The sequence below is a fragment of the Takifugu flavidus genome, chromosome 10 (genome assembly GCF_003711565.1).
Source record: "Takifugu flavidus isolate HTHZ2018 chromosome 10, ASM371156v2, whole genome shotgun sequence".
In the NCBI taxonomy this organism is placed as follows: domain Eukaryota; kingdom Metazoa; phylum Chordata; class Actinopteri; order Tetraodontiformes; family Tetraodontidae; genus Takifugu; species Takifugu flavidus.
Window position 1 is genome coordinate 304,651 of NC_079529.1, and position 143,184 is coordinate 447,834.

General features: G+C 47.8%; 5 protein-coding genes and 1 long non-coding RNA gene across 19 annotated transcripts in view; 2 read left to right on the plus strand and 4 right to left on the minus strand.

Moving 5' to 3' along the window:
• Positions 1 to 7,488: 7,488 nt before the first annotated feature.
• On the minus strand, positions 7,489 to 44,417 carry pou2f2a (POU class 2 homeobox 2a). 11 transcript variants are annotated; one of them, XM_057045911.1, is made up of 16 exons: positions 43,058 to 44,417; positions 19,385 to 19,450; positions 19,231 to 19,265; positions 18,901 to 18,960; positions 18,080 to 18,199; positions 17,597 to 17,935; positions 17,256 to 17,361; positions 17,080 to 17,171; positions 16,814 to 16,963; positions 16,588 to 16,729; positions 16,349 to 16,497; positions 16,065 to 16,265; positions 15,754 to 15,959; positions 15,234 to 15,302; positions 14,841 to 14,914; positions 7,489 to 13,740 (listed from the first exon to the last, which is right to left on the minus strand). In XM_057045911.1, exons 1-16 carry the CDS (start codon positions 43,155 to 43,157, stop codon positions 13,412 to 13,414), a joined length of 2,238 nt encoding a protein of 745 aa, XP_056901891.1. In that variant the 5' UTR covers positions 43,158 to 44,417; the 3' UTR covers positions 7,489 to 13,411. The 11 variants fall into 11 exon arrangements, with proteins under 11 accessions (XP_056901891.1, XP_056901892.1, XP_056901893.1 ...); XM_057045912.1 differs by having other exon boundaries at positions 16,065 to 16,262; positions 43,058 to 44,414; XM_057045913.1 differs by lacking the exon at positions 43,058 to 44,417 and adding an exon at positions 22,949 to 23,123.
• A 19,481-nt stretch (positions 44,418 to 63,898) lies between these two features.
• Positions 63,899 to 67,155, plus strand: LOC130533070 (uncharacterized). Its single transcript, XR_008952474.1, has 2 exons — positions 63,899 to 65,329; positions 65,470 to 67,155. It is a non-coding gene; the product is annotated as an uncharacterized LOC130533070 (long non-coding RNA).
• Positions 66,341 to 74,993, minus strand: dedd1 (death effector domain-containing 1). Of its 3 annotated transcripts, none has more exons than XM_057046083.1 (6): positions 74,810 to 74,993; positions 74,496 to 74,648; positions 73,603 to 74,114; positions 73,401 to 73,529; positions 73,021 to 73,164; positions 66,341 to 68,119 (listed from the first exon to the last, which is right to left on the minus strand). In XM_057046083.1, the coding sequence occupies exons 3-6, from the start codon at positions 74,075 to 74,077 to the stop codon at positions 67,701 to 67,703; spliced, it is 1,167 nt and encodes a 388-aa protein (XP_056902063.1). In that variant the 5' UTR covers positions 74,078 to 74,114; positions 74,496 to 74,648; positions 74,810 to 74,993; the 3' UTR covers positions 66,341 to 67,700. The 3 variants fall into 3 exon arrangements, with proteins under 3 accessions (XP_056902063.1, XP_056902061.1, XP_056902062.1); XM_057046081.1 differs by having other exon boundaries at positions 73,603 to 74,116; positions 74,791 to 74,992; XM_057046082.1 differs by having other exon boundaries at positions 73,603 to 74,116; positions 74,748 to 74,992.
• Positions 74,994 to 75,039: 46 nt separating this feature from the next.
• On the plus strand, positions 75,040 to 78,306 carry rabac1 (Rab acceptor 1 (prenylated)). Its single transcript, XM_057046179.1, has 6 exons — positions 75,040 to 75,335; positions 76,093 to 76,243; positions 76,432 to 76,644; positions 76,828 to 76,925; positions 77,101 to 77,202; positions 77,590 to 78,306. Exons 2-6 carry the CDS (start codon positions 76,122 to 76,124, stop codon positions 77,676 to 77,678), a joined length of 624 nt encoding a protein of 207 aa, XP_056902159.1. The 5' UTR covers positions 75,040 to 75,335; positions 76,093 to 76,121; the 3' UTR covers positions 77,679 to 78,306.
• A 982-nt stretch (positions 78,307 to 79,288) lies between these two features.
• On the minus strand, positions 79,289 to 93,997 carry atp1a3b (ATPase Na+/K+ transporting subunit alpha 3b). The gene is made up of 23 exons (XM_057045859.1): positions 93,753 to 93,997; positions 93,513 to 93,602; positions 87,022 to 87,135; positions 86,553 to 86,612; positions 86,183 to 86,386; positions 85,930 to 86,043; positions 85,645 to 85,779; positions 85,404 to 85,521; positions 84,747 to 85,015; positions 84,358 to 84,556; positions 84,031 to 84,275; positions 83,760 to 83,952; positions 83,312 to 83,487; positions 83,092 to 83,228; positions 82,855 to 83,005; positions 82,402 to 82,570; positions 82,145 to 82,299; positions 81,892 to 82,015; positions 81,631 to 81,776; positions 81,409 to 81,539; positions 81,124 to 81,225; positions 80,940 to 81,031; positions 79,289 to 80,695 (listed from the first exon to the last, which is right to left on the minus strand). Exons 2-23 carry the CDS (start codon positions 93,516 to 93,518, stop codon positions 80,667 to 80,669), a joined length of 3,069 nt encoding a protein of 1,022 aa, XP_056901839.1. The 5' UTR covers positions 93,519 to 93,602; positions 93,753 to 93,997; the 3' UTR covers positions 79,289 to 80,666.
• Positions 93,998 to 106,300: 12,303 nt separating this feature from the next.
• The window catches only part of si:ch73-22o12.1 (nectin-2), a 60,004-nt gene continuing 23,120 nt past the window's right edge, over positions 106,301 to 143,184 (minus strand). Inside the window, exons 3-10 of one of the 2 annotated variants that reach the window (XM_057046013.1) lie at positions 143,010 to 143,184; positions 141,797 to 142,090; positions 141,487 to 141,604; positions 141,194 to 141,342; positions 109,245 to 109,380; positions 109,082 to 109,145; positions 108,416 to 108,502; positions 106,301 to 107,402 (exon numbers count right to left, since the gene is read on the minus strand). The exon at positions 143,010 to 143,184 is cut by the window's right edge and continues 75 nt beyond it. In XM_057046013.1, coding sequence (XP_056901993.1) covers positions 107,199 to 107,402; positions 108,416 to 108,502; positions 109,082 to 109,145; positions 109,245 to 109,380; positions 141,194 to 141,342; positions 141,487 to 141,604; positions 141,797 to 142,090; positions 143,010 to 143,184 — 1,227 coding nt within the window. In that variant the 3' untranslated portion in view covers positions 106,301 to 107,198. Of the gene's footprint in view, positions 107,403 to 108,415; positions 108,503 to 109,081; positions 109,146 to 109,244; positions 109,381 to 130,638; positions 135,258 to 141,193; positions 141,343 to 141,486; positions 141,605 to 141,796; positions 142,091 to 143,009 lie in introns of those variants that run through there. The other variant, XM_057046012.1, reaches the window with a different exon arrangement.

The following is a 143,184-nucleotide window of genomic DNA, read 5'->3' on the forward strand; positions in this document are numbered from 1 at the left end:
ACGGGTGGAGCTGTTTGTTCCGGTCCGACCAGGAAGAACCGTGATGTTCATGTGAACTAAAGGTTTACGTGATCTTCAGCGTGTCCCTTAAAGGGATCTGGAAGATGCAATAATTTCAACATTTGATCTCCAAATATTAGCAGCATTACTACTAAAAGTTCTTGAGAAGGATCATCGTGACAGGGCCCCTGGGTTCTACGTGGAAATATGTCGCCAATGGGCAAAAACAAGACGTCATGTTTACAAATGAATACACGCTTTCTTGGTAAATGCTCAGGTTGGGGGTTTTTGGCCTAAAATAGCCCAAAAGTTCCAGAAGGTCCTCATCTTAAAGGTGAAATGACAGATAATTCAGGTCAGAAGTACAAAGATTGGTCATCAGCTGAAATGTGGGTGGAGCTTAACAGCATATAAATATTTCACATCACTTTTATGGTATTTTCTTATCTACAATCAGAGTCTGTGCGTGTGCATGTGCGTGTGCACGTGTGGCAGTGTTTTTGTGTGAAAGAGGCCGGATCCAGTACCAGCGTCCCCTCTCTGTCCCAGTCCACACTGGTCTAGTCTAAGTCTGTCTCACTCACCCAAAGGTCCATCAGATCAAATGGTGCTTGGCTGCCCCCCCCCCCCCCCCACCCACAAATACCACATGCTCCTCACATAAGAGGAATAGCACCCAGCCCTGGGCAGATGCCCCCTGCAGCCACGCAACACCCGGGGGGTGGTGGCAACCATGACTTCACGTGATGAGCCGGGGGCGGCGTGCAACAACAGATGACTTTCATCGACGTGCTCATGTGCTCCGCTCCAACTGACATTTAGGGATCTATTTAAATTTGGAAGCTGACATTCTTATCAAAACAAGCAGTTCTCACACCCTCTCGCACACGCAGAGCAGCTTGGGAGTGTTCGCACGACTCATTCTTGCAGGACAAAGTGGCAGCTCCCTGGTTTGTACCCCCAGTTGCCCCCCCAAACCCTGCTCATCAGTTGGGCGCGGAGACAGCAGGCCTGTAGGTGGCTCCGCTATGTGTCATGCATTACATGCCAGTGCAGGGGAGGACTGACACAGAGCATGTGTTACACTTGCTCAGTTTGATGTGCTCTGCCCTCGCACAGGCACCACTGTGGGTGGCTTAGCTATGTGTCATAATCACCATCATCCTTTGCTTTGTCGGATCTCTCCTCACATGTGCCGGTGTGTGTGTGTGTGTGTGTGTGTGTGTTTGCATTGCTTTGCTGTAGGTCCCATTGTGGAGGTGCTACGCAGTGGGCTCTCATTCACAGTGTGGGTGCTGCCTCTAAAACGTGGCATTGATTCATTTTTTTGACCCGCGTTCATTGTGCGCTCGTCTGCATCACACGCGTCCTCGGCTAATTATCGTTGCCTGCTAACAGGATTTGCTGGGGACAGATTATGTTCCAAACAGCTCATATCAGCCCATAAATGTACATTTCAAAAGGTCTTGAATGAAAAAGAAAAGCTGGATGTTATTGTCAAACAATGCGAGAAAAGAAAGGGAGAGAAATGACAAAATACACGTGCACGTGCTCCAAATATTGTGATTGAGACTGCGCATGTACATCTTTACCATAGAGAAGCACTGGGACAGAGAGACTAACTGGACTGGTTATAGTGGGACAGAGACACTAACTGGACTGGTTATAATGGGACAGGGAGACTAACTGGACTGGTTATAGTGGGACAGAGACTAACTGGACTGGTTATAATGGGACAGAGACTAACTGGACTGGTTATAATGGGACAGAGAGACTAACTGGACTGGTTATAGTGGGACAGAGACACTAACTGGACTGGTTATAGTGGGACAGGGAGACTAACTGGACTGGTTATAATGGGACAGAGACTAACTGGACTGGTTATAATGGGACAGAGAGACTAACTGGACTGGTTATAGTGGGACAGGGAGACTAACTGGACTGGTTATAGTGGGACAGGGAGACTAACTGGACTGGTTATAGTGGGACAGGGAGACTAACTGGACTGGTTATAAGGGACAGAGAGACTAACTGGACTGGTTATAGTGGGACAGAGACACTAACTGGACTGGTTATAGTGGGACAGGGAGACTAACTGGACTGGTTATAGTGGGACAGAGAAACTAACTGGACTGGTTATAGTGGGACAGAGAGACTAACTGGACTGGTTATAGTGGGACAGGGAGACTAACTGGACTGGTTATAGTGGGACAGAGAGACTAACTGGACTGGTTATAGTGGGACAGGGAGACTAACTGGACTGGTTATAGTGGGACAGAGAGACTGGACTGGTTATAGTGGGACAGAGAAACTAACTGGACTGGTTATAGTGGGACAGGGAGACTAACTGGACTGGTTATAGTGGGACAGACAGACTAACTGGACTGGTTATAGTGGGACAGAGAGACTAACTGGACTGGTTATAGTGGGACAGAGAGACTAACTGGACTGGTTTAATGGGACAGAGACTAACTGGACTGGTTATAGTGGGACAGGGAGACTAACTGGACTGGTTATAATGGGACAGAGACTAACTGGACTGGTTATAATGGGACAGAGACTAACTGGACTGGTTATAATGGGACAGAGAGACTAACTGGACTGGTTATAGTGGGACAGAGACACTAACTGGACTGGTTATAGTGGGACAGGGAGACTAACTGGACTGGTTATAATGGGACAGAGACTAACTGGACTGGTTATAATGGGACAGAGAGACTAACTGGACTGGTTATAGTGGGACAGGGAGACTAACTGGACTGGTTAATGGGACAGAGACTAACTGGACTGGTTATAATGGGACAGAGAGACTAACTGGACTGGTTATAGTGGGACAGGGAGACTAACTGGACTGGTTATAGTGGGACAGGGAGACTAACTGGACTGGTTATAAGGGACAGAGAGACTAACTGGACTGGTTATAGTGGGACAGAGAGACTAACTGGACTGGTTATAGTGGGACAGGAGACTAACTGGACTGGTTATAGTGGGACAGAGAGACTGGACTGGTTATAGTGGGACAGAGAAAAACTGGACTGGTTATAGTGGGACAGGGAGACTAACTGGACTGGTTATAGTGGGACAGAGAAACTAACTGGACTGGTTATAGTGGGACAGGGAGACTAACTGGACTGGTTATAGTGGGACAGACAGACTAACTGGACTGGTTATAGTGGGACAGAGAGACTAACTGGACTGGTTATAGTGGGACAGGAGAATAACTGAACTGGTTATAGTGGGACAGGGACTAACTGGACTGGTTATAGTGGGACAGGGAGACTAACTGGACTGGTTATAGTGGGACAGAGAGAATAACTGGACTGGTTATAGTGGGACAGGGAGACTACTGGACTGGTTATAGTGGGACAGGGAGACTAACTGGACTGGTTATAGTGGGACAGGGAGACTACTGGACTGGTTATAGTGGGACAGAGAAACTAACTGGACTGGTTATAGTGGACAGGACTAACTGGACTGGTTATAGTGGGACAGAGACTAACTGGACTGGTTATAGTGGGACAGAGAGACTAACTGGACTGGTTATAGTGGGACAGAGAGACTAACTGGACTGGTTAGTGGGACAGAGACAATAACTGGACTGGTTATAGTGGACAGAGACTAACTGGACTGGTTATAGTGGGACAGGGAGACTAACTGGACTGGTTATAGTGGGACAGAGAGAATAACTGACTGGTTATAGTGGGACAGAGACTAACTGGACTGGTTATAGTGGGACAGGGAGACTAACTGGACTGGTTATAGTGGGACAGAGAAATAACTGGACTGGTTATAGTGGGACAGAGAGACTAACTGGACTGGTTATAGTGGGACAGGAGAAAACTGGACTGGTTATAGTGGGACAGAGACTAACTGGACTGGTTATAGTGGGACAGGGACAATAACTGGACTGGTTATAGTGGGACAGAGACTAACTGGACTGGTTATAGTGGGACAGAGAGACTAACTGGACTGGTTATAGTGGGACAGGGACAATACTGGACTGGTTATAGTGGGACAGAGACTAACTGGACTGGTTATAATGGGACAGAGACTAACTGGACTGGTTATAGTGGGACAGAGAGACTAACTGGACTGGTTATAATGGGACAGAGAGACTAACTGGACTGGTTATAGTGGGACAGAGAGACTAACTGGACTGGTTATAGTGGGACAGAGAGACTAACTGGACTGGTTATAGTGGGACAGAGAGACTAACTGGACTGGTTATAATGGGACAGAGAATAACTGGATTGGTTATAGTGGGACAGAGAATAACTGGACTGGTTTTAGTGGGACAGAGAGACTAACTGGACTGGTTATAGTGGGACAGACTAACTGGACTGGTTATAGTGGGACAGAGACTAACTGGACTGGTTATATGGACAGAGACTAACTGGACTGGTTATAGTGGGACAGGGACTAACTGACTGGTTATAATGGGACAGAGAGAACTAACTGGACTGGTTATAGTGGGACAGAGAGAATAACTGGACTGGTTATAGTGGGACAGGAGACTAACTGGACTGGTTATAGTGGGACAGAGAGACTAACTGGACTGGTTATAGTGGGACAGAGACTAACTGACTGGTTATAGTGGGACAGAGAGACTAACTGGACTGGTTTTAGTGGGACAGAGAGAATAACTGGACTGGTTATATGGGACAGAGAGACTAACTGGACTGGTTATAGTGGGACAGAGAGACTACCTGGACTGGTTATAGTGGGACAGAGACTAACTGACTGGTTATAGTGGGACAGAGACTAACTGGACTGGTTATAATGGGACAGAGACTAACTGGACTGGTTATAATGGGACAGAGAGAATAACTGGACTGGTTATAGTGGGACAGGAAGACTAACTGGACTGGTTATAGTGGGACAGAGAGACTAACTGGACTGTTATAGTGGGACAGAGAGAATAACTGGACTGGTTATAGTGGGACAGAGACTAACTGGACTGGTTATAGTGGGACAGAGAGAATAACTGGACTGGTTATAGTGGGACAGAGACTAACTGGACTGGTTATAATGGGACAGGGAGACTAACTGGACTGGTTATAGTGGGACAGAGAGACTAACTGGACTGGTTATAGTGGGACAGAGAGACTAACTGGACTGGTTATAGTGGGACAGAGAAGACTACCTGGACTGGTTATAGTACAGGGAGACTAACTGGACTGTTATAGGGACAGGAGACTAACTGGACTGGTTATAGTGGGACAGAGAGAGACTACCTGGACTGGTTATAGTGGGACAGAGAGACTAACTGGACTAGTTATAGTGGGACAGAGAAACTAACTGGACTGGTTATAATGGGACAGAGAAACTAACTGGACTGGTTATAGTGGGACAGAGAGGCTAACTGGACTGGTTATAATGGGACAGAGACACTAACTGGACTGGTTATAGTGGGACAGGAAGACTAACTGGACTGGTTATAGTGGGACAGAGACACTAACAGGACAGTTTTAGGGTTTTCTTTTCCCAGTTTGTCTGTCACTGATAACATGACTGCACTTTATTGCACTTGGATATTTAGTTATGTGAAATCCTGCCTCTCACAGGGAGTGTGTGTGTGTGTGTGTGTGTGTCTGTGTCTGTGTGTGTGTGTGTGTGTGTGTGTGTTTACTCATCCAGAGGACTGAATGTTCAGTGTGAACATACTTTAACAGAAAGGTGTGTTGTACTTTCACCTGATTGTTACTGATGCAGTTGTAAAATAAAATAAAAGATAAATACTAAAGGAAGATTGTTGCTATTCTTAATAAATTTAAAGACTGTCCACATGAATGAAGTGTTTTCAACCCTCAAACACCTTTAACGTTGTGAGGACACACACACACACACACACACCACACACACACACACACACCACACACACACACACACCACACACACACACACACACCACACTCTACTACCACAGAAAGAAACAGGATCCGTCTAGTAGCAGTTCATGACTGGCACCACAAATATACATAATACACACACACACACACACACGCACACACACACACACACACACACACACACACACACACACACACACACACACTGCTTGATCTGACAGCTGGCACTCTGTGTTCAGGTGCAGGAGCAGGCTCAGGTCTTGTGGGGATGCACCTCGCTGGGGTTCTCCTGAGGTCAGTAGCTACTGACTCCTCATCGAACCAGATATCTGCTTCTCCAGTTACGGACCCGGTTGGTCGGTGGTGTGGAGACACACGCGGTGACCAGCACCAGAGCGATGATGGTGGCCAGCTGTGTCCGCTTCCTGTGGCCCAACCACGTTTGAATTCACGGCTGTTTCATAGCAACAACTCTTCATCTATCGAAGGTGTTTGAGGCGACGTCTCTGCAATTAAAAAACTGTTTGTTCAAAGGGTGAAAGAACGTTTAAATAGGCGGCAGTTTAGGCAGCGCACGTGATAGTTTAGCACATTACAGATAGGTGCAGAATATAAATATCTTTATCATACACATATTGTTGTCACAAATGTGTTATTACATGTTGATAAGGGTTTGTGGGGACTGCAGATTATTCATTAAACCTCTGTTTATCGTGTAGCATTGTAGCGGTTGGCCTGATATCAGGCGATAAACTGAACATACGGATTTATCCCTTAAAATGGCTCCAGGTTGAAAACGAATAAACGTTGTCGCGATGCAACAACGTGGCTACACAGATCTTCCCAAGTCACCCTGGTGATAAGATCACATGCTCACCGCCGCCATCCATGACTCAGCGCAGAGGTGGGTGTCTGAAAGCTGTCACACTTACACTCTCCAGCATCCTACCTAATCATCCACCTACTGGGCCACCCAGCGGGGGGGCGCAAGAAAGAGGGAGACAGGCTGACAGTGAGGTGGTTAAAAGGAGTGGAGGAGGAGGAGGAGGAGGAGGAAGAGGAGGAGGAGAGAGACGACAAACAAGTCAGACACGCACCCGTTGTGGTTGGAAGGCCAAAGTTTCTACAGTGCTGCTCGTTATTTAGCAGATGTCCTGTGACTCAGCCGGGAAAAAGGAGACAGATGAAGATTATCTCTCTTTTTTTTGCCCCAAGTCTGCTGGGTGGGACCACACACACACACACACACACACACACACACACAACACACACACACACACACACACACACAGTTTTGTGGGGATCACGAATCATGTTTACACGATTCATATGTGAGCAAATATTCTCGAGGCTGTGAAAGTTTTGCGTCCTAGTTTTACAATTTGAGGCTGATTAAACACAAAGAACCAAGAGGATTTTAGTATAAAGACAAACTGCACACAAACATCGAAATGACTATCGTTTTTAAATAAATAAATGCACGAGAGAGCTCTTTTGTTAATTTTCAAAGCAGCAAAAGCCGTTTATAGCTCCTGTTTTATGGCTCAGACGGGATCATCTTTGGTCCAGTCGCGCCCCCTAGCGTCGGTGGACCGAAATAAGACCGAAAAACCCCAAGATACAGAAGGAGAATAAAGTGTAAAGTTTTGTTTCCTGTTTTATTTGGATGAATGAAACACTTTCAGTTACAAAAATGACTTAAAATGAACAACACTGTACAATGAACAAGTAGAATTATTTTTCTTCCTTTTTTGGTTTTCAAGATAAGTACACTAAAAGGCTAACTTGCTACCACAAGGGAGAAGAAGGGTGACAGAAAAAGGCAAATAGAGGCCTGGAAAGGTGGAGGTGTGGGGAACAGGTTTGATGGATGGAAGACACACTGAGAGAAACACACACACACACACACACACACACACACACACACACACACACACACTTATGAATAGAAGCTGACCGTTGTAACAGGAGGAATTAAAGCTTTGTATATTAGGAAGTTTGGCAAACAGTTTGTCCAACAATGCTGGGACAAACAGCAAAGGAGCGACGGCAGAGAACCAGGTTCTGTCACACAGTCATGCACACACAGGTCTACACACACACGCGGGGGGGGGGGGGGTAAAGGTCAGACAGGTAGACGTTAGTAGACAAATGAAAGGGTTTGGGGGGGTAAAGCAGTACTCTGGCAGCACGAGCAGAAAAGACAAGAACTTAAGAAGGATCAGAACAGCTACAAAGATACCAAGAGAATCATCATCATTATCATCACCATCGCTGTCATCATCATGAGCATCATAATTATGAGAAGCTAAAGTTGTTGTTTTTTTTTCCAATGACAAATACTTAAAAATATACATTTCATCATCATTTGAATTATCACCATTATTATTATTCCCCTTTGGATAGCTGAGGTCAATGCTTCACAGACCGGCTCGCTAGGTGACGGAGGGGTTGTGGGAGATCAGATGGGAAAGGATGGAGGGGGCGGGGGTGGGGGGGGGGTGTCGTGGAGGCGTTGTGTTGAAGAGAAAAGTCATGTTAGAGATCTTTGGTTTTAGTCTTTAACGTCTGACTCGCGTTGTTGTGTTGCTGGAGAAACCTTTGGACTAAAGCTGTATTGCAGAGAGAGAAGAAAAGGGGTGAAGGAGAGAGAGAGAGAGTGTGTGTGTGTGTGTGTGTGTGTGTGTGTGTGTGTGTGTGTGTGGTGGGACGAGAGGAGGAGCAGGAGCAGGAAGCAGCCCTGCGTCTGGTGTCTTGCTCACTGTGTTTCTCCAACCTTCACATCTCTTTTAACTGGGCTGCGATTCATTTTTCCGGGTGTTGCTGAGCAGCAGAGGGTGTGAGAGCACCTTTAGAGAGGCGTGATCCCGGCGTCTCCGCATCCCTCGTGGCACTTACACTTCACTTCATACTTTTCTGTCATTTTAGGTGGCTTTTAAAAAAAAAAAAGTCATACTTTGCGTGATTAAAAGTGAAACAGGAACTCCAACTGACGGCTCTACGTTGCCCTTTCTGGCTCCACGCTAACAGCGACGCCTCGTCCGTCTTTAGGTGAAGAAGCACATTTAGTCAAATAGTGAAAAAGAGCCTTAAAAACTCTGGTTTTGTCTTGTCAAACCAACAAATAAAATCTGCTAATTAAACTCTTTATATTCTGTATTTTTCATAGTCACTGACTACATTAAAATAGATTCCTAACCAAAAATAATCACAATTTACGAGTCGTAAAACGAGTTGTAACTTTCAGAAGTGAAACATAATTTTTGGCTGAGAGGTTCGAGAAGATGGTTTCTGAAAGAGGACACCGCGGTCGCCAACGATGGGCCAAACCTGATAAAAAGATTTAAACGACGGTTAGTTTCCAAATTGCTCTGTTCTGATCTGGAGTTGTGCCGTAAAGGTGCAGAGAAACACAGAGACACAGACGTGAAAAGTGGCGTTTCTCACGACCACTCAGCTGCACCTCAGTCTTAAAGGGCTCCCTGGTCCCATGGGAGGGTTTGACTTTGGTATCATTCACTTAGGGGGTATCCCCCCCCACGGGAGCTGAAGCCCTTCCCCCCCTGAGGTCACCGCTGAGCGGGTAGCGCCACGCTATCCTCCATCTTCCAGCGTGTCCTCACACACACACGAGATGGGTGAAAGATGTGTGCGTGTGACATCTAGCAGCCCCGGTCTCAGCCAGTCACTGCCCCCTCCCTGATAACAGAGCGTGGACACCAACCGGACAATAGCCCCCCCCCATCACAACAACAGCGAGGGTGCTCGGTGACCCTGGTGACCAAAGGTGCCGGGAGGCGCGCCGCCTGGACGTGTGTGGAAGAGGCCGTGAAGGGCAGATGCGAAGGAGGGCCGCGGCTAAAGCTCGACACAGGCAGCAGGGGGCGTTTTCAAGGGGGGCGGGATGTGTGTGCACGTGCACGTGCGCCGGAGCATGAACCAGTATGGCCAGTTTAATCTTCTCGATCCCTGCAATCTTCTCCACGATCTGAATCTCTTCTTTAGCTCCATTAGCTTGATTAGCTTTAAACTAGCTTTGCCGCGCCCGCTCCGAGCCGTGCACGCACCATCCACGCGCGCGCGCACGCACACACACACGCCCGCCCAGCTCCCTGGTCCTCGCTCGAACCCCAGATTCAAAGTCTTCATCTATTTGGTTTATCATCAAAGAACATGAGGTATATGATGAACTATCTCTCTTTTACATCCTTCAGCGGACGATGAAAAAGTCTAAACGGAGAAAGCGGGAAACCAAAAGAGATACAGGTGAACCTGAAAAGAGACGGCAGGACGTCCGGAGGTGATTCACAGGTTGGAGCCCAAAATGGGCCCCCTTCCGTCCTTCCCCCTTCAGCTAACTTGAGCCTGTTGCTTCCGTGGAGTTCTTTTTTTGGTTGTGTAGCTGTAAAGCTTTCAGCGAGTCGCAGCGCTGGGCTCAGACGACACCTCGCTCAGGAATTGCTTGGTTAGAGGAACCTACTGTCGCTTCACACCTCGTTAGAAGGATCTGCATGTCTGTAGGTGCGACACCTCGAGGGAGGAGGTGTTTGTCCGCACAGCGCCGCCACTCATTCTGTGCCGGCGAGGACAAGAAAATGGGAATATTCTCTTATGGAATCCTGACCGGACAGGTGGTTGCATTTCCTGTATTATTTGGTTTAAAGACGTTCGAACTTAAGCAGGAGGCAGAAAGCAAAGCAAACAAACATCAAAAATACATCCCAGAATATGAAAAAAGCACCCCAAGAAATAAATTACCCAATAAATAGCGAGAAATAATAATAAAAAAAGGCGCAGATTAATCAACCGTACCCTGAATAAATAGTACAATCAAAAGTCTAAATCCTCTTAATCAGGAGAAATAAAGCAAAAGTCCAGAGAGAGATAGTAGATAATTTTTGGTCTAAACTCAAGTTATTATCATCATTTTTTTAGGATGTTTTTCTTGTTCCTCAAAGTATTTTTTTGTACGTTTTTTTTTCCTCTTTTTCATACATTAGCGATAAGTAAGCAGTAGAACATAGACTTTTTTTGGTTTCTACAAAATCTATAGAAGCACTAATAGATACATTCCGTCTACGAGTCAGTGTGGAGATAAAGTCTCACCGTCCTGCTGCCCATCCCACAGCGACGGGTGGTTGGTGGCGGGATTCTCGACCCTTTCGGGATCAAACCAAATATTCTTGGGAAGTGTCGGCGCTCGTGCGCGCTCACGCACGCTGCGGCCCAGGCGGGCGGCGGCTCCTCTTCCTCTCGGTTTGGTTTGCTTCCCTATTTGGTTTGGGGTGTTTTTCTCATTTTGGGTTTCTTTTCACCTCTTGGTTTTTGGCTTTTCGAGTGTCTTTTGTTCGGGTTCTTCTCTAATAATAAAAATCTGGAAGCTAAATTTTCACAGTATTTTTTCCAACCACCTGATAAAAATCTCTAGCACGACTACGAAAAAAATAAGGAGCTCTTGTAATAAGTAAGCGAGTACGTTATTCCAAATGAGTAGTAAGCACTAAAGTACAGTACAGAAAACGGCACAGCAGAGATAAAACAATCAGAACCAACCAACAGAAATATAAAAACAGATCTTTTAGAAGATTTAAGTTCAGTGAGGTCATTTGCGTTTCGCTCCATCCAGGACCAGAGCTGGAGGGGGGGGGGGGGGGGGGGGGGGGGGGGAGGCGCCCCTGCTCGTCCATCCATCCCTCCATCCATGCTACAGTTTCAGAGTGGGGGGGCCACGTTACAGGCCTAAAGCTAAAAGACGGATGGAGAGATGCAACAGCTTTCCTTCTTCTCTCACGCCCCCCCCCTCCCTCCTCCCTCCAGCCACATTTGGTTTTTTTGGTTTGGTTGTTTCTTGTGTTGGGTTTTTTGGTTTGGTTTATTTTTGGTATCCTTTTGGAGAACGTGTGATGCCTGCTGTCGTCTCTCGTCCCTCGTTTGCCCGTCCGGCTGCACCCGTCTTCCTCGGGGTGTGGGTGTAAGGAGCGGTCCCATAAATAAAGCTTCCCCGGGGGGCTTTCTTGGACGGGCCAGGTGAAGGCGGTTCCGCCCAGAGGCTCGTGGCGACAGAATCTGCTCCTTCTGTCTCCATCTGTGTCTTTATTGTGTCGGAACGTCTCGGCCGAAGCTCTTGAACCCGAGCCGGAGTCGGCCCGGAGAATGCTTTGGTTTCCATTTGAGCTTTAATGTCCGTCTGAGGTGGAAAATGATGGTGAAAACGATGGCAGAAACAAAGAACACACACGTGTGAAGAGGCCCGGAGCGTCCGGAACCAGCTGCGACTAACTTTGGCTTTATTGTCCTTCAGTTCTTAGCACACAAATTCGACCAGTGGCCTCTTTCATATCTACCCAACACCATCGACTCCTTCCTACAGGACACTTTAAGGGCTTCGTTAATGAATCCACACACCGCTCACGCGTGCTGGGATCTGTGGCACTTGAAGAGGCCGGAAACGCTCCTGTTCCGCCCTCGTCCTCCCCGTTTCTGGATAAAGCCACATTTTTGGCAACAAGCACGCACGGGCGACAAAACGGCAACATAAGAATGACCAAGATGGCGATAATGATGATGACGCTGAGGAGACGGTCACAATAAATAAGAGGTGGCCGCGAAAGGAGGCTAATAAATAACGTGTAAAAAAGCGACGGCTGTGAAGACGGCAGAGTGTCGGGAAGAGGGAAGCTCTTCTAAACTCGAAGCAGAGGTAGGTAAAGAGCCCAGAGATGACCATCATCCAGCAACATTCTCCACCAAAACATCGGCCGCGAGACACTCGGACAAGATGGCAACACAGGATGGATGGATGGATGGATGGCGTGTGTGTGTGTGTGTGTGTGTGTGTGTGTGTGTGTGTGTGTGGGTGTGTGGGTGTGTGAGAGAGAGAGGGTCCTGGTCCTGGATAGCTTCAGTATATACACGTCCTTTGAATAAAGCTTTTCTCTCCGTATTTTTGGTATTTGGGATTTTGGTATGTTGTCTTTTTTTGTCATTGTGTATTCCTCCTCTGCCTCGTCCTCAGGTACATTTTTGGTTTAAACTTTTCCTTCTTTTCCTTCAGACCCGCAGCTTCTCGAGAAAAGAGTCAAAGAAAAAAAAAAAGCTCCGTCCTCCGCCGTCTTTGAGCCGCCATTCCTTTAGTCAGAGTTTAAAGTCACATTTGATCATTTTTGGTTTATGCTCGGCGACATGCACCTCTTCCATCTCCCCTCTCTGGGTTTGCTTTGCTTCAGACTGGAGAGAAACCGTGTCGACGTCACACAGGACAAAAAAAAGTTCCACGCTGCCTCCTCCAGGTCTGAGAGATAAAGATTTTTGGTTTCAGTCTTCCTCTTTCTGGCCTTCTCCTCTTTTTTCCCACATCTTTCCCTCCCTCTCTCCTCTTTCATTCTGTGTATTTTTGGCATCGAAAGAGCGGGAGAGAAAGAGAGAGAGAGCATCTGTGGAAAAAACCAACCAACAAGCAGAAGAAGAGCGCAGGACAGAGTAAGAGATAGCTTTGGTGTGAAAGGTGAGGTTGACCGTTTGCTCCATCTCCCTCCTCTTTGATTGGCCTGTGGTGGGTGTGGTCACTCGATCTTAGCTCCGCCCAGGGACGGCGGGCTGTGTGCCATTTCGCTGGAGGAGCAGGAAGAGGCGGGACTTGAGCAAGGGGAGGGGGAGCAAAGAGTGGGGCTGATGCTGCTGGCCGAGGGGAAAGGTGACGACTGGGAGGCTTTGGCAACGGCGGCGCTGATCAGTCCGGCACCGGGGTTCTGGCCCATGTGGAGGAGGGCTGGGTGGTTGAGGAAGAGGGAGGAAGGGAGACCCCCTCCCTGGCCTCCAGAGGCCCCCAGCATGACCTTACTGCCACCTTCAAGACTGGAAAGAGGCAGCTGGCCACCACTGGCTGCTAGGGCTGAGAGGAAAAAACAAGATATTTCAATGTTCAGCTTCAGAAAAACATCAAAGTGCAGAAAAGGAAACAGTCAGGAGCTCTTTGTCATCCCCGAACACGCACGGAGGAGCGTGCACGTGATGTGTGACGAGAGAAAAGGACTAAAATTAAATCCCATCTCACACGAGGCACCGCAACAGGTAGCGCGAGTGGTTTGTTGTCACGGAAACATGCTGATGACTGCCCTGGCTCGCGCTTCACGTGGGGCTTCTTTTGTGCCCATGGGGGGGGGGGGGGGGGGGTGACGCACGAGCGCCATTTAATGATATTTGTGATCACTTGGGAACAGAATTTCTATCATTGAAAACAAACCAAAACATTAAGAGCCCCAAACGCCCGAGGCGGCGATGGATTATGTGGTCGGCCGAGGCTACATTTGATGAGGTTATTTCAGGCTCCTTGGAGATCGATGTGTGTGTGTGTGTGTGTGTGTGTGTGTGTGTGTGTGTGTGTGTGTGTGCAGCTCTTGTGACTCTTGTGTATTTTGCTGCATATCTGCTCCACATAAATTTCAGATCCCAGAAAGTGTTAGAGGCAAGAATTGCAAAGACATTTTAGTCAGTTTTGGAATTAACGATGTTAAGAGATGAACTGAGACACCACACACACACACGCACACACACACACACACACACTTCCCATGACCACCTCTACAGATATGTATGATCAGTCACACACACTTGATGGGATGGATTAATAGATGGAAACAAATGAGTAGTAACCCAGACCCCTAAATGTGACTCATCATCATCAGCATCATCGTCGGTGTCGTCGTCTTCATCGTCATCTCACACCTCCCTCTCACACCCCCGCCCACACAGGTTCAAAAACAGCTCTGACGGTCTCTTGAGGGTCACTCGCTGTCTGAAAAAGTCTCGTGGAGGTGGGAGGGCTCATGTTTTATGCATTATTGTGACCCTCGTTAAAGGTGTCAGACTCAACAAAAGCTCAAAATCCACCTCAGAACGGCCGCTAATTATCCTCCCCTCGTCAGTGGTTTTATCTTTGTTCTCTCCTGAAATAAATAAACCGATTACGCTGCGTCTTTCTCTCTCACACACCTTGGATGGTGGCCAGGGGATTGTTACCGAGGAGGGCTTGGCTCATCCCTGTGTTAACTCCCATCACAGTGTTCCTGTTGTTTCACACACACGCACGCACACACACACACACACAGGCCACACCATACATGTGCAAGCACACATAGGAACACAGACATGCGGAGGGGAAAAGGTGAGAAAAAAGCAGGTTTAGCAGCAAGGACAAGCAGAGGACAAATTCAGCTCTGGACACACAGCATCTAGAGGAGCAGTTGGCTGCAGACGTGGAGACAAGAGAGAGGGCGTCATGAACGCCACAGGCAACATTAATTACACATTTACTGCGTGATCAAATCCAGCAGAGAATCAGTGTGGTGCTTTCTGCAGTAACAGGCGTGTCGCTGTCGTATTCACCTCAAGTTTGCAGCAAAATCGGTGATGTAGTTAGACACGTCACCGTTCTTTTTACCCATGCGCCATAAGCTGTGAACACAAAAACCACACACACAGACACACACAGGGTTATAGAGCACCGCTGCACAGTGGAAGCTGTGGTTCCCGTTTGCATGTTGGCGCGACAGTGTGTGTGCGTGCGAGCACAAGCGGTCGACGCGTGCGTGCGTATCAGCCGTTTACTCCAAACTGCAGGTGAAACGAGCACTGTGCACGTGCGCTGAAAAGCTTCGCCTTAACGCGTCACTTGAATCTGACCAGTGGCTAACGTGAAACATGACATTAGAATAATGCACGAAATGCAGCGTTCCCTTCATTAACTTAAACGATGCCTTAGTTTTTTCCTTTGATTTCTTTTGTTTTGCATGTGTGCATCATCATCATCATCATCATCATCATCATCATCATCATCATCATCATCAGGAACACCTGCGGAGCTTTAGAGGAGGCTCTAGAGGAGCGCCGTGGCGCCCTGTCTTACCCCGTGTTGAGGCTGAGCGCGCTGTGGCTGGGGGTGGCTGGGCTGGCCGTGCTGCGGGGAGGAGGGGGGGGAGTCACCGGGGACGGGGCAGAGCTGAGGGAGGGGTGGGTGGAGGCCAGGCTGGAAGTCAGGGGGCAGACGGAGGACATGGTGGTGGCTGTTGTGCTGCTCAGACTGGTCACGGCCTGCGGCAGCTGACTGGACATCTGCCAGAGGAGGAGTTTTGATTGTCAGTTAAACGGAAATCAGGCGCTGCCCAGAAATCTGTTAATCATTCATTGTTTTACACACTCGTGCCAATAGACATTTACCATGTGGGGGCTGTAGCAGGGGGGCTTGTGCGTTGCCGGGGCAGACGGGGGCTGGCTGGGAAGGGGAGGGGTGGCACTGCTGGGATTGATGCGTTTCTCTTTCTGCCGGCGGTTGCAGAACCAGACCCGGATCACCTCCTTCTCCATGTTGAGCTGCTCGGCGATCAGCATGATCTCCTCTGAGGTAGGCTTCTGGTTCTGCTGGACAGGACGGGAACTCAGGTCTCCCAGCAGCCTCGCGCTTCGGGCGCGGATGCGGCGAAGAGTGAAGGTGACCCGCTTACCGTCATGAAAGCGCGTTCCAGGGCCACACGTACATTCGTTTCAATGCTGGTTCTCTTCTTTCTGCGGCGACCGGGAATCCCATCGAAGCCTAAAGTGGGCGAGGACAGAGAGCTGGGGCTTGGCAGGGTGCTGTCTATAGACATGGTCTCTGCAGGAGGAGAGCATCCACCGTTAATCATTCCAGCAGACGTTTCTTAACATCGCTGGATCTACAGCTGTGATGCTGATGAGCGCCGACCTGCATCGTTGAGCCACTTCTCCAGCAGTGGCTTTAACTTGCACATGTTCTTAAAGCTCAGGTTGAGGGCTTCAAAACGGGAGATTGTAGTCTGACTGAAATCGTTGCCGTACAGCTTTCCCATAGCCAAGCCTACGTCTCCCTGGTGGAGAAGTACAGATTTAGCAAAGGCGGCGCGCCAAAGACTCAGTGCAAATGCCACAAGCTCATGGGAGCCTCTGCCCACCTGCGTGAAGCCCAGTTTGATGCGTCTCTGTTTGAAAGTGCGGGCAAACTGTTCCAGCTCCTCCAGGTCACTGGGTTCCTCCGGGTGCGAAGTCACCGTGGACACCGTCGTCATGCCGCCACCGCTGCTCACCTCCGCGCTCTTGTCTCGCTGCCGCACGCACGACAGTGCGGAAATGAAAGCGAGAAGGCAGCGGAAAACAGAGATGAAAGGGCGGCAGAGAGTTTCTCGTTTTCCACTCAGCGAATAATAAGTTTCCTCCATACCTGTGATTGGAGTCCCATTCTGCCAGGAGCCGACAGCAGGCTCCCCTGGTTTTGCTGAGGTAGCGGAATAAGATTTGGTGTTGAGAGGAGTCCTGAAAAACCAAACCAAAATTGTCTGAATGAAATCAGCCACATCCTGAACGTTCGGGAAAGGTCTGTGGCGGGAATGGCCCCACCTTGCTGGCCCTGCTGTGCCTGTGGGAGGAGGAACTGGGCAGGAGATGGTAGCGGGTGACCAGGCACCAGCACCAGCTGCTGGAGCTGCAGCAACTGTTGAATGTCCTGTTCCGATAAAAGAAGACAGGCAGAGCAGAATAAGGCCGAACTCAACCACCGACACGGGGCTCAGGAGGGAGGAGAGGATTTGAAAGTAGGAGGCAAAACTCATTCAAACTGTACTCATGCAAGGTGGAAACTCTGAATCACGAAACCTGTTGACATGCAAGAAGAACTGTTCCATGGCTGTTCTCTCAATGAAGTTACTCATCAGGAAATGGATCTGATTGGTTCTCAGTACCTGGGCAGTGAGCTGAATCGGCTGCGAGAGCGTAAGCTGCGGCGGCGGCGGCGGGACAGGGACACTTTGGGTCTTCTGTTCCTGCGCGTTGTGTCCCTGTCCTTGGGCCTGCGACTGGGCCTGCTGCCCTGTCTGCCCCCCCTGCTGCTGCTGCTGCTGCTGCTGCTGGGCGTGATGGTTTGTTGCTGCAGCGGCCTGAGCTTGCTGATTGGCTTGGGCAGCTGCATGGGCGGCGTGAGCGGCGTGGGCTGCGTTCGACTGCTGCACGGCCGCAGCCAGGAGCTGCGCCTGAGCCTGCTGCAGCAGCAGCTGCTGCTGCGCCGGCAACAAAGCCGTCAACTGACAAAAAAAACAAGTCGGAGGAGACAGCAGAGGGGAAGAGGTAGAAAGGAGAGAAAGAAAGGCATGAAACGCAGGAGCCGCGAGCAGATAAAAGCCAAGCGAAACGGTGTGATCGTTGCACATAACAGGAGTCTGTCATACCCCTGCTAGCTGGGAGCTGGTTAGCATGAGCTGTGTGTGCTGCAGCGCTGTCTGTGAAGGGGTCGGTCCGTGAGACAGAGGAAGGGATGGGGACATCTCACCACATTCCTCCATCTTATTCTGTCCAAAACAGTAGGAATTTAAAAAAAGAGAGAAAGAAATGGGCATGTGTGTGTGTGTGTGTGTGTGTGTGTCTAAAGAACACACCCTTCAAACAGAACTGTGCCAGAAAGATTGAGAAAAGCTAAAGCACTAAGAGACGGAGGGGAGGAGCGTGGAGAGGTCAGCACTAGCGTGGAAGCTTACCTGGACGCTTAAGACCATGATCGGAACCGTTGGACATTCAAATTTGATCGTAATTTCAATTTATAACCGCTCGCACAAAATGCCGTCGTGTGTGTGCCGAGGACGCTGCTCAAAAGGATGCTCATCTTCCCAGGACCCGGCGGGTTTATACCGCCTCACTCCTTTGCATAGCTTGTGCGGTATGCAAATAAAGAGTTTATGTTTTGGGGGATGTGTAACGGCATTATGGCCTCTTTCAGCAGGCTTTGTGGTGGGAGAGTGCCACCATCCTCTCAGCAGGTCTGTTTACATTCGAGTCCGGGCGGAGAGTCGACACACGGTGGACCTCAACTTTGAGCGCCACAAAAGAGCGACTGAATGAACAGAATTGAATGCAAAGCTGAGGCAGCTATACTGTCAATAAACCTATTGTGTTATGTTTTTGACACAAAAGCCCAGACATATGCAGAGACATGCACGGGCAGTTCAGTAACACACACACACACAGACACACACAATAATGATCACATGTTCACCTTGTTGCTGCTGTTCAGGTTTGGTGACAGAGGAAAGGGGCTGAGTTTCATTGCCTGAACCTACAGCAGAGGAAAAACATTTTAATTAAAGATTAAACTGAAAACACACTTTACACGATGTCGTCTGCCAACTGTGCACAGTTCAACACAAACGTTGGATAAAATCATCAAACGCTACCAAGATCCTGCGGACCATAAAGTCCGTCCGATATATTTGGTCCCACACTTTTAACCACCATGTGTGAAAGGGAACCAGCAAATTAGCAGCTAACGGAGAAGCGGCATCTGATCCGCCAGGGAGGGTAAAGCTGTTGTGTTCAGCAGACCCACCTGGTGATTTGATTCAGGTCCATTCCGCTCTGAATCTGCGTAGGAGGAAGAGGAAAAAGTGAGAAACTGATCCGACTTGAATAAACACATGAGCTTATGTGTCACGTGCGATCTGATGTCTTAAAAATGAGACCCCGGCTCGTGCACGTCTTACCTGCGCCCTCCAACGGGGAGTTCGCCCCTGTTTTCTCCATCTCTGCTGACTTTGACATCCTGATATCTGCAAAAGGAAAAACACAAAAACACGTCAGCTCAAGTGTGTGTCAGAGGCAAGGTGCAGAGAGTCTAGAGAGTGGCGCTGATCACAATCTTGATGACGAGCGGGGAAAGAGTGCGGCCGGGGTGTTGATCTAACACAAGTCGGGCTGGAGCGTTTTCAGGTTGCTGACTGGGCCAACATGGTGGAATCATTCATGAGCTGCATCCAGCACATCTTCGTTCATTCTTTCCAACCGGTGGTTGAGCAGAAGAGTGGGCTGACCAAAGGCATTGACTTCTAAATTTAACTTGTGGCCACGTGGGAGTCATTGAGCATGAAAATGTCTCGTGTCATGTGTCATTCATTTAAAGACCGCAGTGCTTCCTGGTTGATACTGGGACAGTCCCACAGCCAGTCAGGGCGAAGGAAGCGTTCCAAGAGATGAAAGGATCAGGTATTTTGGCACACGTGCATGTGTGTGTGTGTGTGTGTGTGCGTGTGTGTGTGTGTGTGTGTGTGTGTGTGTGTGTGTGTGTGTGTGTGTGTTACAGAGAGAGAAAGAGAGAGAGAGGGAGAAATTAAGTCAGTCTGGATTTGGGAGTGTGTTTTTTCTGCATTGTGATGTGAAAGAAGAGTAAAGATGCGTGCTTATGTGCGTCTGTGTGTGTGTGTGTGTGTGTGTGTGCTTTTCTGTATGCACGTGTGTGTTTTATCCATCTGAAACCACAAACTGTGCAGGACTTTTTGTTGTGTTCTTCTAAAACTTTCTTTTTCATATTGTGGGGTTAGGGTTAATCACACACATACACACGCACACACACACGCACGCACACACACGCACGCACGCACACACACACGCACGCACGCACGCAGGCACGCAGGCATGCATGCATAGCTACTTCCCTTTTGTGAAAACATGCAAATCCGCCCAACGACCAACTAATTATATCTGCCACCTGCATAATCAACTCCCTCCTTTTCTCTCTGTCCTCCAGCTCTCCGCTCGAGCAGCACCATCCGCCCTTTGTCCAGTATTTTCAGAAGAGAACACAGACACTGAACCCGACTCCCTCCTTCCTCTCTCACTGTCTTTTTATTGTGCCACAAAAACACTGAATTGAAGTTTTGGCCAAACCTGGGTGCTCCTGGTTGGGGCTGCCTCCCACCATCAGGGGGCAGCAGAGACACACAGACCTGCTCACTGACGCCTTAAATAACCCAATTGTCAGCTCAGAGGGGTCATTATTGAGACAAGGAGGCGTAAATAGCCACACCCTATCTGAATGCACATGTGTTTCATATATACAGATGTGTGGACAGATGCTCAGAGGATAGTGGTGATCAGATAGAGAAGCTGCGCTGCTGCGACAATCTGAGGTCCCGGAGGCAGCAGAGTGACCACAGATCGTCCCCGAAAAAGCCTAAGCGTCTGGTTGATCTATTTGTGGCCTCGGCTTGTGTTTGTCCAGCATAAACTCTGCCTGTTTTGGCACCCTACAGCGAGGCTCGAACTTCCACTCTTGCTCAATGTGTGGCGAAAAGTGTCAAATCGGCACGCCAGCGTCCTCCTGCTCTCACTCCGCTCACGTTCTGAACTGGCAGACGTCGTTATCTGTACGAGCATCGGCCCAAGTCAAAGAGGATCATAAAGCTGCTGTCGTGTGCAGATCAGTGAGGTGCAGCCTCTGGCGCTGCGTGTGGGACAGCAGAGGAAGGTGTGTATTGATTCATGGGTTAAAATGGCCTGCAGACAGTAGCGTGGAGGCTAATGTGGTCAGTAATACAGTGGTGGGACAGTATATCAAGATGCTGTGCCTTTTCTCACTTCCCCTCCCGACTTCCCCTTGTACTCAGTTGAACACGGAGTGCTAAACCCAACACTTACTGTCAGTATGGCTATTAATATTAGGCTGTTCTCTCTCTCACTCCCCCTCTCCCTCTTTTACTGTACTGAAACCTTTGCAGAGCCCTGCTGCACACAGGCAGCCCATCAGACACGGACGCATTTGAAATGGACTTTTGGGGAATTTAATAGGATCCGTCGGAATTCAGAATATAACACGTAATGTTACAACACCTGTGGTTTGTGTTCAACCTTGTGGGACGTCACCCCCCCCCCCCCCCCAGTTTAACGCTGAGTAATCCTCATGAATAAATGATGCAATAAAAAACTGTTTGTGTTGTTGTCCTTTTAGCTGAGATGAAACTATCGTACAACCATCTGACACACACACACACACACACACACACACACACACACACACACACTGCAGAGCTGCTATTTTTAAAACTCGAACTTTTTAAAATGTTGATCGCCCAAAATAAAGAAATGAATAAATGTGGTCAGGTCCTGAAAATGAGGATGAGAATTTGTAACCGTGGCAGGTGGCTGATTAGCTGATTATCAGCGTATTAATCATTACTTACACAACGTGCACTCAATATTTCCATGCCAAATGAGATCGACAGATATCTTCTGGATATCAGAAAACGTCTCAGAACATTTCATAACGGAATCTCTCTGCACTTAATCAGACAATCAAGGTGCTAAAATTAAGACGGCGATTATTGGTCTATTTTCACTTCTTTATTTACTCATTTTATGCAACCAACTCATTTCAATTTAGATGATGTTGGTGGGTAAATGAACAGATTTCTGCTGACCAACGCCAAGTCTTGCATTAATCCTATGAAAACAAAATCAAAGCGGCCGAGTCTCATTTGCGTTCTTGTTTATTCCCAAACGGCGCCGTCTGGTCCCAGTAATGACGGAAGGTCACAGCTGGGGTCACAACAGGTTTGGAGATGATTCAGCGACCCGAGAACCAGCAATCAGGTCTTAACAAAAACATGGTTATAAAAGATGCTATGAAATTCGATTAATGGACAGGCGGCCAGGAAATATGAGCAAAGTGACATGTGATAATTATTTTGCTAACGAGAGTCAGTCAGTGCTGCTTCACGCGCGCTCGCGGTCCAAGAAGTTGACACGTTTCTCAGCCACACCTGACCGCTCAAATCAGACCTTCGGTCCCTTTTTCTTGTGTGCTGAATTGAGATTGATGATTACCCCCCACACACACACACACACACACACACACACACACACACACGGCTCTCAGGATACCTTTGATTGGTTTGAGATCAATTTGAATTATTAGCACTTTTAAATTTTTGTAAAAACAAAACAAAACAAAACCTTTTGAGCACATAAACACACACACACACACACACACACACACACACACACACACTTTAGCCATACGATAGTTTGACCTTTCCCTGAGCGTGAAGCATCCATCCGTCATCCATCCATCCATCCATCCATCCATCATCCATGCTCTTTGATATCCTCTAATTAACTGAGCCAATTAGACCCCATGACATTAATGACCACACACAGACACATACACAGACACATACACAGACACACACACACAGACACGCACACACACTCACGCTCACAGCTTATTTAGTGATGGTAAGTTTAGGCCACAGACGGGACAGTCAAACGCTCACCTGACAACCACATACTGGAGAAGTCCTGCGCTGCTATCGCTGCCGTCTTGGTCATGTCTGTGTCTGTCAGAGTGTTCACGCTACGTTAAAGAAAAACTCTCCTTCCCTCTCTAACCAAAAGGAGGACTGTATAAATCATATGGTTTCGAGAATCAGTCTCTCCCACCCTCTCGTTCTCTCTATTGCACATGTCCACACCCCCAAGCTCCACCTCCTCCCCACATCCTGCAAGAGAACAGGAAGTAAGCCTCAAAAGAGTAGGAACTCGTCACAGAGGAGAGAAAAATAAGAGACACAAAAAAGAAAGAAAGGGGACATGTGAGAGGTTTGAGAGTGGGAGAGAGAGGCGGTGAGGAAGGAGATAAAAAGGAGGGTGCTGATGATGGGTGTGCGTGGATGGAAAGTGATGGCGCGGCTGGAAACAGCTCGTGCACAAACACAGACACGCACACACATTCACTTCTGCTGGAGAACGACAACAGGCTCGATATTCTGAATGAACAGCAAATGATACGGACAGAAAACCTTTGGCCGAGAAATGATCTGAACATGAGGGAAAAGTGATCTCGACGCACATCTCTTGTCCGCATCCTCTTCTGTGTCATGGGTTAGACTGTGGGGTTGGTGCACGTGAGTGGGCGTGTGGTGGTCTTTAGGCGTAGGAGAGCTACAGAAGCGAAGACGTGGGTCCTCTTTAGCAATGTTTACCAGCCACAGCGGAACCCCAGTGGAGGGGAAGACTCAGTCACGGTGCCTCTGACCACAGCACAGAGCAAAAAGCAGAGAAACAAAAGGCTAACGGCGTGTGTGCACGTGAGACCAAGAAGATGCTAAACGAGCCGACATGTGAGGTGCGGTAACAATCTTGACAGAGCAGAGCAGCTTTCTCTATCGGCAGAAATGCTGTGTAGGCTGTGACAGTGGACAGGTGTGGCCACTAGGTGGCACTCTTGGTTTTCTGAGCTAATGAACAAACAGGCTCTATAACCTGGGTGCAGCCCACAGACCACCTTCCCTTTCCTTTCCCCCTGGTCCGAGTTCACTAATTCAAACGCTAACTGCAGCAGAGTTCCCAAGTTTAACCTTATAAATTCTTTATTTGGAGATTTACAGCAGCCCAATTTACTGCTGCATAGATACAGCGCTGCACCACAGGAGCAGGTAAACATCAAATACACGTGAAACGAGTCAAGGGGGAAATCTTTCCATGCATATTTATATTTTAGATTTCTTTCTTTTTTTCTTACAAACCCATAAACAAAGATGTATTTAAGGTAAACGGCATTACGTAGAAGGGAAACTTTTGTTGTAGTTCACCAAAAAAGAATTCACTAAATCCTGAATTAAAGTAGCAGAGAATATTAACAACTGCATGTCTGGACATTCAAGTTACTTTAGGCACTAATCTCCTTTTAATTGTTTTTATTTATTTATTCTGCTTAATCTTTCGGCCTTCATCTGAAAGAGTTGTTTGTCTACCTGCAGAAATCGGTTGACAACATGCATCCGTGGAGTGTCGGAGCATTTCTGGCCCTTCCGACAACAGTGACAGACTGCCCATTCGGGTGGGGGAAGTGCTTCTCGGGGTCAGAGGTCGTCTTGGCAGCGCGGCTTTGGCCGTGACCTTTGTTCAAACGCCAATCTAACCATATAACGACCGCGGCGTGCGTCTTTGTGTGCGTGTGTCCATGCATGAATACTTCTCTGAGTAGCCACGAAAGAGTGGTGCGTCTGTGTTGTACATTTCGTGTCAACGGGGGGGTCGTCTGGACCACGAGAGGTCAAAGGCTTTCAGTAACGCTCGGATATCAGCAAACGACCCAAACACGTTAACACACAAGGTAACAAATGTAAAACAGAATAAACAAGTAATGCTGTTAATGCAATGCTGCTGTGTGTGTGTGAGAGTGTGAGTGTGTGAGTGAGTGTGTGTGTGAGAGAGAGAGAGGAGAGAGAGCTGGACCCCAGGGAGGAGGATGGGAAGAGACTGAGGCCTCTAGAGTCCCATCAATCACTCCACTGTCAGAGAGAGCGAGCGAGAGAGAGGAAGGACTGGGGGGGTCTACTAAAACCGTAAATGGGAGAAAAAAGAAGGAGCAGGAATGGGAGGAATGCAGGTAAGCATAAAGAGATGGGAAGGAGACCAGAGCAAGGCTGTTTGCTGATGGCGAGGCAGGTGGGAGGAGCCTGAATATAATGGCTCATTGAGAGGAGAATTCCGAGGTCTCCAATCCAGCTCAATACGCTTCCCCGGCTCCTATATACAGCCTGGGGCCTGCAGCACACACCAGCACTAATTCACATAATCCATCATATTCCTCTTCTTATAAAGGGGACAAAGCGCACGCTCAGCGACGCACCAGCAGCAAGGCTCTTTTCCAGCAAGAGAGAGATTTCAAACCTAATGCAGTGTGTAGGTGTGCGAGTGTGTCCCCATGAGATCTTACACCATTCTAAATAGAAGCTCCAGCAGTGTGGAGACCACAGAGGTGGAGGTTCTGTAAGCAGGAGGGGTTAAAACACACTCACTGTTGGCTGCCATGGGACCTGTGCCATCTTACACACGGACACGTCACCTCCTACACCGTTACAACACCTATTCCTCTCTTGTCCTAACACCTCTCAACCGCTCATTTTTTCCATCCTCCTCCATCTTTCTCTTATGTTTCATATTATATCGCCTGCCCATAGGGAGCGGGGCTCGTCTAGGCAGACATTGACGCTCCCATGGCGCTATCAAGGTTGAAGCCGGGATCTTTATCTTCACTCCGATCACCTCCTCGTCTCCTTCTGCGCTCAGGAGAAGAAGGACGGACGGGGAACGGGCGGCCCTCAGGAGTGATGAGGAGAACCGACCCAGGTAAAAACGAGTGTTTCACTCCCAATCTGCCAACTTCACACTCTCTTGTGCATTTCTGTGCACTCTTTGGCTCATCCTTCATCCCCTCTATTCCTTTTCTTTCACGGCATTTTGTCATCATTCACAAACCCCCCCCCCCCAACCTTCCATGTTCCTTCCTTTTCCAGCAATTTAAACTTTCCTCTGTCCTTCTCTGTCTCTCCTTCCCTCTCAGACCCGTTGGTCAGCAGCAGCTGTGACATCACTGGCCACTGTTCTCCGCTCGGATTGGACACTCGGCCACGTTGCCAGGCAACAGCAGTGAAAGGTCTCAGTGTGAGCGTGTGTGTACGTGGCGCACTCATGCCCGTGTGTGTTTATGTCTGTTTATAGCTACGTGAGTGAAAGGTGTGTGAGCTATTTTCCTCACATTGCCCTTTATCTGTGCATGAGGAATGATCAGAAAAGATCTACTTCAGGGCTTTATATCAGATCAAAGCTTATAGATGATTGGGCTGTCTGGCCACTCTGCTCCACCACAGAAGAAGAAGAGGGGTGCGTGCACGTTGGGTTAATGAAAAAGAAATATTGTACCATGTGTATACATGTCTGAGGCTGCGTTAAACCAAATGTGTATGTTTGTGTCAAATATGAGTGTGTGTGTGTGTGTGTGTGTGTGTGTGTGTGTGTGTGTGCACGCACACGTGTGTGTGTGTGTGTGTGTGCGCGCGGGTGTGTGTAAGCCCCCGGGAGCGGGTGGTTATTGTATCTGACACAGCGGCTCTTTCTCGCGCCTCATATTTCTGGGCCGATCGATTCCTCTGACTCCCGACAAGACAATAATCGCACCTCCCTCTCTCACTCCATCACTACCATTATTACTGACCTCCCCAGGGAATGAGCAGGAGGAGGGAGGGAGGGAGGGAGGAAGGAAGGAAGGAAGGTAGGAAGGGAGGGAGGAAGGGAGGGAAGGAGGGAGGAAGGGAGGGAGGGAGGATGTGAAGTTAATGCAATGAGGAGGAAGCTAAGAAGGTAAAAGAGAGACTGGAAGAATTGATGGAGGGAGGAAAAGACGGAATCGAAGAACCTGAGATAAGGTGATGGAGGGAGCTGAGCTGATAGGGTGAAAGAAAGAAAGGATGAGGGACAAAGCAAGAGAAGGAAAGACCCAAACACATCAGACAGTCAGAATGGGAGGACAGGAGTAGAGACAGGGAGGCCTGAGCAGCGGGACAATAACGGAGAGAATTAACAGAGGAGAGATGAAGGATTCGCACTATCTTCTTCTAATAAAGGAGAGAGTGAGGGACAGGAGAATGGAGGGGTGGGGGGGTTAGACTGAGGTGAAAGAGGGAAAGACAGAGAAATATAGAGAAACGCACTTACATGCGGAGAATGACGGCTATAGTGGTGTGGAGGTCAGCGCTCAGAAATATTATTAAATTGACACGTGAACAATAGTTGATTGGCAGCTTGAATCCTGCGTCGTTTCCCAGAGAAGAACGGCCGACACACACACACACACACGCGCACACACACACCACACACACACAACACACACACACACACACACACACACCACACACACACACACAGGACAGACAAAAGACGTGGCTGTGTGTCTACAACTCTACATGTGCTCGTGAAGGTTTACAGCCATCGTGTGTGTGTGTGTGTGTGTGCGTGCGTGTGTGTGTGTGTGCGTGCGTGTGTGTGTGTGTGTGTGTGTGTGTGTGTGCAGCTTCTCTGCGTGAGCCTGTCACTGCTGCATCTCTATGCTTTGAATCCAGATTACAATTACAGTAATTGGCTCTCAATTCTAGGGATTGCTGTTTGACCCGCTCACCTCTCTCTCCTCGCTCTCCCTCATCCTCACCCGTCTCCACTCATCCCGTCTCCACCCCCCCGTCTTCTTCTCTCATCATTATTCCTACATCTCCCCTCTACCTGTTTAGATTCATCCATCTTTTTTCTGTGTGAAAACTCCTTTCCTCTGTCCCTCTCTCACCCCCCCAAGCACTCCCATAGACTCCTATCCTCCCCCAGGGCTGATTTACTCTCCATCACAGCACCATTTTGGGGAGTTTTTTCCTGCCTCATCCCTTTCTCTCCGTTATTAGGTGAGTCTGGTATATACTTCTTTTATTTATGCTGTCTTCATTATGGGGAGACATGCGCTCAGCCGTGGGGGCTGATACTGACCGTTTGGGGTAAATGTGAAAGAGTGATAGATAAAAAGAAGTAGGTAAGTAAAGGAGGTGATGGAGGTGGTGGGGATGGTGAGTAGGGGGAACACAGGGGAGGTGTGGTGTGTGTGGGGGGGGGGTCGGAAATTGGTCTGGCTAGCGGAACAGCTTTTCACCTCTCTCTCTTTCTCTCTCCCTCTCTTTCTCGCTCCCTCTCTCTATTCTGCTTTGTATTCTGCAGAGATGACAGGGGGAAAGCTTTATTGCTCCGAGTTTGTATCGATCGGGGCCCCTCTAAGGGGGGAGGCCGGGGGACGCGCAGAGAGGGCCCTTTCTCAACGACTGCAGCTACACGCGCCCCTCCCCCGCCATCCTTTCCACCTACCCCCTCACCCCCTTCTCCTGCTCCTTCCAAACCCTTCTCCTGCTTGCTCACTCTGAAATTCAAATTCAAGGTTCTTATTCTCAAAGGTTAGGAGAGGGAGAGCATGAGAAAGGCAAGAGAGAGATGGAGAGATTGAATGAAAGAGAGATGGAGGCGCCTGGCTTCTTCCCCTGATGGAGGCCCTGAATGGGGCTGCGATCTGATAAGTAGAGCCCACAAATACAAACAAGAGAAGGAATAGAGAAATAATGGAGAGCAAAAACTGGATGAGGGGAGCATGTCAACCCCAGTAGTCCTCCCTTCTCCCTTAACTTACTAATGGGCCGCGATCCCCCAGTTTTATGTGCATTTTCCTCAAACTGCACAATGAAACAACCCCGTGTTAAAATCAGGATTTGATCATGTTGAAGCTGTTTCAGTCCGTCCCAATATTCAATCTGCAATATAAAAGTGTTTAAAAAAATAAAAAAAAATCTAAGAAATCGAGATGCGAGATCAGGATTATGTGACGTGAGATGGGGGCTAGACCCTTAAAATAAAGACAACTGACCAAACACCCAATTATACAGGGCACACACACACGCACGCACACACACCCCCGGCCCCATTTATCCGTCAGAAGCATGCACGGTGCTGCATTGATGCCGAGGAGGCGAACAGATTGTCCATCAAAGGGTTACAGGGTTCAAGTCCATGACCAGAGGGCTCGAGGAGGGTTTGGGGGTTGTAGGTTCAACTCTCAGGGGACGGAGAGGATCCCTGCTGTCTCCGTCCAACCCTCCTGCCCTCCACCAGCGCCATCACTCTGTCCTTTGTCTCGTCTCCTCTCGGCCTTTTCAGGCCCTCGATGGTCACCCCTCCGCTCTCTCCCTTCAGGTCCCCGGCGTGCACGGCGAGGCCAGATCACAGACAAACACGGATTCGCCGTGAAATCCCACAGATAACTCGCCGATGCGCAAATATGCTCGTATTAATCCAGCACACTCTTCCAATTCAAATGCTGCCGATTTGCCGGCGCTATCTGCGGCGCTCCCACCGCCGCAGCAGATCATTTCATGTTCCACCTGCATCCTGATTGAAACGCTTTTTTCCCCCGTCTCACCTACTCCTCTCGTGGTAAAGAAACAGAAACACGGCACTGCCTGAGCTATCAGCTCCTGCAGATGGGAGTGGATATGAGCTATTTGTGTAAACAGCAGATACATATACTGTATATATATTGTCATTGATATTGCCTGTGTGGTTTATGTGCACCTGCTGATGTATTTCAGTGATAGACTATACATCAGAGACTTCTGCCGTTTGATTTATAATAGAACACCCCCACATGCAAGCATGCATGTGTTCAAATGTGCACGCACGCGCCCCCGTGCTACAGTAACCCGCAGGTCTGTATAACCCTGGATGCTCCAACGTGGGGATCCATTATTAATCATGCAGGATTTTCCCAAGCAGAGAATATTATTGTTGGGCCTCAATGTGCAACTTTAAGTCTTTGGTGTTTTTTTTTACGAGTTTCCTAATTCATCAAACCCACTTTCAAGACGATTCTTTTCTCGTTTTCTGCCTGATCTCTGGAAAGTTATTTATTGCTTTGTTTTTTTCCATTGCCGATCGGTGGAGACCTGAGGTGTGTTAACCTGCCGTGTGTTAACCTGCCGTGTGTGAGACTAACAATGGCTGGAATCAGAGCGCACAATGATGGTGATGTGAGCGATGGCCGGCCCAACGTCTGGCGTCCATGTTGGCGCGGTCACAGACCACAATCAGGAGCCCACAAGAAACCACTGATTAACCAAAAGCCCCCCCATGAAGAGAGGTCGAACGGTGACTAAACCACAACACGACCGCTGTGTGTGTTTACATCTGTAGGGCGAGCGGGCCGGGCCCTGGCTCTCACGGTAATCGATGAACGAGGGAGGAAAGGGAGGCAGCGGGTGAGGCAGGGATGTGTGCAAGGGAGGGCGGGTGAGGGGGGGGAAATCGGTAAAGAAAACAGGTTATCTCCCGTCATTAGGGGAGGGGGAATCCCCGTCCGGAGGGGGGGTAAAGGCGGGGTGGGTGAGAAGGGGTGAGAGAAGAGTGAAGTTCATTGATAAAAAGGGAAGGAGGGAGAGAGCGAGGAGAGGGAGAGACCATGTTTGGCATCAAGAGAGAGCAGACAATTATCTGTATTGATTAGAGCAGCCCAGTACTGTGAAGACTGAGAAAACTATGACTGGATCAATAGAGAGAGACGGAGGGGGTGAGAGAGGGGGGGGAGTTCGAGGATAGTCAGACCAATAGAGAAACAAAACTATAGAGACAAATGATATAAAGATGCAATGACAAACATCATAAATTGTTGCATTGTTGATGGCGCAAAGTCAAAGATCTAAGGTGTTATAAATGGCCGGAGGGGAGCCGGGGGGGGGGGGGGGGGGTGAGTAGGAGGAGATCCATTATGTTGTTGATGTCATTACTCTTTATCACTGATTTGTCAGCACTGAGTGCATCCAGCAGGGCGCTTTCATCATTACAGCTGCGAGCAGAGGGGAAATGACTGACAAGCACCCACCTCAGACCCATCTGCAAGCCCAGAACCACCCACCTCAGACCCATCTGCAAGCCCAGAACCACCCACCTCAGACCCATCTGCAAGCCCAGAACCACCCACCTCAGACCCATCTGCAAACCCAGAACCACCTCCTGCCGACACCCAGCGCCACCAGGGCGAGCGGGGAACAGCATAAAGCAGGTAGCTCCTACACAATTCAATTCAGTTGTTCACTGACTGTACAAGGCCCGTTTATGTCCAGACACTCTCGTTGGTCTGTGTCGCACGCCGGAACCGAGAATGTCGCCGCTTCTTCAGAAAAGGATCTCAGAGTGACAGTGGGGGTGCATTTGTTAAACGAGTCCATGTTCCAGGTCTAAAATGGTGGAAACAGAGACGAAATGTCCAGCTCTCTCTCACGCACACACACACACACACACACGTCTAACTGCCACGCAGTCAAGGCCAAATATGTACAAGACAAACACATACATGTAAATGCCATGATTTGCACACATAAACACACACACACACACACACACACACACCACACACACACACACACACACACACACACACAGATTAATGTATAATCAAACCCACTTAGGAAGTGTGCAAGTAACGACTCACCACACATCCAGTAGCAACTTACATTTCACTGAATCCTTGAGCCCATTACCCAGGCAACCCCCCACCCACCCCCAAACACACACACACACACACACACACACACACACACACACACAGGGGACCTCATCTGTCATGCCTTAGTTTATTGAACATTACTGATAGAATCCCTCCTTCTGATTCCTCCTGACACTAAAGGGGAACGCATTGTCAGAAAAGGTTTATACAAAGGCAAACAAATAGATGAAAAACCATAAACTCTGAATGGGAACGCGGGGCTGGATATTGAGGAAACCTTTGGTAAGGGCAGAAAATGTCAGCTTTGACAAATGACCTTTTAAGCAAGGAGCAAATGTAGAGAGTCGTGTCCTGTGTGGACAGAAGGCAGCTCAACTGTCTCCATCCCAACGGCGAGTGAAGAGATCGGCGCCGCTCTTCCCAGCGTTTGAAGGGAAACACTCGCTATCACAGCTTTAAATCCTGTCCTGCATCAAACCAAATTCATCCCTACATCAGAAGTGAATTGAGGAAGAGGATTTGAATCACTGGTGTTCTGTATGACATCACCAGGAGAAGGAGAGAGAGAACATTGTAATAAACTAGTGCTAAACACCAACCAAAATCATCTTTCCACAACTCTTTTAACCACTTTTTAGTCACGCGTGTGAAAGGTGAACGTCGGAGCTCCATCACCAAAGCGCCGTCCCTTCCCTCTTGCATACTGTGACCCGACCAGATTTAGAGCCGCACCCGTGCAGGTGAAGCATGCGGGTTTCTAAAAGAGCCGCTGGCGATAGAGGGCGAGGATGGCCTCGGGTCTCCGCTGCTGCACGTGGTCGACAGCTGATGGAAAAACACGCCGATGGACAAAGAGAAGGTGAAATGGCGAAACGCTGCCTGCTAATCTATGTGGGTGTTTGGAGGTCATTTCCACCAAGAAGCTGGAAGCCCGGTAAGTGGATTGAGAAATGGAAGTTAGCACACACCCCCACTTCAGTCGTCGGAGGTGTCGGAGTAACGAAGTCGAAGCCCATAGGAAGGAACCGTTCTGACCTTGGCAAACTCTCCTCATCCCAGCAGACAATGCACTGGCCACACACACGTGTACACACACAGCAGCTGAATGGATGCTCTTTACTTCCCCTCACCCTCTCTTTAGCAACAACAATGAGTCATTTGCAGAGCTGAACTTCAGCACCTGACCGACATCACTGCACACAGACGCTCCATTAAATAACTGCAGCCGCTCCACAAAGCCCGGCACTGTGGGCACATAAACACACCCCACACACAGCAGATTTGCTATGTCATATCCATATGAAAGTGTATGATTCGGTATGCAATATAGATTTGGAATATATGCATGTGATCAATATCTGTTGCTGAATAAAACATGCTGCCGGCTTTTGACAGGCCGATTTGAAATGGAGATGCTATTTGGAATACAAAAGGCTTCAGTGGGATCAGCCCTGAACTCTCCACATAGCAGCAGTTCGCATTTAGACACTCTCACCTGCACTCTCCATAATGCATGAGCTGTCTGAATATATATCATTGCCTGCATAACTCACACACGCTCACGTGCACGCTCACACGCTTGTGCAGGCCAACGAGAACTGCGCGCACAACAGCCCAACGATGTCACGGTGATGAATTGTTTCTTACATGTAAAACAGGGAGAACTAAATAAAGGGCTGGTCTTGTACTCCATCTAAGGTGGACAGGTTCCGACGGACACTTTTTCAATTTACTTCCAGAAAATCGCAACCTCTGGATGCAGCAACATCCGACCAAAGCTGAAAGGAAATAAAGATTTACAAAAAACGCTGCTTTTCTTCTTTGATCAAGCGGTGTGAGACGCACAGGCTGGAGCTAATCAAAACACTGGTACGCCATCGTGAACTTCTAGGCTTTCAGCAGCGGGAATCAGGGTCACGGCTGCAGAACAACTCAGTGTGAACCGGTGTGTGTGTGTGTGTGTGTGTGTGTGTGTGTGTGTGTGTGTGTGTTAATGTGTTGGATGCCTTAGTTTTGTATGTCTGCTCTTTGTGAGAGACCATGTCAGTTCTGTTGGTAGACTGCCAATTAACCAACAAACACACACACACACACACACACACACACACAAGCACATACAGTTTTTGAAAGGTAGAGTCAGCTGAAGCAAGGAATGGAAAGTTAAAGAAGTAAAGACATTTGATCGGTTGCTATTACAGCACGGGGCATTACAGCATGGCAGATGATGATTTATATTATATTACCTTCTTACAATGGCCAATAGTAAATATGCATTTACAGGGTAGTATATCTGTTTTAGAAGACAACTGAATTTACTTAGTGCTTCTATCTCTCTCTGCCTCTCTGCCCCTACTGGTCTTTAACCTTGGCCTCTGGTGCTTCTCCCAATTGCAATAAAGTCACCCCTCCTCCTCTCTTCCACCCCCTCCCTCTCCCCTTTCTTACTGCTCCTTTTCCTCCTCCTTTCTGTCTCTCTCTGTCCCCCGGCACCACTGTTGTCCACTGTTCCACTCATTCATAGTAAACACTATTGATTTTCAGGAGGGAAAATAAAAAAAGCCATGAATTTTAATAACCCTATCTGTCCCCTTCTCCATCTCTTCCTATCCCCCCCCACCCCCACCTCTCCCTCCACCTCCAACCCTTCTTTCCTGAGGGGAGGATAAGGAGATGGGGATCATGTGTGTGTGTGTGTGTAAGGTGGCAGTATATGGGGAGGGGGGTTGCATTTCTCATTTCCCAGCTGTGCCTCTCTCACACAACTGCTCCTTCCTTCTCAAGCCATGCACCTCTTCTTCTCCTCCTCTCTTGCTCAGGCTCCTCAGTCCCTTTTGCTCAGGCTTTGACTCTGGGGAGTGGAAGCAAAGAAAGAAAGAAAAAAGGACGGGGCTGCCCCTTTGTGAGGACGTCTAAACAATCACATGCACACGTCTAACTGCCACGCAGTCAAGGCCAAATGTGTACAAGACAAACACATCCAAATAAATGCCATGATTTGCACACATAAACACACACACACACACACACACACACACACACACACACACACACACACACACACACACACACACACACACACACACACACACACACGGCAGCTGATACTAGCTATTCACTATATTCTAGGAGCATAAAAGGAAATTATTTAATTTTCCTCTCCACCTCACCCTTCTTTCTTTTTTGTGTACTTCCTGTCTCATCTTTACTCCTCTCTTGTTGCATTCATCTACCCCACAACACCCCATCCGCCCCCTCCTCCCTCCCTCATCTTTCTTTCCTGCGTCTCCCTCGCCAGGACGCTCGCTCTCCACCTCTCCGTGTATTGATTTTGCTATAAGCAACGTCCCGTTTGCGACAGGTTAGCACAGACAGACAAAGGCAGACTTCATCAAGCGGCGTTAAACACAGAAGCCACGTCCTCAATAATCACTCCATGACACAAAAGACGAGAGAGGGGGGAGAGAGGGAGGGAGGGAGAATATTGACAAATAGCAAAGCAAAGAAGTAGGGGAAATGGGTGTTGGACGACTCTCCACGATGTCTTTTGTTTGTTGGATGTGCAGACAAATTTTCGGTTTCTTAAAGGGAGGAAAAATGCAGAGTGAAAGTAGCGCGTTACTGCCTGAGAGCTTTCTTAAATGAGCACAAGCATAACAAAGGAAGATATAAAGGATATACCAGCCCATTAGTATTCTATGTTTTATTTTCTAACATCATTATAACAGGGAGTGAGTGAAAAGTGCTGATCTTTTATAAACACAGTATATGCATGCGCTTGTGTGTGTGTGTGTGTGTCTGTGTGTGTGTGTGTCCAGTCTTCATCTCCACTTAATCTCCTGCTCCTAATTCAGAGTGTACATTGAGCCGCCTAATAGGATGTGACTGCAGAGCGCGCCGCAACGCTAGCTAGCTAGCAGCTGATGAGAGGGCCTCCGCAGCCAGAGAATCAAAGCGCTTCATCAGCACTCCTAATTACTGTAAACTTCATTAGTTGGCTGGGGAGCCAACATCTGCTCTCTCTCAGTAAGTACATCCAAATATAACATGGGCCTGAACTGGTGAGCGCACGACTAAAGGGCTGTTGCACAGGTACTGCAGCGATTATTGTGTAATTTCAATTGTAGCGGTGACATTGAAGGAGTTTTGGAGACATTTAGACGGTGCTGATGATACAGTTTCCCTCTAATCTCTTGTGGGCACAGGGCTTTTGGGCGATGCTCTTAAATAAACTGAGGTCTAACGGTGCTATTGTTGCCAGTCTGAAGCAGCAGGTGTGTAGCCAGCAGGTTTCCATGTAGCTCGGCCTGTTTTCACCCCCCCCCCCCCCCTCTATCTTTGATCAAAGCATTTCCTTTCAAGCTTGCCCACCACCACCTTCTGCTGTTCCTCTCTTCTCCTTCCACCACCACCACATCTTCCTCCCATCATAATTTGACTGATGATTACACCTGTCACTCAAGGCAGCATGTGGCCAATTAGGAGAAAGGCTGACGGGGAGGGGAGAGGAGAGGGGGGCGGGTGGGGGGCAGCAGGTTGAGGAAATTTGGGCAACAACTTTTCATCACTTGGCTCTCTCAAAGAGTCTCTTCAGCTTTTAGGTGTGGGAGAAACAAATGTATTCGTTTTTGTTCAATTTTCTTGAAGAGACTAAAGAGACGTCCGTGAGCGACTCTTCCCCCCCCCAGTGCTTTGGCCTTGTTTCGCTCTCTCTTGGCCACTTCAGTGTCTCTCCATGTTCCAGGGTAATCACAGACTAATTTAAAGTCACTTTTGTACACTACCTCTGACTGGTGGTTAAGAGAGCGACCGCAGACCAGGCTTTTATGGGTCTTAATGTGTCCTACAGACACTTTGGCAACCGGGCTGCTGCAGCTATGATGTGGAGAGAGAGAGGGAGAGAGAGGAGAGAGGGAGGAGAGAGAGGAGAGGGAGAGAGAGAGAGAGAGGAGAGGGAGAGAGAGAGAGAGAGGAGGAGAGAGGGAGAGAGAGAGAGAGAGAGGGAGGGAGGGAGGGAGAGAGAGGAGAGAGGGAGAGAGAGGGAGCCGATGGGACATGTGTGAAGCCTGCAGCCATGGCGACTTAACCAGGCTGAAAAAAGGGGGAACGAAAGAGGATGAAAGAGGAGGGAGGGAGAGGGACGTGCATGACAAAATGGACAGAACATGGTAGCGTCAAAAGAAAGGGGAGCGAGAGGTCACTTAGTCACTCCTTCGCCCCCCTCCCCACCACCACCACAGCACCTCCTCCCTTGTCCCCTTTACAAGCAGACAAAGGGGCAGAGGGGTACGGCCCTTGTACAGCAGAAGGAGGGGTGGATGTACCTCCCCCCTCCCCCCTCGGTTTGCAGCCTTTCTATTTACTCCTTAATATTTGCAGGCAGCCGGTGAATATTGGTGACGTGCACGTGCACTGGAGACAACCTCTGGCTGTGTTTGGGTGATCATGGCCTCACGCCTCCCAAACAGTCTCGCTTTCAATACAAAATGTCAGCTGACCACACGTCTACTGGACACAGTGCTACGAAGCAACGGGAGACATGTGAACCATGCAGTATACAGACAGAGTCATTTACAAGGAGGGAGATAAGCAGGATCCCGCACAGCCACAAATCTGTTTTGCCCTCAGCGTGATCATTATCGTCCTTGTTCCCTACAAATACGTCTTTGAAAATTCGCCACATTTCTGGATGAGCCGCCTGAAAGGCTGCGTTTCCCACATGCGTCAGTATTGCAGATGACAACAGTGTTGTCATTTACATAACATTAGGTCACACACTTCAGGTTTTGGTGCTGGCAGAATACATTTGGAAGGATTATCATGGTTTGTGAGTGCACTTTTGAGAGCGTGCAGAGGCCTTGTGCTACAGAGGGAAATGAGTAAACCCAACTTAGAACCCCCCCTTTTGAACCCGTTTCCCTCCACAATGACTGTTTCCTTCTGATTGTACAGATTCAGGGCACCAGCTTCTGTCTAGCTTTATGAATCTATCCAAAGATTCTTAAAATACAGGATTGGCTAGATGCTCTAAAAGAGCTGTAAAAGATGATTATTGCAGCGTCATGGTAATAAAACGAACAGGTTGCGTCTAACATTAAACCTGCACCTGTGAATTCATGCCATGATCTGGACCTCATCTAGTCCTGATATTGTTGTATTGTAATATATTGACACTTCCGGTCCAGGACACACTGCACGAGGGCCAAAACCTAAAGCTCTGTCATCTCTGTAATCACCGTAATCTAGGAAATCTGAAAAAAGCCTTAAAAAGATGCTGATATTCATCTCAGGTGGTTTTGTTTTTATGTGGATTTGCCTCTAAATGCAATGAGAGTGAGACGATGCGGCGAGAGATTGCACTCTGGAGTGGGGGGGGGGGGGGGGGGGGTAGGTGGTGGAGTACAACAGATTAATTTCAGAACAGAGCACTCCTGCCAAGAAATGGATGGAGAGCAGGAAGGATACAGGGGATAAAAAAGAGAAAAATACATCGCAGAGAAAGAGAGGAAGGAGATTAAACATGCATTCAACTCCCACAAAGGGCTGCTGCGCTGCTTTGGAAAGTCTCCCCCTGTGTGTGTGTGTGTGTGTGGTGTGTGTGTGTGTGTGTGTGTGTGTGTGTGTGTGTGTGTGTGTGTGTGTGGGACATAGCTTACAGCAGACATGTCCGCTGCGTCCACCTTACAACCCAATCTGTGAGCACTCTCATCCACCCTCACTCTGAAGGACAGCAGTGGAACCCCAAAGGTTAATAGGACCCCTTCATTACCATAAATCTTATCAGCTAAATGAAATGGAGAGAAGGACCCCCTGATTTAGTCGCCCGCTCCTCTGGTCTAAGGGGAGCCACCCAATCAAACCGCTGGATTTTATTGGTCTTTTTTATTATCTAAATGTACTGGCACATGAGCGGGATGGCAGAGGTGACAGCCTGCGGCAATCAACAACACGTATAAAGACAGCGCCGGGATGAAACATATTGTTGGTCTGTTTTACGACGCCGCTCTTATCTTTTACCATAAAGAAACACAACGTTGAGCCTGTGGTTGTTTGAATACATCCAGACAAACTCTGGTTAAAGGAGAAAAACCACCGGCCACTAAAATCGGCTAATCAACTGCTCAATGTGGTCAGCGGGAGTTGAAAGGCTTGTTTTGACTGCCCATAGCACCAGGCGTGTGATTGGTAGCATGTGGTGAATGCTCATCACCGCCTGGCCATCACTGACCGAGCCCCAACACTCACACACACTCAGAGAATGACAGGATGCCCCCCCCCACACCCCGTAGAGGTCAAGTGTGCTTGAGTTCCCAGTTTGGACATCTTCTGTATGTTAGAGAAGGGGACAGAGAGGGAGACAAATCAATATCCTGAATGGAGTCAGGTGGTTTGTATGTGTTTATTCCTGCTGATGTGTTGATTAACTGCCCCCCCCCCACACACACACACAAATACTTTCATCTATCCCTCTCTGTGTGTGTTCTCCCGGTGATAGGTCTGATTAAGTACCCCGCTCCCTCGGCCGCTGATTAGAACTAATGCCGGGCTGTATTTCATTGGACGCAGCAGCCAAGTGCACAAAATGATTCCTCTGAGTGCAGCTGTGTGCGCGTGTGCCACTTCAGTGTGTATATTTAACACATCCAGCAATAATGGATGCTAATGTAAACGCTACTCTTTGAGCTCTTTAGATGCTGCGACTTTTATGCTGCGTCCCGTTAGGTATTCTCCAAGTGTCCGTGTTGCAACAAGCAGATGTGTTATAACCACTGTTTGGGGACAGAATGATGGTTATTAATACACTAATGGAGATGTACTGTGTTTATGGTATGTATGTGTGTTCCCTTGGAGCAGCCCAATACCACTCAGAGCTGCTAATGAGCTGTGGGACATCATCAGCATTAATACTACATTAGCCTCAACCATCACACACACACATTGCGCACACACATATGACGCACAACGTGCACATCGACGCACCTGCGAATCCATAAAAAAGGTAAACTGTTAATAGGATTAAATGCACAAAAGTGGGATTATTTAACTCTAATCTGAATCCGCGACATCAATTTCCAAATGTATTTTAAACAGAATTATCACTTTGAGAACTCGACGGGATTAAACGTCGCTGTAACCAGCCGGTTCTCTTCCTGCCCGAAGACTTTTTTATTTACTATTTTTTTCCTGGTTTTCAAATGCTCTTATTCTCATTACATAAAAGCATCTGTTAAACATAGAACGTCACGACCGCCGCTGCACCGTTGGGCCTCGTCATATGGTGGGGGGCATCAACGTGGGCCTAATTTAGGTAAATAGCCAAAGCCATCAGTTCCAGAAGCATTCTGCCATCAGCCTGCGTGCATTCAAACCCCGTGGCTGGCTCATATACTGCAATCTAATTCTGCTACCACAGGGGGAACAGAGGAGAGAGAATTGTGTTGTGGCAGAGAGCAGGAGAGAGAGGAGAGAAAGTAAAAAGAAGAGGAGAGGGCTACAGAGAAGGAGAGAAGCAGCTTAATGCAATAAAGCATGTAGTATTGACATCTTTCTCGTGTCTATTGATTCCCCATTATGTTGCTAACAAACCCAGGTTGACATTTTGTCATTTGCAATCATGTTAACACTGCGACTTGCACGCTCCCCTCCACAAACCGATCCATACCCGCTAGTTTGCGCATGTTCTCATCTTTGTGCGCACACACTTGCCCTCTAAGTCTCCAAATGGGTAAGCACACGAATGGGCTGAAGTCATGCATCCCGAACGACAGGCGCCGCCGACATGCAGAGTTCAGACCCTGGACGGGCCAGGAAATTGGGTTCTTTTTCCATGAGATCTGATATTTTTGAATTCAGAGATGGAACAATGCTAGATAAGTGTGAGCTTGGCAGCACAGAAATGGTGGTTAATGGCGTGTGGCCGAAGATAGCCGTGATGAGCCGAATCTAGGTATTGATGTGTCCACGAGAGACGAAGCGAAGGAAGAAAAAACTGCTTCCAGTTTCCCTAATGTCCCACCATATCATATCATACCATCAAATCCTGGACAGTGCGGGGAAACCTGCACTCTCTCTTCTATGTCCCATTAAACTTTCATACAGCAGTTAATGCTGATGGCTTCACCAACCACTTTGCTGCACAAACGCGCCCAGTTCACATCACAAGCGGCCATGACCTCCACCTTCACAGGCGCAATCATATTAAAAATAGAACAAACCCTGAGTGTGTTGGAGCGGCGTCCAGGTGGAAAAACATTCCAACATGCTCGTTTTATTCTATATGATGCTCCGTCTGTTTCATGACTGTGCGCCTGTGTTTGTGTGTGTGTAAGAGTCAAAGAGAGAAAGAGCCCCCACAGGGGTTGTGCATGAGCGCTCGAGGCCTGTTGTAACATGAAAGAGAATGAAAACACAAGGGGCAGTGAGGGGTCAGGATGGGCAGAGTCATACACTCCTGCTGTGACCTCTGACCTTGTGTGGAGCTCTAACTCAAAGGAGTCAAGGAGCTCCTAAATGTTAAAGAGGGAAGTTAACTGGGAGCTTGAGTCAAGAGTTCTAGATGTTAGCCTGTATGTGTGTGTGGGGGGGGGGGGAGAGAGAGACACACTCTGTGGTGTACGGACCGAACGGCGCTGCAAACCCTCTCCGTGTGGAGAGGACAGCTCCTTGTTGTGTATTATCCAACAGGCTAGAATCAGCCCGGCGTTGTAAATCACCTCTATCCCTCCATCTGAGGGATCAGGCGGTCTGCGTACACACCCCATTAGTTCGCCTGCTTATTCAGATGCCGGCCAGGGCCTGGGACACTGCAACATAATGGCTCATCTGTGGGTTTCTCTCACCTCTCCAGCTCAAACTGGGTTTTCCTCTCCCTCCTCGTTTTTCAATCTGTCATCTACTCTCACTTTCCACCAGTTCTCTCTCTCTCTCTCTCTCTCTTCCGCTCCCTCTCTCCACATTTTTTATCTCATTCTGACATTCTCCATTTTTCAACGCACAAGGCGCGAAAACTCCCCGTTCCACTCTCCTTTGCCACATCCTTCCTCCATCTCCCCTTTTCTGTGTGTACATCTCTGGAGATATGCTGGCTAACAGGCCCCTGGTTCCTCTGCTCCTCTAAAGCACCTGTCCCTTCGCTGTCACATGATGTGCACTGGTGACTGCGCACGCGGAGCAAGGGTGAAGCTCGGCATCTCTGGAATCAAATGGACTTGAACTGATGCGGAAATGAGAGGGGAGCTGCACGCAAGGTGACGAAGGCGTCGGGGTTTGTGGCCCTTTAAGAGCGCAGGTGCATACCAACCGAATTTAAACACTTAATGTGCAGTTGGATGCGGCGGATTTCTTTGCACAATGATCGAATGAAATGAAACGTTTTCTCGTTCGTGCCTCTTTAATCCACCGTCCTTGAGGGCGCGCACAGAGGACAGAAAACGCATTAGAGCCCGCGCATCCGTCACAGATGTACCCTTCGGTGAGGGGAGAGGGCTTTAGCAGCTGTTGCATGTAAGAGAAACAGTCGGAGCTGTACTGAGGTAGAACTCTCTCAGTGACACACTAAAGCCAGCCTGGCTGCTCCCACCATGCGTCCCTTTATTCCGCTTCAGCGCAGATGAAACGCAGACGGCGCCCCAGCCGGCACCCTCCCCCCTCCCTGACTCCTCGCTGCCTCCGCTCCGCTTCCCTGCTTTCAACCGCGCAGCAGCAACGAGACACAAGTGGTGTAGTCAATGGAAGTCTATTTCCAACACACGGACGCGACTCCCCCCGACTAACATCCAAATCACAGCAGAACCAGCCACCGCGGCGCGGCAGCGATGCTCTCCGAGCGCCAGGCGCAGGCACGAAGCGCGTGGTTGCGCTGGAAAACCAAAATAATAATGCTAATGACAAAATATGAGAATAAAAAGAGAATATCGCGGCCGTTTCCTCCTTCCCTCGTACACGTCCGTGCTCCTCCGTACACCTACACTCTCCCTATATCTCCCCCTCTCCCTGCTTCCACCGGCCCAAGAATCGATCTCCACAGGATCGATAAGTTGGCATGAATATTCCCTGCCTGCCGAGAGTCTAGTTGGGGAGAGACGGAGGTTGAGGCACAGGCGCAGGCAGTGGAGGAGAGGGGAAGGATGGGGACGGAGACGGGAGAGAAAAATGCGCGGAGAAATGAGCACAGCCGAGCTGGACAATAACTGAGAAGATCGCTCTTCTACGGACGTGGACGCAAGCGCGGAGGTTTTACGCAATTAGCTTTCAATCCTGGTTGGACTTCCCAACGCACACCACAAAGCCAAAATTCGATCTGAACAGCCGCTGCGCGACTGTAGAGGACTCCGTCAAGCCCACAAGCGGAGACGGAGGAGTCTGTGCGCGGTGTGTAAAGTGGGTGTATGGCGCAGAGCTTAGCCGGCCGCCCGTGCATCGGCACCGTGCAAAGTGGGGCGGGTCTGCACGGCCAAGCCTGAACGACATGGAGGATGTGAAGCAGAGAGGAGAGAGAAAACAAACAAAAAAAAGATCTTACCGGAGTTGGAGCGCAGAGCCAGAGGGGACTTGAGGCGCCAGGCGTTGAGGTCAGGGGCAGTTCTCTGAAACACGAACGGCACCGGCAAGGGAACAAACATGATCTTCCTTCGGCTTCTCGTTTTGATGCAAATAATCTGACAGGAGTACTGTAATAAGCTCTGTCCTCTCCTGAAGTTTCTGTCTGCTCTTCGGTCTCTCTGGTAGACAGCTTTGGCAAAGATATTTGGTATGGAGAGCTCACAACATTCGTCGTTAGGTGTGTACACATGTAGTCCAGCTGCGCTCTTTTTTATATTTACATGTGTGGATGTCGACTGGTGTTACTTTTGGTGTGAATATGCATAGAACATAGGCTGGTCCCTCGAGTGCAGCTTGCGGTCCAGACAAACACAGACGGACAGACGGGAGATCCGACCTCGCTTCTATAGGCTGCGTGAAAAGTTCGGTTCCAATTACGGGCCTATTGAAGAAGTGGTGGGACACAAGTGTGCATGTCGCTGACGCCTCTGCTCGCGTTGCACTGCCTCAGCTTTCTCTTTGAGTAAACATAGAGCTCCTGTCATCCCCTTTTCTCCCCGCTAATGTTTCCTCTAGGTGTGAGGCATGAGAACAGTCGCCAGCCTCCTCACGGACCGGACGAAGCTTTGGTATTCGCTTTGTACAATAAGTTACGGTACATAGAAACAGACGCGAGCGCGTGAAAGGCCAGCGGAGGAATAAAGTCTTATTTGGATATCTGTGGTAGGCTATTTGGTTTGATCTATTGTATTTGGTCTCTAGCTGCACGCGCTCCTCGTTTGCATGAAGGCTATTTGTGAGACATTCACCCGTTCGCGCACGGCGGCGGATCGCATCACGGAGCGTCTTTAAAGCTCCCTTCAAGGTTTTCTTTCACTGGTTTTTGGTTGTTGTTTTTTGGTTGTTTGTTGTTTTGTTGGTTGTTTTTTTTTTAAAAGGAAAGAAACCAAGTGGAGAAGGTTATAACGGGGCGCGCACACACAAACACAACGCGCACGCTTGGCCCTGACGCTCCTCCTCCCTCGCACCCTGTCAAAAGGCAGTAATTAAAACGCAATCAATCGATAGGTAAATAAATAAATAAATACAGCGAATAAATAAGATGAGTTATAGAAAAGAGTGGAGCACAAACATGAGAAACGCGCAGAATCCGGCTGCAGTCTCCGGGTTTATCGGAACACTTGCCTATCTCCGTCCATCCGCCTGTGTGTCTTTTTTTGTCTGTTTGTCCCCGTTATTATCTGGGAACCCCAACAGCTCATTCGACCCGGCTCCCTCCAGGATTGTAGCGATCTGCCACAAGGCTGGCCGCAACATTGAGGCGAGAGAAGACCCGCTACTACTCACACATCACCACCCCACCCCCGCACCTCCCTCCCCTCCCTCGCTCCCTCCCCTCCCTTCCTGTCTTCCCTCCCTCCCCTCCCTCGCTCCTTCCTCCCCCTCCCAATCTCCCTCGTTTTCACTACCGCTGCAAAAGGTATCCTGTATTGATTTCTGGATTTTTCCCCTCTTAATAATACGGGCTATAATGATGCCAGTGGTGATCAGTGCATTACTAAAGACCTGCTTGAGGAGTGATGAAGACCCAACATGTGAATCCATGGATACCTCTAGGTGCTCAACACTAACACCGACTAGAATACAGAGCAAAGGCACAATTAAGTTATCTCCACAGCACTTTAAATAGGAGGGATGTCATTAGGTCAGTCAGTTAGCAAGACAAAAAGTAAAGCAGCTGTAGTTTTAAGCACGAACAGCACTTTAGGACCCTGAAACCCAGCGAAACGTTTCCTGCAGTTTAAAAATCAGCTACATCATTTAAAATTGCAGGTAAATTATGTTTAAAGGCTTTTGGGTAAAGCACACGTCATCATCCGAACCAGAGGGGTCCAACTCCTCCCTGTCCCTCCTACCCCCGGCTAGTCATGTGGGCCTCCACAGCATGCCTCGCACAGCCGTGTACACCCCTGCCCTCGCTCCCTCCCCGGTATCGAAATGTTACACGCTGTCAATTACAGGGCAGCATCAGTCAACGCCGGGCGCTTACACACCAGATTATTGTCGATATAGATTTTTAAATAGAAAAATCTATAGCTTAAACATCGCAGTCAATACGGGCAAATCAATAGGAATGAGGCAGATCCCGCTCCTGCAGCCGGCAACATCCCACAGGATTGTTTCTACATGCTCGCTTAATCCTGCAGCTAATCTGGACTTTAAATATATATATATATATATATATATATATATATATATATATATATATATATATATATAATATATATATATATATATAAAGGATTGAAAATAAATAATTGCACCGTCATTACCAGCAGGGTCATCAAGAGACACCCATAAAGGCCAGAAATGTGCTGCGTGCTAAAGTGGCATATTTCTTAATTATGAAAAATGGGCCATTATCAGTTGTAGACAAGCAGGTTTTATTGTCCTTCTCCACCGCATCACGTATGACAGATGACATCCGCAGGTCCAGTGAGAGAAAGAAGGTGATGGAGGAGCAGGAGACAGAGGAGGAGAAAAAAGGGAAGAGGGAGTCGGATGAAGAAAAGTGAGAGTAGGCTAAGAAAGGATGGTGAGGTAAATGAGAAGAGAAGGAGGTGAAGGGGAGAGAGAAAGAAGATGAGAGAGGAGAAAGAGGGAGAGAAGGGAGAAGTGACTGGTTGTCCTTCACAGACCCCCTTTCCTCCACAGAGGGAGCCATGCGCCCCCCCTTTCCCTCCTCCCTACACTCCTTCCAGACAAAAGCAATTATTTCTTGTAGAATGTAGTGTGGTTGTGCGCGTCTGTGGAGGAGAGGAATGGAGGGAGGGTGTGTGAGATTGAAGGAGGGGAAAATAAGATGGTGTTGGAGGGGTGAGGACGGGAAGGTGAGGAGGAGGGATGCTAACACCTACAGCATCCACCCCAGTCGCCCTCCACGCACTCTTCCCACCAAACTCCTCTTTTTCCCCTCCATCTGGCAGCCTCATGGTTAACTGATATTCTAATACCGGAATGAACTATTCATACGTGTGCAAAGGCAACACACACGTGGATGCAGCTGAATTCACAACCTCAAACTTTTAATATTTAAACAAACTCTTTTTTTTTCTTCCTTTGAGTGAAACAAACTCACAGATGAACACACCCGGAATACAAATTTCTGCCTGGTGTTTTTGCATCCGTCCGTCTGTTGGAAAACCCACCTAAATTTCTGAACCTTCGCGGTGCCTTCAGGGCCCCTGCAGCGACTCCCTCTGCTGTTTTGCTCCCCCGGGACCCGGAGAGACCCACAGGCCCGAAAAAGAGGAGCGAGCCAGAGCAAGAGAGAGCATGTGTAAGACGGAGAACAAGAGAGAAAGAGAGCGAAGGCTCCCCTGGGGGGCCGCTCCAGCCAATAACCCCTGCTGGACTGCTCTCATTGCGGGTCCACGCGGCCTCTGATTGCCCACCTCCCTCCTTATCAAACCTTCCAATCCATACAGACACCGAGCTGGTTCCATTGTTTTCAAGGCTGCATCTTCACCACTTATTGAAAATGCTTTTCTGAAATTTTGTCGTTGGCTCTCTTTCCTTTTCTCTTGTTTGCTACTATTCCTGTAACAGATGTAACATTGGAGGCTCGTAATTATTAATTACTGGTGTAAAAATACAACATTATGCTGTTTGATGAGCTCAAAAATTATAACTGTGTGTTGCTAAATGTGTCCTTTTGTGGTTTTCTTTTTCTCTCTGCAGGACATTAACAGGTTGGTAATAACACTTTAGAGGTACTTTCACATAATTCATCATTTCATATTTATTGTCTGAATAGTTTAACATCTGTTTGCCCTCAGCAACTAAAAAAGTTTCAACAGTAAAAATTCTGTAACTCCAAGCTGCATTAAATGCCCCATCGTTACTAAAACAATGACAATAAATGTGTTGTCACCTCATTTTAATGGGGATGATTTTTCTAGCGCTTTTCAAAAGTGCACTTTAAGCGTTCTGGTGCACAGCAGAGAAACACGGGTACAAACAAATTTATTCATAGAAAACAATTTGTTCACGTCTCCACCGCAGCATGTTTTTATGCCATAAGCTTTAGGTCAGGATGTGGCATGAAATATTTATCCAATCAGAGCCAGCCAGAAGCATCCTTAGGCTATACATTAGTCATAACATTGGCCATGCATTAGTCATATTGCACTCTTGGTAATTGGCCATTATTCATTGTGAATGATTGATTTGATGCTGAAAACAGTAGTTGAATATGTGGAAGAAAATTATTTTCATTGTAAATGATGCAGAAAAGCCAAAAGCAACAGTAGGATAAAAGTGGGGATTGAATATGGCCTGTGTCAGAGTGTGTGTGTGTGTGTGTGTGTGTGTGTGGTGTGTGTGTGTGTGTGTGTGTTGTGTGTGTGTGTGTGTGTGTGTGTGTGTGTGTGTGTGTGTGTCTCCGCCTAAGCCGGTGCAACCGTGGGTGTTCGCATCCATGTCATGGTCATAGTTAAATGGTGATGTCATGTTGACAAACGAGCTGGTTAAATTAAATTCTCACTCATCAATAACGGCGTCGGTCGGGAATCAATAGCAGCCAGCGGTGGCGTTGCTGGCTCTGTCAGTGGCCTAACAAGGCCTTATTAGAATGGACAACACTCTCTCACTGTCACCCAATCCCATCTCGGCCCAGCAGCACCAATGACCAGCGCTACTCTCATATCCTCTCTGTGCACAAACACCAATAATACACAGCAAAATGCAATATTCACATAAAGCCATGCTCTGACATGATGTATAGATTTGTCAAGATAATATGGATATGATGCATGAGCTTTTATGAAGTTTGTTTGTGTGACAGTGTGTGTGTGTGTGGGGGGGGGGGGTGTGTACTTGGCCAGTGTCTTCGGATCCCAACCAGCTCAGGTTCGACCAAGAGGATCAATCCCAGACCACACGTAAGTATCCAGGAAGGAAAAGACGTGCACGTGTGTGAGCACGGTGGCGATGCCTCGGCAGCAGGACTGAAACTCCAGAGCCTCACGCTCGCTGGGAGACAAATGTAGGACAGAAGGAGTCCAGACGGACGGACGGATGGACGGACGAGCCGTGACCGCACTCTTATCTCCCTGCATCCCTCAACTTTTCTCCCTCCGTTCCTTTTAAAGTACAAGCAGCTGATCCAGCTAAAGCCTTTGTTCTTTCTGTATTCCTCGTCTTTTTTATTAGTTTTTATTAACTTTTCCTCCCCCCTCTCTGTCAGCACTCTCAATAATCAATGCTGATATATTGCCAATATCCAGCTAAGTCCCTCGTGCCGTCTTTCACCGGGACTCTCTTATTGGGGGAGATTGGCCCAATAATAATGATATTTATTATAGATATTTATTATCAGGGTCTGTGGCGGTGCTACTGAAGACTAGGTGGGCTGCAAACTCAGCTAGCAGAGACATGGATGTACACACAGAAGAACGCACACATACACAAACTCTCTCTGGGGCTCTTTAATTTACACCGGTAATATCAGGCGATTATTCCCCACACAGATAGTGTGGGGTTATCAGCAGTGTTGGCGCGGCGGCCATAATCGTCTGTGTATTCACTCAACATTATGGAGCCCACAGCACCTGTGTGTGTGTGTGTGTGTGTGTGTGTGTGTGTGTGTGTGTGTGTGTGTGTGTGTGTGTGTGTGTGTGTGTGTCTGTAGAGTGTGGTGTTCACCTATGGCAGCCTGGTGGTGCTCAGCAGTGTTTAGAAGCCAAGGAAGGGTTGATGGGAGGGGTCAAGATTCAAACAGTGCTTGGTCAGGGGAGGGGATGCAGGAGAGAGGGGACTGGACAATCTGGCCTCTCACCCCCTCCACCTCCACCCCCCCGTACAGCCTCCAACCCCCCCAGGCCTCATCTACACCTCCTCCATCTCCCTCCATCCCTCCAGTAGCCAAGGCCCCAGACGGTAATCCACCCCAGTGCTCCTCATCCTTTCATGTATTGATTTCCTCTCCTGCGCCACGGTTACATGTCGCACCCACGTCATTGGGTCCTGGCTGATTCTGTGACCAACCCCTCCCCTCTCTGCCTCACCCGTCCACCCCGCCCCACCCGGCAACGCTGCCTTCAACAACAACAACAACAACTTAAATGGGGTGGTTGGGGGGGGTGGTTGGGGTTGGTGGGGGTATGAGGGGAAGGGAAAAGAGCGGGAGGGGTGCTGGAAGGGAGGGAAAAGAGGGCAGATAAAGCACTGCAGTATTTCAGCTAAGCAACCAGCATTTTACAGGAGTAGAAACAAACAGCAGCAGATGGAGAGAGAAATGGCAGGAAGAAAAATCTGCCCTGGGGAGGGATGGGGGGGTTACAGAGGATATTGTGAAAATGATCAGAGTGCGACACACGGCCCAAGTCCATGGCCAGACGTTTAGGGGGAATTTTTCTGGCAGAGAAATTCCTCACAGGAGCCTTTTTGCTAATTCTGAAGGCAGATTTGGGGGAATAAAAGCAGCCAGGGGTCATTTTGTGAGTATGGGGGGTAATTACCAGAGCTGCGGCCCCTTTACAGAGGGTCTCTGAGTCTTTCAGTGATGCAGCACATCCACAGCTGTCGCGGAAGTTGGTGAAATTTTAAGCTTTAGATAAAACTGGTGACTTTGATGCAAATCTGCATTTTAAAACATCAACATCTGCCTGTTTAAAACGAGCCGCAGCGATTCACCCTGACATCAGAGCGAACGGATGAAGTGTGTATGATACCGCAGGTTCAGAGTACGACAGGCCAAGGTTATGTTTGGAGTGTATATTGGATGAGGGGTGTGTGTGTGTGTGTGTGTGTGTGGTGTGTGTGTGTGTGTGGTGTGTGTGTGTGTGTGTGTGTGTGTGTGTGAAAGGTGTCTGTCAGGCCGAGGACACTGTACTCTGGGTTTGGTGATGTATGTGTGTGTCTCTTAGGCATGTGTTTATCTGCATGTGTGTGTGTGTGTGTGTGTGTGTATAGGTCAAGACTAACATCAGCCTGACCCAGGGCCAACAATCAGATATTTTGTTACTAACCAAAAGCCTATTTTATATTTCCTCTCACTGCCACCGTCACTGTGTCCACGATCTCGTGGCGCTCTTTAAATCGCCGCTCTTTGATGTCATTGAGGAGGGTTTCATATTATCCCCGATGACGACAGCAGTATTGAAGTTTTTCCACTTCATGTTGCTGACAATAGTTGCTTCTTCTTGCCTGCCAATTGAAAGCACTTATCATAAGTGGATCTACAGAGAGTAAATTGTAATTGCAACACAGTAATGCTACATATGGGCCATATTTTGTGTGTTGTGCAGGGCACTTAACTGCACGCTGAGCCTGAGAAGCAGCAAATGACTTTAGAAAAGGTTAGCACAATTTGGTCAAGTACGGCGCTATAAAAAGAAAACGCTATCAACTGAATGCCTGAATTTGAGTCTCAACACACAGAAAAGGTCAAATGTACACACACACACACACACACGAACACACACACACACAGACATACACACATTCATATACACACACACACACACACGAACACACACACACACAGACATACACACATTCATATACACGCGCACAGACATATACACACACACATACATACACACATACTGTATACACATACATACATACACACACACAGACATACACACATACATATACACACACACATACATACACACATACTGTATACACATACATACATACACACACACATACATACACACACACAGTTTCTTCTCCAAATGTGAAAGAAAGGAGCTATATTGTATAGTTTATCTTTACAGTTTAGCCTGCCTGCACACAGACACACAGACACACAGTCACGCAGGCAAGTGCACACAGACAACCACACACATGGTCACTGAAGCATACATGGACACACACACACACACACACACACCACACACACACACACACACCACACACACACACACACACACACAACACACACACACACACACACACACACACACACACACACACACACACACACAACACACGGATACAGCCAATTAGGTCCACCACCTTCAGAGAAACACCACTGGGCATGTAAGATTCAGAGTCCAGCGGGCCGCCAAAGCCTAACACAGTCATAAGCCAGAAATAACACAGACACACACACACACACACACACACACACACACACACACACACACACACACACCTCAGTAGGCTCTGCAGACCATGTGAAATAGCAGGTCAAAGACACACCAGTCTATTCCGTCTCTGACATTTCCGATATCAGTCGATTCCTCATAAAGCTCTGGTCACTTATAAAGTAACTCTTTCTTTACACGTGAACATTTTCCACCCCAGCAGCAACCAGGCCTGAAACATGCTGCAGTCCATCCTGCCGCTGGTTATCGTTACACACTTCATCCTCTCACCTGTTTCCAGTTTTTTCACCTGAGACTCCACCACAGGCCTGTTGAAAAGGAGGAGCAACGCGGCGCCGGCGGGCGCAGATTTGGTGTAAAGAGTTCTTTTAGTCTGCCGTGTGAGGGGAAGACATTTGCTTTTCTTCTTCTGCTGGGTTAATTCACTGCCCTGTGACCAGTCAGTCTATTTACCTAACACCGATCTCTTCCCTTTCCCCCTTTTCCTCAATCCTTTTCTCTCCGCCCGGCAAACAGCGGGGCTGTGTGAGCGAGCGCGCAGGAGATTTAGAGAGGGGATCAATAAGAAATTTAAAAATCAATGCACTTAGCGCCAGGAAATCAATGGGCCTAATCGGGATGCCAATCGTCCCAGTCAAAACAATTAAGAGGGAAGAAAAATGTTTAACAACCTCCCCCTTGCTCACACGGACACGGAGCGAGAGAGGGGAGACCCAAAGAGGAATATCAGAGGGTGACAGACAGGACTGAGATGGAGAGATATATGGGAAGGAAAGGCTCAGGAGAAAAGGCTCAAAGCTTAGAACCAAGAAGAGCAAAATTGGAGGGAGGGGCGGAGAAAGGCAGGGAGCGAGGGACGGCGGGAGATAAAGGACGGCAGGAGTGGGATGCACCGGGGTGACGGTGGCCGCGGTGGGAGTGTGTCGCAGGATCGGGGCGGAACACGGGAACGTTAAAGAGCCGAGCTTCATAGATGAGGTTTGTGATCAGAAAAATCTAAAGCAGCACCCTCCCGGTGGAACGCTGGGGCTAATCAAAGGCATCTGGCGCCGGGACCCCCCACACACAGTCGTCCTCCGTGGACGGCCCGTCGCCTCACAACCACGCGGGAAACGACCTCCGAATTAAGCAACATCTTCTAGAAGGTGCCAGGTGTTGGGCAGCATCAGCACCCAGTGAGGAGGCAGCTCGGGCTAATGGCAGAACGGGCTGCTGGTGGTGGTGGTGGTGGTGGAGGGGGGTGGGGGGGCTAATTTGGGGTCAATCAATAGATCTCCCCTCTCTCTATCTTCTGCCTGCTCACCACGCTAAAATCAATGAGAAAGCCAATAGTTCTCCGCCCTAGTGTGGATTAGTGAACACAAAACTAATCAGCCAGTCAGTGAAACTGACATCTTGGCTATTAACCTATTGATACGGGAAACACGTGTTGAACACACACTGTCACACACACCCACACAAATACAGAGGCACATTCCGATGCAAGCGGTTGTGGCGTGCACGGAGAGGAATCCCCGGGTGTTGGAGGTGCCGACCTGATCAGGTCTGAGTGGCCTCGTGCGGCCCAGGAGAGGAGTGGCGTAGTCCTCCATCCCAACATTACAGAGTCAATAATTGTGTTACGGTTTTACAACCATTGAGTAACAAACTAACAGGCTTCCAAACAACCACCATCCGCTGTGGTTTCGTGGCCTCCAAACTCAACGCTTAAGCTGAATTCAGGGTTTTTTTTGACAAAAGCTGTCAGGACTCGTCTCTCCAGGGTCTGACTTTGTGCAGCTTCCGTCTGCCAAACATGCAGGCAACAGTCATCCCGGTGCCTTGCACTTGGAGCCTGAGCTTCCTGGCGCTTCCTGATGCTTCCTGACGCTTCCTGATGCTTCCTGACGCTTCCTGATGCTTCCTGTAACTTCTGTGATTTCATAGCGTCGCTACGTCGTTGTCGTCCCCGAGTTTTACAAAGGTCAGGTCAGGTCAGGTCAGGTCAGGTCAGGTCAGGTCAGGTCAGGTCAGATAAGATAAGATAAGATAAGATAAGATAGTCCAGTATTTTTCTGAGTAAAACCAGTAAATCTGTGGTATAGAATAAATCTATGGGGGAAATACAACATACAAATACAACTAAATTAAACTAAATTAAATTACAGATTTTTTTGGCACGTTTGAAATGATGAATGAAAGTGCTTTCCTCCCAATAAATAACTGTTTTAGAAAAAAAAAAACACTCCTAAAAATACAGAAAAACCAAACTGAGAGATTTGTTTCAATCCCAGGAAATTCTCGTTATTCCCAGTTTCTCTCCGGTTGGACATCACGCCGCAGCGAATCCCGAACTCACAGGCCTCATCTCTTCTCTGGGATGCCTGGCTTTAAGGTCAAGGCGGGCAGAATCCAAATGGCCGTGTTTGGATTCCAGCTTCGCTGTAATTCAGGTTTTAGCCACTGACCAGCTCAGCCAGTTAGGGGAGAGGAAGCATTTTTCCAGGAGGAGAATGCATGTTTGCCTCTGACGTTACAGCGGGGACCGTAAATCTCACACATGGAGGGGGATTGTTGTTTAAGGTGGTGATAAACAACAGAAACTACAGGGAGTCGGGGGTTAAATTTTAATTTACAATGCAGTGGGTTTGGCATGAAAGACAGATAACTCAGATAACTCAGAGTCACAGATCAGCGATTGTCAGGAATCATGTTAAGAGCCATAAATTGCACTTCCAAGAAGGCGTTGTGGTGTTTTTTAGAAGTAAAAATGCCTCGCTAAGTCTCCTCAGGAAGATAAAATAATGTGCACCTTACTCTTAAGAGCAGCACTACACAAGGATCATTTTTCAAAAATAACAACCTGACTAGCTTTCATCCCTTACTTTTGAAAACCCTCTTGTTTTCTGAGATTGCCTCTCCTTCCTCTGTTCCTTTCTCCCCCACTCCTCCCCCCCTCCTCTCCCGTCTCTGTCATGTTTTAGTTTTCATATGTTGGTTTTGTTCTTCCTCATTTTCCCCTTGTGTAAAAAAAAAAAAAAGGAAGCTCTGAAAATAGGATGAGTGAAAGGGGGGAAGGCAGGAGGCAAAAGCGGCGACTGCGTTGGTGAAATCACTGTCTGCAGCGCTGAGACCGGCTCTTTGTTTTTCCTCTTCCTGTTTTTCTGCACTGGCAGTTACGGACTACAACAGCAGCCCCAGAACTCCATCCATATACATCACAGGCTGCACCCCAAACCTCATGACAGTGCTGAATTACTGTATACCAATGTGGTTTTCTCAGCATGACAAGAGGAACAGCAGTGATCAGCCACAGGCAGCTGCATAAGAACAGCCGTTAAACCACATCCACACACCAGCTGTTTGAAAGGCCAAATCCGGCGCGTGCGTGTTTTCTTGAATTAGTTATCAAGCGTGCACAGAGTGTGACAGGCGAGGCAAAGAAAGGATAACTGTCTGTCTTTCCCTATCATGTTTTTTCCTGCCTCTCGACGTCCTCTCGGCAATCCTGTTAGACGCTAAAGGCACGGAGAGAATGGAAGTGAGAGCCGTGTGAAGTGGAGTGGATTCTGCTTTCTTTCCTCTTTTTCCCCCACGTGTCTCCCACCGACTTTATTTTCACGGTGGCCCGAGCATGAGAGGCCGCCGTTTGCACAACCAGGCTTTACATTTGGGCTTAATCCACGCCTGTTCCTCCACACCGTGGTTACGGTGGAGATGGCGAGCGGGAAACTTGCAGAAAGAGCGAGAGACACAGAGAGATGGAGTGACGGAGAGAGAGAGAGGGCGAGAGTGTGAAGTGGCACTGTGGAGATGTCCAGGCAAGTCCGGATTCATTGGTTCCATATAACATTCCTATTCCACTCTAACAGACAGATGCTACCATTCCAGGAGAATGCAATCCTGATTTCTCGCTTGAGACCCAATATCTGCACCATACAAATAGGGCGCGTGGAGGGAATGTGATACAGACTCGGAATATGGCTCTTTCTTCTTATCCTGCTCAGCCACATTGATGTTCTTTGAGCCTTTCATTGCTCAGCCAAAATGAAGTCTTTCAGGGTGGGAGCCGTTGCCAGATTAAGAAAACATATCCCATTTTGTAGAGCATGGCAGGGACTCTCTTGTTATCTGAATAATATGAGCAGCGCTGAGGTGGCACCGAAAATTTATTTGTGAAACTTTTATGTGGTCAAATCTGGGGGGGAATTATAGCCCAGATGCACAAGGAAAAACCTCAAATGATGAGAGTGAAAGCAGGTTTCCACAGCAGGTTCAGCCCCTTTCTTCTTTTATTCCAGCAACATTTAGAGATCTTCTCATTAAAGGAGGCTTTTGGATGCTTTATGATGGGAAAACGTGGCTCAACAGAAATGCAGGATCTTGAGACGAGGCTGCTGGCTGCACCCTCGGAGAAGCCGGGAGGAAATCGCACCAGCCAAATCACAGAAAATTGATCACAGCCGACAAAATGGCTGCAGCGACTAAAACGGGTGCGGGCGAGAGCTCAGTCAGGACGGGGAGAAGCCGCAGGGTGCGGCGCCGCGGCCGTGACGTCTTTCAGCTCATCATCTCAATAAGAGATGAGCTAAACTAACGATGTCAATAATAAATATGAAATATGCGCATGCTTACACTTAGCTTAATGAGCATCGTTAGTGGGACATTAGCAGCAGGAATATTATGATAATATTATTAGTTTGCTTAGTTGGAAGAGTTGCACCATCATCATTATTCACTGAACAAGATTTAAAAAGATGAAATAGTCCCGTGTCGAGCTTCACTGTCTTTTGTTTGGGATGCGTTAACGTCTGTTAGAAATGTCCAGATCAGCGTGGCACAAAACGATAATTGTGGTTTTGCCTGTATGTGTAATAACATAAAGTCCGAGCAGCAGGTGAGCGATCGGTTCACGCTGACCTCACGTCATCAAAGCTTCCATCCCAGCTCACGATGAACCAGCAATGCACGCCTTCTCCAATCAGACAATCATCAAAATAATAATATCATTTCCTCTCCACTCTTCCTCTGCTTTTATCAGACCAACAGGAACAAAGCTGAATCAATATCTTTGTCTTTTTTAAGAAGAAAGATTTTAGAAGGTAGGAGAATTCCACAGTTTTGCACTGAAAACATTCTCACAAATGCATGTTTTTGTTTCATTAAAATTAACATTAAATTATTAAAATTATTGCAGAGGGTTGACGTGAATTTTTAAGATACAAAAATAAATATTTTTGAACAGGCTGGAACAGGGAGGTCCAAGCAAGCGATGCAAAAAAAAGAATAAAGGGGGGGGGGGGGGGGGGGGGGTGCAACAAAGAAAAACAAAAGAGCCTGGAGAGATAAAGAAGAGAGAATAAGGTGTGCTGCAGTCATCCGGGGTGTGGAAGAGGGTTTATGCTGAGAGGTGGCATGTTCAGACGTGATAGACACACAGCAGAACAGGGAGGAGGTGGGTAGCAGAGGTACGGGGAGAACAATTGAAAAGGGCGAGTTGAGAGGGAAGGAGAGATTTGGGATTAAGGAATGAGTGCGGGGCAAAAACGAGGAGGATTAGGGCAAAGTGAGAGGTGGCTGTGAGAAGCTGCAAACAGGAGAGCAAGAGACTCTGAATGAAGAACTGTACAGAGCTTTTGACGGAGCAGGGATAAAAAGATGTATTTTTCCTGCTTCCTCTGTTGTCTGCTCCCATCGGTGGGCAACATCCCGCTGTTCTCTCCTCCTCTCTGCAGCCTTCTTCCTTGTCTGACACAGTGGGAAGACAGGGAACCCTGATCCGGCAAGACAGGCCGGCTGCTCTCTGCTGCCGCTCACAGGCCGACGGTGGCCACTGCAGGCCGAGCTGGCCAGCCCAGCTGAGACCTCACCTATCGGCCTGAGTGGCCATCATCAATCCGCCACAATAGCCTGGAGGAGGCCAGGGGATATGGGATGAGAGGCAGAGGGATGTGGCTGTGAGGCTCTCGATGGGTAACACAAGACGCTAACACTGTCAAGAATTAGTACTTTTATTCCTGCCGGCCATCTGAGAAAAAATATGTGGGTACTGGTGAAATCTACTAGCATCCCTCACAGTCAGTGTGAAGATAATCTGGTTTTACTGGTTTCCAAAAGATCTCTGACGCCGTGATCTTCATAATCTCGCACCCCCGGAGGGAGGGTGAGAATAAATGTGTTTCTTTGCTATCATTCCATGGTAATTCCACACGGTTTTTACGTTCCCACAATGTAAATACATTTCTTTAAGCATTTAGTAATTATCTACAGTTAACAGTGAAAACTGTGATTTATTCACAAAACACAACAATTACAAGAAAAATCACAGTCACCCAAATTGTAGATTTTAAAAACAATCAAATTATGAGGGAAATATAATAATAACTAATAGTTCTTACACATGTGAATCCCTACATTAATTACTCAGATACTCGGTTCAAGTTATTAAAATAAATGTAACCGAATGCAACTTTTGCTTTAGACTGAATCCACTGAGCTGTTTAATTTAGGCTTAAATTCATCAAACTATAGCAACAATTTCACTGATGTTCAGCTTTTCGCTTGGACGTCAATTCAAGGCTAAATTACGGAAAAAGAAAATTAAACACTTTTCAAAAATAGCCGACTCAAATCAGCCCAAAAAATTCAACTGCAGACATCATGGATTCAATTAAATTAATTTATACGGATGTGTCATCACGTTTTTAATATTGTTTATGTATTTGGAGCTTTTTTAGAATAATTCTGAGGTTTTTACAGCGATTCTCCTTTTTCCTGCGTCACCGAGGGAAGAAGCTTGATTAGCACCACACATGCCTCAGCAACCAAGGACTCGCGCTCATTTCTGTAGCATCATCACAACTCAGGTCTTGGACCTCTCATCAGCCCTGGCCACTGTGCTAATCCTGCTTTAGCTACACGCATGTAAAGAAGCTAACGTCAGGGCTGCTCGGAGCCGTCGCTGGCTGGAGACGCTGGGCCGCAGCCAGCAGGTAAAATGGATGACGGTCCTGAGGAGGACATTCTACCACCCTGGTCATTGAGAGGCGGGGAGGTAGCCATTACCGACTGACCGTTACGGTGACAAGCAGTAACGCCGAGGCTTCACTCGGGGGAATTAGGTGGTGGACAGATAATGGGATGTGCAGAGGTTGCCTGGACATTTTACGGCTTTGTTCTTTTTTTCTATATTTTTTATCTATGTTTATACGTGCTGTGTTGTGCGTGTGTGTGTGTGTGTGTGTGTGTGTGTGTGTGTGTGTGTGTGCGTGTGTCTAGAGTAGATAGCACATATTTGCTAATCTGGAGGGGGTAGCAGCAGAACGGGGGTAGGGTCAGAAGCCAGGGTTAGGTGTTAATTCACTGCTTCGAACCAAAGCCGAGCACCAAAACGAGGGGAGGCTGCAGCAGAAGCGTCGGACAAAAACCACCAAGGAGATTCTCAAGGTCCACTGTGGTAAAACCGGCACCCCATCTCCCCCCCCGCCGGTTCTCTCACCATTCACTTTTATTTATCACCTGCCGGTCCTAAAAATGCCCCCCCCCCCCCCATCTTGCCTCCTGTCTGTGGCCGGTCCGGTCTGCTACCACCTCCCCCCAGCTGTTAGAGCCCACAAAGGTCAGCCAGTCTGCAGGGTCATCAGTCTAGGATGGAGCTGACCCCTGACCCTCGGGTCCTTGATGTATTCCAACCACAAACCGGCAGACACGCTCACATAATGGACATGTGCGGCCTCACAAGAGGCTGGTTCCTTTGTGGTCATTTTTGATCAATTTATCAATTCTCTTTTGTCACCAATTCGAGTCCATCCGGCTTCCGTCTACGAAGCTGCTGAATCGAGCGCTCGGGTCGGAAAAAGAGGAGCCATTAAGCACAAAATCTGTGTGAATGATCGATCCGACCACAGTTCATCAGCTAATCAGTCCAGTGATGATCCACTGAGGCGTCGGCCCATATAAATTAATCTAATCAAATATTTGGATTTTTCTGCCCCTTTTAAAAATGATAGTTTTACTAATAAAGTAACTATTTCCCACCCTGGTTATATATAAATGTGGTGCTCTGAATTAAAGCAGGGAATTAGTTTAAAATATCCACGTAACCTGATCCAAATGAATCCGTTCAAATCACCTTTTTACACTAGAATCTAATTTATTAAAAATAAACGTGTGAACCCAAACTGGTGGAAACAACCTACAAGGTTTCAGCATTAGAACTTTTTAGGCCAGTTCTGTCCCAATATATTCCACATATATGCGGGTCACTGCTGGCCCCTTCCTCTCACTCAAACGATGCATCGTGCAATTGCAATCTTTCCCCTTAATTGAGGAACTGACCAGGCGACCTTTGACCCGCAGGTCATTACCGCATTGTGCGCGGGGCCGCGGAGAGCAGCAACACCATTTGGGAGGGGAGTCGTGCGCAGAAAATGGATTAATTTTGTATGGTGCCCGATACAACTGGAAGGAGCCGGTGAGAAGCGCTGCAGATATGGAGAGAGCAGCCAAATCTGAGCCGGTAAACCGTTCAGACAGGCTGCGTGCGCGTTAACTCCGACCAGAAAATTGAACTTGCAGGTGTCGCGGTCTGTTTTAAGTTGATAAGGCGCAGGACCGGGTGTCCATTTGGATGTCACCCCTTCAAAAAAAGTCCCAGCCTGTTATTGTTCCTCTCGAGCAAATATTCTTATTATCTTAATATCAATCACTTCACTGACGCTCAGATTGGAGCAGATTTTCACGCGCGTGCTCGCGCACATCGCGGCGTGATCATTGTTTGAGAGCATTTTATTACAACGTGCCTTTTTTTGGCTTATTTATTCATACAGAACATATGTCCAATATATAAACTGCATTTAACTGCTTATTAATTCGAATCGTTTTAAAGCGATTCGACTTCTTATCTCGATGGTTTTGTGCCGATTTTGCGCGGATTTTTATAGGATCTTTTTGCATTTGCATCTCGTTTACACGCGTTTTGGTTCATTAATGAGTTCCGTTTCGTGTATTTTGTTGCTCTTTTAATTCTAAAAATAAAACGGGGAATAACATTTTTCTTTACGATTTCGGGTTCCAAAAAAAGGTCCTGGACTCAGTTTTCGGTGGCACCGGTGGGAGCCTCGAGTCCAGATAAATGAGCCCCTCTTTGAGAGAGGTGCTGTAAAAAATGGGGTCATTTATTTTTATATTAATGATTTCATTTCTAGAAAGGAATATTTCATCAGCGCGCGACAGATTAATACTGGTTTAATACCGAATTAATAATTACACGATTGTGTGAGCAGAAATAGATGGAAATGCATTTTATACTCACCTGAGCTGCTAAATACAGGTAATAACTAAATGAAACTAAATAAACCAGAGGGACATGGGATCCGACACACAGCTTCTCATCACAAAATGACCCACGATTCAATTTGAATTTTGCGTTCGCTGCAAACGCAACGAGACTCTTAAAACTACCCCAAAGCCCGAGTTAAAACTACCCCAAACCCCGACACAGGGAGTTTACTGCAAAATTACAACGGTCACCATGGTGACGACGGCAAATTACACACACACCGACACACACTTTGGTATGTTCTGATTAACGCTGAACAATTAGATTTTAATAGATTATAAAACACGAGCCGCAGCAAAAGGACAAGTGTGTGTGTGTGTGTGTGTGTGTGTGTGTGTGTGTGTGTGTGTGTGTGTGTGTGTGTGAGGGAGGGAGAGAGGTGAAGAAGTGAGCAACACTTGACATGTTTCTGTTCACCCTTTCAAAGAAGAATAAACATAGAAAATCGTAATAAACTAAAACATGTCGTCGTTATGACGCAGTTATAGATGATGTGCAGAATTGAAACCTGCAACAATTCAAGCGGAATATCCCGTCACATTTGCTCTGCTGAGCACCACGCGCAGCGGCCGTTCAGGTCACGTGTCCGCTGCTGAACATCCCACCTTCATCACACCTTCACCACACCTTCATCCCACCTTCATCACACCTTCACCACACCTTCACCACACCTGCTGTTCAGGACGGTTTCATACGAGATGAAGCTACAGAGGACGAGGAGCAGCTCGCGCCAGCACAGGTCCGAGCTCTGGACCGTCCAGGTGCTGCAGGTGCTGCAGGCTAATAAAAGCTTTAATAAAACAGGTGTCCGGTGTGATGCGGTCGAACTAGTGCACGCAGAGTGAGCAGGTGAAAGAAGTGCACGTGTTAAACTAATGATTTGATCGTTAGTCCAATTAGCACCAGCGCCCCCAGAACCCAACTCCGAACCCACACAGATCACTTGACGCCTCAGAAATGAGAAAAAACCAATAAAAAGAACCAGGAGAGGATCAATAAGACGGTTCGAGTCTATAAAGTGGAGCTGTGGACGCGGCGGCGGCGGCGGCGGCGGCGGCGGGAGCGCAGCGGCCATGCGGACGGAGCGGGAGCGCACACCGGTCCGCTCTGCTCCTCTCTTCCGCGCCTCTGCCCGCGCGAGCTCACAGCTCGGCCTTATAAAGCCCACGGAACCCCTCCTTTTAATTGATTTTCTCATAATTAACTCAGTCTGTCCATCGATTTCCCCTCGGTGCCGTACAGCCGTGCTCGGCGTTGGGGCGATCTTCCGCCGTCGGGACTCCAGCGAGCCACCGACCTGGGTGATTTAAATCCTCGCGGCGCGCGTGAATTTGGGCTTCCCTGCGCCAGGCTACAGCCCACGTCGTGCACAAATGAAGACGCAGGATGCGTCGAAGAAACCGGCCTCAGCAGCCACCTGTGCGCCTCAACCCAGACGTGGCCCTTCACAATTATGGATCGCAAAACAAAGAGGAAACCGGCTGAAGTGGAACCGACGGAACACCGACGTAAGTGACCCAATTTTGCTACATTTCTGTATAATTTCCCCTGTCAGTGCCCCCCCCCCCCCCCCCCCAAAGTGCCCAGGGCATTCCGCGTTGTTGGAAACAGCGGATTGACGCCTAAAAGCTGCATTCGGCGATAATGACAACAGCCAGACATGGACGCATTTCAGACACAGCAGCGTGCACGTTTACTCATGAGGAGGGCTGGCGTTGCACCTGCAGGGATGGATCGAGATTTCCCAATATGCATACATGCACGGAGCGCGCGGCGAATCAAATATTCCCGCGATAATTCAGCATGCAGAGCAGGCGCGAGGACACAACGCCATTCGTCCACGGAGCGAAGGAGCGAGGGAGGATAGGATAGGAAGGGGGAGAGGGAGAGGGAGAGAGGAAGCCGGAAGACGAGGGTGCCCCTGTAAATTAATTTCTATCTAATCAATAAAAAGAACAAGACCATCAGCGCACGAAAAAAATCATTAGGCCTGATATTTCCAGCGCGCCTCCCCAGGACAGGAACCGGGAGGAAAGTGCTCTGTAATCTCACGCTTTTTTGGAACTGACGTGTAAAAGATGTGTGATTTTAGAGCAGAAAAGAGGGGGAAGAGGAACGTGGAGCCGAGGAGAGCAAACGTGAAAACAAACACGGAGCACAGCCAGCAGGACGACCCCCCCCCCCCCACCCGAAAAATGTCGCGTGAGTGTGTTTGTGGATGTTGGAAATTTACCAGTGTTTCCATCGGTGAACGTCTCCATCCCCGCCATGCGAGCAGCCTTGTCTGGACAAGAGAGGGATGGAGAGCAAAAAGATGGGGGGGAGAGAGTTGGGGGGCGGGCAGAGGAGTGTGGAAGAGGGGCCAGTGTGTGGGGCAGTTGATCTGGGCTGGGGCTCAACATTATACCGAGGCGTGTGTTTGTAGCGGGGGTTACCACCCTAACCTTTCATGTCCCCCCTTTCCTCTAACACACCCCCCACCCTCGGCGTGTGTCTCTCAGAGGTTTCCATGACGACCCGGTGGCTGTGGCGCTGCAGCTGAAGAAACAGGCGCGTGCGTGAGAGGAGAGGACGGCGAGGCTGTCGTTTGAAGTGCGAGGAGGCAGACGCGCGGGAGGTAATTGGCAATCAGAGGCATTTCAAGCATTTAATGTGGCTGCGCGAAATATCGAGTCGCGTCCTGTTAAAGATGCTCGTTTCCGGCGCTGATTTTCTCCGGTGGCTCCGGAGGCTTTAAGGCCCCAGGGTGACCCGGAGCCACCAGCGGGTTACTGCCTCGTTACTGCACACAAATGCGTATCAGTGCCAAATGGGAGTGCGTGTCAACAGTGCGTGTTTGTGCACGTTCTACTAACTTCATCGTGGCAGGACAGAAGTTGGATGACAGCGCGGAACGTTGAATATGCGTGAGTTGATTCACCTTTGTGCTGCCACCTGCTGGCCGCAGGGGGAACATCTGCTGTGCGGGAGCAAACACGCAGTTTCGCGCAGAGAACATTCTACATCCGTTCACTGTGCATGCTGAAGATACATAATTATAATAGGGAGTTATTTTAACTCGAACTGTAATAATAATAATTGGATTCACGCAAGTGACGTGGATGATATATAAATATGAATTATGTTAATTCCCGAATTAACATTTGACGACTAAGCTCCATTAGTAATAATGCACAAGAGTTGCTTAAAGACTTGCTACAAAATAATCTTTGAATGAAAAGGATCTTGAATAATAAAGAAGGAATAAGCTGAAGAACATTCAATCACTTCACATTTACAGGATATATTTAGAAAACTGCACTGCAAACTCTTGAACTGCTGCTGGTCCCCGGCTTCTCTCTCTCTCTCTCACACACACTCACACACACACACACACCACACACACACACACACACACACACACACACACACTCACACTCACACACAGAGGTAAACCAAGGAACAAGGCTTTCATGAAGATCATCTAATCTAATTTTCTGTCTCCAGTACAAGCTGCAGAATTCCCCCCATCAGAGAGATGAACCATATGCTGCTGGGTATACATATAATAAAGGGAGCCCCAATGGGCCAGTCCAAGGCTGTAGTGTCTATCAGCTTTAGATGACACGTTTCGATAGGAGACTGATTTAGGCCCGAGCTGCCACCAGATGACTCGAGTCTCCATCCAATCAAGCAGGTGCGAAGAACACCTGCGGACAGTGGAATAAAGTCTGCAGAAAGATGATGACCAGGGCCGTGCTGCACAACCCGGCATTACATTAGCTGCTGCAACCCAATACAATTTGCACCTTGGAACACAAACCCAGCTCTGATGTCTCTATGAAGCGTTTTAGGCAATAAAGCCAAGCCTCTCCAAGTGTTCTGGTCCAAAAAAAGGGAGAGAAATGTTTTTAGACCCCCCCTGCCAGTAATAGAAACACTGAAGTGTTGCAATGGATAGAGTTATTAAAAAAGAAAAACAATATAGCTTTATTATTTCCAATGTTGGGTCCATCACAGTCTTCCTCTTGCTGCGATCTTTGATAAGATGGTCCTGTCGCACCTCTGTCGCCGTGGCAACGTGACCTTTGACCCCGTCCGTCCTTGGCCCGGATGTAGATCACGGAGGGATCCGCAGCGCCCGGTTGCCGTGTCGAAGGGAAGAACTGTGGGCTTTGAGGGTCAGTCCCGCTGATTCCTGGGGCCCCTTTTAAAGCCAGATCCTGGACCGGCAGACTGTAAATGAGCCCTCAGCTGTGGCTCTGACAAAAAAGGGTGACTGGAGCATATTTCTTTCAAAATGTCACATCATTGCTGTTCTCTGACTGATAAGGAAATTGTGGAGAGGTGTATCTGGAAGTAAGGGCGAGTTCAGGTGGTGTCAGCACTCACAAAGTCCAGCTCAGTCCAGCGGAGCGGACCACTAGGTATCTGACTCCTCTGGAAGAACCGCTGATGGAGAGAAGGGCAGGGCTTGTTGATGCGTGGCCTCTGTCCTGGCCGTGGATATTCCTGAGCTTTGCTGTTCCACGGCGCTCCAGATATGCGTCCTGATTTCTCCGGCAGCGTGGCGGGGTCACACGCAGGAGCTGCTGCTGAGAGGAGGGACGCTGCACCGCTCTTTCCACTGGATCTCTTTACACACACACAGTGCCCGAGTCTCCCTCTGGGCATCACAGCACCGGTCCTGCTCCCAGGATGGGCGTGGTAAGAACCAGGCTTTCAGAAATCTCTGTTTTCCCCAAGCAGGCCTGGGGCAGTGGAGCTGTGGCCCCGTGTGAACGGAGGAAAAACAGGCCCATCAGAGGTTTCTGCGGAGGGCGGAGCCCACTTGGTAAGACGGGTCAGTTCAGTGGTTGTCCCGCTCATTAGTCTATTCTAGATGGGTAAAACACAAACGGACGGACGGACACAGACTGAAACTTGTTATTTTCAGCTTTTATCAATCTGAAATCTCCATCTCTGATGTTTTAGGTGATGTTTTGGATTCTGCCTGGATGGATTGATGGATTTAAGCAATACGGAGACTGTGTTCACGGCCTAAGCTGCCGTCTGCGACAGGAAAGCTACAAAGGCCAGTTCCCTTTCTGAAGATGACAATATCGCTATGTTCTCGGAATTGCGTAACAACCAATCAAAGAGTCGCAACACAAATGTGTTGAATTGTCACTAAGGTTTTACACCGATTCGACAAACATGGCGACAGCAGCGCGTGACGCTCCAAACCCCGCCCCCCTCGCCTGTTGCTCGCTGGTGGTCTTAACAGAATTTTGCTTTTTCGCCCTTCAGCAGCACTTTGGTTACTTTCTTTGGTCGCGTTTGTGTCGCAGTGAGGAGGAGGAAGATCATCAGTAAAGAGGAAGAGCATGTTGGACACCAGCTTGTCGGTCGGACAGAGGGAACAGTTCAGCAGCGACAACATCTGGCCGTCAGAAAATGGAGGAAATAACCATGTCGATTTTAGAAAAGCTATTTTGGACACCGGAAACAGCCAAACAGGAGATATTTCCAAGTTTTTTCTCAGGATATCCGTGAATTATGAATTTTCTAACCTATAGATTTGTAAATTGATCTAAACTTAACTACATGGATGTTTGATAAAGGTTACATTTCTACTATGTTTTCAGATTTGACAGGCAGAAAAAAGGAAATATAAAGGAGTCAAGATTGAGGCGTCACTATCGGGGGGGCTGTTGCTTCACATCCGGACACAAAACATTTTTATCGACATTTTAAAAGATGCTGCAGTAAAATGTTCATCAGTGCTCTTCTCTTCTGTGATGATCCGACACTGAAACAGGCAGAACCGAGCCGCTGAACACCACAAGTCAAACACAACAACAAATTACTTTAAACCATTATACTTTTATTAATCACCAGAAATAAAGTTTAAGATATAAAGACCTTCACAAAAAAAGAGAAAAAAAAGACAATTGCCATTCCAAAAGCTACTGTTTTTAACAAAAATGTAATTTTCTTTCCTCATTCACCAAAGGGGAGCGTCACACTCCATCTTTCAGGCCAAACAGGAGCACGCGTGAACATGTGCCCTTTGTTTCTCCCTCCACCTGGACCAGCAGAACCTCACGGTGGTAAGTCTGTCTGCCTAAGTCGTGCCTGTGTGGGGGGACTTAGCAGAGGGCCCTTATTGATCTTCCACCATGAGTGAAGTCCAGGCATTAGTTCCAGCAGGGTGGGTCGACAGCTGTCCATGAGCCACTCTACTGGGCCTACAGAGCAGGGCTGAGCGAGGCTGGGATGTGCACTTTTGATTTTGATCTCCCCAACATCACTTCTATTGACCGACACACTGTCCTGTGCTTTAGCGGGGCCCAGCGCCAGCCCTGGATACGAGCCATCATTACATGATCCCAGCTGTTGTTGACAAGTTTGGGATGATGAATCTTCCACGGTCCGCTGCGGCCTCGGCTTAATCACTGATGTCATCTACAGGCAACTGGCCGCATCCACTGACCACGGCAATAACACGGGCTATCGCGACGCAGTTGAGAAACTCACTCTTTGTTATCTGCTGCTGGGTAGGTGCAGGAGTGGATCACACTTCCCAAAGTTTACGGAGAGGCACATTTTTCAGGATGGATCGTCAAAGATCAGAAACCTTCCTTTGCCTGGTTGTAATAAAAAGATGCCTTGACTCGACTTATTTTCAAATCTGCTGAGTCAAAGAGAACAGAATGTGTGTGTCTGACACCACAGCGCCACACTGGACAACTTTTCTAGTCTATCCTTAAATAGAAAGTAAACCCTGAAACCAAATACGATTATATTCGTGCCAGAGTGTCAATATGACAGCTGTATTTCTTATCAAGTGGCAGCCAAAATGCCAACAGACCATATTCAAAATATTGACTACACTCTTCACATGCCTGCTTCTTTTCTGAGTAGGAGTAAAAAAGATCCAGTTTCATACGTGCATGGAGCATCTGCACGTGAGGGAAAAACACCCTACCCATCGATATTCTGTTTCATTCATAAATAATGGTAATATTCCAACAGAAAAGAATGCAGAAATTTTAAGGCCCGTCAGGAACACAAAGAGATGGAAAGTGCTGCCATCTAGCGGCTTTCACATGAATCGCAACTATAAAGGAGGCCTGAAAATGCATCCAGTTTGGCTGTAACCACTTCTGAAATAGCATTTCTACCATTTCATTCGTCATAAGTTATATATTTATACCTAAAGGTTATACAGTCCAGTGGGTCTGTGTGTGGATTCTGTTACCAGACGGCAACATTCTCCCCCTACAGACAAAGGCCCCTAGCAGCCTTCGGCCTTCCTCATAGTCATCCTGGTCCACACTGATCAGCAAGCGGACGCCCTCTGTCCCTGCTGCCATCCTCAGGGTGTCGTTGATGAAGACCACCTTGAGGGCCTCCAGCAGATCTCCATTCAGGTAGTCGCTCCAGAAGGCCTCGAGGTTGTCCAGGTCTGTGAACTTGATGTCGCAGACGATAGAACCCAGATCTCTGGTGCGGAGCAGCATGTTGGCTTGACTGAACAGCTCAAACTGTCGCTCCAAGGGATGCTGCTTGTCTGATGAGATGCCATTACGGAGCGCCGACTCATGCTCCAGGTATTCAGCCCTGACACGCAGGCGGATATCTGGTGATGGGAAAGAGTGGAGGAAGCAGTGGTGGAGACCAAGGGGTGACAATGTGGAATGAAGGGGTAGAAGGAGCGATGGCAGCGAGGAAGGACAGAAGGGGAGAAGAGGGCAGTTCAGAGAAAGTTAAAACCAGAGCAAGTTGACAATTACCACAAAAGAGACGGAAAGGAAGGAGACAGGACACAGTCATTAGAAGACAGCTCGTCGCATCGTCTACGTTAGCGAATGGCCTTTTCAAAGGAGCACAAATCAAACAGGACGACTTAAAATCCTGAGAAGCAGAAGCACTTTTCCAGGACAGAGCAGACTTATTGCACAAAGACTTGGGAGGTTCCGCCAGAGAGAACCTGTGGTGCTTGTTCTGAGGGGAGCGGAACGCTGGAGTATTCCTTTCTTCCCAGGCAGTTCAGGTATTATTTATATATAACGCTTCTATGAAACCAAGCTGGGATTATGGCAGAAATGACAACGACAGCCCTCTAGTGTGATGTGATGCTGGAGTGGGCATTAACAGGACTGGCGTTCATGCAACAGTACAGCGAGGAAGATTAGAGGATACATACTGTACTGAGCAAGAGCGCGACGACTCGGTCCCCCAGGTCATTATTCCAGACCTTCCAGCGGAACCCAGCGGCTGATGACGAGTGCTGCAACAAAAACCTGCCTAGCTGCACTAAATGCCTGTTAAATATGCACCATTCACGACCAAAGACAGAAGAACGTTTTCCCTCCACGGTTCTTTCGGAACCCTGCTTCCGAACGTTTTAAATTTGGGATTGCAAAGGTGCATCAAGACGTAGGAAATCTTTGTGAGGTTGTTTTAAAAAAAAAAAAAGACACTTTAAAGTATTTGCAGAAGGCATCACAGGTAATAGTCAACAGAAGAGTGTTCATTTAGACGTGGACGTAAAGAATAATGAAAGAGCTCCTCGATGCTGCGTGTTACTGTGCTTCCATTCACGTTGTGTTTGGGACTACAGGGAATAGTCCAAAACCCAGGAGGGATTCAGTTTGGAAAATGCCAACATTAGAAATGTAAATGTTGAATTAAAGCATTGATTTTGCATGTTTTAACATTTGTGGCAGAGCAGTAGCCAAAGGCTGGCTTCTGCATTAATGCCTGAACAGGCTGTAATTAGAAAACCGGATCCCGGATCAAAGAGGAGACTTCAGCAATGTGGTCTAAGACATGTTTAAAATGCGCAGGGCTAGAAGAGACTCAGCTACCAAAGTTAAACTTTAGTTGACTCAGAACGTCAATAGTCTTTTTTCCTTTCAAGAGGCATCGCTATGCAAGACCCCATTTTTTACTGTCATTATTAATTAATGGTTAAACTTCTCAAGTTACAGCTTATTTTCAAACCATTTACAAACCAAAAAAGAAAGAATAGGAAATGTCATCAGCATAGTTTAGGCAAAATAACCACAAGCTCACTTTAAATGCAGGCATCTGGTTGGACAGCTAAATGCCCTCCGGCCTCTGCAGCTGTTGCTGGGGTGAACATCTGGCTGCATGGACACATCTCTGCAGCAGACCAAAGGGAGTCAGCATCTTCAAAGTGCTCTTTAAAACTAACAAAGTGCTCTTTAAAACTAACAAAGTGCTCTTTAAAACTAAGGGGTCTTTACAGGTTTGTTTAAAAATTCCATTTTCCAAAATGACCATTTTATTAAATTTTTAACAAAACAACAATGAATGGGGAGCTTTACATAAAGAACAATGTGGTGGCCATGAAGCTTTGTGCATTAAATCATCCAATAAATCCACCTCAGTGGATACTTGGACTTAGTGAGTTAAAATGGTGTAAACAGTTGGACCTTTTGAATCATTCCAGGTTCTAAAGGCTGTGTCTCTGATAAACACCTGCCCTTCATGCAATTACTGTATTTATGGATGTCCTCCATTTCTGCCATCCCATTTATACCAAGCAGGATGGAGGCAGAGATAGGGCCGCTGCAGAGGAGGCCATTTAAAACCACAGCAACACAATCATGGTCATTTTGTTAGGGTTACAGAGCACTTCACGCTTCATCAGACACAGAGGCATCCACTTAGACAGGACATTAGAAAGCACAGCTTTCATTTTCTCCCTTTAAACACCGGGTGTTTGGCTTCCTCCATCTCACCCCACCGAAAAAGGGAAAAAAAAAAAGTTTAAGCACCCATTTAGGAGGAGTCACTTGGCACGAAGAGCTTCAACTCTTTATTGATCCGTTTTTCTGCTGAATGACTGACCAAGAGAGTGGAGCGTTAGAGGAGTGCCAAGAGGAGAACGCGCACGTCTTTCTCTCTCTTCCCCTCACAAATAAAAATCACTCTGCCCCATTTTGCGTGGTTTGAGCGTTTACTGCTCGTTCTCTGCCTCTCAGTGTGTGTAAGGATACCGTTAGCCTGACACTCAGGTAGGTCTGTTTAGAACTGCAAACACAGAGGGAGAGAGAAGAAGAGACAAGCACAAGTGGGATGAACATCTGTCGAGTCAGTTGGTTTCAGCATCAAGCAGGCAGGGCACAGCACTCATGTCTCCAAGCTGCAATGTGGCTAATTCATGGAATTTCAGTGGCCAGGGTCAAAATCAACCAGAAACTGGACATGCTTGGGACGGGTCTCACCACCAGTAACCAATTTGCCCACAAATCCAATTTAAAAAAAAAAAAAAAAAAAAAAAGGTTCAAATCAATATTTGTGTCAAATTTAGAGTCACCCGAAGCACTTCATTTGTAGGGGAAAAGGTTGTCAAACTGTAAGGATTTGAATTAAATTACAATAGGTGATGCAAAAGCTCTGTCATGTTGGCTTTTTAGAGGAATCTTTGGGCTGAGCTGTTCTTCAAGACAGAGCAGCAGAAAAATAGCAGCCATTTTAGAAACTCTGAGCCAATCTGCAGAAAAAGATCATTACATTAAAAAACTCCCGTCTAACAGCTGCATATGCACCTGAGACTTGGTCAAAATATCCCAAACTGCAGCGTCAGTGCCGCCATTTTCCTTATGATTCACCTGCGATGATGAAGGTGAAGACAAAAAGGTGTCCTCGGAAAATGGGAATGTGAATTTGGTTTCTCTACACTGTCCCAATTGTTCTGTTTTTAGATCAAATAACCTCATACGTGAGGAAAAAAGTGGTCAGAAATGTATTTATTCTTATTCTTAGTGAAAGGTTTTATCATGGTTGTTTGAAACCCTGACACCAAGAACCAGCGGCAGAATAAAAAGAATCTTAAAGATATTTGAGCAGCCTGAACAAACAGCACTCAAATGCACCACGGGTGATTTTTTTTTCCTAAATTCCCTGAAGGGGATTGGGTAGGGGCAGCAAGGAGCAATCATTCAATGCAGAGCAAAATGGCTGCAGCAGCCGCTGCAGTAGCAAGGGGAGAGCCTCTTTTACCTTCAGCACGGGCCCAGACTTGTGAGCATGACAGAGACGGTCACCATACAGCAGTAAGTATGGACTGAGACTGTTTTGTTTCTCAATCTCTCCCTTTGTCTCCATGATGTCTTTCTTAGGTTACTGCATCTGAGTCACAATCCAACCTGGTGGAATCAAATGGGGAGTCAAGAGAGCAACATGTTCACAGGCACAGACACAGCACTCATCCTGCTAGGAGCAGCTCGGACAGCCGTCTGCATTCATCAGGCCGGCTGTGGCTCTGCTTAGCCAATAGATGCTAGAAATGTTGCCGCACAGCATTAATGACTATGCTGACTTCAAGCTGGGACTCTTATCTCAACTTTACTGCCCTGTGAGATCTTAGCTGTTGTTTATCTTAAGGCAGGCAACAGACGTAACACGGAGCAGCCAGGACACTGATGACGGAGTCAGGGCGGCTGATTTGACAGAAGCAGAAGTAAACTCCATCACACTTGACAACCAAGCACAACAAGAGGAGGCGTGATGAACGGAAGCGTTTCTTTGCATTATGGAAACAGCGGACGTTCAGCTAGGTTACGAACAGAAGCAGACACAGTGATGGATTACAGAAAAAAGGTCAGATGGGAGGGCAAAAGTGTGTGAAGAGGGGCTGATGGGAAATAGTGGCTGAATCTCTGCAATTCACATTCAGAGCTCTACGTTTCTGCACCATCAGTCAGTGCACACAAGCAAAGGCAACATCCATCTGTGTCCAACAGTTGAAGCGGCTTTTGAAAACCTTCATTTTGGCCAAAATGGTCCACTAGATTAAGCCCTTTATGTTAATAATAATAATAATATAGTCTTCTGCAAACAGAGCTATTAGACAAATGTGTAGATGTGAATGTTGAGAATGTGTAGAGAGTTTTTGTGTTTTCAACATAAACTCAAATGAGGAATATTCATCGACTCTTCCACAACTCCCAGGGCAAAGCAGCATCATCTCAGTTTATTAATTAAAAGGGCTCGTGCTCCCACCATGGGAGGGGCTACTAGGTTAACAGCGTGATTATTGTCCACGTGGCATTTGAGTTTCCTACAGCTCGGATTTGGCAAGTGCCGATTTTTAATTTACAATTGTATCAGGATTCACCTCTTCTAAACCGCATGTGCCTTTTAACACGATCGATGTTCTCTAAACAGCTCAAGAGGTGTTTAGGATGAGAATTTAGCCATCACACAATGATGAATGACACCTGCATTCTTCTATTTAAAAGGTTTTGACAACTGTTGAACAAGCAGAAGTTTAAAAAAAAAAGGTCATGCAACAAAAGCTCAATGGATCTACGTTTCTGTGCTCATGCACGCTACTTTCACAACTGGCAACATTGGAGGTTATTTTTGTCATAATAGCGACTGTGAAAGAAGCTGATCAGAAATCAATTAAGAGTTTAAGATGTTTGGAAAAGGTGGGGAAATCATTCTAAGAGGCAGTAAAGAGAGGATGGAAGTGCGGTGGAGGAACAGACAGGCTGTACTTACTGCAGGAGGCTTTATGAGCAGGCGGCTGCGGGGGCATCAGGCGACTCTGTCTGCTTGTCTTCTTGGGCTTGTGGCTCCACCCATTCCCTCTCTTCTTCCTCCTCCTCCTCCTCAGTGATGGTTCAGGCACAGGCGGGTAAAAACCTGAGAGGCCACATATGAAAGTACACGTATGAAACATGGGTGTTGACGCGATGCAAAGGTTTCTCCACCCTTCTTCCTGTTAAATGACCGTTGTCACCCTACAATGAAGGCGTGATCATTGTACCGTGCACGTGAGCATTTAACACAAGCTTGGACCACGCCACCTTCCTAATAAAGGGATAAACTCGTAGCTAAATGACGTTTGGTCAGGAATGTTGAACAACATTAAAACTTACTTGTTCTCAGGTTCTGTGTGAAGGATGAAAATGGTATTTCAGTGGGCCTGCAGCCATGTTGCATTCCAGAGGTGCACGCCAACTCGATGTTTTTGGTTCCATAACTGCACTCAGTTCTCTCTGGAGAAACTGCAAACAACCATAAGACTGTCAGTCGTGACGGAGCTAGTTAGATACTCCGATATCCGACTCTGACCCTCACCTGTCCTCCGTTTCTTGCGAGACACAAAAGGCAGCAGATCGTGCCGAGTCAGAACTCTCAAGAGTTGCAGCAGCGGCTCCAGCTGCCCGTCACTGATGTATCCTCGTCTTTCCAGCTCCAACAACAGCTCAAGGCCGCTTGTTGGCTTACAGGAGTCCACTAAGGACTCTTGGGAGCTCTGTGGCTTTAACTGCCTCCATGTTCTTAGCAGCTCAGAACACGGAGAGACCCCTGAATCACCTGGATCGCCTTCACGAGGCTCAACTGTCCAACCTGCTGGATCAAGCGGGTGTGGTGCGGCAAAGGTTTCTTTCAGAAGGAATGACAGGACTTCAATGTCGGTCTCTGTCAGCTGAGAACCAACTATTTCAAAGACCTCGTGAAGAGACAACATCCCGTAGTAGTTCAGGCATTCCGTTTCATCCCAGAAAACTGAGTGTCTGAGTGGGTATCCTTGGCGATGCACTGCAGCCATGGATTTTCCCGTTGTCCTCTTTCTTACCTATAAAGGACTCTTGGTCCGAGAGATAGCAACGTGTCAGTGAAGCTGTGTATGTGTGTGTCCCGGGACAGAGGCCCCCGGCACCTTTTAAAGGCCACACTGCTACGTGTGCAACCGCAGTGGGCAACAACATCATATTGCAAACAAAGGCATCGAGTTCAAGTCCCTGCTGAGCAATATTGCCCTGACTCGAGTCTTCAGACATGTTTGAGACGTAGCTCGTTCCCTTGCATCGCTTGCAGCACATTAAAAATTAAATTAAAACCCTGTGAGACAGTCGGTACCAAGAGCCTGTCAGCAAGTTCACGGTTACAATCATACGTGCGTCGTTTCAGCGTCGTGGAGCTCTCTGCTCTATCTGCAGCCCTACGATGTGGAGTTTAAATCCTACCTCTTTTTCAGTGCGACGGTGTCCTCAGCAGGGCTCAATTTGACGGCTTTGGACTTTCAACGCGATCGTCGCTTCAAGAAACGAGGCGCTTCCGAGATGTGCAGCAGCCACCAGTCAGAAATTATATCCTTGGCACGTTACGTAACCGCCTTTCTGTGCAGGGGGAAACACCAGAACAAATAGCTATATATTTAAAACACTAGTTAAAAATACCCTTCAGCTTTTAAGGAAGTGCACGCAGTTTTGACATACATCACAGGCATATTAGTTTGCTAGTAGACAAACATTTGTCCACCTGTGACTAAAGAACGTACTGGAAACGACAGAAGTTCCTCATTCGGAAAGTATCTTCAGTTTAAGCATGAGCACTGGCTGCTACTGTTCTAAAGCATCGGCTGACATTGGAGCAGTGCCTGATACTTTGGCTGCTTCTTATTAGCTTTGAGGGAAACTCCCACTGCGCTTCCGTCCGGACCTGCACGACTGACAAGAAAAACACAATAACAGAGAACCGACCAATCACGACGCCCCGTTTGCTCAAATACTTCCGGTCACGTTCTACTGTCAATCTATGGAACAGCTGATCCAAATTCGTTGTGACTTGCTGCGAGAATATCGAGGAAAACGGAGGGATGAAATCCCTTCCCCAACCCTCGGAAAGAATTGTAAAGCTTTATAGTGTCAAAATCACCGTGTTAAAAGGCGACCGGTTATTCGAAGAGATGAAGTTGCGCGACATGGTCGGTAGGGGGTGGTGTTCTGCTCCCGACAACAGGAAGTTGAAAACTGGGTCCTCATCACGACCGAGAAGCCGCACGTCAACAAAGCTCTCCGCCGAAGGTATACATATTTAAGTATACATATTTAAAACGAATACAGATCCTGTCATCAAGTCTTTACGGGTTTCATTCATAAACGCTCATTTTCCTGAGGTATGATGCAAAAAAAAAATCCAAATTTGAGAGTGCATAATATGGTAGAGATGCTAATTCTTTAGCTGTAGGAAGCTTTTCAACAACAAAGTGTCGTCGCTGCATTAATTTTAAGGAACTTTATACCGTCCAAGTGTGTGGATTTAGTAACGTCGTCAATGTTATTTAAATACGAACGTTTCTAGGCGTGTTAGGCACACAATTCTTGGAAGATCTTGAGTGTTTATGTGGCAGTGACTGAAAAGTTCCATTACATAAATGCTGTCGTGGAACCAACCTACGTCTGGTGGGAGCAACTGAATTGAGCTACAGCAGTGCACGCGTTCACGCACACGCTTTATGTCTGCTTCTAGCTGTGCATTAATAACCTTTCGTTATTCCGTCGTTATTTTTAACTTCTCTGTCGAAGCTATGAGCTAAGAAGAGTTAAGTCGATAAATGAATAGTGAGTGTGTCACTAGTCATGTTTTATTCTCTAATTCGAGGTGTTAACAACAATGATTACAAAAATCTGGTATTGGAGCATTCTGATCGGTCAGACTTCACGGTGGACTACTTTACATTATATATTTCTCAAGTTTTACGTGTTGCTGTGGACTTTAGCTGTGCAGCAAGTAAAAATATGCTTTTAAAGTGTGTGTTTTTTTGTTTGTGTGTTTCTGCAGCTCCTTTTGTGCCATTCAAAGGACTGTAGATGGTATCTGGTGCTCCAAAGGGGGAGAACTGTCAGGTAGACATGGACAGTAAGGCTGGAGATCTTTTCAGTGCGGAAGACGCTCAGCCCACGGGCACAGGTGGAGCAGGAATCATGGCAAAGTAAGAAGCTTCTGTACACACTCAATATCTGTTCCTAATGTGTTGTCTTAACATAAAAGCAATTCTATTATTGCTGTACATATTATGGCACTGAAAGATTACTATTTTCTCTCATCCGTACAGTATAACCCAGTGTCAGTGACTGATAAAATAGCCTTTGCCATTGAACCATCTTTTCTCCTCCGCAGGTTCGGGTTCCCCAAAGGACTGTCTGCCAGTGTGGCCAAAGAATGGTTCGACAGGCGTCGCTTGTCCATTCGACCCTGGGCAGGCTTTGTGGACCAGCGCAAGTTTTCAAAACCCCGCAACTTCGGAGAGATGTGTCAGAGGGTTGTAAAAAATGTGGAGATTTACAACAGCAACTACACTTTCATCTTCCTGGGTCTCATCCTGTACTGCATGTAAGGCTGTTAAAGAGGCCTTTCCAGGGGCTTGGATGGAGTGTTTTGGCCACATCACATATTAAAGCAGTACAAAAGCTTGTGTGAAATTTGAACAAAAGTATTTAGCTCCTTAGTGTAACTGTAATGTAAAGTGTTGCCATAGTTAATACTGTGCTTCAACTATTGGTTTTTTCCCTCCAGCATCAGCTCTCCTATGCTGCTGATCGCCTTGGCTGTGTTTGTTGGTGCCTTTTACATAATCCACCTCAAGTCTATGGAGTCTAAACTGGTCGTCTTTGGTGAGTAATGCTGCATCGGAGCCCTGAAATATAGTTAATTAAACCTAAGGCGCATAGGAGACATTCTGTGTGCTGTGATCTCCTTTATTTTATCATCGGTTTGAGAATTCACTGAACTATTCTAATTAGCTGCACGATTTCTCCTGTTAAACACATATTTGGTGTAACGAAACAGGCAAGGAGCTGACTGTGCCTCACCAGATGAGTCTGGCCGGAGCCGTGTCTCTACCCGTGTTCTGGTTGGCTGGAGCTGGAGCTGCAGTCTTTTGGGTTCTGGGTAAGTAAAAGTCACATGACCTGCGTTTGGACTGCATCTATATTTGCAGTTGTTGCCAGGGTGACTGTATAATGTTCAAATATATTCCGTCCCTTTTTTATTAGTACCTACTCTACTCCCCCCAGTTCCACAGGCATAAACACTTGATGGCAGCAATGATGCAGGATTCTGTTTTTAAAGTTAAACCCAAAGCAACAATAGAGGAGATTGTTTTAGTGGTTCTTAAAATGAAGTGTGAAAAGTGAACCCGGAAAAAAGGAATGAAACAGGAGGGTAAATAAAATTTGCTGTGTTCAGAAGCTCGTCTCACCGTCTATTTATCACCTAAACTGAGCCAGCAGCTGTAAAACTGTCTGATATTAACTCTGATGCTGTGTGGTTTGTCAGGAGCAACCTTGTTTGTGATTGGCTCTCATGCTGCGTTCCGTGAGCTGGAGGGATCCGACATCGAAGAACTTCTGATGGAACCTGTTTGAAGCCTCATTAATAAGGTGTTAATAATCACCAGGACAGACATGCCCATTTATGTGTATCTTCTTTTTTTTAAATCCCTCCTTGATTTGCCTCTAAAATATCTTTTCACAGTCTTTTCTGCCTTCTCATACTCGGTCATGAAGTAACTCATTTGTCACTATTTAGATATAATCAACAACATGCCATTTTCTGCGTATTGGAATAATGGATTCTTTGGACATATTAATACACGCGTATACCATATTTATACATACAAGTGTTATAGCGTCATTTATTTATTCTTTAGGACAATGTTGTGTTGTGGATACCTTCAGTAATAGCTAAACCACCTGACTATGTTACTGTTGAGTTTAAAGTGGTTTCATTTCCAAAGACAAAGTGCCATCTATTGCTTTAAAATGTCTTGCACAGAAAACATTAGTTGAACAAACCACAGATGATGTTTTCATAAGATTAAATAAAGAGATCAAAAGTCAGCACATAATCCTGGTGTTTTATACCGAGTGGAGCGGTAGTTTTAATGAGGGCTGCAGATTTAAAGGTCACTATGTACATCTCACTGTTTGGTGCGAGTCGGGTGTTTTTCTATTTAAATGCCATCGCCGGTGCAATAAAAGCTTTCCGTAACAACGGTTTTCTGCTCCGTTCATTGTACCGAGGGCCGTATTTACAGTCGATGCAGGTGTTTGGATCTGGACTCAACACACACGTTTTCTCATTATTCAGCTCTGGTACACGGGGGAACGAGTTCCAGCCCCCGTGGGTCCTCTTACCTCCGCTAGTCCAAACGCCGCAGTGCTCGCCAACCCCCTTTTGGCCCCCTACAGTCCCCCTTTTTTTTCATGTGACCCCTCTGACCTGTGCACTGTGACAGAGCAGCAAGCGGACCCCTTGCGCAGGTTGCCATGGCAATGACCTTGGAGGGCCTCAGTCAGACACACTGGTCCACAGGCACACTCGCTCACACACTGCGGCAAGGCGAGCGATCGATATTCTATTACACGGAAGAGGGGGCGGGTGGGGCGGCGGGAGTTGCAGCGCAGTGAGCTCACTGCAGAGGCACAGGGGAAATTAGTGAGGGAGGCCAGCGCTCGTCAGTGACAGTGAATGTGTATGCGTGTGTGATTAAGCACAGGACACGACGGGAGTCCTGAGACAGTGGTGCGAGAACGTTGGGGGTGCTTCCAGAAAGGTGTGTCGTCCCGTTACTCCTTAATATCTGAGTGGGATCGCGTTGCCACTGCAGCATCGCTGAAATTAATCACAGAAGCAGCTCGTTTATCACCGTTGGGTACAAGTGCTGACCTATTGAGAACAAATTTCAGGACTTTGTAACAAATCGTTTGCTGTTTTGAGACGGATGTCAGAGGGTCCAGGCGGCGCCTCCCCCCATGTCTGGGTGATATAACCTGCTTTACACATTAGCAGAGGGGCGCTGATGAATAATGTAGCTCGTAATAAAATCAGATTGAATTTTAAATTCTTTAAATTGATGTGTATCCCTCAAAATAATGCATATTTATTAAGGTAAAATTGCTGCTCTTCATACACAGGAAACACAGTTGATGGGTGCACACGGTGAAAGAGCACAAACAGAAAGACACACAGACGGTTTTAGGTTGTATTAAATGTTCTAGATGTTTTATTGGTGTTGGTTTCATTTATTTGACACACATTTCTACTTATTGTATTTTTTTTTTCTTGATTTCAACTCTGGCAGCCCTCCTAGAGACCCAGGCGAGACTGCGGGCCTTTCACTATTCTCCAGCACGTACACACACACGTCCTGGCCAGACCGGGTTGCACCTCGATCTGGACCCAATCCGGTAACAGACCTGAGGCGCGTGACCTCACATCGCCACGCCATGGCACACTGCATCGCATCATACCGGCACACCCGTAATGACCTGAAAGCCTTAGTTGGTGTCTTGTGTCTTCTTGTAAAAACACAACAAAAACGCTGCTCTGCTGTTACGCATCCGCCTGAAAAACCAGCAAAAATAACTGAAACCAGAGGAAAAAACAAACAGAGAGACACACGCATCTCTTGCTTTTTCCAGTTTCACCAATATTGTCTCTCTTAAGATTTTCAACATGTATTTTTATTGTTTTATTTAGATTCAATGTAGAATTATATAGATTTCCTAGAGCACACAGAAAGTTGTATTTACCAACTTGGGGGTGGGGTGTACTTTAATAGTTATTAACAAGGACAATGGTTCACACAGTGCACACGAACAGAGACAAACGGGGAAGAAGGGGGGACGAGAAGGGAGGAGAGAGATGAGAGAGACGGCGAGGGAGAGAAGGGGACGGGACAACATGATGTGTGCTTTGTTACGCCTAAATGAGGAAACGTAGCTCTCACATAACACCCCCCCTCTCATGTCAGAAAAAAAACGACGGACACCCCCCGCTACCCCGTACCCCGCATTTTAAAAAACAACAACACTGGCTGTCAACAACAGAAGTGACGGGAGACGATGGGGGTCCTCCGCAGACAGGAGGCGGAGTCAGAAATGGGCGTCGGCTGTGGGATCTTTATATCTGTGTGTACGGGGGGGAGGAGGAGCGAAGGGGGAAACAAAGATATATAGAAAGAGGAAGAGAGGACAGGAGTAACAGAGAAAGGAGTGGATGGCCCTTTTTTGCAGAGCATATAGACACTCCCTTTGTATCCTTAGCTCATTCAAATCTACATACACAATATGCAGCTGCCGTTTGGTAGATATATTGGTTTATGTACACAGCAGTGAGAGAACACATGCAAATAGTATCATAGGAGATGGGAGAAAGGAGGGCGGGTCAGTATAGAAAGTCGTAAAGGTGCTTCTGCTGTTTTTAATCTTTGGGGCAGTCGTGATGAAAATTGCTTCAAAGCCGTTTTTGTCTTTAATGGGACGGGGCTTCTGGAGGTGTGTCTTGCCAGGGATGAAGTGACAGGGGGAAGAAATAAGTGGAGGGGGGGTTGAGCGACGACGCTCCATCGATCAATAGTATGTCTCCTTTTCCACCCAACCTGAAGTGCAAACAAGAAAGGACAAAAGTTCTCAGTTGAGTAACAGTTCAATTTTTGACTGATACAGTCGTATTTGGGTCAGTTACACCTCCTGTATAGCAGCATAGCGTAGAACCTTTAGCTTCCAGCTATTTAAACACAATATTATCTGTCAGAATTTCATCACACTCCTCTGGTGCTGCAGAAACGGCCACAAAGTCTGAAAAATGTAGCTGTTTTTTGTTTAAAAAAAATAAAAATTCACCTCCAGGATTCCGGCGGAGGATAAGTTTTCGGACCTCATCATAAACAAAGATGAGAAAGCTATAGGGGAAAGCACAGAACCACCAGCTAGGCCTGTGGGCGAGACGAGAAGACAGAAGTGATTAAAAATAATTCAGCGCATGTTTACAGGTCCGTGCTGTGGCGTGAGGAGTAACGGCACTTACTTTAGAGGATACATCCTGAGTGCCACATCCATGCCTGGGCAGTAGGACAGCAGGGCAGCCAGAGCTGTCTCTTCAAACAGGCCAAAGATCAAGATCTTGTTCCTGAGTTAAGAAACACAAACTATCACTCAGGAGGGGAAATAATGACACAGAAATTAAGACTAACTGATCATATTATGCTGATGTTTCTTGGACATAATAATGTATCAAGCAAGAAGATGCTGAGACGCTACCAAGGACACATTCTAACATAATTTACTGTTAAAAATGAGCGATTAGACTCACTTCATGCCCTGCTGGAAAACAGAGTTACGTCTAGTTTTGCAGATGATGACGTCAGCCCACTGCACCACCACGATGCTGACGAAGAAGGCTGTGTGGCAGGTGAACTCCACGATCTTTCTCTGCTCGTATGTCTGAGAGCATCAGAGGAGACAGGTACAGAGATGACGCAACACAACTCAAACCACCTACCCTTGCTTGTGCACTTAAACGCCACAGACATACCCATTGCTGCCCGTAGCTGTCTTCCAAATCATTGACTGCGCGATCATCCCAATTCAGTCTGATGCCAACCAGGTGACCGGGCAGGAAGCCATTTTCAGCCATAATGACAAAGTATGCAAAGAAGCCTCCCAATGCTTGGATCATTCCTAAAACACACACAATGTTACTTTACCTTCTTTGCCATTTATTGAAGATTGTACTGATTTTAACGTGCTTTTTAATGCAACTAAGCCCAAACATTCATCTAGTTCAGCAGCCTACCAATTTGTCCATAGGCGATACTGATGAGCCTCTCGTTCACCAGCTTGTCCCTGAATGGGTTCCTAGGCTGACGCTTCATGATGTCGCTCTCGGCCGCTTCATAAGCTAGAGAGATAGCTGGCACCTATCAGAGGAGCAGGAAATATCAACAGTTAGAGCACCGTGATGTCAACACTTGGCTACAAATGTTGCACCAAACTGCTGTGTTGAAGGTGAAAACTGTGTTTGACAGTTGTATTTGATCAGCTCTCACCATGTCAGTTCCCAAGTCAATACACAAGATGGTGATAGTTCCCAGAGGCAGGGGGATATTAACGATGATGAAAAACAGGAATGGAGTGATCTCTGGGATGTTGCTTGTCAAAGTGTAGGCAATGGACTTTTTCAGATTATCAAAGATCAAACGGCCTGGAGGATCACAAAAAGACTTGCGTCACATCATGTGCCTGGTTCATGTGAACATTACTACGGATGATGTTACAAGATGTTCTTTGTAGTTAATCCTCCCACCTTCTTCTACTCCTGTGACAATAGAGGCAAAGTTGTCATCTAACAAGATCATGTCTGCAGCCTGTTTGGAGACATCTGAGCCTGATATTCCCATGGCAACACCAATGTCAGCCTTCTTAAGTGCAGGGGAGTCATTCACACCATCACCAGTCACAGCTACAATAGCACCCTGGGAGTGGAAGAGGGAAGATGTGTTAAACCTAGGTTGATTTCAACAAGACATTTGTAAGATATGTAGATGCTTTGTTTGTATCTATACTTATATATTTTATACAGAACTGTCATATCTAAATGAGAATCAAAGATGTAATTTAGTCTGGCATCGCGGAACAATGGATCAGGGAGAACCGATTGATGAGTCCGAACTCAGAGAAATAGCTCCCCCTGCTGTTGGAGTAAGTGTACTGCCACCGCTCAGAGAGGTAAAAGAAAGCCACTTTAAAGTGCACCAACCAGCCTCTGGCAGCCCTCCACAATGATGAGCTTCTGCTGTGGGGAGGTCCTGGCAAAGACGATCTCCGTGTGATTCCGCAGGATATCGTCTATCTGGTCCTGACTCAGATCTTTCAGGTCTGTGCCGTGGATCACACATGCTTTGGCGTCCCTTCACACACACAGAGAGAACAGCTCTGAGCTCGGTGATCATCGACCATTATTCTTACGTGCTATTCTCACATAAACATTGTTTACCTGGGGTTCACCTGGCTAACGGGGATGTTGAGACGAGCTGCAATGTCTTCCACCGTTTCATTGCCCTCTGAGATGATGCCCACTCCTTTTGCAATAGCTTTGGCTGTGATTGGATGATCTCCGGTAACCATAATGACCTGGTAATTGCATAGACACGTCAAAATAATCACTCTCAGGATCCCAGAGGTACTGATATCCTGTGTTTCTAAAGAAATCTCACCTTGATACCAGCAGATCGGCATTTGCCAACAGCATCGGGCACAGCAGCGCGGGGAGGGTCGATCATGGAGATAAGTCCAACAAAGCAAAGGTTGTCTGTCTGGAAGTTGACATCATCCGTGTCAAAGGCGAAGCCCTTAGGGTACTGGTCCTCTGGGAGCAGGCCGTGGCAGAAACCTGCAGGGAAACGATTCATTGACTGAGTAACTGCTTTGTTTTTGTACCAAGCTGTGAAACACATGAGTTGGAGCTACGCTTGGAAACCATGCTTCCAAATGCTTCCCCATGTTGCAAACAGGGCCAGTAAATTACAGTATTTTTATAGCTCGTAGTTCCACGTTTGACGTTATTTTCTTCTTTAAAAATGTGGCAGTTGGGAGGAAAAATACCATTTATACCAATTTGTGTCCGTTTATAAATCTGGACCTTTATCAGTCCCTTCTCCTTACCAAGGACTCTCTCTCCCAGTCCTCCCAGCTCCATGTAGGCATTCTGAAAAGCTTCTTTCAGCTCCTCGTCCATGGGTTGCTCCTTGCCCTGGATCATAATGGTGGAGCAGCGGTCCAGGATCCTCTCAGGGGCCCCCTTCATCACTAACAGGTAACGGTTATCATTGGGATCTTCTGTTTCATGCACGGAGAGCTGGAGGACAGAATGATCAGGATTTATATCATAAAGGGGATTTGCTGAGCACACAGGTAGAATTCACTCTTTACATACCTGGTATTTGTTGGTGGAGTTAAAAGGGATCTCAGCCACCTTTTTGTTCTTGTCCCTCATCGCCCTGACGACGCCAAAAGACAACTCAATACATTTCAGCAGAGCTGACTCCGAGGCATCGCCGGCCACGTCACGCTTCAGAATAGGCAGCGAGTCCTGTCCCGCTTTGAACTGGGCACGATTGCACAGGCCAGCGATCCGAGCCAGAGACAGCCAGGTTACTGAGCTCTTGTCGAAGGCGGCACCTGCACGAGCACCACAAGAACGAGTATTAAAGCCAATTCCCTGCATGTTTCATCAGCCACGTCTCACTGGGGGCTCACTGACCGGACTGATCCTCAGTGGTGTCGGCCTCATGGATCTGGTTGTCAAACCACATGTGGGCCACCGTCATTCTGTTCTGGGTCAAGGTGCCGGTCTTGTCGGAGCAGATGGTGGAGGTGGAGCCCAGGGTTTCCACGGCTTCCAGGTTCTTCACCAGGCAGTTCTTCTTAGCCATACGTTTGGCAGTCAGGGTCAGACACACCTACAGAAAATTACATTCGTTCAGTTTCACATGTGCGATGAAGAAGCTGGATGATAAAGAAAAGAAAAAAAAAGATTTCCAACACACATTATGGGGTAAATTAGTAGTGGGAGATCTAACTTTTAAATAGAAAACTGTACATTGTGCTTCAGTTGAATATAATAATGCAGGCGTGAGGAAGAGATCTCACAGTGACTGTGGCCAGTAGTCCTTCAGGCACGTTGGCCACGATGATGCCAATGAGAAAGATGACAGCCTCCAGCCAACTGTAGCCCAGGATGAGAGCCAGGACGAAAAATGTGACTCCGAGGAAAACAGCCACTCCTGTGATGATATGGATGAAGTGCTCGATCTCTTTGGCGATGGGAGTTTTGCCGGTCTCCAGGCCAGAGGTCAGGGTCGCGATGCGGCCCATTACGGTGCGGTCGCCAGTGCAGATAACTATCCCCCGGGCTGTGCCTGGTGTGAGAAGAGAAGAGTGCACGTCATTTATGCATTTATCCCCTAATGTTGGGTTTCCACAAACATCTTCCGAGGCACAGAGGGCGTGCAGAACCCCCCCGAGCAGCTCATTTGCCCACATATTGTGACTTACACCCGAAACTAATACTGTGATACTCGTAGGAACAGGAGTGGCTTTGTCTGCCACCCCACAGCGCTCCTCTTATTCAAGAAAGGATTCCTGATTAAAGACAATGATTCCAACTAAAGAATCAGGACACTTGGACAAGTTCTGGACTTTCCTGCATCCAGGTCTGGAATCATCTGTTCCTTATAATCCGTAACTTTTTGAGTTATTTAGCGAACAAACAGATCAATGCAGGAACACGAGTGTGGTGCTTGATACCTTCTACGCAGTTGGTGGAGAAGAAGGCGATGTTCCTGGTCTCTAGAGGGTTGTCATGGGTACAGTCAGGTGACCTGCTCTGGGGTTCTGACTCGCCTGTCAGTGAGGAGTTGTCCACCTAATAGGCAACACAGAGAGATAAATAAGCCTGAAGGTTCTTTATGAAGCTTCTCAAACATCCAGACAAGAGTTAAGCAGGATGTTCAACTGCTTCAGACGTCACAGATTCCTGTTTGTGCACCTTGCAGCCGTGAGCAGAAACCACCCTGATGTCAGCAGGAATCCGGTCTCCACCCTTTACTTCAATCAGATCTCCGGCCACCACTTCTTCAGCGTTAATCTGCACCTTCTCACCCTCACGGATCACCAACGCTTGCTGCACAGAGCGATGGTGGGAGGAGGTCAGGGACATACAAGAGCCTTCATACTAGAAAGTATTTAGCTATTCTTCAGGACATAGTTGATTACATAAATTCTGGAAACTGGACACAAATCAAGCCAAGATGGTTTTGAGGAACGAGCTTACCTGCGGCACCATGTTCTTGAAAGACTCCATAATTTTGGAACTCTTGGCCTCTTGAAAGTACGAGAAGCATCCAGTAATGATGACGACGGCTGTGAGGACAATACCCAGGTACAACTGTAAAAAGACAGGGACAAAGTCAAGCAGAGGTTACTGGGTGAGTCTGTGTGTGTGTGTGTGTGTGTGTGTGTGTGTGTGCGTGTGTGTGTGTGTGTGTGTGTGTGTGTGTGTGTGTGTGCGTGTGTGTGTGTCTCACATTGTCTCCTGCCGGATCGTCCTCGGTGGCTGCCTGGATGGCGTAAGCCAGGAAGCAAAGGATGGCACCGATCCACAGCAGGATAGAGAAGCCACCAAAGAGCTGGCGGCAGAATTTGACCCACTCAGGGGTGGTTGGGGGAGGGGTGAGGGCATTGGGACCATCCCTAAGCAGGAACTCGGCTGCCCTGGCATTGGTCAGGCCCTGAAGGTGAAAGAGATTCTGGAGTGAGTCAACTGTTGTGTTGTGTGGCTTGTCCGGCTAAGAGACGCCAATGGGAATGCTCTGACGACATCTAGTGGACACCTGGAAGAAGAGTGACGTCACAGCAGTTCTTTGGGTGTCCGAGACACCGGAATCATCGACTTACTTGGACAATGTCGGTCTGAAATTTCCTGCAGACTTCCTCTACAGACATCTTGTGTTCCGTCTGAAAGAAAGAAAGGTCCCGTGTTAATCAGCGGTGTTTTTGCTGCTTGGGAAATTGCTAAATTGCCATTTTGTGCATGCAATAAAAATGTGTCAAAACTAGTATAAATCAAATTATTATGCATGCGGGTCACCTGAGGGATAAGAATATCAGCTGTCTGTTTCTTGTTCTGGGATGTGGACTCAAAGTGTCGACCTCCTGATCCCAAGTCACCCCACTCACCTTTTTTTTTTTTTTAACATTTCCAATTCAGAGTTGTTTGTAATTATCAGTATAAAATGTGTTCATTGAAATGAACATATAATTCTAAATTGGAAAGACTGTCAAATGAGTCATTATTTAATGAACTGGACTTGGCGGCTACAACCACAACATTCAGACGTGTTGAGAAAGGAAAAGCTTCACTCACAATGGGCACTTCCTTCTTCAGGTCATCCATGTCCTTGGTCGCCCCCTTCTTCTTGGGGGATCGGTCCTCTTTGTCCTGTGTGGTGGCAACGCGGTAACTGTCTGAACGTCCATACTACAGACACACACACATGTTTTATACATGCCTTCGGACTAGCCTGAGGAGCCAGTAGCCTTACAGCTTCCTGTCTCATCTTTAGCAGCTTCTTTATCTCATATAATTGATGTTGTAACCTGATGAAGTGGCCTTCTGAATTACCCTGGAGTTCTCCAAAAGTCTCAATAGCAAATCAAGAATTAATAATATATATCAATATAAATAAATTAAATAAATCTGTATTAAAATAAGATACAAAAGGACAGATGCAAAACCTATAAGAAAGACTAATTAAATGACTAAATACATATTCCCTGTAAGCTTTTGTGGGCAGAAGCATTTGTTAAGGTGATCAAGTGCCTGATGGCAGAACCATGACATGACAGATATGAGGCCTTACGGTCCTGACTAACGATTCCCCTTCATGAGTACATTATAAAAAAGTGTCTGCATGTATAGATAACACAAGCAATGTTCTTTTCTGCCAGCTTAACTGCATGCGGTGCTTTTTCTGCTACCCTCCCTGCTATAATTAAAGAGGAGTAGACTATTAATAACCCAGATTTTCTCCAGCACTGCATGTTTCAGTCCTTTAGGTCGATACTTTAACAAAAAGATTCTTTTCCTGAGAGGTGACTGCAGGACTGCTGGCCAATATCAATAATCAAAGGTCAAAGGCATGGAGAAGTAAGAGTCTCTGCCTGCGGTGGGCCTTAAGATGGCAGCTCAAGCACTTGCCCATCCAGGAAACTGTCCTAGGTGACTGATATAACCACGCAGGTAAACTCAGGTGATATTAGCGACGTCAGTGTCCTCCATCAGGGTGAAGACGTTTGACTGAGGACTGACTTCTTCTCGGTGTTGATGGCAGCAAATAGCAGCCTCTAGTGGTGTATAGTGGTATTGGCCCTTTTAATTTAGGAACTGTTCTTTGCTTTGTTTTCACTTCACAGAAATATCAATAACAAGGAGAAGTACAGAAGAGAAGGGGAAGAAGAGGTATGAAAAGAAGAAATAGGAATGGGAGGTCCCCAGTCCTCATATCCGGACTAAACCAACTCATATCTCACACATGTATAGAGTATATAACGCTCATCTCCTGCAGTGCGACAAAATCAAGGGTCAAGAACAACTTAACACTGAACTGCTGCTGCATAAAAGTCAGAAACTGTTGGAATATTTTTCCTGTTTCCGTTCTAGTGCAAAAGGTGGGTGAAAACAATAAAAATAGATCTGTTCAGGCATGTCAGGCATGGTGAAGCCTGTCAGTGGGAGGGATGGTTCTGCAACTCACTTATCTGCCCTTTTATTACAGAATTCTGTGTGTGCTGCAGCAAGACGAGGCAGGCCCTGAGAGAGGCGGTACGAAGGATGGATTTAATGGAAAAGTACTGCTGCCGCCTTATCTGAAACACAGTGTGTGTGTGTGTGTGTTGTAAAGACTGTGTGTTACCTGTAAAGATGTGCCTGTCACTCACTCGGGATTAACCATCCCACCTAAATAACAACACACGCCTTCAAATCTGCCATCACCATCTCAAAGCCGCTGTAGACTGTCTGATGTTATTCTGACGAGCTGCCGAGGGCGACGAGAACATCTAAAGATTCGTGTTTGCTTTCATAAAAAGGCGGACACATGAAAGAGAAATAAAGGGAGTGGGTGGCAAGCCTAGTGAAATCTGAGGCCTCGGTGAGTGAGTGAGCGAGTGAGTGAGTGAGTGAGTGAGTGAGTGAGTGAGTGAGCGAGCGAGCGAGCGTCACCCCCTCACGCATCTAATTACATATTGACCGGCACTCTATAGGCTTTGTGTCAGTGTGTGACCCACTCTGACCCCACTCTAATAGATTACACAACCTTACTTAGGGGGATGTATCCTAGCGTGCTAATGCAGTAGATTATATCCCCACTCAGTGTTTGCTTCGTGTTTAATGTAGTGGGCTTGTTTTGGTGCCATCTGAACAAATGTGGCGTCCTTCTACCTGCTTTCTTTACATACACGCATTTCCTGGAAATATATGTGGGTCCGTGTGGGCGTCTCAGCTCTGTAATCTAATGAGTCCCCTGTGTCCTGAGGACAGAAACGGAGACTCTTGGGTGGAATTACATACACTGGCACTCCCTCACCCTCACCCACAAACACAAGGCAAACCAACCGAGACAAACAGGAAATGGAAGCCTGGATGTCTCTATGGATGCTCTAAGCATTAGCTTTGTTCTTCGTTTGATCCCGTCATTCCTGCTACCTGATCAAAACCCTGCTGTTCAACGAAACAAACAGCGCTGCTGTGCACACAGGTGTGCCGGAGCACCATGGCGACCAGCGCAGCGGCTGGCATAGTGATGAAGCTTAGCAATGCGTCACAGATCGTTGCTGCAGCTCAGGACATGTCATTTGAAGTCGGTGCTGCATAACACGGATCTACTGATCCAGTGAGTTCTTTTCCATGCGTGTGCTGTTGGTGGCTCCTGTGTTTGTGCCTGTAAGAGCAGAGGTGAGTCACAATGTTGGCAACAGTCCTCACGAGCAGCATAGACGCGCACTGCGGCAGAAACAGGGGGAGTTCAATTTAGTGGTTGTGAAATAACGTTATGAGAGCGGAAGACCAGACATAATTCAGAGAGTCCTGAAGCCGCCAGACAGGAAGCAGGCTGATTACTTAAGAGGACAGTGGTCCTAGGCCAGGACAGTTTAATGTGCTGGAAAACAACACTGACGTAACATTTTAGGACATCTATCATGTTTGGTAGAGTTGAATAAAATGATACAACGCTCATATGAACGTGGCTAGTTTGAGTGTTTCTGAGTGTGTGTGTGTGTGTGTGTGTGTGTGTGTGTGTGTGTGTGTGTGTGTGTGTGTGTGTGTGTGTGTGGTTGCTGGACCATCTGCTGCTTCTTGTAGTAGTACCACAAGGCCCTGGAGCCCAGCAGGGGGCTCAGATTGAGCACTAGAGGAGACAGTTATGGGGCTAAGCGAGTCCTGCTACACCGCGTCTTCCTCCCCTTCTCTCTATTCTAGTTGTTCTTTAAAACACAATCAAAGTCATACGTGTTATTTTTAATTTTTGCAACAACCTGAGAATAATCATTTGTTAAAATGATTCTGGCAGTTCAAAGAAACTGAAAAGAGCAGGAGGTTATTTTTAACACCTGATTGACAGTCAAACGTCTTGTACATAACTAGCTTTAGCGCTGTGGCCAGACGTTTCTATCGTTTCTGCCCAAGTGTGCAACAGTGATGGAAGGTGCCCCGGGTCAGATTAACCATCCTGTAAATCCCGGTTTGTTCGCACTTACAGTGGCGTCTTGCTGTGAGCACATTAGGACGCCCCGGCAGACGTTCGCCGTGTAAATGTGCACGTCCAGATGTTCAACTACCTCAAGATTTTCTTTCCTGTAGCTGTGACAGAGATCGAATCCAGCAGCGGTGTAAATGTGGGAATCGATTTCAGTGTGTCTGGCTTCTGCCTCGCGCAGGATTAAACCCTCTATTGACGTAAATGTGACGCGCAAAATTTAAAAATACACAAGCACGCGCTCACGCACGCATCTCCTGGGCAACGGTCTTCATAAGTCACGCTGTTTTCAGGCAACCTAAATCTCCTGGATGGCGTTCATCAGGAGTCGTGGAACCTGCTTTAGAACGAGAGCACCGACCTTTGCGTTTCATTAGCAGCAGCGCTACACAGCTAACCCTGACCCTGCTCCCTGACCAGGGTCACTGACCAGGGTCACTGACCAGGCTCACTGACCAGGGTCACTGACCAGGGTCCCTGACCAGGGTCACTAACCAGGGTCACTGACCAGGGTCAGGGTTAGCCCTGAGTGGGTCTCAGGCTGCAGATGGCCGCGTTGCTACGCAGACCACGCAGGTGTTTTATTGTTGGTTCCTGAAATGCGCGGTCGCATCAGTTCTTGTTAGCATGAGGAAGCAGGTGTAGCAGGGAAGCAGCAGGCTGGAACTCTGCAGGGACCAAATACATGCAAATTCTGGAATAACCTGTCCCTTCTTCTCTGGTACGGCCTCGGCTCTAGTCTAATCATCGTCAAATATGGAGAATTTAATTTTAATTGACACTTTGAGCTTAGCGGGAGCTTTTGTTTAAGCCCCACTGTTTTCATCTCCTCCATTTCTAACAAAGCGACGCCTGAAAGACTTTGAGTGATATTCCATCCTGGGGCATCAGCTCCCACAGCACACCTGCCCACGAGCAGCTCATCCTTCATTTAATGTCAACTGGAAATCATCCACAACACCACATGTCTCCTCTGCCCAGCCCATCTGTCTCCTGTCCCCTGACAACCAATCCCACGAGCCAGCGAGAGGAAACAGGAGCCGTGGTCATGTGAGCCCCAGGTCATTATCCTGTAACAGGATATGCAGCTGAGCATCCCTCCCCCTCCATCCATCACCATAAATCCCCCTCTCTTTCTCCCCGTACACCTGTACACCTCCTACCATGATCCGCCCTTTCTCTCTCGCTTCCTTTTGTTGCCCCTCTTCATCTTCCAGCGATGGGACCCCCACACATCTGCACCATGTCTAATGGAGCCCCCACATGCTGCTGCACATATATTCAGATCTCATATTACGTCCATTTCTTCAACACAATCCACTGTCACGTTTACGCTCCATTAGGGAAATATTTCCCAAAAACATGGATGGATGGATTCATAGAGACCGACTCTGTCATGATGCATGCCTGGTTCTCCCACCAGCCTATCACAGCTCTTTACAGGGAATTTCCACGCTCGAGGCTCCGCCCCCGTTTTGACGCAGAAGGCACGTTGCGAGCAATGCCCCCCCCCCCCCCCCCCCCGCGGCCTTGGGAAAGGACGGCAGGCGGAACATCGCACGGTGGGCCAGGGCCAAATGCTCCGTAAAAGCGCCAAAAGAGAAAATCACGATGCTTGATGTTGACCACTTATCTACCGCAGCACTAGTCCATCCCTCCTTCCTTCCTTCCCTCCTTCCTTCCTTCCCTCCTTCCATCCTTTTTTATTCTTCAGGGTGACCTTTGATGAAAGGCAAGGAAACACCCTTCAGCGATGCTGGGTGCTCACATTCTCTTGTGTCATGACAAAGTCGGCATCTGCAGTGCTGAGCTGACACGCAACCCGCCCGCGCAGACCCCCGCAGACCCCCGCACGGCGGCGGCAGCAGCGGCTGCGTGAGCGCTCTGGCGCCGACATCCCATTTGACGCAGTGCCCACGGATGTTTTTAACATAACGGTTTTAACTCAGGACTGTTCTTTCCGCGGAAGTCACGCATCTTCCGCTCGGATGTGCCGCCTGCCCCCCCCCCGCCTGCGGGGCGTCACGCCACCGGCAGACGGGCCGAAGCCGCAGATTAAAAATTACAACTCCCTGCGCAGGATGGCGTTGGAACAGACATTGCGCAATAGCTCAGACCAGCGGGCGCATCTGCACCGCCTCATTTTCCGACGGCGCACTGCCCCCCCCCCCCCCCCCCCCCCCCCCCTCTCTGCTTATTTAAAGCTAATTCATTTTAACAGATGGCCGGAGACAGATCAGTAGCCCTCCGAAGCAGAAATGACGAATGGAACTAAGCGCATCGTCGTGTCCTGGATGACCGGACAAAGCGTTTCTCGCTCTTTACGCACCAGCGCCGCGTGCGCGTCGCCCAGTGTCGTGTCACAAATGAAAGGGGGAATAAGCTGATGAGACGCTTAATCGCGGTAACCGCATTATGACGCACGGGTCATCGAGGCTGAGGAGGACGGGACTCCTCAGCCGGCCTGGTCCACCTCAAGGACTCAGAGGACCCAACATCTGTCCTTGTTCAGGGCCAGATGTGCGATGTCGTGTGGCCAGACGAGAGGGGGCAGTAGCAGGGCTTTACGGCAAAGGACATAGGGGGCATGATGGCAACGGGGGCATGACGGAGGTCAGTGTCAGTCCAGAACACAGCCCCCCTCAACAGAAAAGACAAAGCAAAGGAAGCCTTTTATACATCATGTGGAACCTGAATATGTTTCTGCCCCCTCCCGGACAGACACGCACCCATAGAATAAACCGATTAGCTCAACGGCGGCTGGCAAGGTTATAGCGGGAGCAGGCCTCTTCTGGCGAGAGGAAAACGCTCCGGATTCCATCGGATTTCTCTACAGACGGAGCTTTGGTCACATTCTGATTTCAGGAGTAAATTAGGACACAATAATAGAATCTTCATTTCAAATCAAGCGCCTTCTTTAGCCGCAGCAGCGCGCGCCACATCATTTTTGTCGCAGTACAGGAGAGCGGGCTAAAATGCGTCAATGTCACTCAGACAAACGGGATTTTCATGAAGGCGGTGGTGCCCCCCCCCTTCCCCCCCACCCCATCCCCCCCGGGCTGCGGCTACAGCGCAGTTTTTATAAAGTTGGAATCCTTACCCCCATGATGGCGCAGTCGCTCTCCTCTCAGGTGATGCGCGGCTTGAGAGGTGTCAGCACCTCACGTTGAATTCTGTCGAAATGCGTCGCCTTGAAAATACAAGAGGAAATGCTCAGCGTTTCTTTTTTAACGGAGTTGAGCAACCCGACCGGGAAATGGCACGAGAAAGACGTCGGGGATGGTGTGAATTGTTCAAACGCACGACTTTTTCTCGGGCTCATAGAAACAGTCGGTCAAACCTTCGCAAAGATTAGGCTACGGTCTTTGTCCTCGGCGGAGACGTCTTTCAAATGAAATGTTGGAGTCTCAAGCTGAGCATCACGCTGGGACGGGCTTCCTCCCTTTACTCTTTGCTAGTTGCGGTGAAAAGACCGGCCAACCTAACGAGCCGTACTACTGCGTCTACAGAAACTAGACCCTCCTCCGCCAATCTGCCGGCTGCCGCAGTACCTCGCGTCTGTAACCGCATCACTCCGCCAGCGGAAAAGGCGCAACCTGGAGCAGATAAGCGAGGCTGCCGGCCCCGCCCACCGGCGAACGGCCGACCAATCAGCGGTCCGACCGCCTCATCGCTGAACCGGTCGCCCACCAACTGCTTTAATCTCTGCCTCCGTGCGGACCAATAGGGGGCCGGCGGTGCCCCTCCTGCTTCACTGCAGAATTCCGAGGCTTGCAGCCAGCAGCACCTCGAATCTCTGACATTTTATAGAAATGGACGCTCAAGGTTAGACTCGCGCTGTGGCGCTCGTGTTTGTTCATCGTGTAGTGTGTCCATGTGACGTGAAATACACGCGAAATGTGACGGCACACACGAGTGTCTCGTCGGTCGTGCTGGTCCTGTCATGAGCATGTCGCGCACATCCATGTGTGAGTCCAGCCGTGGGGGGGTGGGGGGGGGGGGGGGGTCCAGAGGCATCAGGCTCTCATCAGCCAGAGATGAGTTGTGACTGTGCACGCTCAGCACTTTATGTGACAGGCGGGTCTTAAGGTCAAGAAAGCATCTAGGTTTGTGATCTCTGGAGAGCTGTTCTGTCCCCACTCAGCAAACGGAGCCAAACATCAGAGAGTCTCGGAAAAGGACATTAAAATAAGCAAATGACAACATTACCACCGTTTGGACGGCAGCACAACACCCACGTCTCTGTGGGCCTTCTTTAAACGTAAAGAACGCACACGCCAAGTCCCATAAGTCCAGGCAGCCATGTAAAAGTCACTGATTTGCAATGCAAAGCTAAGAGTCCCATCTGCAGCAGGTCGTGGCCCTGCCTCGTTTGCTCGCCTGCTGTCGGCGCCCTGGACGACCACGCAACACCCACGGACCCGGCGTGTCACAGGCGGTGAGGAGAGGGAGCCGCAGACGTCCTTATATATACGAGTTAAACATGAGATGTGGCAGAGCTAAAGGACGTTACATTTCTGCCTGTGGCCTTCTTCCTTCACCTGTGTCACTTCTTCATGTTTGATGTTCCTTCATGTTCATCACCTCCCAGGACAGGAAATAAGAGGGTGGGGACCAGGTCTCGGTCTCCACGGCAACAGCAGTCAGATGACCTTGTCTATTCTGCTGAGTCAGAAATGGTTGGGGGGGGGGGGGGGGGGGTTGTGCAGCAAGCACAGATTAACGGGGAGAAAGGTGCAACCGGAGAAAAGGCACATGGAGAAAATATCAACCTTAATTCAACCTCAGGTTGGATCTGATGCTGCCTCTGTTGTCCCACGCTAATTAGCATAAAGCTGATGGTTGTGTTTAGAATGCTGAGAGAGAGAGAGAAGAGAGAGAGAGAGGAGAGAGAGAGAGAGGAGAGAGAGAGAGAGAGAGAGGAGAGAGAGGAGAGAGAGAGAGAGAGAGGAGAGAGAGAGAGGAGAGAGAGAGAGGAAAGAGAGAGAGAGGAAAGAGAGGAGAGGAGAGAGAGAGAGAGGAAAGAGAGAGAGAGGAGAGAGAGAGAGAGAGAGATAGAGGAGAGAGAGAGGAAAGAGAGAGAGAGAGAGAGGAGAGAGAGAGAGGAAAGAGAGAGAGAGAGGAGAGAGAGATAGAGGAGGAGAGAGAGAGAGAGAGAGGAGAGAGAGATAGAGGAGAGAGAGAGAGGAAAGAGAGAGAGAGAGAGCGAGGGGACTCCCCCCCCCCCCCCAAACAATGCAAAGACAGACATTTGGAACAGCATGATGTGGAACTGTGGCAGCTGGGTCAGAGGTGATGCCAATATGTAATATCAGGAGCCACCCGTAACACAGGTATCCTGACTTGGACCAGACCCTCATCCCTCAGCTCAAGATCCAGGTGGTCCAGGAGAGGCCACGAGGCCGCAGGTGTGTGTGAAGCTGAACCGGCTCAGCTGCCGTTCAATAAACGTCTGACACAACCTGCTGTTCCCTCATGTGGAATTCTGGGGACGAAAAGAGGATTGGAAGGTGTGTGTGTGTGTGTGTGTGGGGGGGGGGGGGTCATGGAGGGTGACGGGGCTGAAGGTTCAGATGTGACTGTCAGAAAATTCTGGTTTGAAGAAAAGAACTGTGACAACAGGAAATCAGTGGTTTGTTTCAGGTCTGCCATTGGTTCAATCGGTCAGCGGAAAGTGGGAGGAGCCATAACAGACGTCGGTGTGTAAGGTTGTCTGACCACAGCCTTCCTCCCCACAGGTGGCACACAGGCTCGTTTCTCTTCCTCTGGTGGTGAAGACTTTCACACCATTTCCTCCTCCTCCTCCTCCTCCTCCTATATGTGTTTGTCCTTCCAGCTGCTGCCACTGCAGCAAAAACCTGCTCCCCTCTTCCTTCTGCTCCCCTCTTCCTTCTGCACCCCTCTTCCTTCTGCTCCCCTCTACCTTCTGCACCCCTCTTCCTTCTGCACCCCTCTACCTTCTGCTCCCCTCTACCTTCTGCACCCCTTCCTTCTGCACCCCTCTACCTTCTGCACCCCTCTACCTTCTGCACCCCTCTTCCTTCTGCACCCCTCTTCCTTCTGCACCCCTCTTCCTTCTGCACCACTCTTCCTTCTGCACCCTTCTACCTTCTGCTCCCCTCTTCCTTCTGCTCCCCTCTACTTCTGCTCCCCTCTACCTTCTGCTCCCCTCTTCCTTCTGCACCCTTCTACCTTCTGCTCCCTCTTCCTTCTGCACCCCTCTTCCTTCTGCACCCTTCTACCTTCTGCACCCCTCTTCCTTCTGCACCCTTCTACCTTCTGCTCCCTCTTCCTTCTGCTCCCTCTTCCGCTCCCCTATTTCTCCCTTTGCTATACCTCTCCTTCTGCACCTCTACCTACCTCTGCACCCACCACGCACCCCTTCCTTCTGCACCCCTCTTCCTTCTGCTCCCTCTTCCTTCTGCACCCCTCTACCTTCTGCACCCCTCTTCCTTCTGCACCCCTCTTCCTTCTGCTCCCCTCTACCTTCTGCATCTCGCTTCCTTCTGCACCCCTCTACCTTCTGCTCCCCTCTTCCTTCTGCACCCCTCTACCTTCTGCTCCCTCTTCCTTCTGCACCCCTCTACCTTCTGCTCCCCTCTTCCTTCTGCACCCCTCTACCTTCTGCTCCCCTCTCTTCTGCTCCCTCTTCCTTAGCACCCCTCTACCTTCTGCACCCCTCTTCCTTATGCTCCCCTCTTCTTCTGCTCCCCTCTTCCTTCTGCACCCCTCTTCCTTCTGCTCCCTCTTCCTTCTGCACCCCTCTTCCTTCTGCACCCCTCTACCTTCTGCTCCCCTCTTCTTCTGCTCCCCTCTTCCTTCTGCACCCCTCTACCTTCTGCACCCCTCTTCCTTCTGCTCCCTCTTCCTTCTGCACCCCTCTTCCTTCTGGCACCCCTCTACCTTCTGCTCCCCTCTTCCTTCTGCTCCCCTCTTCCTTCTGCACCCCTCTCCTTCTGCTCCCCTCTTCCTTCTGCTCCCTCTTCCTTCTGCACCCCTCTTCCTTCTGCACCCCTCTTCCTTCTGCACCCCTCTACCTTCTGCTCCCTCTTCCTTCTTCCCCTCTTCCTTCTGCTCCCCTCTTCCTTCTGCTCCCCTCTTCCTTCTGCTCCCCTCTACCTTCTGCTCCCTCTTCCTTCTGCTCCCCTCTTCCTTCTGCACCCCTCTTCCTTCTGCTCCCCTCTTCCTTCTGCACCCCTCTTCCTTCTGCACCCCTCTTCCTTCTGCACCCCTCTTCCTTCTGCACCCCTCTTCCTTCTGCTCCCCTCTTCCTTCTGCACCATTCCACCTACCTTCCACCACTTGCCTGTCGAACATGACTAATATCTGCAGAGCAAACAAAGAGCTGCATGTGGACGGCTGATGTTCGCTGCAGCTGATCTGTCCTCATTCGCTTTAGGGTGAAATCATTCAAACATACTGATGAAAGAGAAATCCCCATCGGCCTCGTTAGCCTCAGCAGAACCTGGTTTTGAGACAGATTCTCACAACTGAAATCACTTGAGGTGAAAACTGCATTTGAGGAAGCGTCTGATTGGGATCCTCCTATAGTTCCCCTTAAGGCTCATAATAATTTGCTATTTTGCTGGTTAGAATTAGAACAGAGCACAGAAACATTAGCAGGAAATGAAATTCTATCAAATGTAGCTTGTGAGAGTTTCTACTGAATCTAAACCAGACTGGTTGCTTTCCTCTTTCAGTCAGCTAAGCTAAGCTAAGAAAGGCTAAGATGAGCTAAACTTGGCTACTTTAAGTATCCGGCTGCTTGTTTTGTCACTGCTGATTGCTTCCTAAATATCTGCATCAATTAGCACTTCACACGAGCAGAGAGAAGAAGAAAAGGTGTCATTATGGTCTGTCAGGCAAACTACATTCATGTAACGTGGGAGTGAAAGCTGCTTTAGAAACAGAAACGACTGAAAATGCCTTTAAATATGACCGTTATTCAGCAGATTTACGGGGTTCTCCCCCCCAAGATGACGTACCGCTCTCATCTCTTCTTCTTTTTTTTTTGGGAAACCCATTTTCCAGCCATTTTGTAGCTCTTTGCTCTGCGTTATTTCTGTCTTTTCGGCCTGCAGAGCTCGTCATTACTCAGACTTCTCAGGGCCAGCGTGTCTGGCCTGCAGACGAGCACCGCGGTCACCATGAGTGTGGTCACAAGCAGCGAGTGTCTAATGCTGCTGCGTCAGACGCGCTGTTTTAGGTCCGCGGAGCGCACGGTTGGCTGCTGCATGCACATGTGAGCTGTTACATATGCGCGTACATTGAGCGGCCCCGGGACTGGTCGCAGTGACGGTGACAGCGCCGCGGCACAGACGGAGAGGAGCCATGTGCTCGGCGGGGAGCGTGGCCCTTTAAAACAGACCAGCCAATCAGGCAGGGGATGCTGGGAGCAGGCCGTCCTTGGGAACGACCTTGCAGGGGGGCTGAGGGACGATGAGAGAGGAAAAGGAAGAGCACAAAAAAGGGGGAGGATAAAAGAGAGGAGAGGAGAGTTTAGTAAGGAGGAGTGACTGAAAGAAGGGGTAGAAAGTGTTCGTCTGTGCCCCAAATGTTAAAATAAAGAGGTAGTTAGCTAACGGACGAGCGCGAGATGGTTGGAGACGCTAAGAAGATTAAAGATGTGTAGTTCTGGCCCGCTCCGTCTCCCTGTAGCAGACATGCAGACGTCACCCTGTCCAGATTAAACCCACAGCACAAACATTCTTGCATAAGAAATTCTCTGAAAAGGATGAAAGGGAGGAGGAGGAGGAGGAGGAGGAGGAGGAGGAGGAATAATAGGGCTCGGCTCAGAGAACACAGGCCCAGATTTCTTAAGATGCTTCTGCCAGGAAAATGGAAGTCTCTTCAGAAATCCCATTAAAGTTAAACGTTCATATCATCCTTCTGGCAGGGCGATCGTAAGCACGTCGCCACCAGGAGAATCTAATCCTGGCCTAAAAAAATGCTGCGTATTTTACCGGCGGCAGATTTGGGAATTTTCTCCGCAGCAGGCTGACGATGCGTTTACTGACGCTCCCCAGGACTCGTGCACGTGTGGTGTCAGCAGTTAGAGCGGCGGTGCGGCCGGAGCTGTTGCAGCTAGGTCAGCCTGGTGGTAAAAGAGTGTGTGTGTGTGGTGTGTGTGGTGTGTGTGGTGTGTGTGTGTGTGTGGTGTGTGTGTGTGTGTGTGTGTGTGGAGACGCTGCTCTGTAAACACCGTTCTGCTGCCGTGTGCTCTCAGCAGGAGTGTGTGTAAGTGACCGGTTGATTGGATGCTGCTCTGCTCCCCGTGCTCACACACACTCAGGCTGCAGCTCAGCTCCTGTGGGAGCGAGCGGCGTTTTCTCCATGACGACAACGGCGCTCGACATTCAACAGCCCAGGATGCAGCTGGCAGAGAAGGCAACACCGAGGGTGACCCTGCTGAGGCTGAGAACGTCTTTCCCTGTCCCCCAGCCCTCACACACACACACACACACACACACACACACGCACGCACACACACACACACGCACGCACGCACACACACACACACACACGCTCCTCGCCCACAGTTGAAGCTCTAATGTAGATAAACGGATTTTATCCACATCTTTAATGTGCACAAACAGCTTCCTGTTTCCATGTGACCCTGATGGCTGACAGCTTGCCTCACTCCCCGTGGGAGAACATCCCATGATGGTTGCAGGAGGGACGGCGCCCAAGGTTACACCTGAGGGAACAGGCGGCGAGCAGCAGCCACTGTACACACGCCCAGTTCAGCAGGGCCGATCCTGGGGGGTTCGTCACGTTTCCTGTGAAACTGCCTCGGACGTGTTCCAACAGGTGAGCCACACCCACGAAGGCTCGAGGGGCTGGAGCACCAGAACCACCACGACGCCCCCCTGCTGGACAGAACCTGTTTGCTACGAGAGGCGGCGCCGCGCCCCTGGAGCAGCGCAACGCCGCCGCTAAAGGTCACGCGAGTCGCAAAATTCAGACAATATCAGCGGCTTGTCTGTGTAAATTCTCAGTCATCCAGGTCATTGTATCCAAGGTAGTTTTCTCTGTCAACTGGACTGGGTTTCTTCTCTTGAAGACGTTTCGCCTTCTATCCAGAAGGCTTTTTCAGTTCTGAAATCGCTGGGGAGAGAGCTTGAAAATATATAGCCCCTGTGGACCATTTGCATGCTAATGATCTGGGTGGTCACCTGAGAGTCGTTAGCAGGGTCGTTGGTCGGGTCGTTCACCTAGTTTTGTTGAGGTGTCTCCCCTTGTCTGCTGGGTCACATGGTGATGGTATGTTGATGACACCTGGGTCAAAATTCAAACACAAGAATTGGAAGCTTTCTCTGATCACCTCAACAAAACAGACGAACATGTAAAATTCACCCGGGAAGATGTAAAAGGAAACAGTCTGGCCTTTCTGGACTGCGCGGTCAAGATCACTGAGGACAGAAATCTCACCATCGAAGTCTACAGAAAACCTACACATACTGACCAGTACCTCCAGTTTGACTCTCACCACCCACTGGAACACAAGCTGGGAGTGATCAGAACCCTCCAACACCGGGCCAGAGAAATACCCACCACATCCCAAGGCAGAAAGAAGGAACAGGACCACATTAAGACAGCTCTCAAAACATGTGGCTACCCAGACTGGGCCTTCACCAGGACCTCAAGAAAGCGAGACCTCAGCGAAGGAGAGGAGGAGAGAAACAAACGTCGCAGCGTTTCCATCCCCTACCTGTCTGGAGTCTCGGAGAAGTTTAGGAGGATCCTCCAGAAACACGACATACCGGTTCATTTCAAACCCAGCAACACTCTCAGACAGAGGTTAGTACACCCAAAGGACAAGACACCAAGACCCAAAAAAAGTAATGTTGTTTATGCTGTACAGTGCCAGGAGGAATGCAAGGAACTGTACATTGGGGAAACCAAACAACCTCTCCACAGAAGAATGGCACAACACAGACGTGCCACCTCTTCGGGTCAGGATTCAGCAGTCCACTTACACTTAAAGGAGAGTGGGCACTCCTTCGAGGACAGCCAAGTACGGATACTGGCCAGAGAAGACCGCTGGTTTGAAAGGGGGGTTAAGGAAGCTATCCATGTTAAATTGGAGAAACCATCCTTGAACAGAGGTGGTGGCCTGAGGCACTTCCTATCACCCACATACAATGCAGTCCTCCACTCCTTCCAACAGCAAAACAAACATTCACACCATTCCAGGAGACCCAGTGACTCATCACCATGTGACCCAGCAGACAAAGGGGAGACACCTCAACAGAAACTAGGTGAACGACCCGACCAACGACCCTGCTAACGACTCTCAGGTGACCACCCGGATCATTAGCATGCAAATGGTCCACAGGGGCTATATTTTCAAGCTCTCTCCCCAGCGATTTCAGAACTGAAGAAGCCTTGGATAGGATAGAAGGAGAAACGTCTTCAAGAGAAGAAACACAGTCCAGTTGACAGAGAAAACTACCTTGGATATCAGCGGCTTCCCGGCGCTGGAAGTTTGCTCGGTTGTCATGGAGACGGTTGTTATTAAAGGTGGCAACTGAGAACAACAGGAGGGACGTAACATCAGGTGGACGGACTGAGGAGCTACAGAACCGGCCTCCTTCTGGGTCAACAGGAGCCTGGAAATGTTCTGATGGTTGATGATTGAGGAATTCACAGGAGGAAGAGGAGGAGGAGGAGGGGGAGGAAGAGGAGGAGGAGGGGGAGGAAGAGGAGGAGGAGGGGGAGCCGGTGGAGGAGGAGGAAGAGGAAGAGGAGGAGAAAGGGAGGAGGAGGAGGAGAAGGAGGGGGAGCCGGTGGAGCAGGAGGAGGAAGAGGAAGAGGAAGAGGAAGGGAGGAGGAAGAGGAGAAGGAGGGGGAGCTGGTGGAGCAGGAGGAGGAAGAGGAAGAAGAGGAGCAGGTGGAGGAGGAGGAGGGAGAAGGAGGAGGAGGAGGAGGAGGAGGAGAAGGAGGAAGGGAGGAGGAAGAGGAGGTGGAGCCGGAGGAGGGGGAGGAGGAGGAGGAAGAGGATCAGGAGGAGGAGGGGAGGAGGAAGAGGAGGTGGAGCCGGAGGAGGGGAGAAGGAGGAGCAGGAGAAGGAGGAAGAGGAGGAACAAGAGGAAGAGGAGGAGGAAGAGGAGGAGGAGGAGGAAGGGAGGAGGAAGAGGAGAAGGAGGAGAAGGAGGGGGAGCCGGTGGAGCAGGAGGAGGAGGAGGAAGAGGAAGAGGAGAGGAGGAAGGGAGGAACAAGAGGAAGAGGAGGAGGAGGAGTCTGGGTCTGCTGGTTGTCATTCATGTGTGCCGACGTCCTTCTGACAGCAGCTGATTGTGTCTATGGATTTCATGAAGAACATTCAATAAGTTCCAGCTGTGCCATGCTGTTTCCATGACAACCATCGCACGCTCTCTCGCTCTCTCTCACAGACACAGACACACACACACACACACACACACCCTCCCTGAACATCTGGCTGTGCAGTGGTGCCTCCAGCCTGGTTTTATTCATCCACTCACTCAGTAATTTGGACTGTCTGTCTTCCTGGGGGGGGGGGTGCTATGATGTAAGCTGTCCCAATTAAACAAATGCTCCATTTAATGTCGTTTCGGTTTGATTAAAGGCTTTAACATGGAAAAGAGAAGGATTTATACGACCACAACATTTAACAGTAAAAGTCTCAGACATCTTTGATCCACGTTTCCCCGCAACAAACTTAAAATAATAAATAATTTCTGTTCCTTTAAATCCACAAAATGGAGGATTGATGTGAACAGGAACCACAAAAGCTTTAAACTTAATTCTCTCCCGATCACGTTATTGTGGCCCAATTTCAGGGCAACATCAGACAAACACGTTATTATTTAGATCCTCTTGATAGCGCGACATGCTAATAGGTTTATTAGCATTGGTCCAACTATGTTTAGTTACTCTGGTTAATTTAACCAGAGTGGGTCAGTGAGGGTGGCGGCAATATTCGGCCAGGAAGTCCTGAAGATTAGTTTCCATCCGTTCCCACCTCATCCTGCGGATTTAAGCCGATTTCTGCGGCTGAATCATTCTGATATGTGACAAGCGATGATCCTTAATGACAACTGGAGCTTCTAAAGCTTCCTCTGCTCTCAGCATCAGCGTGTCCAGGTGGGGGCACCAGCCCAGGAGGGAGGACCGACAGCACGGCAGGCTGCAGCCCATAATAACTCAGCGAGTGGCGACTGCTCATGATTTCAGATTTGAGGCTATTTAAAGGCTCTGGCGGACATTCCATCCCTTCCACTGAGATAAGGTGACACAGCTCAGGGGGTCGGAGGAGGAAAACCCCCCGAACTGGTACGACTGAATATCAACGCAGGTGCTCAGCAGCAACATCTGGCTGAGCTCCAGGTGACATCAGCAGGTTTAAAGCTCATCGATCACATCTGGATACAGAAAATAAAGACGGCTTAAAGATCTTTGAAAGGGAGTTTAGAACTGTGAGTTAAGAGAAGAGAGAAATAAAAGGATTTGACATTCTGAGCCGGGGCAGGTCCTGCCTGTGTGTGTGTGTGTGTGTGTGTGGGGGGGGGGGTCTTCTCAGTTTTGACTCATATGAGACCAGTTTGGAACCATTTTGGGTTTTCTCCTCATTTTAAGGATAAAAGGGCCGAGTTTCACTGACCACCATCGTGGAGCCGTTGGGAGCGTCCAGCTGTCCCCGGCCCACCTGGCCTGGCCCAGCCCGGCCCGGCCTGACCTGGCCTGGCCCGGCCCACCCTGGCCTGGCCCAGCCTGGCCCGGCCTGACCTGGCCTGGCCCGGCCCACCCTGGCCGGCCCACCCTGGCCTGGCCCACCCTGGCCTGGCCCAGCCTGGCCCGGCCTGACCTGGCCTAAATCTTCCTTTAATCCCTAAAGCCCCCCTCCCCTCCCCTCTGCCTCTCCTTCACCAGCACCCTTTATCTACACTCTTTCCCACATGCTTTCTTCCCCTGCGGGGGGGGGGGGTGTCACTCACCGGGGGGGCTTTGCTGGGGCTGCTGGGGCTGCGGCCGTCCCCGTCTTCTGGCCCCCCCCTCACGCAGCGCGTCCTTCTGGCCTTTACAGCATTAGCCACATTATGAGGGGATGAAAGGATGAAAAAGATAAAAGTGAGTTATGCAGCTGAGCCCAGTTGAGGGTTGAAGTCATATTCTTAAATTACAGGAATACACGTCTGTTGCACGTCTGTCAGGACCGGAACGTCCCTCCCCAGGTCCAATCAGGCTCATGTCATCCTCTGTGTGCTGAGATTTACTTTCAAAGGCAGCAGATGGGATCCAGCGTGCTCACGTCTAACAGTGAGCTTAAGCCTGTCTCATTTATCTAACCCAGGCCTGCATTCTGTACGCGTGCGTGTGTGTGTGTGCGTGTGTGTGTGTGTGTGTGTGCATGTGTACACTCACCAAATAAGCCAGCAGCATACAGCCAAACATGCTCATCAATGTCATGCACATGTTGAGCCTGGGGCCGAGTCATCCGGCTGCTGGTGGCTCAGAAATCAAAGAGGATCAACACGGATGTGCGCGCGTCCCCCTGAACACCCTCCACAGCGCGTGAGTTCCCCCCACAGTGAAGGTCACCTGAAATATCGCTCCTCAGCTACTTAGCAGGGAAGCAAATCAGCCATTTCTTCCATCCCCCATGTTTTCTGTCCACCCTGATTCGCTCAATCCTCCTCCTCTGCTATTTTTAGCTAGCTTAGCAGCAGCGGAGCTATGAGAGGTTTATTCTCTGCCTCCTCTCACTCATTACCTGCAGATTCAAATAGTCTGTTAATCCCATAACCCTGGAACTGTACAGATCACCGCGGCGCTGAGACACAGCTAGAGCAGCTCTTTAAAGAATTTGGTCTATTTAGCTCTTATCTAAGCCCTCGAAATCGCGCCCTTCTCCGTCTTCACATTCCGGATTGTCTACTGCCCGATTTCTACCTTTTTATTGATCCAGACATGTGCTAATGTGCTGTTTAATGCAGGCTACATCCCATATTCAGCATCAACGTACTTGAGCTCTGCTAAAATTAGAAATGCATTAATACGCTGGAGCCGCGTACCTGCAAGACCAAAGAGGCCACTGCAACTACAACAGCTGGCTGCACTGGTGGTTCCCACAAGGATGAGGAGTACTCCCCTGCCTGCTCCTCCATATTCCAGGGCTTCCATGAAATGGAGAAAGGAAGGTTTCCACAGACAAATGGGTGACTGTGAGGTGACCTTGGTTTTAGAGGTCAAAATGGTCGCTTTTGGCCTTCAGCAACAACCTGCATCATGTCAGCAATAAACACCCTTTTCAGTGGTCTGAGTGAGTGAAACATCTTTGAGAATAAAGCTGAGGCGCGACTCCTGTCATTCTGGACACATCAGACCACCAACTCGGGCTGAGAGGGGAATGATTCCAACGCGCGAGATGGTGGCGCGGGTAGGTGATGAATGCGGTTTCCTCCAACTATTGCGTAACCATAGTTTGTTCCTTCCGTGCAGCCTCTGAGTCATGCTGATCTAAAAACGGTCATGTACATGTAGATTTCATGGCCACTGAGTAAATGCAGCTTAAGATAGAAAAGATGAGTCAGACGAGGGGAGAAGAAGCGGAGAGGGCTGCAGCACCGAGACTCTGGAGCCCCCCGGTGGACGTTTGCTGGTACTGCAGCCCAGCAACGCGTTCTTCATTATTCACGGATAAATGTTTGAAAATGTTTCCCCTTCATTGAAATGATGGAGAACTGGTCGTCAGCAGTAGTTCTTTTTTAGATACGATGTTATTCTACAATGTTCCGTACAATATTAGTTCCCCTTTATCGACGCTGCCGCCAGGTGGTGAAATGGTGGAATTACACCAGGTTAAAACCCACTCGCGACCTGCAAAGGTTAAAAAACAAAGAATGTAAATTAAGGATTTAGACTCCATCAGAATCTTAAAAATTTATTTATCATTCTGCACATACAATTAACAGTGAAATAAAACAGTAAAATAAAATAATTCAACATTCCTGCCTAAATGAGCCTGTAAGGCATTTAAGGTCATAATGGAGTATTGGGAGAAAAATCCAAAAATTCAGATAATGGAAAAGAAACGTCAGAATAATGGCAAGCTTTGTGTTGACCCTCTTTGAACTCCATTAGAAACTTAATCCATTACTAGCGAGGTGAGCTATAACAGATTTCATGAACATAATCCTATCCAAATTTACTGTAGACAAATAGAAAAGACAGAAAAAAGAGGCACAAAAATTCTTAAAGTAATTGGAATATTTTGAAAATGCATCTGCTGGATTTCTCATCATACAGCCTCTTTATAAAGAGTAACATATATGAATGTAATTTCCCTCACGAGTTGATCAGTCACTAGTTCATCAGCTCCCTCCGACCCGAATCCTGATAAAAAGATAAAGACAGAGAAAAGGCAAGAAACCAAAACACAGCTAAAAAGACTACGATTGTTGGCGAGTCCCTGTCCCTGCTCATTCCCATCACCGCACGTTTCACCGCCACCGCGTCTCCACGGGGGCGCCAACGTGGCGGCAGGCAGACGAGACCTCGCACATGCAGCACGGAGCGCTTCTGCGCCCCAAAAACACGCCAGTCGAGTCGCCAGTAACTATTCGGGAGGTCGGGAGGCTCCAATGTTGAGGCCTGCCGCCGACCCACGCGCCACTAATGCAAATTTACTGTAACACACGTGCACGTTCGGGAGGATTTAAATTCGTAGATAGCCGATGACGAAATGTTCACATTCACAGAGCTCAAAAATGTTCCTGCACATTTGTTCCGACACATTCAGCATATTTACACCGGCGCCGTCCCCTCAAACAAACATGGCCGGTGACACAAAGCTGTCCCCGCGGTTGACGGCGGGGCCCTGGTGAAAGTCCTGGTGGTCGGCGCCCGTGTGCCTGTAGGGGGGCGGGACCTCGCTGTTGGCTGGGTCGTCCCAGCCAGAGGGGGCAGCGGCGTAGTAGCGCGCCCTCTCTCCTCCGTAACCCTCCTCATCAGTGTAGGCGTCGAGGTCCTGGAGGCAGCACAACAGTGAGCGTCGTTACCAAGGTGATGCTCAGAGCGTTCAGAGTACAGGTGAATCACCAGGGTGGAGGGGAAGCATCATTAGAATTAGGCACCTTTCTCTTTCAAGGCCTCTTTTGGTTTATAAATCCACCATTGTTCAACGTTTAATAGGAGGTTCTGGGACATTTGATTGTCCCAAAAGGTTCAGAAGGGATTTTAGTAAAACTTTTAGAGAGTAAAAGCATTAATAACGTCAAATTTATGGGTTTTTCTTTCATCCGCCCGGAGCGGCAGATTCCTCCGATTCTCTGGCTACAGCTGCAACGTGCTGGGAAACACCAGGAATGCAGCTCCAGCATTTTCATCCAAGCAAATAAAATATGAAACACACACACACACACACACAGACACACACAGACACACACAGACAACACAAACAAACAAACACAACACACAGAAAAGACAAAGACAAACACACAAACAACACCAACACACAACACACACACAACACACAGACACACAAAAAAACCACCACACACAGACATACACACACACACAGACACACACACAGACACACACACACACACAGACACACACAGACACATATAGACAGACACACACATAGACAGACAACACACACACCCACACACACACACACACACACACACAGACACACACACACATAGACAGACACACACACACACACACACACACAGACACACACACACACACACACACACACAAACACCCACACACAGACACACACACACACACACACACACACACCCACACACACACTTACTTATCCCTGAAATCAAATTGGCTGCAGCTCAAACACTTAATTAACCCTTTGATGCCTGGGCGCAACATTTCCATTACAAAGGTTAAATTTCAGGTTGTCGGTTTTGGAAAAAAAAGTTGTTTTAATTAAATTTTAAAGTGTTATCTATAAATAAAGGGACCTGGATTACACAGACGAGCCTTATCAGCACCAAACTAAGAGGACCAAATGAGTCTTACGGTGACTGGCTCGGCGCTCTGGGTGCTGTGCTGCTCCGCGTTTAAGAGCCTGTCCTCAGGCACCGCAGCAACGGTGCCGCTCAGCTCCTGAACAGAAAGTGCTGTTACTCACTGTAGACGTAGATAATATAGACAACATCCTCTCTGGCTTATGCTAACAGGCTAGAATGAGTCCCCTGCTGGCCGTGCCTCCACTTATGAGCTGTGTGTTTGACTTTATAGCAGAATAGACCTTAAACAAGAAAAGGGATTTTTCCCTTCTGTCTTCTGAGTGTTATTTCTTGCAGACAATTGAACTCTTTTGTCGTCATGTTTGAATCTACTGCTGCACCATCTTTAGCAGAAAATCAATATTTGCTGAAATATTGGCTATAAGTAGTAAAAATGGAGCTTTTAGCCTCTCGGTGAGATATGACACAATATAAAACACCTCGTGTATATTAGAGAGGAATTATTCAAAAGATGACACTTTTATCCAAATACTAAAACTGAATCTTGTTTCAGATGATTCAACGTGCACCATTTTCTCTCCTCCCAAAACCAGCCGTGGGACAGCTGTCGGTCGGGAGCGTTACGGAATCTGGGATGAGATTCCCACCAGAAGCCGTCTCCCTCTACGAGGCCGAGGGCAGCAGAACCTGGGACCTCCGGTCAGAACCCACTCACCTTGTTGGCAGAGCTGCCGTTCTTCTTCTTCTTAGGAGGGGGGGGCTTGTACTTGGGGGGGCCGCTGCAACACGCCACAAACACACTGTTAGCATGACACTCGCAACACAGAAGATCCCAGAAGAAACCCAGAAGGTCCAGATGTAGCGAGGCGGACACGCACTCTCCGTTCAGTTTGCCGTTCCTCCGCTTGCGATACAGCGCGATGGCGGTTCCGATGACGGCCAGCAGCACGATGGCGCCGATAATTCCTCCTATGATGGTGCCTGTGGTCGGACCTTTCCCCGGGAGACGGGTGCCTGCAGGAGAGGAACCAGGAGCTCACGTCAGTCTTCCGATGGAATACGGGGAATTTCTATTCAAAGCCAGACGTGACTCCGTCCAAGCGCAATAAGCAGCAATAACAATGAACAGAAAATAATGATATGATAATATCATTAATGATAATAAGATAAAGATGATAAAGATGATGAAGATGGGAGATTAAAACTCAAATTGAACACAGAATTCTTACAGCAGATTTAAGCTTCTGATTAGGATGTCGAGGTGACGAACCATGTGACCAAAAGCATCACACAGAGGTCGCACTAATGAACCATAACGTCTCTGTCTCTCTCTCACACACACACACGCGCACACACACACACACCCCATGTTTACTGAAGGTTCAACCCAGCTCATTATCGCCCTCATATTCCCGGGGGATTATGCTAATTAAGGAGCGGTAAAGGGCAGAGAGGATCTGAAGCTCATTTGATGAGAACAAACTTTGGTTCCTGTAATTGGAGGGTCATGATTGAAGGCTCGTCGGCCTTTAATTACGATTCTCCTCCAACAACAATCTGCTTTGAAAACGTCCAAAAATAATTTCTAATTCTTTCTAATTCTAATGCACGAGTGTCCTAATGATCCCAAGACGACCGTCCAGGTTCTCCTGAGCTCTGGCTGTGCTTTGTTCCACCATTATTGGTCTCATCGTGGTGCTGCTTCATTCTGCAGCGTTGCCGCTCTCATGGAGACTCAGGCTGTCTTTGATTTGCTCAATGTGACGTCATCTATAACCCCCCCTGGGGGGTTCCCACATGTTGGACCACCGTCAGCTGCCATCACGACTCAGGTAGATTCAAGACAAAACATTAAGACAATTTTGTATGTATTTCTAAACACACAGTTCAATAAATGGATTTTTTTTTTTTTTAAAAGAGTGGGTACTAAAGGAGCACGGGACCAAATCCTGCAGACTGGTTCAACAGGGCTGCTGAACTCTGCACCGCAGCATTTTCCATCTTCTCGACCTCCAACTGTTGGGCCGGAAGTTCGGCGGCTGCAGTTCAACCCGCCGGTCAGATGGAGGCGCTGTTGGACTTTAAACCGAGAACATGGATGAACTCCGGGACACCGTCCATTTCAACTCTACCTGCAGAGGCTTTTATGTTTCTGACTCTGCTTCCTCATTCCAATGCTGAGCCTGTTTATCATCAGTCTCCCCTCCTCCACTTTAGTGCCTGGGAGTTTGTTGGTTTTCCTTTCCCTGGAATGATCTCCTCCTCCTCCCTGCACCATTATCTTATCATTCACACCAGTTTCTATATCAGCATCTATTTGCAGTCTGCAGGTTTCAGGTCCAAAGCTGCTGCTCCTCCTCTGATAAAGCAGAGTATGGAGGGGGGGGGGGGCAGATTTGAGGTAGGCTGCCTGTGTGTGAACGTCCTGACTCCAGAGTGTGCCCTCCGTGTCAGAGCTGGACACCAGCCGTGTCTTCTACTACTGAAATATCGCAGACAGCGACTGCTCGTCTGTGTGTGTGTGTGTGTGTTGTACGTCTGCTGTGTATATCCCTGCAGCTCTTTGCCAAGGACGTACACACCACAACACACACACACAACACACACACACACACACACACACACACACACACACACACACACACACACACACACACACACACACACACACACACGTGTTAAGGAGCAGCTGGCTTCCCGTGTTCTAACCTCTCCAGGCATGAACATTCTGACACGCTCACGTCGACCCGCCCCGTGCCCTCTCCCGCCCGTACGTGAGGTCGGATCGGCGCCTAGAAAAGTGACCCTGGAAACAGGTGCAGTCAGAGGCCCGACGCGGGACAGAGCGGCGCCCATCGCCAGGTTCACCATTCTCACTCCTCGCGAGCGTGGAGATGCTTGGCGTTTCAGACTTACTTCAAAGGTCAGAACCATTCCTCCAGCAGATCAATGCCCCCCATCATCCTGTCAGACCCACATCTCCTCCTGCCTACATACGAAGCCCTTCACCGCTCCGCTCCGCCGGCCCTGCCAACCAATCAACCGTAGACCACCAGGCTCCCACGGGCGTTGGGGGGGGCGGAGCCACAGGGGCGAGAGAGTGGATGAGTCTGGACGGCTGGCGGGAACTATTTTAAACTGCTGTAGCAACCGTCCCGCAGGTTGGACAGACAGGCCGGTTGGTCCACAGCTCCATGACGGGTGTGTGATCGACCACAAGCAGCAAGGATTTATTTTAGGCATTATCGTTACGCTGCATTTCTGTCTCGCCATATTCGTCGAGTAGGAAGAGTCGGAAGGTACGATCCCTCCTGACTTGGCAAAACTGAAGCTCACTGGGGGATGAGTGAAGTGGCCACGGCAGCATCGGGACGGAGGAGTTGAGGAGATTGACATTATTGAGGGGAGGTGAGAGGATTTAAAAAGGGGGGGGCGCAGGAGGGAGATGAAGGCTGAGATTAAGAGGTCGGCTTGACAGAGGAACAGAGGAACAGAGGGATTTCCCAGCTGCTGCCTTCAACTGGCTGATCACACATTGAGAGGATGAAGGAGGAAGCAGGAAGACAAAGATCTCACACACCTCTGTCTTCCAGTCAAAGATCTCTTCTCTCTTCCTGTGTGTTTACGCCTCTCCCTGAGGAGATTAAGGTTAACATACAGGCCTATCTGCCGCTTCCCCCTAAGCAGGACAGGCTTTTGCTACATTTTATCAGCCGTGCTCCCCCCTCGCCCCTTTCCTCCGCTCTCATCATCCCTCTTTACTGTCATCCCTCCATCGACAGTGTAATTTGGTCTTTGCTTGTTTGTCCTGGTAATACGACAGCACAAATCTGCAGAGTCTCCTCCTGCATCTTTTATCTCCTGTGCCTAACGAGAGCAGATAAGCCCGTTTTTATTACCCTCCCCAGCGAATCTCTGCACAGGAACACACGTGTGCACGCTCACGGCCTCCTACGTGGCTTCCTGCTAAAGCAAATGCCTGCTAACCAGCCTGAACATTAATTTCTCTGGATTCCATGAAAGGTTTGAGATACAGAGTTGGTTTTGTTTTAAGAGATTAGCAGAACGCCGTTGGATAAAAACCCAACAGCGGATGATCAGATGCATTCCTAATGGCGGAGCTTGACATTAAAACTGACTTAAAATATCCGTCGTTCCTCTCTGCCTCTTTCCTCCGCTCCAGCATGCTTTCCAGTAATGGAAGACATGTCTAATTAAATATATAAGCCCAGTGTTTGATTGCGCAGGCATCTCATTCGGGACTTTGAAGAAGCAAACTTTTCAATCATTTAGAATTCTCTTTTTATGCCGGCAACTTCCCCTCTGTTGTTTCTTTAGATGTCAGTGAAACCCCCAATGTTTACTCGAATGGGAACTTTTCTCTGTGACGAGCCAAACCGGTCTGAGGCGAAACTGAAGCGTTTTGAACTCCGCCGTGAATTACTGCGGCACAGAAACTCGCCAGGCCAAAGTCACAGCAGAGATGAGATTAGGCCCCGATGAATTGATGGCCTCAGAGAGAGATAAAGATAAAGAACACTACACATAATCTCATTGCTCACTGAGGGGAAAAAAGAAAAACTAGCCTTTAGATTCAGAGGTTTTCTTTGTACAGCACAAATCGCATCATCTGACGTGTCACGTGACATCAGCGCCACAGGAACTTCCCTCCTGGACCGGCGGAAACGTAGGAAAGGCCAACAGGAGTGAAGGTTTTTCTCGCTTTCACACACGACACGCGTGCAAAAACAAGCTACTCAATGTAACTCTGGCGTCCATTTAGTGGCAGATGAAGCCTGAGCCTGGCGAGGCCGCCACAGCCCTCGCTGTCACCTCCCATTCAGGACGGTGCACGTTGGCACAGAATAAACAAGATCAAGATGATTGTTCCTGTGGAGACAACACGAGCCGCCGAATGGCCGAGCTCCGTGTGTGTGTTCGATGCTTTTTGCTCTGCTCACGTCAGACACGGTCACTTCTAATCTGCTTCCTGTACTTCAACCTTATTTAGTTCAACTCTGCCAATGACGCCGTCTATGGCTGGACTGTGTGTGCGTGCGTGCACGTATGTTCTGACATTTTAAAAAGTAATGTGGCAGTAAAGCGAAAACCCTGGTGTGTGTGGTGTGTGTGTGTGGTGTGTGTGTGTGTGCGTGTGTGTGTGTGCGTGTGTGTGTGTGTGTGTGTGTGTGTGTGTGTGTGTGGGGCCGCTCCCTCTCCCTCTCTGGAGACAGTGTGTTCCCTGCCACAGCGCATCAAAGCACACTCAGTTGCCCTGGGAGGAGGCAGGACCTCTCTCTTTCTGCCTCCATCAACCCACCATCCCCTCAATCTCCCTCGCTTTCTTCCCTTTTCTGACAAGGTCGTAGTTTGCCTCTTGCCGTCTCCCCGTCAATATTTACAGAGCACTTTACACAGTGGCACCGAGGCGGCGGCTGCAGAGGAAGCAGGGCTGCATTAGGCAAATGTAGCCGTCCACTCAGGACATGAAGGATCTGTTGTATTACAAGCAGCAGACAGAGGGGGGTGGGGGGTGGGGGGTGGGGGGGCAGCAGCGCTCGAATAAGTCAACGTTTAACAAAGAGGAGAATAGTGGGAGCTCAAAAAGCAGAGGTCATATTCTCATTCCGCCCACAGGAAGGCAATAAAGCCCTTTTATTACCCTTGAAAATGAATTACAGTACATTACGCTAGTGGCTCCAACTGTAATTAAATGCAAAAAGCTCCATATTTAATATGGTAATAATCCTAAATATAAGAAATGTTACATCAATAATGTGGTTCAATGTGTGAATAACAGCAGTAAAACTAAATGGTTTCTTTTCTGAAGGATTACACTAATCTGTGTTAAACAGATGAAATGTACAGTTTTAGCATATTTCAGTCTTATAAAATCCTGTTATTAGTATATCAGACAAGATTTATGTAGTTTGTTGATAACGGCTGTTGGGAATGAATCCAGACACGTTTTAAATGCAAAAAAACAGAATTTACCATAAGATCCTGAGAATATTACAGCCAACGCTGAAAAATAATAACTAGATGTTCTCAATTCAGCCTCGAGTGGAGAATTCTGCAATTATAGGAAAACTGTATGTAGAGAGTGTATTTGCCTCCGAGTTGCAAGCAATTTTTCAAAGATAAAAACTGCACTTTTCTGAGTCTTGAACACGGAGCTGCGTGAGCCTCAGAGCACCAACGGGGGGGAAATATCTAACTACATCTCTACAGTTGGCTAATAAGCATGTGGAATTCAATTTGTTTCATCTCTATGAAAACTGAGACGCAAAACTGCGTCCTTCACAGATAAGCTTTTAAACTGGGGCTCTTCAAAGGCTTCAATTCTTTTATCACAATGACAATTTCTTAAATCCAAATGAACCTATTCAACATGACTTAACCAGCAGCGGTAACCATTTCCATATATGCTGTAACTGAGTGGATGTGCATTTCCGAGAAAGCCTTCTGGCTCCCCATCCATCTTGGTGCCCTGCTTTTCCTGCTCTCCACCCACCCTCAGCACCACTCTCTCCTCCTCTCCAGTGTCACGGTGGCCTTGAGGCCAGGCAGTCAGCAGCAGCTGGTGTGTTTACCTGCCCTCTTAACCACCGCCAACCTCTGGCAAGAAGCGACTTTCACCTCATTACACACCGCACATACAACCTTAAAGTCGGCACTTACAGTTCTCCCCTGCAGCCCTGATCCGATGTGCAACACTGACCGTGCACTTCCATCAATTCAGCACCGTGCTGAGAATTCTTTTGAGATTTAATACGGGAGCAACCGGCTGAAGAAGTCCTGCTCCACGCCTCTTTCTTTCTCTCAAACATGGAGTGTCGCCTGTTTCTTTTCTTTCAACTCTCACTGACGCATATGAACGTTCTGCTCGTCACCCACCTACCAGGATCTTTAGAGAGCACCAGAAAAGAAAGATGGTGAAGGAGGGAAGCGTCTGTAGAACACATAGGGAAGAACAGAGCTGTCAGAAGAGAAGATCCAAGCTGCAGGGGACAGAGACACATGCAGAAGATGCAGAGCAAGAGAGAGACGAGGCACAGCACCGGTGCCAAGCACAAGTTGGGATGTGATGCACAAACTTGAGGACAGAACAGTAAAGCTTGCATATTTTATGTTGTAGCTCATTCATTTTGTATCTGAAAATGATGCTGCAGCTCTTTATTAATGTGAACTGTGGATAAACCTCTTCTGTTCTGCTGCTTCATCCACTCCAGGTAAATATACACCAAGTTTTGATGAGCTGCCCAACAGAAACAGTTACTCTATTAAAAGGTGAGTTCAGTTTCTTCAGAATTCCCACTTTTTCTGGGATGGAATATGGATTTAAATCAGAAGATTCAACACAAGCGTGCGACCTCTTTGGCTCTAATCCCTTTCTGTATTTCCAGATTATGTGTTGCATCAGAGGAGTTTATGCTAAACTATTACTATTATATTTGTAAGTAAGTTTCTTTTGATTGGCGGTCAGATTAGAACAACAACGATAATCCTCCCCTTGCCCGATATGTGACCGTAGATCCGGTTTCATAGTTTCAGTCTCAGACCAGTCGACCGACGGCTCTCATCGCTGCGCTGTCATGACGACGGCATGCCGGTGTTCCACCCTGGAAAATTGTGGATCATGCCCGGAATATGCAGCTCATCCACCTGCAGACAGCTCAGGGCTTCTGTGCTGGAAACGAGGTCTTTCCTCTCTCAGCATGAATGACAGGAAGCTTTTAACTTCCGATCTGAGATCCAGAGCAGAGAACATTTGTTTACATCCTACTTCTCATTTCTGGTTATTGTCGATACGCGAGACGTACTTCAGCCGGCATTCCGAACCTAGATTTCTCCATATATGACCCGTGTTTACTGACAGAGCCGTCTCTCCGTGGCCATGCAGCGATATCCTTCAGAGGATCACATTAATGCAATGCCATCGGAGCGAGGGAAGGTCAGTTCAGCTTACTGCCGGTTTCCAGCCTTGCCCTTGTGTGCTGGGATTCTCTCAATCCTTTGATGGGCTCCGGATTTTGAAATTCCCTGATTCATTCGACTGCTTCTTGAGAACGTTCCATAAACTGGGTAGACTCTTTCCCGACGTCATCTCATCTTTCCACATGAAGAAAAGAGTCCTCAGAAATGAGCTTAGTGACTATAATCAATGACCTGCTGCGTGTTCTATAATAAGTGATCATTTCTACACAGGTGTTGTTGTGACCCAACAATTTTAAAATAAAAATTAAAGCCACGTGTAAAAGAAGCTAATCAGATGTGATATTAAATGCTGTTTGTTTCTATTCTTACCAAAAACTTACTTGTTTCCACTCCAATAAGAAACAATTCTGACCCCGTTTTGATGTGAAACTCGACCCAACGTCTAAAATATGTGAACATATTCTAACAGTTTGCAGACATGATAACTACCCTTGAATATAGCCCGTTAACCTAAACAATGAGATCCTGACAACTGCAACCTCGTCCATAAAGGTGTGGCTGAAGCTCCTGGTTGTGAGCGCCAGCATCCCTGCAGATGATTAGAGTCAAACCCAAGTGGAATCAGGAGGTGGAGGGAAGGCGGCTCCCAACAGGAGCAAAGGCCAGAAGAGGAATAAACGAGCTAATCAATTTAATTCTCAGGCAAAGTCGAAGCATCAAAATCCACAGAACTCCAAATGCTTTGGGCCATTTTTCATTTGGCAGAAAAAAAGAAGAAGAAAAGAAGAAATGAGGTTTTAATAGTTTCATTCATTAAGGATTGTTTACTGTGATTTAACCTGCTGCACTGTTAACAGACAAAAACTAGAGATCCTGGAGGAGGCTCACATGGCGTCCACAGAGTAATGGAGGGGGGAGAGGCTCCATCTCTCCCACTAACTGCCTCTCATCAGCTGCTGATTAATAACACACAGAGCAATAATGGCTCTGCGTTCCCTCATGCTGCTCTTCATCCCATTCCCCCGGAGAGAAACAACAACGTGTGCTGCTGAGACCACTGGAATGATGCTTTCGCCCAACTCAAATTCAAGCGCTCATTAAGGAAGGCGTCTCCGACATTCACTTGTTCTTCGCTACTGGGAACCAGTAAACAAATCACAGAGATGAGGAGGTGAAGAGGCAAACACGGAGAGTTCAGCTCCTTCATTCCTGGGAATAAAACAATTGTTTTCCTGCTGATGGTCTGGATCAATGTGATGTAAAAAGGATGAAATATCATAAGTTGCAGACACACTTTCCTTCTACACACTCGCTACACCTCAGCACACCGCCGCTGGATATAGATCTATGGAAATAAATATTATATAACATCTTGGTGGATAACACATTTGCACCTTTCTGGAACTCGTGGTGACTGTTACAGAAATGTCAAAGGCAGTTGTGCACAACGATTCAGTGCAGATAAATATGGAAATGCACAATCGGAACCACCCGAGAGGCTGCGAGCATTAGCATTCAGACTGACATACTTCCTAATGCAAATATTCATGCTGCAGCCCTCGAGTCAGCAATGATCGATATGAAACTGCTGTACACACGTCCAGTAGGAGGGACCTGGGTAATAAATGCATGTTCTCATGATCATTGGTGTTTGAATTGGTCAGTGGTTCATCTTTGAAATGCTCCATTTATCTGAACATTCAGTCACCAACCTTCCAACACCTCCCTCATTATTCACATCCTCCCGCCCTTTTGCACGGCGAGGCCACTTGTTTATCTGTAAATGTGCTTCAGCATGAACCACAGCACCAATATTTATGTATCCTGCTGGCGCGTGTGCAAACTAATCAATAGTTGTTCCAGCGAAGGACACTTGGGAGTAGATTAGAACCCAAATCCAAACCAGCATGAAAGACAACATGACAGAAACACTTGCTGGAAACCTGAAGGGGCTCAGTGTGACGTCTATTCTGACTGCTTCCCCGAGTGTTCGCAGCACGAGGCGTACAACTCTACACACACACACACACACACACCACACACACACACACACACACACACACACACACACACACACACACACACACACAGAGTCCATCTTCAAATGTAGTTAAAAAGGTTTACACACTGCAACATCAAAGACGACACTCTTAATGAGTTATTGACCGATAGGCACGCTCTCTCTGTCTCTCTCTCTCTCTCACACACACACACACACACACACACACACACACACTAGTAGTCTCCACATTGCTGTAGATCCGTGCACAACAGATGTGACCCACCTCCTTGTCACAGCTAAAGAGGGAGCATTACTGATGATGTGCATTGTGCGCTGCTGTCTGCCAGTGTGGGTCTGTAAGTGCACACGTGCACGGGCTCACAGTGTGTACACAAGTCATCATTAGAGGTTTAGCGTGTTCTCACCAGTCAGTCAGGCTCCAGTCAGAGGAGTCAGCTTAAGGGGCTCATAGCAGCTCCCTGAGGAGACACTAAATACCATCAGCCGTTTAAATCCATCCATGACCATTTAAATATGCAGCACACACTCACTCCATTTTTAATAAGGGCTCCGAGCAAGACAGAAGGATGGGGGGAGGAGAGAAGAGAAAGACAGAGAGGAACAGAAAGAGAGAAGGGGCAGCTTTATGTCTGGGGGTGGGTGAGGAAAAGGAGGGCAACGTGTTGCATTGATTTCCTGGCAGGTCTGCAATGGCCCCGCTTCGCATGGAAAGCCACAGTCGCTTTAGAGTTGGTTAACCACCCCCCCCCCCCCCCCTCCCCAGAAAAGGAGCATGCATATGTGCAGGCAAAGGCACCTCACCAACACGCAAGCACACACTCCGCTCATGCTCAGACAACCTGCACGCACCAGGACAGGATCAGAGTGGTGCACAGTGTTGGCTCTAGCTATGTGGAGCGAGCGTGGATTACACCGGCACCTGTGTGCAATAAAAGCTGGGCTTGACATTGATGGTAATAAGTTATGATGCTGTTCTGAGGAAAACCAGGCTTTCCCCTCTGAAGGCACTCAGAAATAGCTACTATTACACACCTAGACGGGCAGTAAATTTCTCCTTAATCCCTGGTTTAACGTAGCTGAAACCCCGCCGCCTCCGCTCAGCGTGCCGAGCACACCTGGCTGAGGCTGAACGCACGGCCCAGGCCAGTGGGCACGGCGCCATGTTCATTTTGATCTTAGGCTGGATAAGACATTAGGATCAAAGTAAAGGGACCGTGAAGCATCAAGTGATCTTCGCTCTAAATCCACGAGCATCTTCCAGACAGAAAAGCTGATTTACTAGATTTTTTAATGGCTTATCTCCAGAATGCAAAGTTGGCTGTCAATTCTGTTCCAATTTGAAATTGCACAAATTACAGTTTAAGACTTTTAGTCCAACCAAGGTCACCTTAACCTTTACTGCTCCTTATATTTGCTGTAACGAGTAATAAAAACAGATGTTTTAGAAGATGAATTTGTGCTGCAGTCAGGACTGCCCTTTTAAACTACAGACAAAAGCAACGCGGTGTTTAAAATTCCGTTTGTATCGAGGTTCTTTACACGTTCCTGAGCTACTCTCCAGCTACGTCCAAGCGGTGTGTGAAGCTCACGCCACATTCTAGCAAAGCTTCGATATGTAGACCTGCGGCCTCCAGTCAGCAGGAGCGAAAGAACTTTGACTTTCCGAACATTTTCAGCTTTTGACAACAAAACACAGCCTTTGCTCAGCCCCCCTTGCTCCAGGTGACAGGTATAAGAGCTGCGTGGCAGGAAGTTGGCAATTTCACCTGACAGACCGAACAACCGGTTCGCCAGCTTGGTGTCTGACTCACAGTCTGATAACGGAGCCGTGGTCGCGGTCCTGCTGGCTGAACTGCTCATAAAACAGGTCTAGAGGATGAACAGGTCACTGAGCTGACAAACAGATACTCAAGCTATGGAATAGCATACTCCTGACCCTCTGGGATGAAACTGGCCCGAGACCTTCATTCATTATGCGTTCAGTGAATACACAATGGGACAGTCACACTTTGGTTTGACACGTCACTCTGGAATGTTATTCAGCACTAAAGTCTATTATCTTGACATCCTGTCATTCCCTCCCTCCTTTTGTCTCCTACCACTTATTTTTAAACCTGACAACTCGGTGCTCTTAACTGGAAAGAACAATTGTTGTACTGAGAAGACACGTAGAGGAAGACAGAGACACAAAGCAGAGGAGATAAGAGGAGACGTGAGGGGAGGCCGGGGAGCGCCGGCATAAATTGGAGATCATAAAAAGTGTCATTTCGGAATTAATCTGCACAGAATGACTAAACAGAAGTCTTTCAAGGGGACGTGTGTGTGTGTGTGTGTGTGTGTGTGTGTGTGTGTGTGTGTGTGTGTGTGTGTCTTAGTGCATCTTGACTCTGGAATTAAAGACTCAGGACCTAATAGAAATACAAAAAAGCCATTTTCAAATGGATTTATCAAGCATCCATTTCCAGAGGTGCATCTTCATACGCAGGGTTTGCATGTGAGGGCGTGCACGTGTGGCCGAGCCTCAGCTGTGCCACGCTTCCTGCCTTCCCTGCTTGTTTTTTCTTCCTCTCTCCACTTCTCTGCTGCAGTGCCTACAGGAAGTGCCACATACATCATGCATTTTATGCATAAGGCTGAATGTCAACACAGATGCATAATTTTTGCAGTAAAATGCTAAATGTCACCAAACACCAGGCTCTGTTTCGACTAACGGAGGCCCCCAAGTCACCAGAGGATGTGCCGGCAGCCAGCAGTCGCCATGGCGGCCATCACACCAGCCCTGAATGGTTATGACAGCCCTTTACGCAATAGTGGAAGGAAGGGGTGGCGGAGGCGACGAGCGGGAGCACACGGAGCGCCATAAAGGCAAATTTTATGAAGAGACGAGAAGAGAAGTGCATTTCTCTGTTTACTTTTCCTCCTACACACATTTGCATAATGAAGTGAACTAATATCACACGAGTTGCCCCCCCCACACACACCATCTGCTGAAACCATCTTTTCTAGCATTGATGAGGATCTTTGTTTGTGGGGAGGGGGGGGGGTCAAACTGCCTCCCACTGTCAGCCAATAAAATGACAAATTAAATAGTGAATAACAATTAACTGAATTTTAAACGACAACCTCGTTGTGCAGTCACATGATTGGCCCTCACACTCTGATCACACCCACCGTCCCCCATGGGCAAAACACCAACTGAGAAACTGGATGTAGCGGTTAGCGTATTACTGCTACTAATAATAAGACTAATAACAGTAATAGTACTAATAATAGTAATAGTACCAATAATAACAGCAACGACACCAAGAGGAAAGGCTGCACGGTCGGTTGTGTCTGTTTTTAATGAAACAGTAGCAGTTTACAGCCACCTACCTGCACATCTGTGGTAAAATCACCAAAAGAGCCCAAACTACCACCGAACAAAAGTTTAAACTCCTAACTTTACAACAAACTTTAAGTCTCATGATGAGTAGACTGACCTGAGCTGCATATATAGATAATAACTGGACGCTTTCTTCAAACATGGCGACGGTAGAGAAGCAGCTCTTCCCTGCTCGGTATCATCACCTGAGCAGAAGAAAGGATTCTGGGACTTTTCAGCAGAATGAACGGACCTTTAGGCCCGGGACCAAGCTGCCTGGATCCACTCAGAACTCTTTTGGAAGACATTAATGATCATAGTGAATCACTTAAAATGGCTCATTGCAACAATGAGGAAACAGAATAAAATATCAACTTAAATGATCTGCATGATTTAAAGAGACATTTTCCTCTCATCATTACAACAAAAAGGGAGTGAAACACCAGCTACACACGTGCACACGCCCATCTATGTGCACACTCGCGCAGACACCTGCAGACAGAAAGAGAATACGAGTGCCAGTGATGCAAATGTACAGCTTTAAATCTTTCTCAGAGGCAGGAAGCCACCAGCTGCACCGCAGAAAACAGAAATATCTGTGGGGAGCTGCAGCAACGGCTCTGGCACACGCGCGCACGCAGATACACCAACCCTGCGCATTTGCTCTTTTGACCTTCAAGTTTGAGGGGGTGAGTAATGAGAAGTGGGTCAGTGATTGAAGGAGGCTGAGAAAACGGTGAGAAAAAAAAAAAAAAAAGGGGAAAGATGAAGGCACCGTCATCTCATTTTCCCTCCCTGCGGCTCCTCCAGCTGTTGTTCTCCCTCTCTTGCAATCACTTTTCATTGTCACTCATGCCTCCAATCACCCCTACCCACTCGTGCTGCCCCCCCCCCCCCCCCCCAAGCGCTTCGTTCCCTCTCTTCTCCATCCACACAAATGACTCAGTGAAACAGGTCAAGTGTTCCAAAATTCCCCCCGAAGCTCAACCTGCCTAATACGAGGCCTGGCTCATTGCACCAAGACAAGTAATACGCTGCCTCCCCCCCCAGGGTCACCCAGTCTCCCTCTAAAACACACACACTGATGAATATGGGGATAATGCAAAGCTCATTTGCATATGCATCACACGATCACGCTGAAAATGACGCATCCATTTAAAAAGATATCGAGCCAGTTTATACTGCGGCTTAAAGAACTCGGCGTTGGATGATGACGTGGAAGCTCCGTGAGCGTTGTTTATCTGTTTTGCTTTAACTTTGTGCTTTAATGTATAGATTTTTCCAGAATTGCCACCCCAGGCAATATGGATGTCATTTATCAATAACAGCAATGTGTTTTGTCACCGCGAACAGAAATGGTGCATAAATGCATTTAAATGCAGAGCAGAAGGCAACACGACCACAAATGGTCCCAAATGTTTGTGTTTAAGACACCTCACACACACACACACACACACACACACACACACACACACACACACACACACACAGGCTCAGTCCCCTTTCACTGCTCTCACGTTAACAAATTACAATTGTGTGAGTAAACCCTGAAGCCCCCCCAGCGGGTAAAAGTGGCATTAAGAATACGGCAGCAGGCGAAAGGTCCTTTAATAGGATAAATGTGTGGGGGGAAACACTGTATGCTGCCCTTTAACACACTACGTGACAAACACGGCTCTAAGACGGGCAGTGGGACAGCGTTTGCTGGGCAGGTACGGCGCTTCCATACATCAGCATGGAGTGAACCTATAGAGGATAAACGAGCCATGAGCGCTACCTCGACAGCACCTGACATACACAGATAAATAACTAAATAAACGGCAGCGACCACCACGCAGGGACCGGAGCGCTGCATCGTTCCCGTGCTTGCCTCCATCTCCTGGGAGCAACGCTTGGTGCAGAGAGTAATGTCCAATAGGTGAAATGATCCGGAACATAAAGAAATTAAAAACCCGGAGGTTGCGTTCACGTGTCCTACGAATGCTGAGGTGCATTGATTCTGTGCACGACCACATCCCAGTTAGCACACAACAAAGTGTTTCCAGCCCCTGCCGCCGGTGAATAGAGCCTGATTCGACAGCGTCTGCCCACTTGTTGATGTCAGGCTGCTCCGATTAAAGGCTGCATATCAGTGGGAACCAGCTTTATTACCCAGGGTGGCGAAAGATCATATGGCATCCACATTTGTGAGAGCAATAACCGAGCCATGTTTAGAAACAGTGCACGTAGCACTCGTGATGCCAAAAGCCAAACTTGAATAACATTTAATTTCCTCCTCCAAGATAAGACCTTTTGTCTGCTGGTGCCTGTTTTATTCCGCCTCTGCCCTGGGCTGGCGCTTAAACGGACAGTGAATGGACCAATTTTCTAAACTCTTCCTCTCCCGCTTTACACAATAGAACGTTTCCACGCGGCAGCAGCGACTGACGGATGATGCAGTTTAACCCCAGAGGAGGAGGAGAAGGTGTTCAAGCCGAGCATAAAGTCAAACACGGGAGCGTGCAGCAGGTGCGTGCACGTGAAACTCTGGCAGACGCAGCCAGTCTGGAGAGCTGCAGCAGGGCGGCGCATGCACACGCAATAATTAATGCGTTCACTCAATAATGTATTTCAGTATTTCAAAAATGATCTTCTGGGTTCAGCAGCTGGAGGGCAGTGATTGGTCTAGAGGATGGGGGGGGGGGGGGGTCAGACACATTTCAGCTGCATGTTGCATCTTCTTCCACAGCAGCAGAGTGTCAGAGCTCAGTGACCTCTGGATGGAGAGCAAGGCACAACTATTCTCTTCACTTTTGACAGTCTTCGCTTCACTATTGCTGTAATTTCTTGGTAAACAAAGAGAGCAGAGAAGGCTGGAGCCAACGAGCCAACGAGCCAACGAGCCAACGAGCCAACGAGCCAACGAGCCAACGCCAGGGCATCGAACATCGCCGACACAGGCCGCCAGCCCAGTCAACTCCATCAAGTATGAGCAGCAGACCCACGAATCCAAAAACTCCAGCGCGGCGCCGCACTTCAAAGCCACAATCAATCTTATTTCTTTCTATTGTGACGTGTTCAACAACAAACAAATGAGAAAGGAAACGGCAAAGCTGTTATTAACTGATGCTCCTGCTTATTACAGCCACCACTGTTATTCACTGATGCTCCTGCTTATTACAGCCACCACTGTTATTAACTGATGCTCTGCTTATTACAGCCACCACTGTTATTAACTGATGCTCCTGCTTATTACAGCCACCACTGTTATTCACTGATGCTCCTGCTTATTACAGCCACCACTGTTATTCACTAATGCTCCTGCTTATTACAGCCACCACTGTTATTCACTAATGCTCCTGCTTATTACAGCCACACTGTTATTCACTAATGCTCCTGCTTATTACAGCCACCACTGTTATTAACTGATGCTCCTGCTTATTACAGCCACCACTGTTATAACTGATGCTCCTGCTTATTACAGCCACCACTGTTATTCACTAATGCTCCTGCTTATTACAGCCACCACTGTTATTCACTAATGCTCCGCTTATTACAGCCACCGCTGTTATTCACTGATGCTCCTGCTTATTACAGCCACCACTGTTATTCACTAATGCTCCTGCTTATTACAGCCACCGCTGTTATTAACTGATGCTCCTGCTTATTACAGCCATCACTGTTATTCACTGATGCTCCTGCTTATTACAGCCACGCTGTTATTCACTAATGCTCCTGCTTATTACAGCCACACTGTTATTCACTAATGCTCCTGCTTATTACAGCCATCACTGTTATTCACTGATGCTCCTGCTTATTACAGCCACCACTGTTATTAACTGATGCTCCTGCTTATTACAGCCACCACTGTTATTCACTAATGCTCTGCTTATTACAGCCACCACTGTTATTCACTAATGCTCCTGCTTATTACAGCCACCACTGTTATTCACTAATGCTCCTGCTTATTACAGCCACCACTGTTATTAACTGATGCTCCTGCTTATTACAGCCACCACTGTTATTAACTGATGCTCCTGCTTATTACAGCCACCACTGTTATTAACTGATGCTCCTGCTTATTACAGCCACCACTGTTATTAACTGATGCTCCTGCTTATTACAGCCACCACTGTTATTAACTGATGCTCCTGCTTATTACAGCCACCACTGTTATTAACTGATGCTCCTGCTTATTACAGCCACCACTGTTATTAACTGATGCTCCTGCTTATTACAGCCACCACTGTTATTAACTGATGCTCCTGCTTATTACAGCCACCACTGTTATTAACTGATGCTCCTGCTTATTACAGCCACCACTGTTATTAACTGATGCTCCTGCTTATTACAGCCACCACTGTTATTAACTGATGCTCCTGCTTATTACAGCCACCACTGTTATTCACTAATGCTCCTGCTTATTACAGCCACCGCTGTTATTCACTAATGCTCCTGCTTATTACAGCCACCACTGTTATTAATGATGCTCCTGCTTATTACAGCCATCACTGTTATTCACTAATGCTCCTGCTTATTACAGCCATCACTGTTATTAACTGATGCTCCTGCTTATTACAGCCACCACTGTTATTAACTGATGCTCCTGCTTATTACAGCCATCACTGTTATTAACTGATGCTCCTGCTTATTACAGCCATCACTGTTATTCACTAATGCTCTGCTTATTACAGCCACCACTGTTATTAACTGATGCTCCTGCTTATTACAGCCACCACTGTTATTCACTGATGCTCCTGCTTATTACACATGTGGTTCATTGGTGGAGTAACAGGACCTGCCAGATTTGTATTACTATTTCATCATATTTTAACTTTTTATTCCAGATTAATTGTGTTATATGGGACATGAACTAATATTACACTTGTTCTATTCACACTCTAACAACAGTTCACTGGCTGCGTCCACCAGTTTAATTATAAATGTGTAATTACAATGTCATTCAGCCTGAATGGCAGCTCCAAACCTCTTATGAATAAACAATAAAACAGCAAAGACTCTTGCCCAGAACAAACATTTGGGATGAACTCCCACACGCAACGAAAACATATTTCCATAAATCTTTTGTCTCGCCAAGCAGGCGAACATCTGCACAGCACTTACACGCACAAACGAGCACGTGCACGAGCACGTGCACGAGCACGATCACCAATGAGTGGCTGTGGACGCGGCGGCCCCAGGAGACCACAGCGAGTCTCAGACCAAATATTTGCAGGCTTCTTTCTTCATATCTACATATTCATCTCCCGTTCTGTACGTTTGTGACTGAGCTTGTGCACACGTGCACGTGCCTCTGCGTGCACGTGCCTGTGCGTGCCTGTACTTTGTAAGAGCTGCCTGTTGAGACGCTGAATTTAACAGCAAGTGCATTTGATCTGCAAAACACTCCAGGGCAAATACACAAAATAACACAGGCGCTTGTGCGTCTGCGTACACACACACACACACACACACACACGCTTGCATATAGCATCAAAATCATTTCCGTCACAGAATCTATTCTTAGGAGCAGCAGCAAATTATTCTTTTCCTGATATAAATCTCTTCACACACACACACACACACACACACACACACACACACACACACACACACACACACACACACACACACACACACACACACACACACACCTGCAATCTCTGGTGGTCATAATGGAGTCAGATAATCTTAATGTTCTTTATTTTTTGGATTTCTCAGAACAGGATTATTTCCAGGTAAGTCACAGTGTGAAGACCTGATTCAACACACACACGCACACACACACACGTTCATGTGGTGTGTGTAGTGTTTGTGCAGGTGTGCAGGTCAGCCATCCTCTGGGGACGTGAAACACTGCTTGCCCCACATCACCGTCTCTCTTTCTCACACACACACACACACACACACCACACACACACACACACACACACACACACACACACACACACACACACACACACACACACACACACACACACACACACACACACACACACACACGCAACCTGAAGCTAAATCAACACAGCTGGAATAACGGCGCTCCGGCCTCGTCCTCCTCCCATTTTGGGGACTAAATTTGATCCCCCCCCAGTTTCTGCCGTCATGCACCGGAGCATTATTGCATTTCTATCACTCCCTATATGTAACTTTGGAAAAGACTTCAGGAATTACGCCTCGATTCTCCGTCACACCATCACTGTCGCTCTCACGCTGCCCTTCTGTGTCCTCTCAGCAGTGGGACGAACATGTGTTGCCCCCGGAGACGGGCTCCACCCACCCAACCCCTCCCTCTAAACACCCAGTTACCTTCAGCCCTGTCAGCACGGGACAGGACGAGTAAATGCCACAGCCCTCCAGGGGAAACAGGAGCATCCAGTTCCCTTCGTCTTTCTGCCTGGATGTGTGTGTGTGTGTGTGGGGGGGGGGGGGGCACACTCACATCTATACAAAACTGACCAGAGCCAGAGGATCAGGTGTTATCACTTACCGCTTCAGGAAGAGGAGTGATACAATTCCCAATATCCTGTGATTAAAGGGAGCTTCCTTAGCACTCGGATTTCTCCCGACGTGACGTGGTGACGCACTCGTACAGGAACTTTAAAACAACCACCAACCCAAACCTCCGACAGCGGAGCGACCCGGTGACGCCGGATGGTGACTCGGCATGTTTAACCGGAGGAACTATTTTATATATTAACTTCTTGATGCTGTAATTAGTTCATACTTGTGTGTATTGTGAGGGGCGACCAGGCAGCGTTCTGAAAACACAGTACGTAGGTATTACCAAAGAGTCGGCGACACAATTTGCCGGTGGAAAATGAATTTAGTGTCCATAGAGAAACAATCAGAAACTCATTTATTCCGCGAGAGGCCGACGTGGTGCAACAATTGTTCCAAACTCATCCAGACTGAATTTAAGACTCCGCTGAAACAATGAATTTTCAATAAAGCGGTGGAAATGTTACGGCGTGAAATAGCATTAAAAATATCAAGGATTTAGAAAACAGCGCTGAAGTTGAAGACAGCCGGCGTTGTTTATCATCCTCACGCCTGGGGAGGGAGCGTTCGCGTGCACGTGCTGATGGAAGCAGCGCTCGTGTAGCGGCTGGGCGTGAGGACAGACTGTCACACCGAATGGAGCTAACGCTAACCCTCCAACCATCACTGGGCAATCGCCTTAGCAACGGTAACCACGACAGCGGCGTCGACGCCTTCAGAGAAAATCCACCTGGATTTCACCAACGTATCGCAGTGAGCTATATAATCTATACATTAATGTGATTAAAGCCGAAAAGAAACATCTAAACATACACTGTATGTGGTTATTATGAGAGCCAGCTGGATATTTAATTATTTACAAGGCTAAGCAGAGAAAATCAAGCTGCTCTATGAAAATATGGAGGAATCAGCTCTAACCTCGGTGCTCTGCTGCTGGTTAATCTGTCCTTTCAGTGTTTATCCATTTATTTGCTCTTAAACGTCCTTTCAATTAAAGTTTGGTCTTCTAGCACTGAACAAACTCAGAGTGCTTATAACACATCCAACAGGTAAATGGGGAGTGACTCGGGACGCCACTTTATCGTACGGTAAAGGCTGCGACGGCACTCGCATCAGTATTTACAGGAGCACCGTATGCTAATACACAAATGCTCAGGCTGATGGTCTATTCTACATATAATTACATTAGGACACTGTTTTCTTTGATTTATTCTTCCACGCTGGGTACTTAACCAAAAATGATTCTAAACGAGGGTCTTTGATGTGGGAGGACTCTTGATTTCATACACTTTGTTAACTAATGTGACACGCAGGCTGCCTAAAAATGTGGGCATCTACTTGAGTGGACCATGAGACCGAGGAACCGTTACTCTGACTAATGCACGCCTCCACAGCTCGGCACTAACCAGGACGCTACCAGCTAGCCTCCGCCAAGTTGCCCGAGGGCAACAAACTGTCTCATCACCACAGTTAACAGACGTGGTGGCGCCAGATTCCCGTCAGATTCTTTAGGAGTTATTAACTCGCACCGTTTCGTAGCGCTTAAACCAAAGCGATGAAGACATTTGCATCCAAGTGCACGCGCGTCTGCCTGTGCTCGTGTGCAAGTGCTCCCTATCTCACCAGCCTCGATCCAAAGCAATTAGAGAGGCCAGATGGTGGGCTGGACTGGGAAAATTGCTGTGCATCGACAGAAGAAGGCGGCAACAAAAACTAACTGTGACACGAACCTGGATACCACAGACACACGGCCCAAGTCGTGCGATTTCACGCCTTTCCTGGGGACGGAGGGGGCTGGGGTGGCGAAGGCATGCATTAACACGCAGACACGCCCCGACTCCCCGCTACATGGGATTCTGTTCCAATGTGAGCAAACTGGTTTATTTTATCCACAGCTCAAACAATGCAGCCTTTGAGAGGCCCCGCATCGACCGCGGTTCAGCTGGGCCGGCACATTCCCCACTGAAAACACAAACTGCTCAGCAGGAAAACCACGGAAGTCGCAGCACAACATTCCCACTCTTCCTTTTCTCCGAGCACATGAACAAAACTCCTGCTGGATACAAGAATCCTGAAATAATAAGCAGCATGCTTTATTTTCAGTTGTCTGAATATACACATTCAGAAACTGGACGGGTGACCAGGACCGCCCGTTTCAAGCAGGGCCCAGGTCGACGCCACTACTCTCGACCTTTTTAAGCCCCTGGTGGCCTCTCCTGACCCGCTTACACACACCGATCAAAAACTGAAACAAGATAAACAGACCAGGAAATGAGAGTGGAGCCCGAACCGTGTGTGGAGCGTTAGTGATGGGTGACAAGAGAGGGGTGCTACGTCATATCCACATGGATAAATCTTTAAATCTAATCAGTAGGAATCAATGACAGGAAGTCCCATTCAATCATCCCACCTGTGATGAAGAGCCACAGGGGACGAGAGGCAGAGACGGAACACGAAGCAGACCCACGCCTTTCGAAAATCAAGGGAGCTTTAATAGCAACTAAATACGAGAAGCAGAGAAATGCACAACAGATAGGTGACAACAACTATATTTGTTTTCTCAAGATCAGAAATCATTGCAAAATTAAAAAAAAAAATACATTAAAAGGATAGTTGTCTTTTTTCCATTTACACAGAGCAGCCAATAAAAAGCACATCTAGGGATCCGTTGTGTGGTGTGTACAGTTCATTCTTATAGAAGCACATTTGCCAATTTGGGCAGCAAACGCAGCGCAGCAGTGGAGAAGAAAGCACTCGAAACCATAAATGATGAAGCACTGCAAAATAAGAGGAAACTGTAATAGGAAAAAAGAATTCCTTCATGCTTGCCGGCACTGAGAAACACACAAACGTGACACCATAAATTAGTAATTCCTTTTCTCTGCTACATATTTATATATTTAAACTTTGTACACGGGGAGCGCTTGTTTCGTTTTTCCTCGCTCCTTTTATGGGAGTGACGCGGGAGATGTTAAGGCTCTGCTCAATCCGAAGAAGCAGCAACAAAAAAATGGGAACCAAAACTTTGGTATTCCGACCATCACAATTTGGACCAAACCCGGGCCAGGACGGCAGAATTCTTATGTCCGCTGAGCCGCGGCCTCGGGTGCCTGGCGACGAGGAGATCATGGCAACCTCAAAAAAAGGTGCAACTCTAAACACACACGATGGGATGCTGGTTTGGGACGGGCGGTCGAAAAGGCAGGTTTCATATTTTCACTACAGAAGCACAATGCTGCGTTTCATACGTTTATCTCACGATGGGCGAAAACGCAGCGTTGTGCGTTGGGTTCGATTATCGATCATGATGGGAAATCTGGAGAAGCAGAACGTGCAGCATTCCTCTCTGCAGGAACGGGACACGGCGCGGATGGATCGTGACTGAGCCGGCGAGCAGGAGGATGACGCATGTGTGAGTTTGTGTGGGGTTTTTGTTTGTTTTAACACTTATGCAAGGGCGTGTGTGTGTGTGTGTGTGTGTGGTTTTGTGTGTCGGGCGATGGCAGCGTTGTCAGGTATGAGGCGTCTTCTGCACCGTTCGGCTGTGGGAGGGAGCAAAACAAGACTGGCTGGGATCCGTGTGTGTGGGTGAGTGTTTCTGCTCAGGCATCATATGTGCCGGTTCGAAACACGCTGGAAAAACTGGTTTACCAGAATCCTGCAGGAGCAGTCGGGTTGGAACCCCAAAGAGAAGCGTCGCGAAGCAAATCCGTGCAACAATTAGATGCCAACACCTCTAAGTGGCGCCGTGCTTGCGTCGTCCCACTATACCTGATTACCGGTAATAATGAGGGTATTTTTAGCATTGTGCGAGGTGTTTGTGGATTAGAAGCCACCTGTGCAAAAAGGTGTGCTTATTATGTGACAAAGCAGATATTGCTAACACAAAACTAGAGAAGTGGCTTTTTTTAGTGTAAAGTTCAACAGTTGGACTTTAGGTAAACGGGTCATTCACTTCAGGATGTTGTAGCAACCAAACCGCTGAGGTATTCATTAGATTAAAAATTACATTCTGAACCCCTCAGACGTGTGGAGGTCAGGACTGGCCCACCAGCATATCTTTGCCTTCTCACCACTGACACCACCAATCTGATATTTACATTATCAGAAATGTGCAGAGAAAAAATAAAAATGCTTCCATATATATATAGTACACAGATACTTCACAATAAATTTACAAACAACAAGTTTATCCCTTATTTTGACAGATCTCTGCTGCAGCACATTGACATTTTTACTTTGAATGACGAGGAAAACCAGTAGATCTAATGTTGGTGTTGCTAAGGCCATGAGACAATAATCATTCCCAACATGAGATGTGCAGGATTGGATTCACTCCGTCTCCGTCTCTCCCCCCTGAGCCTCCTTCTCTCCATCTCTCTCTCTAAGGTTAAAAGATTAGAAGCAATGAGCGCCTCCCATATCAGTACGGGGACTAATTGCAGGTATCTGACGTACAGGTCGTGCTTATAAGATGATACATATAGATAATGATCAGCCATTTATACCCTCGGCAGTGGCTCGCCCCACACGTGACCTCCAGACCTGGGAGACAGATCTCCACAGAACCTTACAGGAGTACGTTTACATAGAGTACAACTGTATAGATCTGCACTATTAATGCTGTTAACCTTAATGAACTGTAATAAAGGCACACTGTTAACGTAGTAACACGTCTAACAAACATCACTGCTCAAAACAAAATGAAGCTCCGATTGATACCTTCATGTTGGCGACTCATTATTTTTATTTGTATTTAGATTGTTGTGAATTACACATTTAGTTTTGTGAACATTATGTAACTTTAATTTTGCTTAAATGTCAGACTTAAATAATAAACAGCAGAATCTGGTTGTACACCAGAGCAAACATGATTAACACAACGACCAGTATTTTCCCTCAGATTGTCCATCACAATCAGTTTCTATTATTCTGAATGAAAACTGATACACAGTGAGTGTCAGAGACGACAGTGTGCTGTAGCCACAGGTAATATCTGCCCCTAACAGGTAATATCTGCCCCAACAAGCCTCTGGTGCCTCATTAGACAGATAAATAAGTGGTCAGGAGACAATCAGCCGTTAAGGTGCATCATAAAAGGGCCGTTCACTATCAGCCAATCCCGCTCCTCAGAGCCTCGTCGTGGCAACAGCGTCTCCTGATCAGGTCACTACTAACAACACCTACCAACACAGTACTCTAGCACACGGTACTCATCTATTACTCTACTACTATAACACAGCAACACTTGGTAGGTGGCTTAAATTTAAGCCTGGAAAAGTACGCGAGGAGGCGGTTAGAGGCAAGCAACACAGAGAAAGTGACCAGTTCAGGTTGAGTCAATGCTGGTCTGTCAGGACCAGGCGGGGGGGGTCGAGTAAGTGGTGCGTCTGACACATCAGGAGCAGTAAAAGACTCTGCTGCTCTCCGTGGCCATGACCTCCACACTGCCTCGCATAAATCATACATTCCCCATAAACGCTGGGAGGGAGGGAGGAAGAGAGAGAGAGGGAGCATCAAGGAATGATGTAGAAGTGGGGAAGGGGGGGGGGGGGGGTGCCACGTCATAAACGATAAGCGGTGGCAATCTGTTGGTCCCGGCTATGTGAGCGTCTTCATGGTTCATTACCAATCAAGCTCCTCCTGTCAGGAGGGCTCTGAAAAAATGGGGATGAAGGGGAAGATAAAAGAAGGGATGTGCCTCTCTAGAGTTTCTGGGTCCCTCTACATCCCTCCACCCTGTCAGATCGACTGCACCTCACTCGTTTTCCACCGCCTCGTACCTCCAGGCAGCTCTAACGCTGACATGTAAATGCCTGGTGAAGAAGCAGAGCTGCACATTTGCTTTGTTCATTCAGTGCGTCTCTAATAAACGAGCGTTCTTTTCGGATCCTGGCCACTCAAAAATGTCAACAGTTGCTGGCAGATTTTTATTGTTTCCCTTTTGAGAGAAAGAGGAAATGAAACTTCCTGGGTAGCAAATATATTCTTCTGTTTTCCTATTGGGAGGTTTTGAGGTGACGGTTGCAAATTGTCCCAATTTCTGTCCATAACTCACTAAATACCCACCAGAAACTCGCCATCAGGGGGGTTTTCTTGGTAAATTCTTGATTTCCTCCACTAAATGTTTGGTGAGTAATGAACATGCAATCATGTCGCCTCCATTTTCTCATGATACATCATCCTTCTTCCACTCTACACACTATAGTTTCTCTTTAAATCTGTCTTTCAAAAGTCTTTGTCAGGTTCCCAGTAGCATTAAAAGCAGTTACAGTCAGACATGTTTTCTTTATTTGTGTTTCTGTTCTCAGGAACAAAATAAAAGTGATGCCCCTCTTCAGATCATTACCAAACATTCCTGCTCTTTTAGTCCATTCCAGGGCTGACCTATGATTACGGATGTGTGAAATTATATTTAAAATCCTAAAATAAGTGGTGATCTATTTTGGGGACCAGACCTCGAAGCCAAAGGAGCTTTAGAAGATTCCTCCCTCGCCCAGGTTCTCCTCCTTCCCTCCTATACGTAGACAGCAGTCCGTGAGATGACGGAGCCATCCTTCTGCGATTCCATATCATCATCCAAGTAATCGCCAACAATATCGTCCTGGTCATGCGTCGGGCGAAGCTGAAGGATGGGCCCCCCTCCACTGAAATGGTCGTACCGCTCCTCCTCCTCCAGCTCATCAAACTTCTTCCTTTCGGCATCGTCCAGTTCGTTGCTGAGCAGGATATCTTGAGCGGTGGGCGTGGTGGCGATGACTTCAGGGCGACCCCCCATGGTGAGTGGCTGGTGGTGGTTGTTTTTGTCTCCCAGAGCCTGATGGGGAGAGCTCTCGTTGTAAACGTAGATGGGCCCATTGTTGTTGCCCCCCCCAATGTTCCCTGTGCCTCCACTGGTGCCATTCTTGCTGGCCTTCTTGCCTCCACCAAATATGCGCGTCTTCATGTCGTTGGCGCGGTAGCCCTGCTGTTGCCTGCGGCTACGGGTGACAAGCACAGCGATGAGAGCAGCCACCAAAAGGAGGGCCAGCAGGGAGCCAATCACAGCTCCTGCAACCACGCCGGCATTGGATGGGTTCGCTGGGGGCTCTGTAGGAGGGAGGACAGGAAGGGAAGAGAGAGACAGGAAAGGTTCAGAAAAGACAAAAGAAAACAGCAGGAAAGAAAAAGGAGAAGTTAATGGCCAGAAAAAAATGTGGAAAGAAGGGAGAGAGGAACACAGACAGATGGAAGGAGTTGGATGATGTCAGCGGTGCCGGTTTGATCTGTGAAGCGTCTGAGTGCTGAGGTGTCACATTTAACTGTGAGTCTGCAAGTGTGAGTGCTAATCATCTTCCTATTCTGACATCTCGGCCTCTCCCTCAGAGCTGCTTCTGCCCCGATTCTCACAGCTATGTCACCAGAACATCACAGCCCTGTTTAGCCCTCCTTGTGTTGGCCTTCAGTAGCAGGAGCCTGTCCAAGGTCTGCCACAAATCACAGGACATGTCCCATATGGGCCTCACACACACGTTCTGACAGCAGGTAGCAGCCATGCAGAGGAGCAGGAGGAGGGTGATGGATGGAGGAGTGCAGGGCAGAAATTAGATGAAGAGTAGATGGAGTGGACCACTGACAGAGTACCGTCACAACAGGAAGGCTCGCTGAAGGACCAGAGACGCAGGAGACGCGTTCAAAGACACGTTTAAAGACGCGTTTAAAGACGTTCCGAAAAGCTTTCAGCTCATTTTGTCCTCACACACATCCAGTACGTAGATAAAGGTCATCTTCAAACATATTAGATGCCTTTTCTGAAGACATCCGCGAGAGCTGCCCAACACAGTCCCCGGACAATCAGAGATATTATATTATAGGTGATAGAGATTCTAAATACGATATTTTAGAGGAAATATGAGACGCCTGCTTTTGCAGATATAGAAAAGGAGTCGAGGATTAAAGTCTGAACTTGTTTTGCTTCCATTTTTCATGGCAATAACAAACATTGTGTAAGTTTTAGTGCCAATAATAGCGAGCGGTTGGCTACTCGCCCTAAAACCTCTCAAACCTCTTTGAGGCTTTCAGGAACCATGAAGTCAAAACTCAACTGGTTTCTAAACCCATGACGACCCCCCGCCATCTCCAGATTACTTTCTCCACGTGGTCATCAGCTCTAAACCTTTTCCCTCCTCGTCTGGGGAGCATTTTAAGAGCTGTAAACAGATTTCATTCTTTCGCTTATTTGGTTCTCTCGTTCTTCTGATGTAATATTTAAGTGGTTTATTAGGCGTTTCTTCTTTAATTCTTATTTTCCATAACTGCGTACACACCTCAACTAACAGACCACATTTGGTATCGGGTTCTGAAAGTATCCCTTAATTTTAAAGAGGACAGGTTTGAGAATAAAACTAAGAAATGTTAGAATTGTATTTGGTTTAGCAGCGAGACTGATCACGAAGCCTTGAGGAGGCTAAAGCACTGTGGTGCTCCTGTGTCCCAACTGTCCGGTCTCAACAGCTACTGCAGCAGATTAACAGTCGACTCGGGTGTTGAAATCCTTTCCTGAATTGGAAAGGATTGAATCTGCTCTCTTCTTATTGTCAATTCCATCTGAAATCCAACATGACAGCAGGCATTAAATGTAAAGAGAACTGACAGGACGAGTCTGGTGCCAGAACGTCTGTCCTTGCTACACCTTTGCTCTTCATTTTCAACTCTCCTCTCTTGCATTACTCTCTCCTACCATGGCCGCTTGGTGGATTCTTTTTAGCTCCTCTAAATGTATTTTCCTCATGTACCGTCCCTTCCATTAACATTTGTATTTCTGTCTGCTATTTTCCTCTCAAGTTCACTGCTCTTCATTTGTATATAGATGCGCACAGACACACACAGACACACACACACTCGTGACAGCTAACTCTTGTTGTCCACTTCTAACAAGAACACAAGAAATGCATTATCACATGAGACTCTGGAATCTTCCACAGGCCAAACAACGAGACTTTCTGCCCCAACAGCAGCCGCATCAAAGAGACTCACAATTACTCAATGCTCATTCTCCATAAATTCTATTCATATGATTATTTCAAACATGTGGCTGAATTCCATTTGAAGTCATTATGTTCAAAAGTGCACATTGCCAGATCGTTGTGGATTAGAACCCAACTTTTCTTCTGTTATGGTGACAAATCCTGAAAATCTCCAAGTAAAAAATGAGAAACAAACCCCACGAGAACTAATAAAGGCTTCTTAAGTAGGCACGGAGGGTTGCGATATGTTTAGTGCGTGGACAAGAACAAAATGAATAACAAGTGTGAGCACGGTAACAGGCCGACTACGCCGCGGAAGCCGAAAACAGCATGATTTTATCAGGTTTCAGCTCGTCTGACCAGAAGCTCAGAATGACTGAGTAATGAGAGAGATGGAGCATAAGTAATTCTGCTGCGGACAAAAAACATGCAGTTTCCTGCACACATGCACACACATTTATGGTCATTAGTGAAGTGATGCTGGACAGGGCTGCACCTAGAGCATAGCTAAGTACTACACTCTGTCAGCATGTTGACTTATTGAACAGAGATCTCTGCTTGTGTGAGTGTTGGTGCGTGCGTGCATGTTAATGAAGCTTGTGCAGGGGGCCGGTTGCAGGGTGGAGGGAGATTTGGCTCCATTGGACCTGTTCTCTGGCTGTTCTCGCATGACCGGAGACACACACTGACAGACAGATACAGTAGGTCAATGTACGCACATGCACACACACACATGCACTAATACACGGCACCAAGACCAAGAGATGAGAAGGGCTAAGCCCCTTGCCCTTGAAGTGTCCCCTTGAATGAGTCTGAAGTTTAGAGAGAATTAAGGAAATTGGGGGAATTTAATTTGTGACTGTTTGTTCAGATTGGGCAGAAACACAGTGTGTGTGTGTGTGTGTGTGTGGTGTGTGTGTGTGTGTGTGTGTGTGTGTGTGTGTGTGTGTGTGTGTGATAGAGGGATAGTACTAAGCTGTAATTAATGAAAATTTGTGGTATTTATTGGTTAGAATGAAAATTTGTGGTATTTATTGGTTAGAATTGTGAGGGAGCACAAGCGGCTGAGGGTTGGAGTCTTCTCCTCCAGCAGGGAGAGCAGCGCCAGACTGGTGGAGGTTGACAAGACAACCTGAGGGAAATGAGTAGAATGAGTAGAGAGCAAATGCTAACAGGGAGCGAAGTAGATGCGATGGCTAAACTAATTTCAGCGAGAGAAATGGTGATGTTGGGAAGCAAAAGGGGCGCTGTTTTAGCAAGTAAAAACTAGATCAAGGATCGGAGAACATGAACATCCATCCCTCAGCTGGTGTGGGAGCATGGGACAGGACGCACTCTGCATGTATATTTGTGTGTGCATCATGCAACTGTGGTGAAGAGAGAAGTGGAAAGACCTTTTATACGGCAGGTGCTGGCCATTTCACGCCTGTCAGGCCCTCTTAGCCCCGTTTTTTCAGCACGCGTTCACATCAGCCTCTACAGGTCGGCACCACATCACCGACTAAAGTCATTTCACAGCTCTCATTTCACCGTAACCATTACCAACTCATTCTGTCCTTGTCAACAATCTGCAGCAATGCTCTAAAACAAGCTGTTTGCCTCAGTCACCTCATGACTGCCAACAAATTTAGCTCACATCTTACCCTACTCCCCCTCTCCTGGTGAGTAAGACAGGAGTAGGAAGGAGTTGCTTGTGGCATAAGGAGAGCAATGATGGAACAAGGATACTGGGAAAGTTAACATAAAAGCAATCCAAAACAACGTGGATGGGGGGGGGGGGGAATTAAAGGCAAAGTGGGATGACGACTGGGAAAGGAAATGTAGGATAAAAGAGTTAGAAAGGGAAGGGGAGGGTAATAAGAAGAGAAGCAGCCAGGAGCTGAAGCAGCAAAGGGTGACTGATCCGCTCTGAGAGGCTTGGAGAGAGGCAGGCATACAGTACACGCTATGGTGAGAGATAGTGGAGGCCAGTAGCAGTGCGGATAGAAAAACAGTGGCACAAGATTCTCTTGGGAGTTTTAAATGCCGTCAGCATTCACTTTCCCTCCGTCTCTCAATCCCTCTTGCGTGTTCTCTCTCCCACTCTTACTCAAGAGCTTCTACTGGCGCCAATCTATGCTGATGCCTGTGCTCTCCCTCTCTGTGCTTGTATCTTCATTGCATGTATCACACAGCAGGCAGGAGTGGTGATAGTCCAGCAGCAGGCCTTCTGAATACTACACAGTATTAGTCAATTGCCCCAGAGCAAAAACACAAGGAAAAAAGGACAAAAACGAGGGCATAAAGTCGTTGAAGGTTTACACACATCAGCAGAAATTACTTCAGTAAAGTGCAGGCATATCTTAGAGTGCAGGGAATCTATTTTGTATGAGGTAAAATGCAGGAATGAGTCTTGAAGAGTAAGAGATGCAGTTAAAACTTGGTTAAGATGGACCTTTTTCTCCAATTCCTTGAACATTATTCTCAATTTTAGCTTCATACATGACTGCAAAGGTTTTGCATGTCATCACGTCTGGCTCATTATGCTTCTACCTCCTTAGAACCAATAAAAGGACATGACCTTCTCGATGCAAGTGCTCATCTAATTCTTCTGTGCACAAACCACTCTTTCTTCCATTCAGGTGCTAGCATAGGCTCAGGCATTGTTCGTAGAAATATACGGGTAAAAAAGACAGAAGTGTCGTCTCCATATATCAGAACTTAAAGTACTGGCAACTATAAGCACAAGGTTATGTATTCCACAATAAACAAGATAAGCTTAATTAGAAACTATATAGTTTGCAAGGACCTTTAAGCACGGCGTCATTCACATTTGTTGGCTAATAAGTTACCGTGACTTTAACGGCTCTGACAGACACTCAGGAGTTATCGACTGAATAGGAATATTATAATGTTACAGTATGGTACTGGTGCTTCTGCGGTCAGCTGCTGTAAGTGATGTTTCAGGGTGGCTGCAAAAGGATCTGTGTAGCACATAAATTCTTTATACATAATGCACCACAATATTAATTATTAAAAACAAGAACAATCACCAAGTACCACTTCAAAAGTCAACAACATCACTGCAATTCAAAGGCATCATTCTCCTCAGATGAAATCATTATTTTGAATGCATCGACTGGTGTTTTTATTTACTTTGGTTTCACCCATATGGGCAACGTAATGAGATAGATTGGGTCATTTTTCTATTCAATTTTTAAAGAGTGGAGAGGACTGTTACCTGCTTTTAATACATTTCTTACAATTACAAAGTGAAATATCACTATAGGTTCTGCGAGCTGTGCTGTTGTTACGGGATGTGGAACACCTTTAGACACCTTTCGACACCCTTGGGTGGGACACACGCACAAATCACGTTAAGAACTGTAACTGAGTCTATGCAAATAGAAGAGAGAAAATGTTTTAAAAGTTCTATAAAGGAGGCCACAGACAGGGATAAAAAGTTAAGAAATGAAAGGCGAGACCATGCAGATGTATGCACACACACACACACACACACACACACACACACACACACACACACACACACACACTCACACACACTGGTGATCTGAAAAAGCCACACACATTATGGACAGAGCAGCTGGACCCCCCACTAGCCCTGCACTACACACCAGTTCTTAGTAAAGGATGTGTAAATGTTGCAGAAACATGTAAGTGAAGACAAAGTGCGTCCCTCGGGAGTTATGCAAGCATAGCCCCACACCAGGAAATGTGCAGCATGTGTGATAGAAGGGATCTGGGTTTCAGTTCATCGGTTCAGATGATCTAGATGTTTTCATAAACAGGCCAGGGAAAACTTCAGATGATAAATGAGCCCATTTGAGCCCAAGTATGCTTTTCATTTTACCCCTGAAACGATTGCTCTTTCACAGATTCGTTTACATCTATTAAAAAGCCTCGGCCACATGTGTTGAACCTAATATTTATTCATTTATCACTTTATTTACTTGTAGCACTTCTTTAATAAAGATGCATATCTTAAACATGTTGGCCGTGTAAGTGGCACCTACAACTCACCTCTGACGAGAACTGTGACCTGGTCCTTGCTGATTCCGATGCGATTCCGGACCTCACAGACAAATGTGGTGTTGACAGCTTCGTCCACCTTCAGGACCTTCAGCTCATTTCCTGTGATCACCACCGTGTCAGGCAGCTCTCCGGACATACTGCAAGGACCCCAAACAAAAGGATTAAATCCCACGTAGCAGTCGTCATTTAGGGAAAGTTCCAATTAAAGCGCACTTATTTACACCATCCACAGGAAGAAAACAAATCTAATGAGTGAGGATGGTGGCTACGCCAGTACTCACGTCTTCCAGTCGACAGAGAGCGGGACGGGATTCGCAGTAGCCTGGCAGGTCAGCACCACGTTTGTACGACCCAAGTACCAATTGTTGTCATAACCTACTATTGTCACCCGGGGGGCATCTGTCAGAACGGCAGACAAAAATAGCGATGAATAAAATAACCACCAAAACACATTAAGAGTGTTAACGGCTAGGAAATACTTGGTTGAGTACTAGTGTGTGTGTGTGTGTGTGTGTGTGTGTGGTGTGTGTGTGTGTGTGTGTGTGTGTGTGTTGTGTGTGTGTGTGTGTGTGTGTGTGTGTGTTTACTTACACTGAACTGCAAGCTTCAGTGGAAAGCTTTCCGGTTTGTCCAGGGTCCGGTGTGCCACTACACAGCTGATGTCTTTCCCGTTGTCCTCTGGTTTGGGGATCATGCGGTACTCGCTGTTAACGGTCACAGTGTTGTCGGCACTAATCTTGGACACCGTGGTGTCGTTGCCGTTCGCTGTGGTCACCCATTTGACCTGAGAAGCAGGGCGACCGTTGACAGAATCGCAACGCGCCACAACAACCGGGCTGGTTCCAGCTTCCACCGTCACAGTGGAGGCTGAATTCTGAGGCTTAGCTGGAGGATGGAAGTGTGGATGGGAGATGAAGAGAAAGAGGCAGAAAGGAGATTAAATGATACAAAACTAGATCAAGTAGAAATAATGCAGCTGAGGGAAGAGACAATGTGAACCATTAGTGATAAACAACTTAACGTCACCGTCCCAGGCAGTGAATCAAACGCGTAATGGCAGTCTTGAGACATTCTGCCAACCTTATCTCCCCCCTTCTTTATCTCCCTGGACCAACACTGGTAAAGAGTTATAGTCACTGAGACAAATACCAGAACTCTAAATCTCCTTTAATTCCCCCCATTTCATTCACAATTACTTGTCCACCTTCTTCTGACAGTAGATTCCACTTCTAGACACGAAAAGAAAGGATGATTTCTGTCATCCTAATGCCCCTCCAGCTCAGCACTCAAACCTCTTCAACTGCACATTCTGATACAAGAGTGGGATCAGAAGAAAGCAGTGGGAGCGAGAGCTGACAGCAGGCATGACAAGCAGCAAGATCAATATAGAGCCTGGGGGGAGGCACAAAGCCATGATGCATCCCAGCCAGAACAGAGAGGCCCATTGGTGCCGGGCCAAGGTTAGGCCAATGGTTCCAATGCATTAACAAGAACACAATTGATCTGACAATACCACTTATAACAGCAATTAAGCCCATCTGGATATGCTTTTAACCTGGATGCCACCTTTGGGGAGCTGGCTAGAACCAAGGCGGCAGACAGGGGGGTGAGCAATTAAAATACTCATCAAAAAAGAAAATGATCCTGTACACCCGTGTCGGTGTGCAACTTGTTTTAGAGTAAATGCTCAAAGTTTAAATTTAAAGTGCTTTTAAATAAAAACGTTCTCTCCAGGTTTTTAGTATTAATAGCAGCTTTGATAATTAAATGTGCAGGTATTATTAATGAGCCAGTCGTTACTTACCCAGCATGACCAAGTATGTAATCCCCTGCTCGTTGCCACTGGGGTATGTAGCGTACTCGCAGATGTACTTGCCCTCATCACTCATCCTAACGTCAGTTATTTGGATGGAAGGACTGTTCAGGTTTGGGGGGCTGGGCGTGAAGCTGACTCTGCCCTTCACTGGTGAATTGGGGTA

Bases quoted from the DNA above. Each gene is read 5' to 3' on its own strand.
- pou2f2a (XM_057045911.1), bottom strand. From the start codon at position 43,157: ATGTTTGTTCCCTTGCCGGTGCCGTTCGTGTTTCAGAGAACTGCCCCT. The intron at 19,266-19,384 runs GTAAGACGTGCA...CCTCCTACGCAG, and splicing joins CTCCCCGTTGGAGGGCGCAG to ATTCAGAGCGGAATGGACCT. The intron at 13,741-14,840 runs GTGTGTGAGAGA...TTTTCCTCTCAG, and splicing joins TCCCCTGGCCACCATCCAAG to CCCTAGCAGCCAGTGGTGGC.
- rabac1 (XM_057046179.1), top strand. From the start codon at position 76,122: ATGGTATCTGGTGCTCCAAAGGGGGAGAACTGTCAGGTAGACATGGAC. The intron at 76,244-76,431 runs GTAAGAAGCTTC...TCTCCTCCGCAG, and splicing joins GGAGCAGGAATCATGGCAAA to GTTCGGGTTCCCCAAAGGAC. The intron at 76,645-76,827 runs GTAAGGCTGTTA...TTTTCCCTCCAG, and splicing joins GGTCTCATCCTGTACTGCAT to CATCAGCTCTCCTATGCTGC.
- dedd1 (XM_057046083.1), bottom strand. From the start codon at position 74,077: ATGGCTGCAGTGCATCGCCAAGGATACCCACTCAGACACTCAGTTTTC. The intron at 73,530-73,602 runs GTGAGGGTCAGA...GGTTGTTTGCAG, and splicing joins TCGCAAGAAACGGAGGACAG to TTTCTCCAGAGAGAACTGAG. The intron at 73,165-73,400 runs GTAAGTTTTAAT...GTGGCCTCTCAG, and splicing joins CACACAGAACCTGAGAACAA to GTTTTTACCCGCCTGTGCCT.
- atp1a3b (XM_057045859.1), bottom strand. The intron at 82,016-82,144 runs GTGAGAGCTGAT...CTCCTCTGATAG, and splicing joins TTGACTTGGGAACTGACATG to GTGCCAGCTATCTCTCTAGC. The intron at 80,696-80,939 runs GTGAATTTTTAT...TTTGCACTTCAG, and splicing joins CCTCCGCCGGAATCCTGGAG to GTTGGGTGGAAAAGGAGACA.